The sequence below is a fragment of the Ursus maritimus genome, unplaced genomic scaffold, assembly GCF_017311325.1.
Source record: "Ursus maritimus isolate PB19 unplaced genomic scaffold, ASM1731132v1 scaffold_28, whole genome shotgun sequence".
NCBI lineage: Eukaryota > Metazoa > Chordata > Mammalia > Carnivora > Ursidae > Ursus > Ursus maritimus.
The window spans coordinates 39,289,415-39,403,761 of NW_024425341.1; the positions used below are offsets into that span (position 1 = coordinate 39,289,415).

Here is a 114,347-nt window from a genome sequence, read left to right on the forward strand (position 1 = left end):
GGGGGGGGGGGGGGGTTGCGGGGTGTCAGTTTCTGCTTTGTCCTCAGCTTGCCTTCTATTCCCTCATCAGAAACCAACACAGAGAGTCAAGAAAAATGAAAAACAGAGGGATATATTTCAAATGAAAGGATAATATAAAACCTCAGGGGAAAACCTTAATTAATGGAGATAAATAAGTCACCTGATTAAAAAGAAAAAGTTCAAAAGTAATGGTCATAAAGATGCTCACTGAAGTCAGGAGAAGAATGAACACAGTGAGAACTCCAACAGAGAGAAAATATAAGAAAGTGGTGAAAACAAGTCACAAAGCCAAAGAATATAATAACTGAATTGGAAAATAAATCCATTCCTGCTTAAACCCCAGAAAGATGGAACAACATAATGGAAAGCCCAGTTGTCTGCGGGTCAGTCGACCCAGTTCTTCAGCCCTGTCATCAGTTGCTCCTGAGTCCAAACCTACCTTTGTCAGGTGGGTGTTAAACCAGATATTTTCATACATGCCTCATAGAGTTAATACTCTTTGCTTTGAACGTGCTACCAAATAGTTCCCAGGACTCTGTCTGTAGTTCATCCAGCAAATAGAAAAGTAGGCTAAAGACACACAGAGAAGTCAACCAGGACAGAAGACCGTACCCTTCTCTGCTGATTGTCTCTAGTATCCTCTCTTCCTTCCTTCTGTGTGTCAGAATGATTGGAAGAATTAGAGGCATTCACAGAAAAAAATGTCTTCATGGTCTATTTCTCACCTTCGACAAACAAAAAGTTATGAGTTGTCCTTTATCATGTCTGGTATTCAGAAATTTATGTTCCAATTTTGAGGCACTGTGTATGGAAGCATAAGCTATTGAATGCAATGATAGCCCACACCTGTTGCACTGACCTTCCAGTTCCCTTCCAAGCTCAGGTACAGCCATTAACTTAACACTGTAATTTATGTGCCTATGAGAGTATCTCAGACATCCCAAATTATGGACATGAAGTGTGCTGTGAAGAGCACAGTGACCCTGAACTCTTAAGACATCCTAGAAACATAATGGATAGGCTGGTCTGTTATGATTGTGGTAAATAAAGGGTTTGTCTTGCTCTGGGAAAGCAAGCAGAAGCTATAACTGCCAGCTGGCATAATCAGCTTTATCATGGACTTCCCCAAAAGGGGAAGTTTGAAACCATCTTGCCTTGTTCGAAATCTTAGTTAAGTTTCTCCGTAGACTCCAGAAGAGTTTTAGCCTATGGGAAAAAGACATGAAGTGGATTATTTTTCATAAATCTAACCTTAAGCACAATTATGCTTATTTATTAGTTCAAGAGAAGAAATTAGGCACCAGGTCAGATGTGGCTTCAGATGATAACTGTAACTTCACTGCTATAGCCACTTGGGCAGCCAATTCTGACATTGCCATCCATTCGTGAGAGACACACATCTTATCTCTCATAGAAAAGTTTGGGTTACACCACAAGGTTGGTTAGACATTCCCCCAAGGGCTAGGAGATGGTGCCCCAGGGGCACCCGAACTCGTAGACCCATCTTCAAGCTTCACGTCTTTATTTTATCACGGGGTTGTCAGTCCTCAAAAATCACCAACTCTAGAAGTCCCACCCCAAGCAGGAAACTGCCTAATGAAAAGTAACATAATCGTGATTTTTTAGGGCATGATTACAACTCATCTTCATGTTATTATTACCATTTAAACTGTTTGATAATACAGCCTTATTTTTTTCTGAGTTAAGATATTTACTAGTGTTTATACAAACAAGCTGCAACTGCTAATTCAAAAATAGGAAGGTCTTTTCTTCAATAAGAGTACATTCTTAAATGGGACTCTATTTGAATAAGAATTCCATACAAATAGAATACATACTTAACACAAGAAAGCGAGGAAGAAGGATTTTACATTACACAGAACAGACATTCAGTTGGTTCAATCATGGTGAGTTACCCTTCCAATCAAATACTTTTTATATTTATTACAAATATTGCAGTCAGTTCAGTTTATGTCAATAACCACACAATTTTAACATTTAGCAGCATGAAGCACACTTAACACATTTCCAAAAGGAAATGTGATACAGTCTTCATTTCAGAGGGGCAGAAGTGATTGAATGACTGTCTGCTTTTCAATGTTCCGACTAACCATCCATTGCCTCATCAAGGCCAATGCCTTTGGTTGCTGAAGTTTTGAATAGCTGCCATTTTCAGTCCTTCCGTTCAGGTAACCCAAGTGAACTTGCCATCTCTGAGGGAGTCATGTCCTATTCCATGTCCTGTTTACTTGCAAACGCCACCAAAATGGGTTTTCTCAGCTCTTCTTCCTCCAATATGGCAACTAACCCAATACTTGGGATTGCCAATCCGTCTCCATCACAACTACATACTACAGAAATGATTGCATCTGTGTTTGAATAATAACATCCCCTGTATGGCCTGATACTTGCCTGTCCTCCGAAATCCCAGATGTGGAATGTAAGGCTCTTGTATGTTACCGTCTCAACTTTAAATCCAGTAGTAGGAATAGTAGTAATGACTTCTCCAACCTGTAATCTATACAAAATTGTAGTTTTTCCTGCTCCATCTAATCCCACTCCAGCTCGGGCTCCTGCTCTGTTTCCAGCTACCCTCTGCCATCGGCTCCCTCCAGCTCTGGCTCAGTTTCCTGGGAAGTCAGGTATGCCAGCACCTTCTGTGTCAGAATGGCCAATACAGCCTTATTTTGACTTACAAGTCTCAAAGGTATTCTTTCAGGTTAACAAATTCTACTTTATTTCAGCTCAAAATATTTTTTTTTAAGTTTAGGATAAAATAAGTGGCATCAGGGACCACATAACACCATTCTAGGGGCTGACATGAGTAACCAAATTTTCATTTTATCCTGTATCTTCAGAAATCACCCAGCCATGTGAACACTTTAAAACAACAACCTTTAAAAATTAAATAAATGCATAATCAATAAATCAATCAACCTTTTACTGGAGATGAATGCACCAATATATATAATATGGTTGGGTTACAATGATTTTTATTTTATTAATGCTTTTCTGTATTTTCCAATTTTCTAGAGTATAAAGAAAAGTTGCTATTGAAACCGTAACTACCTCTTGAAAATATACACATTTAATACTGTGAAATTACTATTATGTGGAACATTCTAAAAAAAAAAAAGATAAAGTTCCAACCAGCCCTGTGTTTCTATTCTATACATCAAAACCACTTAGAAGGTACCCAGTACACAAATGCTCTGAGACCTCCTCAGGCAGCAGTTAAGTAAAAAACTTTAATTCACCAATTACAACAGGAAAAACTGAATTATAGGATAATTGATTTGTCTAAGATGCACAGGGACTTTTGGGCACTCTTGGGAGAAAAAAACCCATGCTTCACTCCTATGCTTTTGACCACTCCACATTTTGCTCTAAGACTCTCTGTATTACCCTTAGCGAAGGCATGGTATGGAACCACACTAAAAAAGTTTTGACTTCCCCACCGGTTTTCCTTCCCTTTTCTTCTTAATAAATTGAAGTTTGCCTTTGTCATAATTATGCAACCAGTGGAAAGACTTTTAAAAAGCTATGTTATAAACACATAAAAAGCGTTGCTGGATGGCTCAGTCATTAAGCGTCCACCTTCGGCTCATGTCATGATCCCAGGGTCCTGGGATTGAGTCTCACGTCAGGCTCTCTGCTCAGTGGGGAGCCTGCTTCTTCCTCTACCCCTCCCCCCTGCTCATGATCTCTCTCTCAGATAAATAAAATCTTTTTAAAAAATAAGTAAAAATAAAAAGTGTTGCTGCAGGGTGCCTGGGTGGTATGGTCAGTTGGGCGTGGGACTCTTGGTTTCAGCTGGGGTCATGATCTCAGTGTCCTGATCTCAGGGCCCTGCACTCAGCATGGAGTCTGCTTGGAATTCTCTCTCTGGATTCCTCTGCCCCTCCTTCTTGTGCTCTCTCTGTCTCTCTCTCAAATAAATCTTTAAGAAAAAAAAAACTGCTTTTGTTCCTCAGAACATCAAATAATAAGTCTAATATTTTCATTGAATTGGCACTTGGTTTGACTTATTTCCAAATTGGCTTTTTTTGTCCTTTGATATCATATAGAAACAACTTTAGAAGCTGATCACAACTAAATGTAGGATTACTGATGTAGCTGTACAGGAAACCCAAAAATTGATATCCTGATGAAAAAGATTCATGCATTTTTACAAGAATAGGTAGCACTTAGCATTTAATATGTGCCAAGGGATATTAGCACTTTACATACATTAACTCATTTAATCCCTGTAAAACCAAAAGAAAAGATGTATCATTATCCTCATTTTAAAGAGAAACTGAGACAAAGAGCAATTAAATAATAGCTAATTAGTAAAGCATTAAAGAATTGATTTGAGGCAGTCTTGGTCTAAGACTTGCAGTGTTAACCACTGAGCTAGAACTGTACCACCACCCTGCAAACAATGCTTTGGTTTATTAATCTTCTCACTGTCTAATGTAGTGATCAGGACGATGGGCTTTGGTGTCAAACTCGGGTGTTCATGCCCAGTCTGCCACTTACTATCCTTAGACAAGTCACTTTATTAAGTAAATATCCTTGCTTCATTTTCCTTAATACTTAACTTTTACATGATTGTCATAAGGGTTAAATTAGATAATGTCTGCAAAGTGTTCAGCCAGCATAACCACACATTAAGTCTCCCATGAACGGTTCTTATTAGAATTATATCTACTTTCTAACATAAATTTTGTCCTTAAAGATGAATGCATTTAAAATGTTTACAGTCAAATCAGAAATTTTCAAAGAAGAAGACAGATTCCCTTGTTTCAGAACCGCAGAAGAGTCAAAAGCCAAGATTTAGCTATAGTTGGAAAGTTTTGCAGATCTCAAGTGAGTAGCACTTTCATCTAGTTCTTTTATTTCAGGGCACAGGAAATACCCTTACTGGAGTGTTTTCCAACTCTTTTTTTGCTGCCAACAGGCAGAAACACAAACAATGCACTGCTTGTAATCCTTGCCTCAAGAGATCTGTGAACAAAATGAAGAAACAAAGAACTGGCAAGGACTGTGCTGGACCAGTTCAATACTACACTGTTTTTGGAGTGAGGAGAAAAAAGAGCAATTTCTTCCATGAGAACAGCCAATGCATATTATTGTAGTGAAAGTACTTAAACACACAGAATAGAGACAGAACATAAAAAACAGCAAATTGTTTTAACAAAAGAATGAACTCATATGGGGAAAAAAGATGCTCTGGTTTACTTCTGTACCAGGAGAGCAGAGATTAATGCTGAGAGGGAATGTCTAGCACAGGGTCTGTCATGGAATAGGTAAGGAGGTCAGTTAACATTTACTAGTTAAGGAATAGGAGAATTTTCTACACAACAACCAAAACCTTCTTTCAGTAAAGACAATCACATATTTGCTTTGATTTGCTCTTGGACATCTGTCTTATTCAACCACAGTCACAAAGAAAGGAAGTTTGCTTATAGAAAACTATTGCCAACATTTATAACTATTTGTTCTGTTAATATATACTTCAAAACTTCAAATGTCATGGAGAAGAAAATTATTTTCTCTATTGAAATTAGTAAACTTTGCAACTTTTTGCTGAATAATTCTGAAGACTGCTGAGTGTACAGAGTTCAGAGATCAGCAGAGATGATGGATACAAAGTTGATCAGATAGTTTTTGTTCCCTAAGAAAACATTCTAAACCTGGTGATTGTGATAGTCACTTTTATGTGTCAACATGGCTAGTCAATGGACCCAGATATTAGGTCAAACACCAGTATGGCACTTTGAAGGTATTTTTTAGATGAGATTAACATTAACATGAAAATCTGTAGACACTGAATAAAGCAGATTACCCTCCATTAAGTTGGTGGGCATCATGCAATCAACTGAAGGGTGAAAAAAAACTAAGGTCTAAGGAGAGGGAATTCTGCCTCTAGACTACCTTTGGACTCAAGCTATAAAACATCAGCTCTTCTGTGGGTCTCTAGCCTGCCAGGCTATTCTGCAGATTTCAAACTTGCCAGCCCCACAATCACATGAGCCAATTCCTTAAAATAAATCCCCCATATACATATGTACATACATATATTACATATACATACACACATACATACATACACATACACATGTACAAATACAGACACACACACAAATATATATAAATATACACATCCTGTTCTGTTTTTCCGAAGAACCCTAACTTACACAACATCCTTTATTTAGTTTATAGTTTGTGAGTTGGCAACTTGAGCCACCTTCATCTGGAGAGCTCTGACAATCCTGGCCAGACACAGCTGATCTTGGCTGATCACTCATGCAACTGCAGTCAGCTGCACGGTTGGCCAGGGGCTGACTGGTTTAGGATGGCTTAGCTAGGATGACTCCTCTCTGTTCCACAGGGCCTCTCATCCCCCAGCGGACTAGACAAGGTTTATGCACATGGTGGCTGGGCAAGTTTCCTAGAGAAAACAGAAGCGTGCAAAACCACTGGAGTGTCAGGCCTGGAATTTGCACAAATCACTCCTGATGCATTCTGTTGTCCAAAGCAAATACACGGTCAGACAAGATCCAGGAGGGAGCAAAATATGCTCTACTTTCTGATGACAGTAAGTGCAAAGGGACTGTGGCAATTTGCAATCTACCACACAGCTGAGTTGAAGCTCACAGAGTGTTAGTGGATGGGAGACTATTGCTGCAGTGGGTAATTTCTATATATACTCTTAAAGATGAATGAGATATTATACTTAACCTAAAGGAGCTTATAATAAGTTAGACTATGGGAGGGTTAAGAATAACAGTAATAATGGGAAACAGTGATACATGCAATAAATGAAACTATGAAAACCCTAAAATGGAAAATTTAAATTAAGTCAAGTAGACAACAAGACTTCCTGGAAGACATAACGCTTGAACGATTATAGTTAGAGAAGTCCACGGTAAACTAATATGTATGCCTGGAAGAATACCAAATTTTCATTTAGGTAATTAGGATAAAAAATATTTTATTACTAACTTTAGGCAGTGATGAATAGAGCTGGTCTTTAAGTTAAAAAGAACTGAGTTGGATGCTTGGCTTTGCCACTTACTAGCTAAGAGAAACTTGGGTAAATTATTTAACCCCATTACTACCTATATTCCTTATTGTTAAGATGGAAACAAAAATAGTACCTACCTATTATAAAGGTTGCCTTGTGTGTTAAACGAAGTGTATGTAGAATTTGACAACAGTGTCTAGAGCATAGAAAGCATTCAAAAAATTATGTTATTATTGCTACACTTATTCTTTTAAATATTCATTATTGCATATTTTGTTTTTAAACTCCAACAGAGATAACTATCAAAAACTCTTTTTAGTGTTAGAGTTATGGAAGTTAAATCAAATTCTTGAATAACTGCTTCTGTTGATCGTAAAAAACCAAAAAGCAAAAAACCACCTTTTTTGAAAGGAAGAGGTACTCTATGGCTGCTCTCCAAGACTGCAGTGTTCAATGTGGGGTCCACCAACCCATGGATGTCCCCAAGACCCTTTCAGGGTTAAGTAAGTACTATTTCATGATAGCACTAAGACATATTTGCTTTTCCAGTGTTGACATTTACACTGATGTTACAATAGCAATGGCAGGTAAGCTGCTGGGTAACTTAGCACAAATCAAGACAGAGGCAGCAAACTCTGCTAATAGTCATGGTATTTTTCACCTTCAAGCATCAATAATAGGAAAACATGTTCAGTAGACTTAGGGATTACCTTAAAGATGCAACATACATTATCAATATTATCAAATTCAATCCTTAGGTACAGGTTATTTTAATATCCTTTGTGATGAAATGAGAAACATACATAAGGCACTTCTGTTGCACATTTAATTAAGATAGTTACCTTAGAGAAAATCACTTGTGTGATTGTTTGAGTTGTGAGCTTAGCTAGCCAGTGTTTTTCTAAGGAAACATTTTTATTGAAAGAATGGCAGATAAGCTATTATTGTTCAGACTTGGGCATTTCACACACATATTCACAAAAATTAAAGTGGGTCTATCGCTTCAAGGAGAGTGTTGCCAACAATACATTTCCATCATGAAAGCTTCCCAGTACCTAAAGAATTTAATAATGAGATTGGTGATAATAGAAATGAACATGATTTTGGAGTATTATATTTTAAAATGGGACAATATTTGGAAGATCTGCATAAGTCATAAACCAATATTTTCAAAATGACCAATGTATAACATTATAAAATCATGCATGTATAGCAAATCCATTTAAAGTTCAAAATAGAGCAGCGGGTTTTAGTATAACAATGTAAAAGTTTATCAATCTAGCCTCAGATTCCACAATGCAACTAACTTTTAAGAAGCTTCCACAAGTCACTAGTGAATTATCAAAGAATGGTCATAACTATGTGAAAAGGTTATTAAAATACTCCTCCTTTTTCTAATTATGTATCTATATGAGTCTGAGTTTTCTCTTATACAACCAAAACCATTTATCACAACAGACTGCATGTAGAAAGATATGAGATCCAACTGCCATCTGTTAATCGGACATTTAAAAATTTTACAAAAATGTAAAACAACTTCATTTTCTCACTTTTTTTTTTGGTTTTTGGAAAATGTTATTTTTTATAAATAATATTTAAAGTGTATCGGGCTTATAATTTTTTAAATGAGTTAATATTTTTAAAATCTCTCAGCTAAATTTCTAATATAGTGAATATAAATAGATATAATGCATAAAAGCAAAAGCTCTTAGGGGTCCTCAATAATTTTAAGGTATGTAAAGGAGTCCTGGGTTCTATGAGGGCAAAGATTATTCTCTTTTGTGTTCCAAACACTTAGAATATTGCCTAACATGTTGTCAGTGCTCCATGAACTCTTGCTGAATATGTTAATTGATTAAGATGTCCATTGAGATTCATGTACAAAGATATTCACTGCAGCATTATTTACAATAGCTAAATATTGGGAAAATATAAATGTCTACTAATGGGAGATTAAGAAAATGAAGGTACCACCATACAATGGACTATTATGTGACTATTAGAATGTAAGTCAATTAAGACAATCAAAGGCTATGAGAAAATGTTCACAATATATTAAAAAGTTAAGAAAGCACTAGAAAAGCATGTAAACAGTAGCGTATTAAATTTATTAAGAAATAATTATTATGTCTGCCTAGTGAGGTTCTAGTCATCTTTATTTTCTTCCCTGCTTTCCATATTTTCTACAAGCATGTAAATAAAAGTTTGAACCATTCACATACTACACAAACATATTTCATCACACAGAATGGTGTCCTAATAGTGTTTATGCTAATAATATGAGGGCATTTTATAAATATTAAATTGTACTCAATATCCTCTATTTATAAAGAAGGAAAATCTGTGTGACGGAAATGTGGATTTGATTAATCTTTATACTTTTCTGTGTTTTTATCTCTAAATTCAGGAGGTGGGCAATGCAATTCTTAATGTTTTCCATTCAAACAAGTTAAAGTTTTAAAAAGTTAAAGTTCTTTAAGGGGTAACTTTCAATTACCTGAAAACATCATTTATATGTTCCCATATTCCTGGTTAAATGAAATATGATCGCACATCATATTACAGGGGGAAAGGTATTTATTTGACTTTTGGCAGTTTCAACAGTGCGATTTTATACTATACGTTGCATACTGCTCAAGTTGATCCTATAATTTAAGTGGCAGAACTATGAAAACTCAATCCTGCATTAGAATCAATGTATTGTATCGATTAGCATCAATTATTGTATCAATTATCAATTAGGTATTATACATAAAAGTTTTATGAATATTTTAAGTTTCACAGCAAGTTTATAAAATATAGTATATGGGAAGCAGAGGCATGAAGAGTTTGTGTGGCAGTCCAGCCTTTCACAAGAGAGCGTGCCTACATTGACATGTCCAACAGGAGAATTATAGAGATGGGAGTTGAGTCAAGGGTTCCTCTGAAGCCATTATGACAGGTTCAGACCAATTTGACAACATGCTGAATTATGTTATTCTTCATCAATACTCTCCACTAACTAGACTTTTTTTAACTTAGCAAGAAGTGACCAAACTTAATCCTACCATTTATAGGAAGAGAAACAATTTCTTCCCAATGATCTTATGGTTGTCATTAAAGAAAGTTAAATTCAGGAATCCCATTTTGACTTTAGCATAGCTTTCAACATGAAGATCTACCTGTGGGAGTTTTCTTGGGCTGTAGAGCCCGAATAGATATGCTGAAAATTCAGACAGATGCTGATTCCATAAATGGCGCTAAACTCCAATGCATACTATTGGTTTAATATGGTTATTATATTCAGATTTTGACCCTCAGGCCCCTTCATCTCACCAGTATGTGTGTGCTTGGCACATTATTCTATAAGAAAGTGCTTAAATTGAAGAAATACCAGGCTCACAATAACTAATCCAAATAAAGTATGTCATGATGTTTATATTTGGTCCTGTCTACTGAACATTGATTAATAGCCCTTTGGCCCTGTTGATCCATCACCTGAGCATATTTATTTAAATATATTCCCTCCTCCTTCTTTCACATCCAGGAATCATTTTTTTCACTATCTCCCATATACATACTTTTATTCTTTTTAACACAGCAATTATAAAGAACTAGTTCTGACTCCTATTTCTCCATGTATGGTTATAGAAATACTAGATACAAACACTGGTAAAATAGTAGCTACAATATCTTTAAATTTTTTTGAAGTATATTGATGAGCTGGCAAGAAAGTAAGAAATATTAAGAATTATAAACTAAGTCAAACAGAGACATGGAAAGTAAGCAGACCACTAAAACCAAAACCAAGTTGTGACCATTGGACTTTTGCCAAACTCAATGAACCTTAGTTACAACTTTTATAACCTGGTAGATAGGTGGAAAGAAATAGAAAGACAAAGGGCAAGGCTGACTCAAGAGCCCACCCAGCTCTTCAAAGAGTGGGAATTTGAAGTTAAAGAAAAGATTAATCAAAATATATAAAATAAAAAAACTGTGCCCACATTTTCTATTTGGAACATTTCCCATTACAGAAGTCAAAGACAGACCAGACATCTGATCTCTTTTCTCCCGGGAAGCTAGAGCAGAGGCACATAACCAAGGCTTGACCAATCAGAGCTTCTGGCCCAGTCTAGGATCTTGAGAAAGTGATGCAAAGCCAGGAGGATGGTAGAGATTCTGTAAAGCCATTGTAGCAGTAGCGTTAATAGCCAGTGGCATCAAGGAAGCAGCTATTCAAAGCTGCCTAGTTTCACTGAGTTCCTGCATATTTGAGTATGGTTCTCAAGACTCGTAATTGATTCTTTTAATATTACTTCTAGTAAATTTATACTTAAATTAGCCAGAGTTGATTTCTGATATTTGCAAATGAGTATTTCATTGATATGCTCCTCTCCAAACTCAGAAATTAATATCAGAGTCAGAGAATTCTAACTGGTTGAGAGGTCACTCAGGAAAGACTAAATGTAAATAAAAGATGGTAATCTGGAAGAAGGTTTTCTCACAATTACAGTTACTTTGGATTAGGGATCTAGCCAAGGTTCTCACCTCCATTATAACTCTATGACCTTGAAAGCCTTGTTGTGATCCTAATCTTCCTGCTTTTTATGTTCCTAAACTCTCATCCATATGACTATGACTCATGACCATTCCAATAACTCTCTTGAATCTTCATGGTCCAGTCACACCTTGACTAATTCACATCAAGAAGAATTATGCTGCTCATTTTCCAAATCATAAAACTGAAATTAGTTTAGTAGCTTGAGAGAGTTACCAGTGAGGAACGAAAAGCCTGTATCCTAGTCTTTCACAATGAATGCTGCCTTGCGGTACTAATAATTTGTTTCACTTTGTTTTCATAGAGGGATTTTCATTCATTTTTAAATAAATACACATTCAGCACCTGTAATGATCCCAGCACTTTGCTATATGTTCTAGTTGATATAAAAAAATGGTCTTCTAACAGGCAAGCCTGTATTAAGAATATCTTAATTTGAATGCTGATTTATCCAATCACTCTGCATGAATTTGGACAAATTTTCTAATGCTTTAAGCTTCAATTTCATTATCTATTAGGGGTGATTCATTTGCCCTGTCTGCCTAACAGAATTGTTATGAAGGTCAAATAGTAACTGTTGCCAGGAAAACAAAATTTGTTCTTCTAACAACTTAGAAACAAGAAAATTAAGATCAACAGAGAATAAAACTGTGGTGAATGGGGGTGAGGGAACTGGTGAGACATTGTTTAAGGGTACAAACTGGCAACCCGTAGATAAATAAGTCCTGGAGATCTAACGTACAGTATATAAACTTCAAAGTTGTTATGACTTAATTTTAGGAAGATTATTGATTTGGCAATGATAGGAATAACTAAAGGGGAAAGACCAGTGACAAAGTTATTGTAAGAATCCAATTGCAAAGTTATTTAGGACTTGACTAAGATTGTTTGTTTTCTGCCCTGTTCTTCTCCTTTCTTCTGGGAATAAGGCATCACTTCATATGGAAAACTATTTTTCCTGCCTCTCCATCCTATATGTCTAGTAGAAGTTGATGTAGTGGTACTCCATCTCTGGAGTGGAAACTCATTGGTCAAGGATTGGGCATATGATCCCAACCAAGGCAATCAGAGTTCTTCAGTGGGATTTTCCAATTGATTCTTACCTGAAAGTAAAGCCAATCATCTAGTCAGAGTTGAATTGGGCAGCCTAATCATATGGCAAAATTTTCTCAATAGTACTGCTGAATTCTAATCATCCATTGTATGAGCTGGTTTTGCTCCATTTGCTGTTTGCTCTGGTCACTCTGCACATCACTACACAATGCCCACCTCCATGCCTCATACCAATGCAAGGAATCCCAATTATTTCCAGTTCTCAACTGGCAGGTCACAACTTGCAACTGCTCATCCATACTCATTTGAGACGTTATAGTTCCAAATATTCTTTTTCAATTTTAATTAAGTCTGATATAAATTGATATTTCACTCTAAAATCTTTTCAGTGGGTAAATATTCTAATTCAGTGGCTAAAAATTCTATTTACACCTAAAGAAAGTGAGGAGTAAACCTGTTTGACACTCTCGAATTATTCTTTTTAAATCTTCTGTTTCTTACTTATTCTCTACCACTTTCAGTCACAAATATCTTTCTTTACATTTACTCTAATGATTAAAAAAAAAAGCCATTTGGAAATTTTTTTCTTCCCCAACCACATTTGGAGAAGTACATGCATAAAGATATTCCCAAGACTCCAAATTCTAAGTGCCAGCATTCCATACAGGAAATTCTTGAACATATGGCAAACCGTAGTATGGAGGAGTTTTCATCACCTAGAAGAGTATCTCAGAAGTCCATTGCACATGGGGCACCTGTGATTCAGTCAGTGGAGTCAGACTCTTGATTTCAGCTCAGGTCATGATCTCAGGATTGTGAGTTAGAGCCCTGCATCAGGCTCCACACTGGGCATGGAGTCTGCTTAAGATTCTCTCTCTGTCGCCATCTGCCCATCCCCCCACCTCTCTCTGAAAAAATAAAGTACATTATACTCAAAAGTTAAATACCTCAAAGAACGTTTGTTTATTTAATTTATACTTATTGGTATTTGCCATATTAAAATCAAAATTAAAAATTAAAACTAATAATTTTTCAAATACTTAATTCAGTTAATAATAATAAATTCATTACATAATAACATAAGCAACATATTTTTATGAAGAATATCTTTCAAAACAAAAAGAGAGTAGTGAGAGGAGCCTGTAATTTTCACATTTTTCACATGTCTTTAATATCTTGCTCAGAAGACATCTAGATCCTCCTATCTGCTTCTCTATTCACGCTGGTATAGTACCACTCCACTGTATACTCAGAAGAGAACAAGAAAAAGGCAAATGAATTTTAGATATTATTGTGAAAATTTTGACTTCCTGGATCCACTGAAAGGGTCTCAAGAATTTCCAAAGTTCTCCAACAACGCTTTGAGAACAGCCAACCTATAGTATGTGTGGATGGCCCAAAACCAAATTCTAAAATAGGAAAGGTTTGCTTTGAGCCCACTTCAAATTCCTATCCATTACTTTAGCACTTCAAATACCTGGTATCCAGGGTCCTCAAGCTCTCTTTTGGTTGCCCAGAAATCCTTATCCCCCTGTGACTCCAAGGTGGGGCTTCTCTTTCTCTAGGACCACGTGTGTTCTCAACTTGCCAATTTCTTTAAATCAAAATATAAAATATTCATTGTCTGATTATTCCCTGAGGGTCCAAATAGGTAACATGCTAGTTTAATGAACTAAGTTATTAATGGGTGGTAATCATTTAATGGCTCAGCAATCCTTCATACAATATCATATTTAAACTCAGTGCTTCATTGTCTTCACCCAAAGAAGTTACTTACATGTGAGAGTATCCAGTGGAAGGGTTTTTGTGTCATTTTCTTCAGATAACATCATCTCTTCTTCCTTTACTTAGGGTAACTTTGTGCACAAGTGTGCTGTGAATATTGTCAGGTATATATGTGAGATATTTGAATAAATGCTTAGATTATTTTGCATCCCTTTGTAAGTGCCACTTTCAGTCATAGAAAGTACACAAAATCTAGACAAAGAGCAAAAGATACCAGCTAAAAAGCAGAACAACAAAAATACAAATTCAGAAATAGGGAGAAACGCTGCAGCTCTGACATACAGAGACAAAGAATAATAGTATCACTTAGCAATTTTCAACTTAACTTCTTTTAAGAATAAAAATCAACAGCGTTTTTAAAATTAGTTAAAATATGAGAATTCTTAAAATTATAATCAAGATACCACTCGTTGGGAGAAAATACTACTTTGACATCTCATCTATCCAAAAAAGAAGAGAAAATGGATTTTTACTGAGTCACTTGAAACCCACAAAAAGATAAAATTGAGTTACTGACTTATGGTGTTAATGAGCATCAGTTCACACATTGCCTCAAGATAGTGAGGCTACATTCTCAGGGTGTTGGATGGGTAATTAATGCTTCCAATTACCATGAATTTTCAGAGGAAACAATGGTTAGGAACTGCCATAAGCCTTGCTTTACAGTTTGAGTAGCCAAGGAAGAAAACCTCTCAGAAAATTTTATATCACTTTCTGTGCTGGAAGACACAAACCAAGCTATTTAGAAAAATATTTTTATTACATGGGAAACAGGAATATTCTTTTCTAGAGTACCAGACTTATAGCATCTATTCAAGAGTAACTAACGGTTTCACAAACTCCAGTCCCACGTGGTGGGTCTGTTCTCCAGTAACTTGATCTGTTTATAACTCCAGACTCTTTCCAAGGATTGGCTTCTAATTTTGTAAAATCCAAATGTATAGCAATATGAAAATTCAGAACAGGCTCACAAATTTTGCACTTCAGTTACTGAAAGGGATGTTGCCTTGTTAATCTCAAAGGATTGGCCGAGCAGTTTTATCACATTTTCTGAAAAAATCTATACAGATTTAAGGTCACGTTCTGGATTTAATTGAAGTAACCTTTTGTACAATCTAGTTTTAATGAAGTGCAATGAAGTTAAACTCCATGGGGGCCATTAATCTGAAACACTCCATTTAAAAACTACAAGGGGAGTTTTTAATAAACAGTGTGAACTAATGCCCATGTGGAAAGGTAATTGAGAGGGAACTGGTGTCTGGGCCAGATTGTTATTAAACCCTTATCACAGGTAAAGCTAAAACCCCCAATGGCAAGCTGCCCTGTGATTTATATTGCCCTTCTCATCCTAACTTTAAAGGAAAGGCTACGTTTAATAATGAAAAAATCCTGTGACTAAGCTATAAAATAACTGAGCAATTACTTAGAATAATTTATACAGTGCAATACACTGACCTTGCTTTAAGCATAAAATCTACAAAATAACTTTGGCAATAAAACTGTGAACTACTAAAAGGACTAAAGGTTTTAACCATTTTTATTGTGTGGCACCTGGGGGGAACATAAATACATATTACACTCTAATCACAGGGCTTAAGAAAATTCATAATTTTTTTCTCTTAAAATGGCTTTTCAGAGAAAGTTTCCTCAATTAGGCCAATTGGAAATCAAGAATTCCAATGTCTTGGCTTTAAAAGGATTACATATAATTTCTATAATATTTTTTTCTCTGTGTGCAAATTCTGCCTGACTCTCTTTTAACTCCTAGCCATGGCCCATGGAGGAAAATTGGCAATAACTTTTCTGTATTACCTATTTAAATATTTACTCTTTCAAAATTGAAGAAAGCAACTGGGCTCTATTGCAATAGTAAGGATTGATGCTACCCCCCAGCCACTAAAGCAAGGATGCTTCTATTTCTGAATAAGATAATAATACTCCACCACTCAGCAATCCACAATCAATGTTTCCACTTTCCACAGTGGCTTTCAAAAACAAAGTTCAGCTTTTACTCTGAACTGGCATCAGAGCAGCACATAACCAAGCATGACATATTACTCTAGCTTCCTTCAATTTCTCAATCACCGTAGCTGAGCAAACATTTTTTCTCTGAATGCTTTGAATTCATGAAATGATTCCAACAGATTGTCTTTCAATTGACTTCAAATTCCATGAAATCCAGTTGATTTCTGCAAGATTGGAATATCAGGACATTGAAACCCTGCAGAACCAAATTGTCAAAGCAGCATCTTCTCTTAGGAACACAAAAGCTTTGTACTCTTACCTTACTTTACCCCCAATAGAATTAGCTAATTTAGCTCCCAAATGAGAACAAAGACACAAAAATGTTCTCCTAGGGTAGCTTTACATAAACAGATCCTAAAGAAGAAACCCTCAGTCAAAAATACTGCCTGAATATGCCACCTTTATTACTCCTTGAACTATAGGTTTAAGAGCTAGTGCTTGAAAGCAAAAAGGTTTTAAGGTATAATGCATTACAACATTATTATTAGTCTTCAAAAAATACCTAGCAAAGTAGGTAACCCATCATCTGGAGGGGCAATAAAAGAATGGGAAATATGATAGTGGCATAGGAAAATTTCTGGGAGTTCCCAGTGAGGCCCTCCAGAAATAAAGTTCTGAGGACCTCAGAGACGCATGCGTTCAACTCAGGTTATCTGAGATAGGGAACTAACTGGGGTTGCACACGGTCACAGAATAAAGGGTGGAATACTGAAAAAAGAGAGAGAGAGAGAGAGAGAGAGAGAAGACGGTGCCAAGATTCAGGAAAGGGGTCTTTGTCTTGTCCCCAGAAGGCAGACTGAGTCTCAGAGAACAATACAGCTATAAACAAAATCTGATTTTAAACTTGCCCATAGGCAGCCAAATTCCCTGATGAACCCCACATTCCCAGAATAGAAAGGAGGCTTTCTGAGTGGGAGATGTACCACTCCTTTCAGGACTAGGAAACTGCTTTAAGAAAGAAACTGAGATTCCACACATCTAATTTCATTCTCTTGCAAAATTCCACTAAAACATCATGACAGGAACTTTTCAGGGCCAAGACCTACAAGGATGGAAAGGAAACCAGAGCTGGAAAGCAGAAAGATATGTGGTAATTGATTGGCGGACCAAAGAAAGACAACTCCTCAGTCAGTAGTAAAGAAAGCCAATAAACAATTTGATTAAAACTGCAATATCCTTAGAGGTCTGGGGAACCATATACCTCCAAAGTAGGGTGAAGGGGAAGGAATGTTTAGAAGCCTATCTAAAAACAGATGTCTAGATTCCCACTCAAAAGGGAAAATAGAAGTGTAATCTTTTGAGAAGATCAAATATACAAATGAGATAGTCAGGGGTTCAAGATGGCATCAAAGGTAGACCTTGAACTCACCTCCTCCCACAGACACAACAAATTTATAAGTACATACAATAATTCTACTCTGAAAAGGACATAAGAACCAGGTGAATAGCCCCCCCACCAACAAAAGACAAAAGAGACTTATCAAGAAGGGTGGGAGAGGCAGAGACACAGCCTTGCCCAGGACTCTACTCCAGATGTGGTGTGGTGACCCTGCAATTGGGATGGATCCCAAAATACAGAACTCATCCTTGAGGAGTAAAGAGATTATGCTCCAATAAGGCACCTCACCTTGGTGGCCAGCACTGAAAAGACAAGCCCCCAACACGTCTGGTTTTAAAAATCAACAGGATTAAGACCAAGAGAATCACAGGGATTAAAGACCCCACACTTAAAGGGCTCACTCACAAACTCATTCACCCTGAGATACAGTGCAAAAGAAACAGATTGAAAAGTACCTAGACCATAATAAAAGGAGACCCACTAATTCATTTTAAAGTGGCTGCCAACTGGAGGAGATAATGCTTAGTGAAATAAGTCAAGCAGAGAAAGACAACTATCATATGATTTCTCTCATCTATGGAACATAAGAACTAGAATGATCAGTAGGGGAAGAAAGGGATAAAGAAAGGGGGGGTAATCAGAAGGGGGAATGAAACATGAGAGACTATGGACTATGAGAAACAAACTGAGGGCTACAGAGGGGAGGGGGGTGGGGGAATGGGATAGACCGGTGATGGGTAGTAAGGAGGGCACATATTGCATGGTGCACTGGGTGTTATACACAACTAATGAATCATCGAGCCTTACATCGAAAACCGGGGATGTACTGTATGGTGACTAACATCATATAATAAAAAATCATTATTAAAAAAAAAATAATAAAGTGGCTGCCAAAAGGACATGAACCTGTAGGGACTTTATATAGGGATAAAAGCAGGGGCATCTGGGTGGCTCAATCAGTTAAGTGTCTAGTTCTTGGTTTCTGCTCAGGTCATGATCTCAGGGTCATGAGACTGAACCCTGCATCAGGCTCCATGCTTAGTGCGGAGTCTGTTTGAGATTCTCTCCCTCTCCCTCTGCTCCTCCCCCTGTCTCATGCTCTCTCTCTCTCTAAATTTAAATAAATAAATAAATAAATAAATAAATAAATAAATAAATCTATCTTTATATAGGGACAAAAAGCACTGGTAGACACCATTTTTGCCTCTCATCCTAACTTGTTGGTGACAGAACACATGAGTGTCACTTTTGGAGCCCTCCCTCTAGCCTGCTAGTACTAGAAGTCATGCTCTGCATACTCCATACCATAACTGGGCTGGCTGAGCACTCTGCACCATGTCATCCCTGCCTAGCATCCAAGCTACAACTAGAACAGATAAGTGCTCCAAGCACCATCTACCTGGTGTAGTAGCTGCAGCCCTATCACAACCCAGTGGGCACATGAGCCCGCCTGAAGGACTCCCATAGAATGCCTGGCTCTGGTGGCCATGAAGACTGCACTTCTGGGTCATATGAAACAATTTCTACACAAGACTACTCCTTCAGGACTGAGGGAGGTAGTTGTTTCACCTAATGCATATAGACAAACACAGAGAGAAAGGCAAAATGAGGAGACAGAGGAATATGTTACAAACCAAAGAACAAGGCAAATCCCCAGAAAAAGAACTTAATGAAATGAGATAAGCAACCTGCCTGATAAAGAATTGAAAGTAATGGTCATAAAGATGCTCACTGATTTTTTAAGAAAAATAGATGAACACAGCAAGAACTTCAACATAGAGATAGAAAATATAAGAAAGTACCAAACAGAAGTTATAATTGAACTGAATCATACCCTAGAGGGGTTCAAGAACAGAATGGATGCAATAGAAGCAGAAATTAGTGAACTGGAAGACAATTTTAACATTTATGCACACAACATGGCAGCACCTAAATATATAAAGCAAATAATAACAAAAATAAAGCAAGAAATAGAGTGCAATACAATAATACTAAGGGACTTTCATACCTGACTTACATCAATGGATAGATCATCCAAAGAGAAAATCAATAAGGAAACATTGGCCTTAAACAACACATTAGACTGATGGACTTAAGAGAAACATACAGAATATCCCATCTAAAAACCACAGAATACATTCTTTTTGAGCACACATGAAACATCCCCCAGGATACATCATATGTTAGGTCACAAAACAGCTCTCAATAAATTAGAGCAGATTGAAATCATATCAAGCACTTTTTCCAACCACAACAACATGAAAGTAAAAATCAAATACAAGAAAAAAACTGGAAAAAACATAAACACATGGAAACTAAACAACACATAACTAAATAACCAATGGGTCACAAAGATACAAATGTAGTGATCCGAAGGAGCACCTGCACCCCAATGTTTATAGCAGCAATGTCCACAGTAACCAAACTATGGAAAAAATCCCAGACGTCCATCAACAGATGAATGGATAAAGAAGATGTGGTATATGTATGTGTGTATATATATATATATATACACACACAATGGAATATTACTCAGCTGTCAAAAAAATGAAATCTTGCCATTTGCAAAGACATGGATAGAACTAGAGGGTATTATGCTAAGTGAAATAAGTCAATCAGAGAAAGACAATTATCATACGACCTCACTGATATGTGAAATTTAAGAAACAAGGCAGAGGGTCATAGGGGAAGAAAAGAAAAAAATGAAACAGGACAAACCAGAGAGGAAGACAAATCATAAGAGACTGTTAATCTCAGTAAACAAACTGAGGGTTGCTGGAGGGGAAGGGGGTAGAGGGATGGAGTGGCTGGGTGATGGACATTGGGGAGGGTATGTGCTGTAATGAGTGCTGTGTATTATGTAAGACTGATGAATCACAGACCTGTACCCCTGAAACAAGTGATACATTATATGTTAATAATAAAAAAAAATTTAAAAATAAAGATCAAAATAAATAAAAAAATAACCAATGGGTCAATGACGATATCAAAGAAAAAATTTAAAAATACATTGAGATGAGTGAAAATGGAAAGAGAATGTTCCAAAATTGTTGCAATGCAGCAAGAACAGTTCAAAGAGGGAAGTTTATAATGATATAGGCCTACCTCAGAAATAAGAAAATTCCCAAATAAACAATTTAACTTTACACTTAAAGGAACTAGAAAAGCAAGAAAAGACCAAAGTTAGTAGAAGGAAGAAAGTATAAAGATCAGAGTGAAAAAATAAAATAAAATAGAAACCAAAAAGTAAAAAAGATCAATGAAACTAAGAGCTGGTTCTTCGGAAAGATTTTAAAAAATAATAATAACAAACCTTCAGCTATACTCATTAAGAAAAAGAGAGAAGACCCAAACAAATAAAATCAGATATAAAAGAAAAATTGCAACCAATACTACAGAAACACAAAGGATCATAATATAACACTATGAACAAGTACATACCACCAAATTGGACAACCTAGAAGAAATATATGACCTCCTAAGAAACATACAATTTTCTAAGACTGAATCATGAAGACATAGAAAATCTTAATAAACTGATTACTAGCAATGAAATTGAATCAGTAATCAAAAAACTCCCAACAAATACAAGTCAAGGTCCAGATAGCTGGACAGGTGAAATCTACCAAGGATTTAAAGAGTTAATATCTATCCCTCTCAAATTATTCCCAGAAAATTGAAAAGGAAAGAATACTTCCAAACTCACTTTGCAGGGCCAGTGTTACCCTGATAACAAAACTAGACAAAGATACTACCAAAAAAAGAAAAGAAAGAAAGAAAGAAAGAAAGAAAGAAAGAAAGAAAGAAAGAAAGAAAGAGAGAAAATTAAAGGCCATTATCACTGATGAACATAGATGCAAAAATCCTCAAAAAAATGTCATCAAACCAAATTCACAATACATTAAAGGGATCATATGCTATGACCAAGTGACATTCATTCCAGGGATACAAGGATAGTTTAACATCTGCATATCAATCAACATAATACACCACTTTAACAAAACAAAGGATAAAAATCATATAATCATCTCAACAGGTTCAGAAAAATATATTTGACAAAATTCAAAATCCATTCAAGAATTCTCAACAAAGTGAGCAGAATGGGAATATGCCTCAACATAATAAAGGCCATATATAACCAACACAAAGCTAACATCATGCTCAATTGTGAAAAGCTGAAAACTTTTTCTCTAGGATTAGGAGCAAGACAAAGATGCCCACTCTCACCACTTTAATTCAACAAAGCATTCGAAGTCCTAGCTTCCGCAATTAGGCAAGAAAAAGAAATAAAATACATCCAAATTGATAAGGGAGAAGTAAAACTGTCACTATTTGCGGGTTACATGATACTATATATAGGAAGCCCTAAAGACTCCACCAAAAAACTATTAGAACTAATAAATGAACTCAGTAAAATTGCAAGATAAAAAATCAATATACAGAAATCCATTGTGTTTCACTAATAATGAGCTATCAGAAAGAGAATTTAAGAAAACAATCCCATATACAATTGTACCAAAAAGAACAAAATACTTAAGAATAAATATAACCAAGCTGGTGAAAGACCTGTACTCTGAAAACTAGAAGACATGGATGAAAGAAATTGGAGAGAGCACAAATAAATGGAAAGATCTATGAAAATAATGGATTAGAAGTAATAGTGTTAAAAAGTCCATACTACCCAAAGCAACCTACAGATTCAATGCAATCCCTATCAGAATACCAATGACATTTGTCATAGAACTACAATAAATAATCCTAAGATTTTTATGGAACCACAAAAGACCTTGAATAGCCAAAGCAATCTTGAGAACGATCAAAGCTGGAGGTATCACAATCCCAGATATCAAAGTATACAACAAAGCTATAGTAATCAAAACAGTATGGTACTAGCACAAAAACATATACATAGGTTAGTGGAACAGAAAGATAGCTTAGAAATAAACCCACATTTATTTGGAAAATTAATCTACAATAAAGCAGACAAGAAATACAATGGAAAGAAATTTCTTCAATTGCTTGGAAAACTGAATAGCTACATGGAAAATAACGAAACTGGACCAATTTCTCACAGTAAACACAAAAATAAACCTAAAATGTGTTAAAGACCTAAATGTAAAACCTGAAACCATAAAATTCCTATAAGAAAACATAAGCAATAACCTCTCTGATATTAAGTGTTATTTTTTTGGATATGTCTCCTCAGACAAAGGAAACAAAAGCAAAAATAAACACATTGGACTACATAAAACTAAAAAACTTTTGCACAGTGAAGTAAATCATCAACAAAACAAAAATGCAACCTCATACTGAAGAGAAAATAGTTGCAAATAGTATATCTGATAAGGGGTTACTATCCAATATATATAAAGAACTCATACAACTCAATATCAAAACAAAACAAACAACCTAATTAAAATGTGGACAGATGAACTGAATAGATATTTTTCTCAAAAAGACATAAAGATAGCCAACAGGTACATGATGCTCAACATCACTTAGCACCAGGGAAATATAAATTAAAACTACAATGAGATACTACTACCCCACACCACCAGAACAGCTAAAATAAAAAAGAAATAACAAGTTTTGGTGAGGATATAGAGAAAAGGGAAGCTTCATGCACTATTGGTGGGAATGTAAATTTGTGCACCACCATAGAAAGCCTGTGGAGATTCCTCAAAATTCTAAAATAGAAGTACCATACAATCCAGCAATTCCATTTCTGAGTATCTCCCAAAAATGAAAACACTAATTCAAAAAGATATGTGCACCTCTGCATTTATCACAGCATTATTTATAATATCCAAGATATAGAAGCAACATAAGTGTCCACTAGTAGATGAATGGATAAAGAAGATGTGGTGTGTGTGTGTGTGTGTGTGTGTGTGTGTATACACTAGTGTCCATCGATAGCTGAATGTATAAAGATGATGTGGTATATATATATAATGGAATAATACTCAGCCATATAAAGAATAAAATCTTGCTATTCACAACAGCGTGGATGGACCTAGCAGGTACCATGCTAAGTGAAATAAGTCAGGTACAGAAAGATAAATACCAAAAGATTTCACTTATATGAGGAATCTAAAAAACAAAACAAAAAAACTAAACAAAACAGAAATAGGTTCAGTTAAGCTGTGTCCTGGCAATTGCCACACAAACTCAGTATGTATGACTAAAATTCTCGGCCACCTAATCCTTCCACTCACTTGTAGATACTCTCAACAAGGTTACCCACAGGACCCTGGACCTTAATATGTGAAGATGTTCTCACACAACATTTCTCTACCTTCAAATCTCTCCCTCTTCTTGGACCAGTAGTTAGTTTTTAGCATGGGGGGTGGGGCTTATTTTACATAAACACTTCCACTGAGCCTAGATTTTTGAAAATACAGAGACATATGCTAATTGTTTAGCTTGTACATTTGAACTACTCTAAACTACCACTGACATATGCTATGGAGAGATAACCCTCCTCAGAGTGAGTGCAGATAATCTTACTCAGTCCTGCAAGGAATCAGCACAGCTGTGCCCACCTTATTCTATTATATAGGAACCACACAGCAATAGTTGCTTTTCAAATTTTATCTAGTATTTTAATCCTCAGCCAGATTTTCAACCATGAGCATCAATTCATTTAACCCTTCTGGTAGAGTCTCTTTCCCCACTCAAGATCTAAGGTTATATCTTATCAAATCATGAAAAAAAAAACATGGTCACAACATAAGTAATTCCTCCATTACCACACGATAAATTCATTCAATTCACTGAATATGGCAACTGTAAAACATTACACAGCCTATATTGTTTCAGAAGAACAATTAGACCTTAATGTTCCCATGTTAAGGGAAGGGCTTATTAGATGGATTTCTAAAAGAGGACTTACTACATGACACCAAAGACCCTTCACATAATTATAGGTCTTATCAATACCATGATTTCTAGTCCGATCTCTCTCATAGTCAATTTGATAAAAATATGAATAAATATAGGAAAATATGTAAACCTATCTCATAAGGGCTAAGGAAGTCCTCATAGCCCAGGCTGATCAGTGAAGACTCCTAGGAAACTATTTGCAGGTAGGGCATCAAATAAGACCATATAATTAAACACTGTGCTCTTCCAGCATTGGAAAATCAAACAAGATTGTTCTTTCCTTTACAATTCTCTTGACTAAAAGTAAGGCTCAGTTGTAAAAAGCACAAACCACAACCAATCTGCAGAAAGAATGTGATATAGCAAACTGGGCATGAACAACATTGAAAGGAGGACTGAGTTCAACCCCTGCAGAGTTGACCATCCACTGGCAGCAGCCCAATCAGGAAAGTTAGGGACTAAGGAAGCAAGTGCCATTCAATACCCATTGGAGCTAGTGATCAGACTCAAACAAGGCTACAGAAAAAACCCTCTCTCCACCACTGGGCTTGCCAGCAGGGTGATTACCTCTTTCTCATTTCTGCCTTCCACACCTTACATGAGAAAATCCAATCAGCAAAGCCAATTTACATCTAGGTCCCTGGGCAGAAAGATGCCTGAGAAATGTAGTTTTGGACTCTGCAGCCTCTGTAAGTGCAGTGAAAGGAAGAATGTGTGCTCAATCTTAATCTACCACAGATTAGGTCATTCATCTAATCTACCTAATTTACCACATACACCTGAAAACATTATTTTCCCAACAGTCTCAAAGTGTATTCAATGCTCCACAAAGACTATCTTCCCTATGCCAACATGGATAAAGAACTACACCCACAGCTATCAACACAGCAAATATAATAGCTAATACTAACATACACTTACTTCTACTATTATTATCCCAATTTTAAAGTTGAAGAAACTAAGAAACAGAGGGCTGAAATAATGTGTCCCAGATGACAGTTAGAAAGTGGCAGAGCAATCTGGCCTCCAAAACTTGTGATCTTAATCTCTATACTGTACAAATGGAAATCATAGAAAAACCTGCAGTCGACTATCCAGACCAGGAAATGTATGAGGCAGACCTAGGATATTTACCGATAACCAGGTGTCCTCTAATTCAGATGTTCTGACAACTCATTAAGCCCAGTACCTTAATCTCCTGCCAAGAGGGAACCTAGATAGAAGGAGAAGTAAGGGCTTCCTGTCACTGTCCTTCCTCCTGGTTCCCAGAAAGTCCTGGACCACAGAAGAAGATGGATTGCTAAAAGAGAACATCAATCTTACATGATCTGGATGGATAGATTACTAAAAGAGAACATGAGCACTTGGAGCACTAATTTCCTTGGAGGTATACCCATCTACCATTGACAATAGGCGATCCACCATAAACAAGGACTTGGATATTTTCACTCATGTTCAGATTCTGCTTTTATAAGCCTGGCCCTTTAGGAGGCTCTACCATGAGGGATGGAGGAAGACATGAATCATCCATGTTAATGCGGCAGCAAGGGCTCCAATATGCCAGCAGAGAAAGAAGCCTTACTCGTAGCTGACCTTGGACCTTGGTACTAGAGCCTGCCTCACAGCTGCACAGCCTTAATCTCTGCCCGTTGGTCGGCAAAGGTCCCAAGCCCTTGGGCCATACCTTAAGTTTCCCTCCAACCAGCAATCTTGCCTTTCCAGATTCCTGCCATTAACAGACTCTACCTTGACAAGAGTCTACTTAATTTAATATACGTTCAAACACTTGACCTCCCAAACCTGCCACCGTCCCTCAAGGATAGGACATAGATACATACTATAGAATTTTCTCCTTCTTCACAGTTTTCAGAGGACTAATTTCATATAGCTTCCATAACACAAAGATAGGCATGCATATCTTTTTGTGAGCAAAGAAATAGAATTCCCAAGAAAAAATTGATCTTCAAGTGTTTGGGATAGTTCTATTCAAAAATATGATGTTACCATTTCAGAAAAAAAAAAAAAAAACCTTTAAGAGTTTTCAAAGGCTCATTGGCCATCAAATAGTCCTTACAAAACTGGCTATGGTATAAATTAATCAAAATTACATATCTTTAATGTCCTTTAAAAATCTAGCATTTTTTATTTTTTAGGGACACATTGAACCTCTGGAGCTATCAGAGTCAGGAGAAGGAGAAATAAGATGGCAAAAGATGAAGGAGATAAGAATTTGGGGAAGAGCGAAGAGGGCATTAGAAAGAGGACAATTTATGGAGAGAGAAGAATATAGGCAGAGATTGGAGCAACTGAAGGGGAAGATAAGAGGAAAATGGAAGAGAATATGAAGAGTGATGATGGTGGCAAAGGGCAAGAAGAAGGTAATATGCAACAAAAGACACTTGCTTACCTGCAAAACACATACACATACTTGCTCACACTCATACTCATACTCACACAGTCTCATGTTGTTACTTTCCAAACTCATTCATGCATTTCAGTCAGTGAATCTTCATTGGGCAAATAAATATGGTAGAAAAGACTAGTCTGGAATTCGGAAAACCCAAATTCTAGCCTACATTGTACAAATGGCTAGTTGTATGTGACTTCCAGCAAGTTGCCTAATCTTTCTTCATTTAATCTCTATATCTAAGGGAATAGACTTAAACATTTCTGGGCATGAGAGTACTGGGTCCCTGTGGACAAAGAGAGCAAGAAGACACTGGAAGAGAAAAAAAGAGAGAGAGAACTGATTTACAAGAAATGAAGAATGAAGCTCATCTAATTAATTCAAAATCCTTCCATGAGGGCAGCCTAGATGGAGCCCAGTGGTTAGGCCACTAAAGACGTGATCCACATTTCTGTTTCCACTAAGAGCAGTCAGGCTGATGCTACAGGGAGATCAGTATGAGAAGAGTATTCTCCTCCAAAAGAAACCTTCAAAAAAAAAAATAAATAAAAGAATGTGGGGCCTGATGAGAGTCCTGAATGTCCTTCTTTACCCTAAAGTCTTCTGAATAGCTTTCCCCACTGCCCCTGCCACCTTTTCTGCTAGACTGCCAGCCAGCTGTCACTAGCAGTCCCAGGCTATTGTAGAGGTGATATTAGGTGATGATTGATGATTATAATTATGATGGTGATGATGATGGCAGTTATAACCAATAGCCATAATAAGTAGGAGAGAAAAAGTAAAAGGAGTAAAAATAAAGAAGACTGTGAAAAGGAGAAGAGTTACCATGTCCTAGTAGCTGGGCTGATTGCCTTGTTTCTTGAGTCCTTCAATAAATGTTTATGGCATCCCTACCATTTTCTGTGCTTGTAATACAGTGCTATCAAGGCAAACATGATTCCCCTCCATCAGAGAGTTCACAGAGTAAGAAGAATTACAAACAAGCATGTGTCCTAATACATCATGATAGGTGCTGTGATAAGAAAACACAAGGTCATGTAGATGCACACAGCCCAAACATAGATGGTCTGAAAGTCTTCACATTTGTGTGTTGTAAATATGAATTGATTAGAAGTGGACACAACTGTGGAGGCAGGATAACCATTTATAGATTATCAAGGAGAGCATGGCAAGAATGTTGACAGTATGGGCTGGGGTAGTGGAAGTGGGTAAGGAGGGGAGAGGATGAATTGACAAGGCTTAGTGGTTAATTAGGTGTGGAGAGCAAAGAGAAGGAAGAAATCATGAACAAATTCCCAGACCATAGAGTGGATGGACATTTACTGAGGCAGAGGACACAAGAAGCAGAACAAGTTAATAATGAGTTCAACCTTAGACACATGAGTTTTACATGTATAAATGTCACCTAGCTGTAAATAACCGGTGGGCAGGTGAAGATATAAATAACCAGTGGGCTGTAGTGAATGGAAAAAGAGATGCTATTAGGGAAACAGGATTTCTGGGCCACACTGAGGGCTCAGAGAAAATCAGAGATCATGATCGTGGCCCCAGTCTTTGCAGTGACACACATTATCTTTTCTAATCCTTTTTCAACTGTGTGTGGTATGTATCATTATTCTCCTTTTTCGGAGGTGAAAACAAGGCTCAAAATATTTGCCTAATTCTCAACTCTTGTCTAAGTTGACATGTAAACATAAATCTGAGCCCAAAGCTTACATTCTGGCCACCACATCATCCTGTCCTCAGCAAAGTGCTCATTTTTGTCTCTTCCCAGGGTAATTGTTCTGAGAATACAAAAATAATGATAAGGAAATGTAGATCCCCCTCCCAAGAAAATCAGTCTAGTGGAAGGAGAGAGACATAGTAGCCATTAAAATGGGATCTGGTTGGGGCACCTGGGTGGCTCAGTGAGTTAAGTGTCTGACTTTTGGTTTTGGCTCAGGTCATGATCTCAGAGTCATGAGATTGAGCCCCATGTGGGGGCTCACTCTCAGCGGGGAGTCTGCTTGAGGATTCTCTCTTTCTTTCTCTCTCTCTCTCTCTCTCCCTCTCCCTCTGCCTGTCCCTTCCCTCCAAAAAGTTAAATTAATTAAATTAAATGGGATATGGTAAAAATACAATAGGATCTGTATAAATAAGGTAGATATAAAATCTACAAGAACACGGAGGAGGGGCAGTCAAGGGAGCAGAGAGAAAACTACAGCTGGGATAGAATGTTTGAATCCACCTTGAAGAGTGAATAATCCCCAAATATGCCTTGAAAGATGATTTTTTCCCCACATTTACAAATGAGGTGAAAAGGCTAAACAAATAAACCCTTGCCAACCAAACACATGTCTTTCCACTAAAGTCCCTGACGGTTGACTGCCAGTGCAGCCCAGCTAGAGGCCTCTTTCAGTGCCTAACCCCATAGTTGTGGCTGCTTTGCTCATTCTGAGCATCATACACACAGGTCGTGTCAAGCAGCTAATTTGGTAATATCATTCTCTAACACTTCCTGTTTATAACACACCCCTCTTTAAACAATGCTGTTCTCCAGACAGTAGGAGCTATTCCTGGTAAGAATATCTTCGTATCGAAGGAACTTTTCCCCTGAACTTTCAATATCACCCTGTTAGAATAAGCATCTCTTGCTTCAGACTGCAGTTTCTCCATGTTCCACATAAGTCTATCCATTACGTGTTAATGATTGTCATTTATTACCCCCTTGTTCATTACTAAAATTAGGAATAGCGAAGTGATAAGAATCTACTTGGAATATGCTCAAGAAATAAGTTGCACATTGTTTCAAGGTTCCTCTTCTGACTTTATTGTATCTTTTAGCAATAATTTTTTCTTCTCTTTTAGAAAGAGAAGTCATCTCTCTCTTCACCACTAACTTACACACGTATGTCCATCGATTTAGATTAGAGAAAAAGAATGGCTGATTTAGAAACATTTATATTGTCAAATTCTATTGTTTTACAATTTTGATGATAATTTGTGCATCACAGCCAGATTATTTTCCTACAGCACTACCTTTACCTCACAGTCCTACTTCAGTGGTTCCCCACTGCTACCACCATATCTCATTGAAATTCCTCCTTGATTACCTTGATGGTATTATTCATCAGTGCCTCAAAGTTGTTTCTAATACTCTCCACAGAAATTCTGCTCCAACCTGTGGATGTTCCTTACTGAGTCCATCTTCTCCTCTTTATCCTACACCTGCCCACACATGACAAACTCACTTCCAGCTCTCAGCCTTGCTCCCTTATGCAATCAGTATTTACTAACTTTCTGGTATGAGCCAGGCAAAGTGGAAGACTCCCAGATATTTAAGACAGAATCCCAGCCCTCAACAGTTTACAGCACTAATAAGGGAGATGGAACATCCAAGTAAATAATTACCAGAGTACAACAGGCATTCTAACAAGCGTATAGGTAAAGCCTGTTTCAGGGACCAAGTAGAGTTAATGCCTTGAATACCCTTCACCTTCCTGCCCCATGGGGTTCTACTTTCAATATTTGTTTCAAGTCCTACCTCATTCATGAAGTTTCCCTAAGCCACATCTGTCTCCAGTGATCTCTCTCTACTCTTAAGTTATATTCCTAATCTGCAATAAAGAAATCTAATTCTGAATGATAAACTATCTTATACTACCCTTAGTATTTTCATGTGGGTTGTCCTCATCTCCCCATTTATATTGTAAACTTTAAGGTCAAGGATTATATCTTCCAGTTTCTTTGCTTACTTCTCTAAACCTAGCATTGCAGGTAATTATTAAAGACATTTGCTTCTGAATGAACATATGAATGAAACCATATGATAACTGTCTTTTTCTGCTTGACTTACTTCACTTAGCATAATCCCCTCCAGTTCCATCTACAGTGATGCAAATGGTGGGTATTCATTGTTTCTGATGCCTGAATAATATTCCATTTTGCAGGAAAAGGGGTGGGGGAGGGGGTAACAGGGTAATGGGTATTAAGGAGCCATGTGCTGTGATGAGCACTGGGTATTATATGTAACTAATGAATCACTGAACACTACATCAAAAACTATTGATGCATACAGTGGCTAATCGAACATTATATAAATAAATAAATAAATAAATAAATAAATAAATAAAATTTAAAAAATAAAGACATTTGTATTTCATTTAAGTTTTTTGTATAATCATAAAGATTAGATTTCAATCATTTCTGAAAATTATTTTTTATTTCTTATTTTTAAAAAATAACTATCCACATTAGGGGCACCTGGGTGGCTCAGTGGCTTAAGCCTCCAACTCTTGATTTCAGGTCAGGTCATGATCTCAGGGTCGTGAGATTGAGCCCTGCATTGGGCTCTGCACAGAGTGTGGAGCCTGCTTAAGATTCTCTCTCTCTCTCTCCCTTTGCCCTTACCTACCCCTCTGTGCTCCTGCATGCTCTCTCTCAAATAAATAAAAAAACACATAAACAGATTAATTAATTAATTAATTAATGAGAAAATTATCCACATCATTCATTCATTCATTCATTCATTCATTCATTCATTCAACAATTGTGTATTGAGGACCTACTGTGGGCTAAGTGCTGGCATTGCCTTCATGAAGTGAGTCTGTTGAAGAGTTTCTGTTCTGGAAGCTCTCCAAGAGAGACAAAATCCTGAACCTTGAACTTCAAGGGTTTCCTGATGCCACAGAACCGCAAGATGACTGAGTTGGAGCTACAATCCACAACAAGTTGTTTTAAGAATTTCTAAACTAAGAATATGTGTGTGTGTGTGTGTGTGTGTGTGTGTGTGTGTGTGTGGTCCTTTGTAGATTTTTCTCCTTTGACTTACTAGATCTTTGATGTATTATGTAATGTGACTGCCTCCTGGTCAGCTCCATCATGGACCACAAACAATAGGGTGGCCACAGAAAGCACAAATAAAACTGTGATATATCATACTCTGTTATTATTGCCCAAGATTTTTCATAATTTTCTCCAAAAAAAATAGGAATTACTGGTTCTGAACTACTTCTGCCCATAGCTTATGTGGCTTATTGTGGCACCTGCATTAGACAGCAACCTCTTTGATAAGGAGTAACATAGCATTTCAATTCACCTAGATTAAGGATTGACATGCAAAACACCAAGGGATGCATCAGATTCCCAGTTCTCTACATTCCTTTCTGACTTTTGAGGATTTATTTCTCTTTAAAAAAAAAAAAAGAAAGAAAAATGATCTTCGTTTTCCACTTAACCCAAAATGTCAGAAGACTTCCAAGAAAAATTTGGAGGGAGGAAGGAAATTGGAGGTCTAGGGAGAAAGAACATAAACCTCCTTCCGTCTTATAAAATCCCAGCACTCAAGAGAAAGTGGAAGCTCAAAAGCAATTGGAAAAAATATGAAATGACTTAATTCCTTTATAGGCAGCTGGGTAAAATCTTACCCTAATACAGGCACAGAGAATACTGTGGTTATTTAAACAACATGAAACAACACAGAAATGTTTGACCCATGAAGTTCACCGTATGCATGATACCACCAGTCAATGAGTGCTGCGCATAACTTCCAGTTCTGCACTGTCATGTTAAAGGGTTGGATCTGCAGAGCAATCATGACAAAGAATTTCATTGACCTCACAGTACATTTTATGTTTCTTCTCAGAAATGCTTAATGTCTGCAATTATATGTCAGCCACCTGAGAGCTTCAGAACACTATCCATTGCAGTCATCTGAAAGGAAACCAGTCAGAAAAGAAGACTGGGACTTTACTGTCCTCTGCTGGATACCCAGGCTAAGGACTATTTCTGCATTAGAAGACTTTTGAGAAGTACTATGAATAGCTGTATGTGGCTGGAGGACTTTACTTGAAAGAGCCATCTTGAGCACATGATGTTTAATCCATGCCATGTATACATGACCCTTTTGATGGATTGAATAATCCAGTGCACATTCAACTACATTAAACTAAATTACTATTAAAATCAAGGAGTGATTTTTAAAATATCATAATTGTTCATTTTAAGTAGGACTCCTATATTTAAGAGAATTTTTTGTCAATGTGAAAGATGTCTATTTACATTTATTCCTAATATTAAGTAATTACCCCCACCATCTGTTGAAAGAAATGGAATCACCAGGATTAATGCAAGGAATGCTAACACTTCTATTTAACAGGTCAGCAACATTATACAAACCATTAAGGACATTTATGTATGTTTGTTGTTTACAGATTTGGTTTGTTTTTGTTTTTGAAACTAAAATGTTCTTTAAATGTTGTCTTTATGCTTAAATTTCTTTCTTTCTTTCTTTCTTTCTTTCTTTCTTTCTTTCTTTCTTTCTTTCTTCTTTCTTTTAAGATTATTTATTTATTTATTTGACAGAGAGGCAGCCAGAGAGAGAGGGAACACAAGCAGGGGGAGTGGGAGAGGAAGAAGCAAGCTCCCAGCCAAGCCAGGAGCCCAATGCAGGGCTCGATCCCAGGACCCTGGGATCACACACTGAGCTGAAGGCAGACTTTTAACGACTGAGCCACCCAGGTGCCCCACTGCTTAAATTTCAGTGGGGTTGAAGACAACTCTGGAAAGAAAACATGGAGATGACTAACAGACACATGAAAAGATGCTCAACATCACTCATCATCAGGGAAATGCAAACCAAGACCACAATGAGGTACTACCTCACTCCTCTCAGAATGGCTAAAATCAAAAACACAAGAAACAACAAGTGTTGGCAAGGATGCGGAGGAAAAGGAACCCTTAGGTGAACTCCTGGTGGGAGTGCAAACTGGTGCAGCCACTGTGGAAAAGAGTGTGAAGTTTCCCCAAAAATTAAAAATAGAATTACCATATGATCCAGTAATTCCACTACTGGGTATTTATCCAAAGAATACAAAAACACTAATTCAAAAAGATATATCTGCCTCTATGTTTATTGCAGTGTTATTTACAATAGCCAAAATAACAATAACCAAATTATATATTGTAAATAACAAGAGCCAAATTATGGAAGCAGCCCAAGTGGCCATTGATAGATGAATAGATAACGAAGAAGTGGTATATACAAAATGGAATATTAATCAGCCATAATAAAGAATAAGATCTTGACTTTTGCAACAACATGGATAGATCTAGAGGGTACAATGCTAGGTGAAGTCAGTCAGAGAAAGACAAATACCATATGATTTCACTCATATGTTGAATTTAAGAAATAAAACAAAGACTGTTTCCTCGGCTGTGCAGAAGCTTTTTATCTTGATGAAGTCCCACAAGTTCATTTTTTCTTTTGTTTCTCTTGCCTTTGGAGATGTGTCATGAAAAAAGTTGCTGTGGCAGATATCAAAGAGGTTGCAGCGTATGTTCTCCTCTATGATTTTGACGGATTCCTGTCTCACATCGAGGTCTTTCATCCATTTGGAGTTTATCTTTGTGTATGGTGTGAGAGGGGGGTCACATTTCATTCTTTTGCATATAGCTGTCCAATTTTCCCAGCACCATTTATTGAAGAGACTGTCTTTTCCCCCTGGATGTTTTTTTCCTGCTTTGCCAAAGATTAGTTGCCCAAAGAGCCGAGGGTCCATTTCTGGGTTCTCTATTCTGTTCCATTGGCCTATGTGTCTATTTTTGTGCCAGTACCATGTTGTCTTTGTGATCACAGCTTTGTAGTACAACTTGAAATCCGGCATTGTGATGCCCCCAGCTTTGTTTTTCCTTTTCAACAGTTCCTTGGCGATTCGGGGCCTTTTCTGGTTCCACACAAATTTAAGGGCTGTTTGTTCCAGTTCTTTGAAAAATGTCATTGGTATTTTGATCGGGATGGCATTGAAAGTGTAGATGGTTCTGGGTAGCATCGACATTTTAACTATGTTTATTCTTCCAATCCATGAGTATGGAATATTTTTCCATCTTTTTGTGTCTTCTTCAATGTCTTTCAAGAGTGATTTGTAGTTTCTAGAATATAGATCCTTTACCTCTCTGGTTAAGTTAATTCCGAGATAACGTATGATTTTTGGTGCTATTGTAAATGGAATGGATTCCCTAATTTCTCTTTCTTCAGTCTCATTGTTCGTGTATAGAAATGCAACTGGTTTCTGAGCATTGATTTTGTATCCTGCCACATTACTGAATTGCTCTATAAGTTCTAGTAGTTTGGGGGTGGAGTCTTTTGGGTTTTCCATATAGAGTATCATGTCATCTGCGAAGAGAGACAATTTGACTTCTTTGCCAATTTGGATACCTTTTATCCCTTTCTGTTGTCTGATTGCTGTTGCAAGGACTTCTAGTACAGTCAAAAAAAAATAAGAGGCAGCCCACAGAATGGGAGAAGATATTTGTAAATGACACTACAGACAAAAGACTAGTATCTAAGATCTACAAAGAACTTCTTAAACTCAACACACGTGGAACAAATAATCAAATCAAAAAATGGGCAGAAGATATGAACAGACACTTTTCCAATGAAGACATACAAATGGCTAACAGACACATGAAAAAATGTTCAAAATCATTAGCCATCAGGGAAATTCAAATCAAAACCACCTTGAGATACCACCTTACACCAGTTTAGAATGGCAAAAATTGACAAGACAAGAAACAATAAATGTTGGAGAGGATGTGGAGAAAGAGGATCCTTCTTACACTGTTGGTGAGAATGCAAGTTGGTACAGCCACTTTGGAAAACAGTGTGGAGGTCCCTTAAAAAGTTACAAATAGAGCTACCCTATGATCCAGCAGTTGCACTACTGGGTATTTACCCTAAAGATACAGACATAGTGAAGAGAAGGGCATAAGCACCCCAATGTTCATAGCAGCATTGTCCACAATAGCTAAATCATGGAAGGAGCCGAGATGCCCTTCAACAGATGTGTCAGAGAAGATGTGGTCCATATATACAATGGAATATTACTCAGCCATCCGAAAGAACGATTACCCAACATTTGCAGTAACATGGAGGGGACTGGAGGAGATTATGCTAAGTGAAATAGTCAAGCAGAGAAAGACAATTATCATATGGTTTCGCTCATTTATGGAACATAAGAAATAGGAAGATCTGTAGGAGAAGGAAGGGAAGAATGAAGGGGGATAAACAGAAAGGGAAATGAACCATGAGAGACTTTGGACTCTGGGAAACAAACTGAGGGCTTCAGAGGGGAGGGGGTGGGAGATTTGGGCTGGGCCAGTGATGGGTATTAAGGAGGGTACATATTGCATGGAGCACTAGGTGTTATATGCAAATAATGAATCATGGAACATTGCATAAAAAAATAAAAAAATAAAAATGGTGCCAGTATAACTGGATATCCTCAAGAAAAAGAAAAAAAAAGAATTTTGACAAAGACTTTACTCTTCTCACAAAAACTAATTTAAAATATATTAAATACCTAAATGGAAAATACAAACATAATAAAACTCCTGGAAGATAACAGGGGGAAAAAATAAAAATAAAAATAAAAATAAAAAAACAAAGAAAAAAAAAGGGACAAACAAACAAAAAAAACAGACTCTTAACCATAGAGAGCAAACTGATGGTTACCAGAGGGGAGGGGGACAGATGGGTGAAATAGGAGAAGGGGATTAAGAGTATACTTATCTTGATGAGCACTGAGTAATGTACTGAATTTCTGAATCACCATATTGCATACCTGAAACTAATATAATGCTGTATGTTAAATTTTTAAAAATTCAGTGGGATTGGGTCGCCTGGGTGGCTCAGTTGTTAAGCGTCTGCCTTCGGCTCAGGGCGTAATCCCACAGTCCTGGGATCTAGCCCTGCATTGGGCTCCTCGGCTGGGAGCCTGCTTCTTCCTCTCCCACTCCCCCTGCTTGTGTTCCCTCTCTCACTGGCTGTCTCTCTCCGTCAAATAAATAAATAAAATCTTTAAAAAAAGTTCAGTGGGATTGAATTATTTTGAAAATCATTTTGTGTCTGTGATCATGGCTCTACAATGACTGTGTCCTGGACAACCGAACTGCCCTGTGAAGACCTTCTATATTCGATAAACTGAAAAATCAGTATATCCAATTTCCTGCCATAATAACATCACTATAAAGATGAGCCACTATGTCTGTTTTCATCCAAACTGAGCACATTTGGAAGATGAGGGGAAGAACGTTAACCGAGCCCCTTCTCTGCCCAAGTATGATCTCATGTAACCTCACAGCAATACTGTGAGGTGCACATTGCTACACACATCTCAGAACTGAGAGAACAGTTTCAAAGCACATATATAGAAATGACAGCTAGCATTTACCACTCCACCCTCCCAGCTCAGGCTCCAAAGACATGATCTCACCTCTGCTTTAGACTCTCTCTCAAGGAAACTTTTCTACATTCGATAGAGAAAGGAAAGTCAAGGAGGAAATATCTAGAGCTTCACCCTTGATGCTGCTACTGACATACACATAACCTGGGATAAATCATAAACTTTCCAAGCCTCAGTCTCCACATCTATACAATGGGAACAGTATTAGTCCCACACCTTTCTCACTTCATAGTCATTTAAATGAAGTGTTTGTACTAGCAAATTTTTGGTACTGAGAAGAACTTATTTCAATTAGTATTTTTTTAAAGGGCTGTTTAAGGCAAAGAGCTCTGACCCTGGAAATTGACAGAGCTGGGTACAAACCCCAGTTCTGTCTCTTGCCCATGAAACAACCTTGTGTAGCTCCAAGTCCAAGATTCTTGGCTGCCAAAGAGAGCAGTAACAACCCTCTGCCAGTGTTGTTCTGAGGATCAAATTAGTGTGATAAACGTTCAACAAATGTTCATTAATTTCTATCTCCCCAGTTACCTTTAAACGTGGTCAAAACGTCATCTATTTTAAGTGCTTAAATCCAGCTGGGAAAGGGGACTAGATTCTTCTCAGGGTCCCTTCTAGTCCTATACTTTTAAAACCACTATTATGTAACCTTTTCTAAGTGTTTAGGAAATAGGGAGAAATAAATAGGAGGCCACTTCCATGATCCCAGCATGATTAAAGGAGGTAAAAGAAATTTCATGAACACCTACTTCAGTTTCCTTATTTTAGATACAAGAAACCTTGGTCCAGTCTTTTTGTCCCAAGAAAAGCCAAGACTAGAATCCTACCCCAGTGGGTTCCAAAAGACATCATGATGCTGCTCTGACCCAAGCATAGCCCAATCTTTCTAGAGTATACACTGCTGGACAAGCTGACTTATAATACGAGGTCAGAAGATCAAGCCATCCCTCAAATCACAAAAGGTAATATAAAAATCAGACATCAGCTGAGGAAATGCTTTAAATGAACATCATAAGAGAGATTTTTAAAAATCTGGATAGAAATAATCCTATAGTCTTAAACACAATTTTTAAAAATCTGCAGGATTTACGTTCTGTGTAGAGAATGTGAATACATTACCCAAAACTGCTGCTGAGCACATTAATGTAAAACTAACTAACTAAAACCAGGAGGTCTGAAGGAATTGCCATTGGCACAACTGAGAAAGAGATGATGTTTAACCATAGAAATGCCCCATTTCCCAGCTTATTCTGGGCTCTGTATCCCCCATCTTGGGAATGTTCAAGTACTGTTCACCCAGCCACATCATGCCTTGTAGAAGGCAGCCTCATTTTATTCTTTCCTGAGTTCATCATAGAATTAAAAAGCCCTGCCTAAGATCTATAATATAATATTACCACAATTTCATCCTTGCCAACATTCAGCATCTGAAGCATCCTGTCTCCCAGAATATATTACAAATATATTTCACTGTAAACTTAGTTGTCTTTCAGAAATGAATACAAATAGCAAATAGCACCTTGTTTGATCTAATTAGGCTGGAAAGGAACTTTGATCTGTCTTCCAGATTTAATAATGGGTGACCTATCATGTGTCGATTCTGCCTCCTTCCCTGCATCCCATCAAGAAATCCCTACTCCCTCAGATTTCACAGGCTTCCCCCTAACCCTTTGTGGTGTGTTTGCTTGTTTTCTCAGGTGATTAGTTTAGTAGAATCCCTGCCTGGAGAATGATTCTGGATTTGCTAGTGCTGATTTATTTACTTGCCAATGCCACAGAAGCAGCACCAGGCATTTGCATTAGAAAAGAAAAATTATTACCATTTCATCCTTGGTGTCATACCTGCATATGCATATAATTATGAGTGAAGATACATCACCTTTCAAAAACTGACAAAATTTTTTGTAGCATCTTGTGTCCATGTGCTTTTTGAGCAAATGGTAATATAATATTTTTAGGAGTATTGACTTGTCACTATAGCACTGTACAAACCCAACATTTTCAAGTACTAACCAAACATATGTTAAAAAGAAATATTCCACCACAGAGAGTAATACATAAACACAAATCTAAACTTTCCTTTTATCTGCTGCAGTTAACATATATTCAAATTATAAATCCAGAAGTCAGTCCTGCTGGAGAAGTTTGTAATCAGCCAGGCAACATTCCTACATCACTTATAACTTAATGGCATATGCATTTGTATACCTGTCTACATTAGACAAAGACTTGTTTTCAAGCTTCTGGTAATCCCTAGAAGTGGGAAAATATGGGTGTGCCAATCCAGCACTTCTATAAAGAGACTTACGATGCCCCAGTGTCCCTAAGATCCATTCAAAATATCACCTTAGAAAAGAGGCCCTTTTAATAAACTAGTCACTCAACCCTTTGGATGGGATCCCAAGGAAGATCTTTCAAACATCAAATTACACTGTACAGCAAATTTGCAAAGTTGGAATACATTTATGTCTTGTATTCTCTCTTGGTAAAATAGAAAGGCAGGGAATTGGACTTTTGACTATCCTTCAGTAGGAAAGAAAGTTATCCTTCTTCCTTCACTTATTTTTAAACACACTAAACTTGTATTGATAGTAGAAATGTGGAAATAGTCTGGGAAAGAAATTCTAAAAAGCAGAACTGCATGAATCATTTTTAAATATTTTTTTGAAATTGTGAATGCTCCCTCCCTAAAAATTAGGTTGAATTAACAAGGCATGCTCTTTAGAGCTGATTAACCTCTCCTCTGCATGTTCCGGCAATTCAGGGGGTTCACACCAGCTGGGTAATTATGCCTTAGGTTATACAGCAAAAGCCCCAAGATCTCTACTTTGCAGGGAAAAGAGAAAATTGGAGGGATGTGCTGAAGCATGAGAACCAGACATTTCCCTGTGATTTACCTATAAAAACCAAGTTCTTTGTTTGAAATATATCATATTGATTAACTTGCAATATATATCATATTGATTAACTGTTAACTGCATACCATTTTATATTATCTTATAATAAAGTATAATTTGAAATATTTTTTAAATTTATTTGGAGAGGGATATATAGTTACTGCTCTCCACTTATTCTCAACCCCAGTTTTGCTTCTCAGACCTTTCATAGAATTCTTTGGTGTAATTAGTCATGATGTTTTCTCATAACAGCAAATTAACCCCTGAAATCTCAGGGGCTTAACACAATAAAGATGTATTTCTCACTCAAGTTCAATATAGGTCAGTGGGGGCTCTGCTTGACTTAGTCATTCAGGAAGTCAGGTGATGGATACTCACATCTCAACACGTGGCCTCACTACCAGGACAGGGGTAGAGCAAACATGAACTTAGCCTATGCGCCATCCCGGAATTCACATAAATGACTTTACGTTCAGCCTCAGCCTGTAAAAATGACATGGCTCCAACCTAATTAGAATAGAAGCTGTGAACTATGAGTGAGCAAATGGATATTCAGAGAGCATTAAGCATCTCTGGCATACCTGGAATCCTTTTCCCGAAGGTCAGAAACTCTCACACTATACTCACTCAAAATCAGGCTTGGTACACTCCAACTTCAGACAGATGCCCTAACATGAAAACTCGTCTTCCTTGTACCTGCCTCCTGGTTTTACGATCAAAAGTCATTGATCAAATTGATTCTTGTTTTTCAAAGAAAAATCCAATGTAACATTTGATTTCTCATTAAAAAGCACTATTGAGAATAGAAAGAGCTCTTGCTTAGAATAAACAGAAGAATCTGAGCCTAGCTCTAGCCTTTATTTGTTAAGATACTTAACTTTCTGTACTTCCGTTATTTCAGCTTGTTATGGAGGTCATTCTAACTAAATTATGACTTCCTTTTCTAAAGATTTATTTTTTTTATTTTTTAAAGATTTTATTTATTTGACAGAGAGAGAGAGAGCACAAACAGGGGGAGTGGCAGGCAGAGGGAGAAGCAGGCTCCAGGCTTCCTGGAGAGCAAAAAGCTCGACATGGGGCTCGATTCCAGGACCTCGGATCATGACCTGAGCAAAAGGCAGATGCTTAACCAACTGAGCCACCCAGGTGCCCCCAAAGATTTATTTATTTATTTTAGAGGGAGAGAGCGTGAGCTTGGGGAGGAGGAACAGAGGGAAAGGAAGAGAGAGAATCTTAAGCAGACTCCACTGCTAAGTGCAGAGCCTGAAGCAGGGCTCAATCTCACATGATCCCTGAGATCGTGACCTGAGCCAAAATCAAGAATCAAATGCTTAACTGACAGAACCACCTAGGTGCCCCTAAATTATAACTTCTTTAACAAAAGAATAAACATCTTAACATATCTCAGTATCTCCCATAACATCTAGCATAGCACCCTGCCCAGGTGTCCGGTTGATTTACAGGTACATCAGGAGTCCTTTTTTCATGTTGGCTATATCACATATTCATTCTCATCAGGGAGAAAAGGCAGCATCGGTCCAGCATTGACTTTCATAGAAAACTGCCAGTTGTAACCGTATTTTTGACAGTTGAGTTTCAGTATTTCTGCTTCTGTCAAGCGAGCTTCTGACTCTCACTTAGATTAGGACATGAGGCTTTGATTAACCTTCTGATCTGAAAGCTCTCCCACATTAACACTCTCAGAGAATAACTTTGACTGGTGTAGTTGATCTTCTTCTTAAAAATGAGATAAAATGTTCCATTCATCACGTTTCACATATTAACTCTTAAAAGATAAATCAATCTCTGTGTTCTTACCTAATCACTTCTGGCTTTCTCCACTTGGCTTTTAAACATTATTTAATCTGACCTTACCCTATTTCTGTAATCTCATGTGCACTAAGGCTTACAAAGACTAGTATTTAAGAATAACATGTTTGGGACTAAACACACCTGTCCTCCAGAGGAAATTGTGAAGGTTTTAAAACATTGCTGACATGGTCCCCCTTCCCATTCAACCTTGATTCTGGACAGGTCTGTGACCACTTAGACCAAAGCAGTATGACAGAAGTGACTCCAGCTGACTCTCAAGATGGATCATAAAGGATAATGCAACTTCTCATTCACTGGAACATTCATGCTTGAAGTCCTGAGCCACCATGTAAGACGGATAACTATTCTAAAGCCATCAAGCTGTTATAGAAAGGCCACAAGTAGGAGGAAACCCAGCTACATGGAAAGGCCAGTTGTAGGAGCTCTGCTCAGTAGCTCCAGTCTTTGCATTGTCCCACCCCAAATCAGACATGTGAATGAAGAAGTCTTCGGATGATTCTACCCACCTTTTTTTTTTTTAGTCTTTCCAGCTAAAGATCCAGATGTCATGGAAGAAAGACAAGTCATCCTCACTGTCCAGTCTGAATGTCTGACCTAAATAATCAATAAACATAATGAAATGGTTATTCTAAGCCTCAAAGTTATGAGGTAATTTGTTGTGCAGCACTAGTAACTGAGTGAAGTCTAGGCCTACAGATCCTACGTTAGTTTTCTAGGGGCGCTGTAAAAAAAGTACCACAAACTGGGTGATTTAAACCCATGTCTCACAGTTCTGGAGCTTTAGAAGTCCAAGATCAAGGTATCAGCAAGATTCTTTCCTTCTGAGCCAGGCTTCTAGGTGGTTTATAGATGACTGTGTCCTCCCTGCGTCTTTACATTATTTTTCCTCTGTGCCTGTCTTTGCTCAAATCTTCCTTTTATAAGTGGACAGTAGTCATATTGTAGTAGGGCTCACCCTAAAAATCTCATTTTAACTTGATTACCTCTTTAAAGAGCATTAAGCATCTCTGTCTTATGTCTTCAAATACAGTCACTGTCTTTAAATACAGTCGTATTCTGAGGTAGTAGAGGTTAAGATTTTTAACACGTGAATTATTGGAGTATATAATTCAACCTATAACAGCTCCAAAGGTAATTTACATATGGCATTATATATAAAGGCATTTACATATGATATCTCTGAGGTAGTGAAAGAAATTACTTAAAAAGTTTATTGGACAGAGTTCCATCTTTTGAGTAGATACAAATATGTACATGTATATATGGTGTGTGTGTGTGAGTGTTGAAACATGGATGAATTTTGAGGGCATTATGCTAGGTAAAATAAGGAATCAAAGAAAGAAAATACTGTGTAATATCACTTGTATGTGCAAAAAAGCCAAACTTACAGAAAAAGAGTAGAATGATGGTTACTAAGGGCTAAAGAGCAAGGAAAATGGGGAGGTATTGGTCAAAGGTATAAACTTCCAGTTATAGGATGAATAAGTTCTGGGGAATCTAATGTACAGCATGGTGACTTACTTAACAATACTATATTATGTGCTTGAAGTGTCTAAGAGAATAGATCTTAAATGTTCTTACCCGCCCACACACACACAAATGGTAACTACGTGAGATGATAAAGGTGTTAACTAGCCCTACTATGGTAACCATTTCATAATATATACATGTATCAAATCATCACATTTTACACCTTAAACTTACACAATATTATATGTCAGTTATATCTCAGTATATTTCAGGAAAGGGGGGAAGCAATCAGATTCAAATCCTAGAAATGAAAAACACAGTAATAAAGATGAAAAATGTGTTGTACAGCCTCATCAACAACTTAACAAAAGGAAAAGGATCATGAATGTAAGGATAGGTCAATAGAAACTACCTAGGCTAAAGCACAAAGGAAAAAAGAATGGGGACTGGGAGAGGAAGAACAGAGCATCTGGGAACTGTGGGATAATATCAAATAATCTAATGTATATACCATCGGAATCCCAGAAGAAAAGAAAGAAAAACCAGGACAGGAAAAATATTTGAAGAAATAATAACCAAGAGTGTCACAAAATCAGTGACAGACCCCAAACCTCAGATCCAAGAGCTCAAAGAACACTAAGCAGGAATAAACAACAGAATACACACATGTGTATGCACAAACACATGCATGCCTAGGCGCCTCATATTCAAACTGCTGAAAACAAAACACAAATTAGAAATCCTGAAGACAAGGGGGAAAAAGAAATACTTTCTATTGGGAGACAACTCTCCATGGGTCTCTCAATGTTTCTGAATGTCTCACAAGGGAGACACTAATTGCCTATTGTTATAAACTACCTATACAAGTATAATTGTGTATAAAACAGCTTAACAAGATGGAAATTCTGTCTCTTGCCAGAGAAAAGAGCAGGTTTGCTTACAGTCATAGAAGATACAGTGTCTTTCTTCAAAACGAAGGGCAGACATGCTTATTCCTCATTATAAAAGATTTGGTTCCCCTAAGCTCAGGGTTCCTCCCTTGGGGTCCCTCTGAGACCATTTGCTTCATCCTTGTAGGACTTGGGTGCAAGTGGAACACATGTAAATATGCTGGTATTCATGATGCTTTCTGTGCCATGAGTAATAAAATTCTTTGTTTTTCATTCAGGAGTCTTCTATCTTCTGTCAGCCTCTATGAACCTGTAGCAGGCTAAACTTTTAGCCTGCAAATAGTGTAATATCCTAGGTCCTTCACAGTTCTTGATAGTAAGAAAAAAATTACAGTAGACTTCTCATTAGAAAACATGCAACACAGAATACAAGGGGGTGTTACTTAAAAGTGCTGAAAGAGGGGAACCTAGGTGGCTCAGTTGGGTAAGTGACTGCCTTCAGCCCAGGTCATGATCCTGGAGTCCTGGGATCGAGCCCTACATCAGGCTCCCCACTCAGCGGGTAGTATGCTTTTCCCTCTGACCCTTTCCCATCTCATGCTTTTTCTCTCTCTCTCAAATAAATAAATAAAATCTTAAAAAAAAAGTGCTGAAAGAAAAAACTATCAACCCACTGCTGTATTCTCCGTAAAGATGTCTTTCAAAAAATGAAGGAGAAATAAAGACTTTCTCAGACAAGTACAAACTGAGAGAAATCCTTGCCAGTGAATTTGCACTATAAGAAATATTTTAAAAATATGTATGTATGTACGTATGTATTTATAAGAGAGAGCACAAGTGGGAGGGACAGAGAGAGAATCCCAAGGAGACTCTGTGCTGAGCATGGAGCTTCATGCGGGGCTCGATCTCATGACCCTGAGATCACAACCTGAGCCAAAACCAAGAATTGGATACTTAATTGACTGCACCATCCAGGCACCCTGGCACATAAGAAATATTAAGAGTTCTTCAGAAAGAAGGAATATGATAGAAGACAGAGAGATGCCCCACAGCAGTAGCTGTAGTGGCTGGAAGAGAAAAAGAAATTGGGATGTAGAATATCCATCCTTTCCAAGATGGAGTTCACTGAAGTTTGGAAGAGCAGGTCTCAGGGCAGTGGGGGCCGCTGCTTTCCTCTCTGAAGCATGGCTCAGATGTGGAGAAGGATTTCAGGACAATTCTGGGACTCTGTCATTAACAGCCGAAAAGAAGATTGTTACAGAAAAGCACCTTGAATTATCCCCTAGACCCAAGAAAGTATTTAAATACAAATTTTAGGTTCGGAAAAAGATGGTGGAGGAGTAGGAGACCTTTTTTCAGCTGGTCCCCTGGATCGAGCTGGATATCTACCAGATCATCCTGAACACCCATGAAATCAGCCCGAGACATAGGAAGATACATGTGGTTCTCTACAAACGAACATCTCCAGTGCTGAGTATTGAGGTACGAAGCAGGGAGCCGTGAATCTGTGCACAGATATCGGAAGATAAATGGAAGAGGGAGGGAGCCACCAGGCTTGGGTGCCGGGAAGCAGTAGCCACCTGCACTGGGAAGCGGGTGGACTCGCGGACCGGCACCCATGAGAGAGTAGACTGAGACCGTGAGCCTGGGAATGTGCGTGTGACCAGACTGAAAACCGGAGCTCCAGAGTGCTCACTGAGACCGGACTGAAACAGGGAGCTCAGGAGCACTCGTGGGAACCAGGGGTGGCTGGCGGTGTTAGAAGCACAAAGGACAGAGATGTACAGGCCCTGGAAGCGAGGGCTGGGAGAGTAGCTGTGGGGCGCACATCCCAGGACGCTGCGGAGTTTTTAGCAGCACTGATGGAAACAGAGTTAAGTGGCCAGGAGAGTTCAGTGGAGAGCAGACTGTGATCTCTCTCTTCTGAGACAGAGGCTAGGATACAGCCACTGCTGCTCTGACTCTCAGAAGAGTCACAGAAAACCACCAGGGAAAGTGACCAGAGAACAAAAGCCCGGAAATACCAGTTCATATTGTGCCCATCCCCATCCCCCCTCGCAGGGGACAGGACAACTCTACTCAAACAGAGTTGCCTGAGTATCAGCGTGGCAGGCCCCTCCCCCCAGAAGGCAGGCTGAAAATCAAGAAGCCCACATCCCCAAGGTCCCTATAAAACAAGTGCACACTGCTTGGGTCCTGGTCAATAATTTGGCTCCGTACATCCCTGCAACCTCTCCTCATCAGAATGATGAGGAGGAGATATCCCCCCCAACGAAGAAAAGAAACAGAGTCTGTGGCCTCTGCCACAGAACTAATGGTTATGGATATATCCAAATTGTCAGAAATGGAGTTCAGAGTAACAATGGTCAAGATGATGTGTAGGCTTGAAAAAAATATTAACGAAAATATTAATGAGAATATAGAATCTCTAAGGGTGGAAATGAGAGTGAATTTGGCAGAAATTAAAAATGCTATGAATCAAATGCAGTCTAAACTAGATGCTCTGATGGCGAGGGTAAATGAGGCGGAAGAACGAATTAGTGATTTGGAGGATGGGATGGTAGAAGAGAAGGTAAAAATGGAAACTTGGCTCAAAAAAATCTAATCTCAAGAATGTAGATTATGAGAGATTACTGACTCAACGAAACGTTCCAATGTCAGAATCATCAGCATTCCTGAGGGGGTGGAGAAAGAGAGAGAGGTCTAGAAGAGATATTTGAACAAATTATAGCTGAGAACTTCCCTAATGTGGCAAAGGAAACAAATCAGTTGCATTTCTATGCATAAACAATGACACTGAAGAAGGAGAAATTAGGGAATCAATTCCATTTACAAAAACACCAAAAATCATATGATATCTCGGAATTAACTTAACCAGAGAGGTAAAGGATTTATATTCTAAAAACTACAGATCATTGTTGAAAGACACTGAAGAAGACACAACAAGTTGGAAAAACATTCCATGCTCATGGATGGAAGAATAAACATAGTTAAAATGTCGATGCTACCCAGAACCATCTATACTTTCAATGCCATCCTGATCAAAATACCAATGACATTTTTCAAAGATCTGGAACAAACAGTCCTTAAATTGGTGTGAAAGCAGAAAAGACCCCAAATTGCCAAAGAAATGTTGAAAAGGAAAAAGAAAGCTGGGGGCATCACGTTGCTGGATTTGAAGCTATACTACAAACCTGTGATCACAAAGACAGCATGGTACCAGCACAAAAACAGACACATAGACCAATGGAACAGAATAGAAAACCCAGAAATGGATCCTCGGCTCTATGGGTAACTGATCTTCGACAAATCAGGAAAAAACATCCAGTGGAAAAAAGACAGTCTCTTTCAATAAATGGTGCTGGGAAAATTGGACAGCTACATGCAAAAGAATGAAACATGACCACTCTCTCACACCAAACACAAAGATAAACTCCAAATGGATGAAAGACCTCGATGTGAGACAGGAATCCATCAAAATCATAGAGGAGAACATAGGCTGCAACCTCTTCGACATCAGCCACGACTGGTATCCAAGATCTACAAAGAACTTCTCAAACTCAATACAAGAGAAACAAATAATCAAATAAAAAAATGAGCAGAAGATATGAACAGACACTTTTTCAATGAAGACATACAAATGGCTAACAGACACATGAAAAAATGTTCAAAATCATTAGCCATCAGGGAAATTCAAATCAAAACCACACTGAGATACCACCTTACACCAGTTAGAATGGCAAAAATTGACAAGACAAGAAACAACAAATGTTGGCAAGGATATGGAGAAAGGGGATCCTTCTTACACTGTTGGTGAGAATGCAAGTTGGTACAGCCACTTTGGAAAACAGTGTGGAGGTCCCTTAAAAAGTTAAAAATTGAGCTACCCTATGATCCAGCAATTGTACTACTGGGTATTTATCCCAAAGATACAGACGTAGTGAAGAGAAGGGCCATATGCACCCCATTGTTCATAGCGGCATTGTCCACAATAGCTAAATTGTGGAAGGAGCCGAGATGCCCTTCAACAGATGACTGGATTAAGAAGATATGGTCCATACATACAATGGAATATTACTCAGCCATCAGAAAGAACGATTACCCAACATTTGCTGCAACATGGACAGGACTGGAGGAGATTATGCTAAGTGAAATAAGTCAAGCAGAGAAAGACAATTATCATATGGTTTCGCTCATATATGGAACATAAGAAATAGCAGGGAGATCGGTAGGAGAAGGAAGGAAAGAATGAACGGGGGTAAACAGAAGGGGGAATGAACCATGAGAGACTATGGACTCTGGGAAACAAACTGAGGGCTTCAGAGGGGAGGGAGTGGGGGATTGGGATAGGCCGGTGATGGGTATTAAGGAGGGCACATATTGCATGGAGCACTAGGTGTTATACGCAAATAATGAATCATGGAACGCTACATCAAAAACTAAGGATATACTATACGGTGACTAACATAACATAATAAAAAATTATTATTAAAAAAAGAAATTTGTACTTACAGAAAACAATAAAGTGTGTTAGAAATAGAATAAATAAATATTGGATCCCTTGGACACCAATATCTGCCCCAAGTATCATGAAATTTGTCATTTACCTTTGAAGACTAAGTAGCCAGTCACCCTAAAGGTTATGGGGGAAAGAACCAGTCCTGCAATCATGTCAAGGAACCCAGAAATATGTGCACTAATGGTATCAAGGCCAACCACATCATACAACATTAGATACCTTTACAGTCGTGCACGGAAGTTTCAGAGTTGAAGTAATTCGCCTCTGGAGGTGTTGATGAATACATCAGTTCCTGAGGCTACAACTTCTACAAAAGGAATTCAGACTACCCAAGGACTTGAGTAACATTCCTCTGGCGAAAACACAGAATAAGAGATAAACATAAGAGAAGATATTCTGTGGGAGAGGAAATTCATCTTGGGAACTTTAAATGCTTCCTGGGAACAAGAAGTGGACTTTACAGTGGAAGGAGCTTGGCTTTGTTAGTTTGTATGGGTGGCAGCAAACCTGGGTGGTTATGTTCATTTGGACTATGTGACATTTGGATTATGCTGATGTCTGTTGAGCTTCATTGGATAATACATGTGGCTGCCATTTTAGTGTTCACCAATATCTAGTTCTTCTCTTCTTTCTGGACACGTGGAAGACTAACCTTCCCAGACTCTTAGAGTTACATGAAAACTTCTAGCCAATGAGACAGCAGCAAAAATGATGTTTCCAGGCTGAAGCCACGAAAAGCCTCTAACAATCCATTATCTTCTTTTTGTCTTCTCCAAGAATGTGGAGGTCTTGTATGGAGTTGGTAGACAACAAGATTAAAGCAGTCTGAATTGCTGAGCCATCACAAGGACCACAGCTGCCCTGGTAAGTTGCCTGGTCATATAAATTTTTTTGTGTTAAGCCACTGGGGGAAAAATTAATACAGAAAATTAACAACTTTCTGAAATCTGCTTTTACCTAAATGTCTCTCCATATCTTCAGAATGGTTTCTTGGATACAAAAGGAAAGAAGGCAAAAATAAAAAAAAATGTATAACGTTGAGTAGAAATATTTGTGAATTCTTGTTCAGTTTTTTACTTCAAATATGTCAGCAAGCGTGAGGCCATCTTTGGTTCTGATACAATTGGCATTGATCATGTTTGTGAGTGTAGCTATGACACCAGGACTAACCTGTATATTATCACTTGTTTTCTTGTGTCAGAAGAACATAATAGTGAAAAGCAGCATCCCTAAGGTGATGAAAATCTCTCCAATTCACAATCAGTTGAAAATGTTTTGGGCCCACTGCCAGATAACATTCTTATGCTGGATCTTTCCCTCCGCACCCTAAATTAACCAGCTGGAATTCCCTGTTAAGTGCCAACCTATTCAGCCTTTCAAACTGCAGAGTCTTCCTTTTAGTGGGAGATCTGCCTCTCATCATAGAGATGGAACAACACCTTCTAGACTTCCCCCAAAGAGCAGACTTTTTTGAAACAATAAGCTCAAAGGAAGGTAAAGACAGATCCCAGAGCACTTGTTTCAGGCAGGATATATGGACCCTGCACATAGATCAAGGCAGACTCCTGGAGCACTGACTGTCACCTCACAAAACCCTCAGCAGTAATAGCCAGGCCTGTCTCATAAGTAATTCTTCGGGGCAAAATAAGTCAAGAGAAAAAGAGCTGTTGTAAATGAATAATTGAACTAATTAAATCCATTGATGAAGAAGAGTTCCCTGGTCCAGGAGCAAAACTCTTGGCATGATGTTTCAAAAAATGAAGAAATGCATATTCTTCTGGTGTATCTCAAATTCTTGTTTGGGAAAATACAATGCACTACTCAACATCATTGTAATTCTGAAATACCCAACATTAAAAAGCAGGACAGAAGTATAATACTATAAAACACTCATTTCAAAAAGATTAAGTGATATAAGAGAAGTTTTTCATTTACTTATTTAAAAAAACATTTATTGCATATCTATTTTATGCCAGGCTTTGAACTGACCTAATTTACACAGGGGATAATATTTTGAGATATCAATACTTTGTCCTCCTTGCATGTTTCCCCTTTCTGTGTATAGCAGAGCGGGTATCCTGTTGAATGTGGCTCCAGAGTCAAACTACCACGGTTCATTCCACGGCTGTACCCTTACCATCTATGTGACTTTAACAAGCTAATCTCTTTGTTCTTAAATTTCTTCATATATAAAATGAAGGATGACGAAGGAGTCAATACATGTAAAGTATTTAGAACAGTGTCTGTAAGACAATAGGGACTCAGTATTACCCCCTATTATTTGCTATTTTTATTCCCTTACCCCAAATTCAAACTTGTAGTTATTTCTTGTCTCATAAGTATATGGCAGAGAATAAAGTGTAAGTGTCCCAAAAAATCACCCTGAGGGCCTAAAGGGATCAATATCTCAGCACCTTGTGGGGAGGCTCTGAGTGCTTAGCTTGCTGATGGATTGAACCCCTCTCAGCAGCAACTTCTTCACATAGCTCTATCCTTGATCGGTATAGCAGCTCTACATTCCTTTAGGGCAGCACAGCCTGCTCCTGATTTTTGTCAACCTGCACAACTTGTCATTCATGCTATCTCCTCTCTAGGCACCAGAACCAGTACTCTGTCCTACTCCTCCCTGGACCAAGTACCCCCTATGCTGTCAAGTGCTTGATGGCCTCGGCTGCTTCTGGTGCAAAGTAGGTCTTTGACCTGTTCCATAAAAATCACAGTTTTCACCCATTTCCTGTAATGTCCCTGCAATGAACTAAATGCTTGTGTCTTCCCAAAATTCATATGTTGACCCCCAATGTACTAGGAGATGGAGCCTTTGGGAGTTGATTAGACCATGAGGGTGGAGCCCTAAGATGGGATTAGTGCCTTTATAAAAGAGACTCAGAGGCTCTATTGCCCCTTTTGCATGGGAGAACACAGTGAGAAGACAGCCTTCTATCAGGAAGTGGGCCTTCACCAGACACTGGACCTGCTGGCACCCTGATCTTGGACTTCCCAGCTTCCAGAACTGTGAAAAATAAATATTTAAGGCATTCAGCCTCTAGTATTTTGTTATAGCATCTGAACAGGCTAAGACACTCACATTGGCTTCTTTTCCCCTTAAAGGAAGTGTCTTCACCTTCCAGTAGTGTTTGTGCTGGCTGGGAGAGCAAATGGTGCTCTCTCTTCCAAACTCTGTTCAGTAATGAGATATCAGGAGCTTGAAAGTAGCCATAGTGGACATATTTATTTACACCTCAGAGATTCTGCAAATGCTGCAAATCAGGGCTTTTTACTTTTCCAGAAAGCTGGCTTACCAGCATACCACTGTCTTTACCTCAGACCCACAGATACAGAATTCCCACGTCTTCCCTGACTCTTGAAGGTCAGACCTGGGCCTCTCACTTAGTTAGGAAGAAAGGCTGAATAATATTCTCCCAAATTGGTCTCTCATGTAATTTCAGATTCTCCTTCACACTGCTGCCAAGGTAATCTTTCTAAAACACAAATCTCACCTGATATGCAAAGTTTAAACTTTAACATGACGAAGTCTTTCTGATCAGGCCCCAATTTTTCTTTTAGCTGCTTTGACCTTAATATATATTCATCTCATTTTCTTCCGTGTTCCTCTAGATCCCAAATATGCTAAAGCACTCATTATTCCTCAAAGATTCAATGCGCTTCCAGACCCACATGCCTCTACCTCTACTGTTGCCTTTGCCTGGAACATCTTCTCTTTGCTTGAATGCACCCTCTTCCTTGTAGCTTTCCTTGCAATCGTGGGCAGAATGAGGACTTTGTGTCTCTTCTCTCATTTCTCTAGTAGAACACTAGCTCCACTAATTTCAGATGGCTGTATTCATGTCTAAGTTTCCTTGCTAGATGTTGTGCTTCCAAAGGGGACCGCTGTGTGACCCATCTTTAGTTCTACTAAAGGGAGAAAGTACCCAGCAAAATATTGGAGCTCAAAAACATTTTTGAATGAATTAATGAAGATCTAGAAGAGGCACTAAAGGACAACAATGACAACAAAAGTTCATCTTCCTCTTCCCTTCCTGAACGATTCAGTCCAAAAGCCATTAGCTGGGGCTGGGGAAGAAAGAAGTCCATGCCACTTGCAAGGGGATGCAGATGCAGCTGAAATGGCCCAGAGCAGGGTGCCAGAGCCTGAGTAAGGGAAAGAGGTATCTAAGAGGTAGGGCAGGAGGGAAACCTGGTGCAGTTTTAGATCTCAGGTGACATAAGAAGGACATTCACATAGAGATGTGCTAAAAGATAAAAAGCCAACTTAAAGATGCTCCTAGTGGCCAAAGCTTGGGGTGGTGGTGGAATGGAATATCAAATAAATGATAGCAATAGATTATAGCCCTTTAAATAAAGTAGAAAACCATAAATCCATACTGATACGAATAAATATATAAATTAATTGAAGTTTGATGAGGAATGTAATATTTTCACAGACTCAAAGTACTTGTTAATTACAAAAGGAAAATGAATAACTTTCACAGAGAAGACTAGTAGACACTTATATTAATCAAGTAAACACACATTATCAGAAACATTATCAGAAATGGTACAAATTTAATTGTGCACCACTGGCAGAATGCAATTAGAAGAACAGAGTCACTTGTTTGATATTTCTGCCAAAGACGCATGTCTTGAATGTGATCATGAGGGACATCGCTTAAACCCAAATTGATGGACATTCTACAAAATAGCTGGCTAGTAATCTTCAAAAGTGTCAAGAGGATGGAGATTAAGAAAAGAATGAGGAACAACTTTTCCAGACTGAAATAAAAAAACAAAAAAATAATGACAACTAAAAATAACATGTGATTCTGAACTGGACCCTTTTGTTATAAAGAGTATTACTGGGACAATTAGCAAACTTGAACGGTGTCTGTGTATTATATGGTAGTAATGTAACAGTGATAATTTTATGATTTTGATGGTTATAGTGAGGATGTGTAGGAAAACACTCTTATTTTTTTGGAAATATACCATAGACTTTTCAAAAGTGATAGGGCATCATATCAGTAATTTGCTCTCAAGAGAATCAGGAAAAGGTTCTTTGCATTGTGCTTATAATTTTTCTGTAGGAATAAAAACAATAAGAATTGTGTTTATACATAAATTCTTCCTGATAATACATCATTGCTAGAGAACCAACCAGTCACATTGGTTTGGTTCTATGTGCATGCTGTTTGTACTAAGTATCAGAAGTAAGACATTTTGATTTTCTTTCTTTCTCTTTCGGTATATTTGAAGTATATCATTAGCTTTAAGAAAATACACTTTTTACTTTATAAATATTGTATTTTTAAAATTTCTGTATGTGAGTGTTGAATTTTTCTAGTAAGGAAATATTTTTATTTTGGTTTTGTTTCAGTGTTATTTTTTTGAATATTGATGGTAGCAGGAAATATTAAGGTCTTTAAAACCCTGACTCCCTTGCTGTATCCACATTTGCTTTCTGTGTTTCTGTACGACTGATAAAATTAGTTTAGACACTCTTGGCTTGTGGTGTTTTGAAATAGAAATGGAATATGTCAAAGCAGTCAACTACAAACACATACGCATACCCTCAGAGGGGTCAAATGCAACTAAGTTTATCAGACAACAGGCAGGGACAGATGAGGTTTACCAGCTCATTTGCCCAGCCAGTCACCTTCCTAGGAAACAACATGCCCACCTCTGTTTCAAATGTCACATTTTTTGTATTTAAACATTTCTGAAATAAAAATTAATTTTTCAATCTTGCCATCTGCAAGGTACTAGTTATTGTTGTAACTAACATAACTAGTGTTATAACAAGTGTTGTAACTAGTGTTGTAACTTGTTATGGCCTATACACCTATGAACTTAGCCAGATCTCTTGGAATAGATAACAGAATTTTCAGAGCTAGGGAGGGTTATTGTGAATCCATGAAGGACTGCCTCTAAAGGTCTAAACATCTGTCTATCAGAAGCATCGAGTTGTTTACTTTTCAGAGACTTTTCAGAGATTCATAAATCAAATAAGGAAAAAGTGAAACAACAAATGTAGACACAGTATCCTTCAATGTGTCTCAAAGGTGTAGTAGCCAGTCATTCTCCTAGTGCTAAGGAGGTCCAGAGCAGACGTGTGAGTTATAGGAAACCCTCTGTCATTATATTATGCATCACAGTGGACTCTAAAAATGATTCAGGAGAAACTTACGATTTTGAAAATGACGAAGGTTTAGAATCAAACTTCAGGAAACAAAATAAATTTGCATAAGTAAACACATGCTATTGTCAGTTTTAAAAATTATCTACATTTAATGCATTTTAATCTTATAAAAGTTGTATATCCTATAAATGTTGGAGTCATGGAATTTTTAAAAAATAAAGATATCAGTTCCATAGACAATTTTTCCTGACACAGTGACTACAGCTGCTAATAGTTCTTTGCTTCAAATTATGCAAATAGTTCAATGCAATCACTGGATGTATTTCTGTCAGTTCACAATTACCTTTTCACTTCTGAATTCTTTTTCACCTGTGGCAGCAGAAGGCCAAAATCTAGTAATGTTCTGGACACATAGACAGCACTCTATAAATATTTACTAATTAGATGAATAAACAAATTAATTGAGTTGAATCAGTTCATTCACATAAAAAAGAATGCATATTGATGCCTAAGAAAGTTAATATTAGCTCTGGACTCTACTGCTTCTAACTTGAAAGATTTTCCAAGTCTTGTTTTCATTTCTTTTTATGTGACCTTTAAGCTCCTTACTATGGGACTTCTTGAAACCCTATGGGGGAAAAATGCATCTTACAGATCATATTAAACTACAAAAGAAACTTGTCAGAGAATTTTGTTCTTAAAATAACAAAACACCTGTTTTGAAAGCTAACCTATAAACCTATTCCTTTTTAGATTATATTTCATTATGCTGTTTTGATTAGAACTCTGTTTCACTATGCCATAGGGTGCCAGCATGAAGAGTTAGGTTGAAATACAATTCTCATTCATGGACTAATGAAAATCTTGATACTTCGCTTCCATCATGACCTTTATCTTCACTCCAAGGCTCTCAGTAAAGGAGTTAAAAGTCATCCCTGGCAATACCTATGTTCCCTCTGTCTTACGCCTTCTAGATGCCACAGCATCTAGATGTACAGCAGATGCATATAAATAAATATGAATTAGACACAAAAAAGGATCATCTTTGATCTCTCCAACTTGATCCCCTCTCTTCCTCAACAGCAAAGATGCCCAATATCAGCACACACACATGACTTGCCATCACGATTTCTCTAGCTATAGGCTTCCTCTCTGATAAGTGTGACTGGCAGCAGTTGAATCTAACAAGAAAGGTTTTGGCTGTTATTCTCTTCTGCTGATAAAATTGTACAAACCTGAAAAAACAATGGTTTGGGTCATGTGCACATGGTACACAAATGCAGGCTTCTTTTCTAAAAAAAAAACCAACTTTATCTGACCCAAGTTTCTGGGCATTTTGAACATAATCCTTGGGTTAAGAAATACTAAGATCTATACAGAACTCTCAGATGTTTACATCCTAGTAAAATCATGTAAAATCAACAAGCATTAAGAACCTAATAAGGGGTTCATATCCAAAATATATAAAGAACTGACACAACCAACACCAAAAATAATAATAATCTGATTTTTAAAAACACAGAAGGCCTGAATAGACATTTTTCCAAAGAAGACATACAGATAACCAACAGACTCATGAAAAGATTCTCAGCATCAACAATCATCAGAGAAATGCAATTTAAAACCACAATGAGATACCACCTCACACCTCTCAGAATGGTTAAAATTAACAACACAGGAAACAACAGATGTTGGCGAGGTTGAAGAGAAAGTTGGTGGGAATGCAAACTGGTACAGCCACTCTGGAAAACAGTATGGAGGTTCCTCAAGACGTTAAAAATAGAGATACCCTACAACCCAGCAATTGTACTGCTAGGTATTTACCCAAAGGCACAGAGACACAGATTCAAAGGGGTACATGCACCCTGATGTTTATAGCAGTATTATCAACAACAGCCTAATTATGGAAAGAGCCCAATGTCCATCAACTGATGAATGGATAAAGAAGATGTGGTGTATATATACAATGGAATATCACTCAGCCATCAAAAAGAATGAAATCCTGGGGCACCTGCGTGCCTCCATCAGTTAAGCTACCTACTCTTGATTTCAGTTCAGGTCATAGTCTTATGGTTGTGAGATCAATCCCCACGTTTGGCTCTGTGCTGGGCATGGAGCCTGCTTAAGATTCTCTCCCTCTGGAAATGAACCACGAGAGACTATAGACTCCGGGAAACAATCTGAGGGTTTCAGAGGGGAGGAGGATGGGAGGGTGGGTTAGCCCAGTGATGGGTATTAAGGAGGGCATGTATTGCATGGAGCACTGAGTGTCATATGCAAACAATGAATCATGGAACTTTACATCAAAAACTAATGGTGTACTGTATGGTGACTAACATATAAAAAAAAAAAAAAGATTGTCTTCCTCTTCCCCTGCCCCTTCTCACACCTCTCCCTCTCTTAAAAAGAAAAAAAAATCTTGCCATTTGCAGTGACGTGGATGGAACTAGAGTACATTACGCTAAGCAAAATAAGTCAGTCAGAGAAAGATCAATACCATATGATTTCACTCATATGTAGAATTTAAGAAACAAAACAGATATCGATAGGGGAAGGGGAAAAAAAGAGAGAGAGGGAGGCAAACCATAAGAGATTCTTAACTATAGAGAACAAACTGAGGGCTTCTGGGGGTGGGAGGTGGGGGGGAAGGGGCTAAATAGTGATGGGTATTAAGGAAGGCACTGGTTGTGATAAGCACTGGGAACTGTATGTAAGAGATGAAACACTAAATTCTATTCCTGAAACCAATATTACACTATATGTTAACTGACTAGAATTTAAATAAAAACTCAATAAAATAAAAAACAAAACAAATGAGTAAACAAACAAAATGCAGAAACAGACCCATAAATACACAAAACAATTGCCGGTTGCTGTCAGGGAGGTGTGCAGGGGTTAGGTAAAAAGGGTAAAGGGAAGTAAGAGATACAGGCTTCCAGTTACACAATGAATAATTCATAGGGATAAAAGGTATAGCATAAGGAATATAGTCAATGGTATAGTAACAGCATTGTACATAGTATAACGTACAAGCTTGTCAAATCACTTGATGTTGTACACCTGAAACTAATGTAACATTGTGTGTCAACTATGCTTCAATTAAAAAAAACTAACTCATAAACTATGAGAAAGAAAAAAAAATCTAAAACAATGACCAAAGTAAAAAAAAAAGGACTATCTAAGTACTACAATATTTAAGAGATGAATAGAGCACAAGATATATAGTCAGAAGTTCTGTTCTTGAATTGTAGTACTGACTTCAGTTCAAGTTAACTAGCTGTGTGAACTTTTTGATGAGCACAAATGTAAACATTTGATGTCTTTATCCATAAAATGGAGAAAATGTAATCATACCCAATACTACTACTACTGCCCCTACTACTAATGTAATTATTATGCTTATCTTACATTATAATAATGCAATTATTATACTTATTTGGGAAATCAAAGATTATGTTTGTGCAGTAATTTGTAAATAAGTACTATATAAATGTTATTATCATAGTAACACTAAACAACGCAGTAAATAAGAAATCATCATGTTTGCCAACCCCACAAATATAATGTTTCTTCCAAGAATTCTACATACTAGGAAACTTTACATGATACAATCTCCAGTGTCCATAGCGCAGGGAATGTCTGTGGTCTAAGAAGACATTCTCCTTAATAACAAGTTCATAATTCTAGGAGGTAAGACACAGAGTCCAACATAGTCATGTATAATACCATAAATAGGTAACTTGAAACCGACCTGTATCTAGTGCCATTATTTGCTGGGTTCTTTTAGGATTGTCCCTAGTTCACTGTAAATTTTAAAATATGGGGAAGATAACATGCACACACACAACTCGTGGGAAATGTAAACCAACAAATGGTAAATTGGCTTTGAAGTGAGTTTGGATCATCCCAAGCACCCAAAGGTGGACAAGCACACACAAGCTTGGCCTACATAATTTAAGACTAAATTTGAGGGTTGCCTGGTGAAATTGTGAACTCCTAGTCCCTGGAAGTGTTCAAGCAGAAACTAAATAATCCTCTGTAAGCAATATTATAGGATAGAGTCCCATTTTCAGTCAGTCTCTGTGACTCAATGGCTTAGCTGGTTTGATAGGTTTAACTATACACTGCAACTAATAAATTGAATAACAGTTATGTACATTTCATTGAAAAATATTTCAAGATTCATTCTCTCAGACCACATCTATTATGATTTCTATAATCTAAATACAGGTTCTGTTTAAATATTCCCAAAAACAATAATTTTAAAATTTGATATCCAACATTAAAAAATATGTAGGATGTAATCATCCTCATCCATTACTAGTTGAAATAGAGTGGAGGGAAATGAAAAGCCTTAAAAAATAGGGCTGCTTGGGTGGCTCAGTTGGTTAAGCATCAGACTCTTGGTTTTGACTCATGTCATGATCTCAGGGTCATGGGATGGAGCCCTGAGTTGGGCTGTGCACACAGTGGGGAGTCTGAGATTCTCTCCCTCTCCCTCTGCTCCTCCCATTGCTTACACACACGCTCTCTCTCTCTCTCTTAAATAAATAAATAAATAAAACCTTTAAAAAAAGAAAAAAAAAGCCTAACTTAAAAAATAATAATCACTTTTGGCTCAGCAACTCCAGTAATTCTTCTTATAGAAATTTATCCTATGAATCACTAAATTCTATCTCTGAAACCAATACTACACTGTATGTTTACTAACTTGAATTCAAGTTAAAAAAAAAAAAGAGAGAAGAGAGGGGAACTGGAAGAATAAGGGGAACAGAGGTGGGAAGCTGAAGAAGATAACATTTTGCTGCCCATATTAACCCTCAGCTGTCTCTGTTTGCTCTTGGTGTGGCTATTGTCCATTCAGGAAAAACTGATTTTTTTTTCTTTTGTTCATAGTTGTTGATAATTATAAGATAATTATAAGTTGATAATTATAAGTCTTAGCTCTTTTTATTTCCTGGTGTGTGACCTTGAGCAAGTCACATAATCTCTTTAACCTCAGTTTCCTCATCAGGAAATGAGAATAATGCTAAAAGCTAGGTCTCAGAGGCAAAGCAGTAAGATAAGGTATATAAGGCAATGCAGTAGCAACCGTGCCTGGAATGTGGTAACTGCTCAATAAATGTTCATTATCATTAAAAAACAAAAACATACAAAAAAGAAATGTATCCTAGAAATCCTCAAAGGCATATACAAATCTTATATATTAAGATTCCTAATTAGAAGTTCTATATACTAGTCAAAAATTTAAAATAACCTTAATATCCAGTTTATCCATATTCATATAATACAATATTCTGCAGTTCATTAAAAATCATATTTTATAAAACCCTATTAACCAAAGGAAATATTTATGATATATTAAATTTTAAAAACAATTTTAAAATTAATATGAGACATCAACTTTTTTTAAATCAATATATATAACAATATTTCTTTTTTGCTTTATATGTATACACACACACACACAGGCCAGAAGAAATATATCAAAATATTAATGGTGTTAGCTATCTCTGGGTAATAGAACTATGCACAAGTTTTATTTTGTTCCTCATGTTTTCAAGAGCTTTCCCATTCTTCTATAATAAACAAATAATATTCTGTAGTCAGGAAAATAATAAGTGATATTTTCCTTCTAAAGCTCCTCAAATAAATCCTTCCGAGTCTCATAGCCATCATTCAATTCAATAAACATATTTTGAGGATGAAGTTGAGCTAGTTTTTGAAAGTGTTCTTTTACCATCTTGATCATTACCATCAAAACAAGGTACAACTGATGGAGATTTTAAAAAGCTTTTATTACATACTTTGATGAACTACTTAAATGTAATTATTGCTAATGATGGAGTTGGTCTATGTAATTTCTATACACTATTTAAAGATTCATACTATATGACATAAAATAAGATACTTAATGTTTTGTTTCCCACTGTATTTTATGTCTTGAACATAAGAGATACTCAATATTTCTTAAGGAAAGAATGAAGGATGAGAGGGAGTGAAGAAGGAGTAAATGTAGTATTTCTCATTAAAATGGGTATAATCCCTTCTTATACTATTGCTATGGAAAACTTAGATTGGACTCTATCATGTCAACTTATGTCATATTTTGCAGAATATAACCCATAGGACAAGACAGAAACTGAAACAAGAGTGGCTTTCCAAAGCCTCAGAGTGAAGCCCTGACAGAGAAAGTTCATAGATATTATCTCAAACACACCTTGGCTCCACTAGGCCTCCATCACAAATCTTCTGGACATGGAGGCTGTTGGTGACATCCTGACTTTTCCCAGAACCAGTCTGGGAAAAGGCAAGCACAGAAGCGAGAATGCGGTTGAGTCCTTAGTTCTGAGGTCTCATGTTGGGGAACGCATTCCAACCTACAGCCTGGCTTCCCACATTCCTCCTGCCCTGTTCCTCATCTCTATGTACCAGTCGGCCTGCAGCTGCCGATGATTGGTTATACAAGACTGGCAGTGCGTTCTGGAGAAACAAAATACCAAATACACAGATTTAGCAAATATACATGGACAACAAAAGAAAAGTAGGGCAGAATTTGGTTTAGGTAGCCCTTTGTTAAATAAACTCAGTCAACTTTGTTTCAGATGATCTTGTACACAGTTGGAAGGTTTGGGAAGTGAATGCGTTTCTTTTTGAAGTCTCGGTAAATTCATAAGCTTTGTTGAAAAAATTAAGAAATTAGGTGGTTTTTAAATAACAATAGAATGTCCATAAAAGTTCCAAACATTTTTGAGGAAATGTCCTGCATTGAGTCTCACTGCTGGGGCCCAAGCTAAAATCCACGAGCAAACCTCAATGGAAATAAAAGACTGACAGACGGTTTGGGGAAAAAATACACAAGCAGTCAACATATACTCTCAGTATGGTTTACCTAAGTGATCTGAGTACTTTCTTTAAGAGGCAAGAAGCAACTTAGTATAGCATTTTTTTTTTAAGAAGAAGGTATGGTTTCTATCAGAGCTCTTAGTAGTTAATGGGATGAATGAAGATAGCACAGAAAATAGGAAAAACTGGCCTTCTGAATGCACCATTAAAAATGAAAAGCCTCACTGCTATATGCAATTGGTTTTGAAATTCTCATGACTGGAAGTCAGAAATGTTAGAAGTTAATATACCATTCAGGGATAAAGTGCACTTCTGATGTTCAGAGAGGATGTTTTCAAGGTGAAACCAAAGCCTATAAACAAACAAAAAAGCTACATCAGCTGTATTAGAAATCTTATCCATATAAATTCTTCATTGCTTGAAATGTCAAACTGAAAGCAAAGCCACATGCTGCTTGCTTCATTGCCTGTTGTGGTAGCTTTTAAATCCCTGCCTTCCAAGGAAGTGACCTCATAAGAAAATCTTATAACACTGTCATGTGGGGAAATCCTCATAACATTTGGGTTAATGCGCTTACACTGTAGGAGAGGTCTCCAAGAACATTTAATAATCAGAAAGTCCTAAGGGAATTTGAAGTTGCTGGGTCATGGAACGGTGTCTCTCTGCACATCTGGGACACTTTGTGGCATGTTCTGTAGCAGGCCACGTGACTTAACAGCGTAAATACAGGGCTGAAAGTTATGAGAGTTTCGGGATCATATAGCAACTGAGCTATTGACGGACGAGCTGACCCTAGACAAGTCATGACCTGTGTACTTCAGTCAGCTTAGCTGTAAAATTGGGCACAAAGGCTGGACTTTAACAAAACCAGATGTTGTTCTCCAGGTCTTTCTTCAAATAATATCTTTTTCTAATGTGGTTGTCGAGTCTCAATTCTTTTCATATGTAGCAAAGCAATGCGCTCTCAATAAGATTTGGACCAGACAGATAAGGTCCAAGAATGGTAGTCTGACACGGTGCACACCTAATGCTCTCCTACCTGGCAAAGGTGATGTCTGTCAGAGAAGCGCAGTAGCCTGTATGCACTTGGAGCCTATAGTCCTAAGTAAGTTATAATTAGAATCATTTCTATGTGTCCCTAAGAAAGTCCCTACCCTTCTCCCATCCCAGGTACTGCTGGGTTACCATGAGCCAATTGAGTTTATACCCAAACCCTTTGTGCTAGTTGCAATTATATTACCTAAATTAAGGAACTATTATTGAAACTGATAAAGAGTACAAAAAGAGAATTATTGTTTCTATTAAAAACTGAGGTGATTGTTTTGGAATAGCTCTATAAGGATGAGTTACCTTTTTAAAAGAGTTATAAAATTAGATAAAACTCCATAAAGATTCTGCCTTCAGGTTGCTCTGCAAGTATCTTTAAGTTCTCCATTTTAAAGAAAGAAAATGCTATATGGTGGTGCTTTCTGGAATAAAGACAGTCAGGATTCCAACCAATCAACCAACAATTAAAGAAAAGGCCCTGAAGTGCCTGGGTGGCTCCGTTGGTTAAGCGTCCGACTCTTGATTTTGGCTCAGGTCAGGATCTCAGGTCCTGAGATCTAGCCTCTCATTGGGTTCCACACTCAGCGGGGAGACTGCTGGAGATTCTCTCTCCCTCTCCCTCTGCCCCTCCCCAGCTCATGTGTGAGCATGTGTGCATGTTCTCTCTCTCTCTCTCTCTCTCTTTCTCTCTCAAATAAGTAAATTAATCTTCAGAGGGGGAAAAAAAAAAGAAAAGGCCTTGGACCTACATCAAAAGATTGGCAAATACATGTGTATACCCTTATAAGTTCAAATAATATGTATGTATAACAAGTACTTATATGCATAAATATGTGTATGGAGATGCACACATTTTACACATCAAATAACTTTGACTATATTGATTAGTCAATAAATGGTCAATCCTAATCTTAGATAATTTCTGAAATACTTTGTTGTTCTCCTGATTGATATTCTCCAAACTAACTGGAGGAGAGATCTGTTTTCTGACTTCCTTTCTATTCAAGTGTTACAAACTACCAATGGCTCAGGCAGATCTCATCTGGGCTACGGAATGGGGCTTCAGGCAGCAGAAGCACACCCCTCTTCCCTGGAGCCAGATGGCAGGGAGACTTTCTGCGGGGTCCTAAGCCAGGCAGAAGGCAGCCCTGGCATGCGGTGGAGCTTCATTTAATACAACAGCTCCCCTCCGCTCAACACTCGCACTGCCTGGCAAGTGAAAGCCAAGGCCCAATCATGCCGGANNNNTGCTGCAGGGAAAGAAGTCAGAGCACATTTCAGCTGGACCAAACACCCATAATCTCCCCTTCATTGACTCAAAGCAATCAAGGGCAAACTGTAACATTCAAAACTAGATGGTTGAGTCTCCTGTCCCTGGCAATTGGAACCATATATTTCATTAGAAAATGCACTAGACTCCAAAATCCAAGAGTTACCCATCTGTACACTCAACCAGAAATATAAATAAACAAAAGAATCATGCATTTTACTAATCTCTTTGAAAACTGTTGACTCTTGGCTGCTGGTGGGTAAATGCTCATTTTTTTGTCAATAGTGGCAAAAAATGATGAGCAATATATCTGTTCTACAAAATTCAGACTGGACCATTTTTAGAAAGAAAACAATTGCCTCCTGATTTCAGTGATTCTGTTGGAACTTGTAAGGCAGTTAGACATGAGAAGTTAATGGTCACTCCCTACAGATGACCGAAGATGAAGGAATATTCGGGATAGCAACAAAAACTAAGGCACTTAATGGGGCAAAACTACACTGTTAACAGGCTCTTGCCACTGCCCTATAGAAATAGAGAACGAGTAACTGTAGGACGGCTCTCATCCAACATTATTATGCCACTCCTGAGTGACATTAAAATACAGCACAAAATTTGGAACTAAAGGAAAAAACACTTACTTGAAAAACATTGACATTTACAGGTAGTTACATTTTTAGCAGCTCTTTGAGCATTTGAACATGTGCCAGCTGCCTCAAGCAGTTTGCTGCTCCATGGGAAAATCCAGACCCAGAGAGTCAAAGTTACTGTAATAGAAGCCACGATGACATTATCACTGAGAATGGCAGCAACATGGGGTGGTAGGAATGTTGAGAAACTCAACATTCTCCTTGAAAATGCCTTCTTTGTTTTCCTTTAGACATAGTCATTGACTCTTTCTGGCTGGCTGAGGTGGTATTTCTCTAGCCCAGGTATTTCTTGTGATGCAAGATCATTTAACCACAGCCTGGAGCATTCACCCAGCAGACATTTTTTCACAGTATGAAGCAATTAAAATGGACTTCAGTCATATTCTTTACAGGGAAGAATTTGGTTTGATAAATTTTGCTATGTTCTGTATGAAATGAAGTACACCTATTAAATTGTCTGGGAGTTAGACCTATTACAAATATGAGCAGGTTAAACTCTTTGGGCCCACAGTCTAAAAAAAATAATAATTCTACAGAACTGGGATCTAAATATAGGAAATGTAAATTTCCTACATAAATTGTATGGAGAGTTTGAGACCTTTGGGTCTCAATCTCAGCAAAAATAGTTCCCCCTATTCCACTGTCCACCAGGCTGAGATTCTGAATGTACCAAGGTGGCTCATTCTAACATGGGCTGTCATTACAGTAGGCTAGTCAATAAGCCTTAACAGGGAACCAATTCTATGTGGATATCATTTGTACAGTTGAAAACCTTAGGGATTGCTGGGTAACAATGCATCATTATGCACTGCATATACTAGCATATACAGTTGGGACATTTGATAAGCTCTCAGCCTTGGTTTTCTCTATGTAACCAAAGACCTTTGTACTGTCAGAGAGTCTCAAACTTTAGAGTGAACAAGAATTACCTGGAGGGTTTGCTATGCATGCAGATGCAGTAGGTCTAGAATGAAACCCAGATCTCATGTGCTTAACAAATCCTCCAGGTGATTCTGGCTCTGATAGGCTGTAAACTACACCTGTTGAAACAGAGATCAATGTTCCAGGGCACACCTGGGTTCTAAGCAGCCAACATACTAGTCAGTCTCTAGCAAATGGAGCAACGAAGCTCATGAAATATCTTTTGACTCCAGAGTAAACTGAGTAAATGTAACAAGTTTCCTTTAAAATCCTCATTATCATTTGTATCAATATGATTTATTGAGCACCCTAGGCACATTTGTACATGCAGACTGTGAAAGTCACATGGCACTACCCTTCAGATCTAGGGAAATATAAGATACTTGGAGTCAATTATTTTAAAGAGCCAAATTTTACTAAGACAATTTGTGGTACTTACTTCCCCCTCTATGTTTTATAAAATCCTTTCCATAGAAAAGAAGATTATGGACCAATCTCCCACAGCATTGCCTACTGCCAGTTACTGCATTCTGTGCTATATTAAGTTGCCCTGGTGAAAGTTCTACTCTTGATTGCCTATCCAGCAACAAATTCTATGTATATTATAGGACATTCAGACTGATATGACCTCAGAAGGCACCTGTATGAAGCTTTTCAAAAGAACAGTAATAAGTTTTACTAGATGTGACAAACCTTATAAAAGTTAAGTAATGTCACACTTTATAAGCATTTCATTTAATACATCTGAACACATGGAGGGCATTGAGGATGATATTTAATTTTTTCCATATGTGGATTTAATACCACATAAAAGTTTCAGTCCCAGATTGCTAATTTTCCACCATGTGGTAGCCATTTAGTTGAATTTTTTAAAACACTTACCAAATTACAGAGTAGAGTTTCAGAGGCAGCAGCTATGAGTAGGTTTGGGGTGCATGGTGTCCCTCTGGCTTAGTCCTGGGTCTCATGAAGAAGCAGTAAATCTTGACAGGATTTTTATGACAGCACTCACTGTTTTTTATAGGAATGAAATGTGAGTTTGCAAAACCACATGCTAATGTACTTCTAAAAATATATTTGATTACTGTGACTCCTTTAAATTCTGACCATTTTTAACCAGCTACAGAAATACAGACCAGCATCTAAATTCAGCCCCTTTAGAACATCTATGGATTACAAGACTTTCAAAGAAATCCTTACCCGTAATTTTAAAAAGTGAGCTGAACCCAGAGTCTTAATTGCTCGTTCTTGAAAAGTGACCTCGGATGTGTCATTTAACCTCTTCTGTGCTTGAGTATATTTATGTCTTTAATCAGGATGGTAATATTTGCCTTCATTTTCATGCCATAGAAAAGAGTTAAACAGTGAAATTAGAGGAAAGACACCTTCCAATTCCAACTAAGGTTTATCTTCTACAACCACAAACAGGGAACTTGGATCTTCTAGAGTAGAAAAGGCCAAGGGTCTATTTATTCATGTTTGTCTCATTCTAAAGCAGCTTTGAGTAACTAAATCAATTTCACGAAGAAATTCTTAGAAAGAGACAAAACCCCATGGTAGGGTGTGGGGGTCAGTAAGTGAAGACACATCATTCACTACCAGCAACACCACTTAATGTGATAAATGCACATGAAGGTTCTGCAGAAACATCGAAGCTCCAGCCAAACATTAGTAGTTATTAATCCAGTGAGACTGACCAGAAACCTGGAACCACTAGCTAGACTCTCCATCTGGATTCTGTGGTCAGAAACAAAGATACCGCCCTGTACATCTATTTCATGATTCATGTCTATCTGGTCCAGAAGAAAAACTACCCTTTCAAAATCATCAACTCCTGGGGAAACATATATTATCTCCCAGAACCAATTATAGTAAATTCTCCTGAGTTCAAATGGTTTGGGACCAAATTTATTTTGCACATAACTGAATACTCCGGACAATTTACCCAATTTTGAAAACTCAAAATATATACATGGGACTCTCTACGGAGCCTCATAACACAGCGTAGGCAACAGGCATAGCAATCCAATTTCAGGCTTGCAAAATTAGTGGGAGCAGCCATTAGAGCAGGTTTGGGGTGAAGAGTGGGTTTGTCCAGTGAGAAAGACTGCCTGCAAGGATTCTGGAATGATCTCTGCCATCCCTCTGCCAAAGAGTATGTAATGGAATCAAAAGTCATATGCCCTTCTATTCAAGCTGAGAAAATGTAACATCTTCATTTCTATAACTAATTGAGCCTCTCAAACCTTCATCATACTAGTTATCAAACTCCTCAGAATTTCTAAAACGCCAATAAAGAATGCAGTCAAAATCTCATTTGCACTCAGTAATATAGTTTGATAGTTTGTGTTCTTAGAATATAGCAAGTTTATTAATTACATTATATTTCCCCTGCAAGTGCTAATAATAGAAGACTGTATAGGAAAAAATAAAAAAAATATCCTCAAGAGCATATTTGGGGGTTTAATTATCTAGATGATGTCTTCAGATATGTACCTCATTATGATATAGTCACCTGAATTTATGGATACTCTGGGTGTAAGACAGAAAAGTAGTCATTTGTCTTCCGTAAATGTAGATAAACATCATTTTGGCCATAGCTCTTAAGTAAAAAGGCCTTCTAAATCCAGTTCAATCCCACCAAAAATTACCCTCCTAACATGCCTAGTGCTTGTGTCTTTATCTCTCACCATTCCCCCATGGAAAGAAACCGAGGCTCCTTAAAGAAATGGCTGATTTCAGGGCTAGAGTGAAGTGGATACAAGAAGAGCCTGAAATCTCTTGTTATGCAGAAAAGTAATAAAGTGCTTTAAAAAGATGATGGGAGCATCCAAAGGACAGAGGAGGCAGCTGGAAGAGGCTCCAATGGGCCTAATCTGGGAACATTTAAACACTAGAATAATTAAGGACAGTAATGAATTATAGACCATTGAAAACACAGAGTTAACAAGTCCAAACAAATAATAAGAAAAATAAATCCGTGGGGAGGAAAGAGGGCTCTTGCTTATGGTAGAACAGAGTGTTGATTGGTAAATGCAGAGGAAGTGGTGAACATAGAAAATCGTAATTTTGCAGATGTCATATTAAGCTTTAGCTCAGGCATGAGTCTGATGCCAATAGATGCCAAATCTCAACGGAAATTTTCATGAACAGAATATTTTCATGGTCTCTCCAGATAGCTCATTAGTTAGAAATGGTGGTGGTGGTGGGGGGAACAGTAGACAGTAAAGGGATAAAAGAGAATGCCTTGACCAGGTTATCAAATTTAATATCAGTATCAAGGGGAGATGGATATCATGTGCCTCTAGAGAAGAATACACATCACTTCTGGCCTGGAATTCACAACCTGAATGGAACCATGAGGAGCCATTGGATAAACCCAAAATGAGAAACATTTTCTTTTTTAGGATTAGATTCTTTTTTTTTTTTTTCCGTGGAACACTACATCAAAAATTAATGATGTACTGTACGGTGACTAACATAACATAATAACAATAAAAAATTCTTCTGTTTAAAAAGGGACTGTTTTCTTCAAAACGTCAATGTCATAAAAGGCAAAAATAGTCTGTGGAAATGTTCTTCCCAGGTTAAAGGAGACTAAAGACACAAAACAATCTGTTCTTAAACTGTGTCATGTACTCCAGGGAGAAAAGGGCAATGAAGGACTTTATGGGTTAACTGCAAAATTGGAATATGGATAGTAGATTAGATAAAATTATTGTAACAATATTAAATAGTAAAGTTGATAAATGTACTGTATTTAAAAGAATATCCTTATTCTTTAGAAATGTACATTGATGATTTTAGGGCTAGATGCATGTAATTTACTCTCAAACTGTATAATACAAAAAAAGAAAAATTCTTTAAAAGGCACACATACAGGGATGCCTGGGTGGCTCAGCCAGTTAAATGTCTGCCTTCAGCTCAGGTCATGAGCCCCTCTCCCTCTGGCCCTCACCTGACACTTGTGCTCTCTCTCACTCTCTCTCTCTCAAATAAATACAATCTTTTAAAAAATAAAATTAAAAAAAAGACACGCATACACACAGAGAGGAGTTAAAAGAGAGAAAGCAAATGAGAAAGCAAATGGAAGAAAATGTTAACAACAGGTTAATCTGGATAAAGGGTATACTGCTGTCCTATGTACTATTCTTATTCTTGTCACATTTCCATGAGTTTGAAACTTTTCAAATTAAAAGTTTTTAAAACTTCTCTGCTTGCTTTACATGTATTGTACACTCTGGTGACTTTATCATGACCTACACTTTCAGAAAAAAAAAATCAGACTGCTTCATGGATAGATAAGATAAACTTAAGGTAATGTTTTTCAATGCTCTTTAACAAGAAACAACAAAAAATAATAAAGTTAAGGGAGAAATTAAACATTTGAAAAACAAACTCCAGATTTACATCTAAAAGCATGAGTCTTGATTTGATCAGGAAAAAAAGCTAACACATAATGGCAAAAGAGGTAAAACATAACATAAAGATGAAAAATGTGAAACTAATAAAATGTGTAAATGTGTAAATAGCTCTCGGACAAAGCTGACATTTCTCTGCCATGTGGATTACAACATAAAAGCACTATATTCCTGCTTAAATGATCAAGGTTCCTTGAGAAGTCTGTGACAAAACCCCATGAGACTTTTTTAGATAAAAGTCAGCTTTCACCCACTGTCACTTTCACAACCAAAATCATCCACCAAGAGCTGGGGAGGTGCCTCTCTCCAAGCAACAACTCTCTAACCCTATAACCTCACTCTCAAGAGCTTTCCTGGCACCATGTCTCCCATGGATTATCATCAGCCCAGCACACTCTAATCATCCATTTAAAACGCAAAAATCTACTTTACTCTAGTGTGAAGACTGTGGAAGTAGCAGCTCTCTGCAGGCGATTGAACTGCAGATACACAGAATCCTTATCTGGTGACATAACTTTTAACATGATTCACTCTGACCAGGGCCATGCTCAACCTACAAGGGCCCTTCTGGGATTGTAAGGTGCCCATTCGGGTAGAAGTAATCCTGTCGCACCTGTCATGATTCTATAGGTTGTTGCGTCCAACTGGGTGGTTTTTCCGTTCCACATGATAACAGCGAGTACTACTGTCATCTGGGGCTCAGGGCTGGAACACCCACAATGGCTCATTCATATGCGTGACATTGATGCTGGCTATCAGCTCTTGGCTCAGCTGGGGCCTCTACCAGAGCATTGTGATTCTCTTCCCCATGGCCTCACCATACAGCTCGGGCTTCTCACAATATGGCAACTGGTTTCCAAGAGTGACAATTTCAAGAGCAAGCATTCTGTGGGTCAAAGCAGTCACAAGGCCAGACTGGATCCAAGTGGAAGGGAAATATATTCTGCCTTTAGATGTCAAGAGCAGCAAGCACATGCCAAGAAAGGACGCATATTGAGGACCATCTCAGGAGCTTAGCCATCATTCTGCACAAACGACATCTGGGGTTCCAGCTGACAACCATTTCCTGGAAAGTTCTGCCTTTTCTTGCAGGATTCACAGTGGAATCAGGTTCAGCCCAAACTCCAAATCACCTGATCCTTGACTTCATTTTTCTGGTAGTCCTGGCATTCTGCATCAAGTCCTGAAGAGTAGTCATGGTCTATTTACTCACATTTAAAGACATGTTTTAAAATATTCTTTCCTGGGGGCGCCTGGGTGGCACAGCGGTTAAGCGTCTGCCTTCGGCTCAGGGCGTGATCCCGGTGTTCTGGGATCGAGCCCCACATCAGGCTCGTCTGCTGGGAGCCTGCTTCTTCCTCTCCCACTCCCCCTGCTTGTGTTCCCTCTCTCGCTGGCTGTCTCTCTCTGTCAAATAAATAAATAAAATCTTTTAAAAAAAATTCTTTCCTGGGGTGCCTGGCTGGCTCAGTCAGTAGGGCATGTGACTCTCGATCTTCGGGTCATGAGTTCAAGCTCCACGTTTCGCATAGAGTTTACTTAACAGATGAGTAAATAAATCGTTCTGAAAACTGCTCTTTGAATCGATCACCCTTGTACAGTTTTGTGGTCCAAGTGCCAGTCTTACTGTTCCCCTATGGACTTCTCATCTGCCAGTCATTATAAATTAGCATGTCAAAAACTCATATTTATATGGCACAACATCACATCCATAACATGATTTGTGCCTTCAGTGAAACAGTTATACCTCAAAGGCAGACATCATTAGTAAATGGTGGAATTTCATTTCATAGCTAAAACCCTATTTTGCTGGTAAAATAAAAACTCTCTAGCAATACTTCAGAGCTGGCCTTAACCTCTTATAAAATACAAACAATAAGGCAGAAAAAGAGGAAAATATGTTTCTAATCTGTGTTAAATCTATTCCCACTGTGAGTAAATCACTTTTCTTTAGATTTACAAGAGTTTTCCTATAAATGCATGGCACTGCCTTTGAGTGATTGTTGCCTAGTAAATAGCTCTAACTTTCTCCATTCTTTATCAGTCAGGGACAAAACTCCCAGGAAAGAGATTCATTTGTGGATGTTAGCCATTCTCAGCGTGAATCTATGAGGACACAGCTCGGTGCAAGGTCATAGCTGAATGAGTGTGGCAGAGACCTTTCAGGCCAGCCTACAGATGGTGCTGCAAGGAAAAATGAAGTCCTCTTATGAGGCACTCGTTCTAGGGAAGGGGATTATCCCCCAGTATAGCTATGCCAGTCACTGGGAGTGCTCAGGTGCTCAGAGGAAAACTCAATATCTATGACTTTAAGCAACATCTGCTTGTGGCCACCAGAAACAATAAGCTTTAAAAGATGATTTCAAAATTCCAGACTTCAGAGGGTGAAGCAACTATAAGAGGGATTTCTCTTATATAGATACCAAATGTAAAAAGAGTTACAGACAATAATAATGTACAGAGAGAGAAGTTAGAAGTCATATGTGAAGTTAGAAGATACCAGTAGAAGTATGATTAACATAGTCTTATAATAATTTTCAGCAACATAAAGGACTTTGGGTATTTTGCCATGTACTCTACCTTAATTCCCATATTCTCACTCTCTTTCAAATAAGACAGACTTTGTGTACTAATTTTATTTTTAAAACAGTTTCACATTTTCTTCATGCAGGCCTGAGAAGATATCAGGGCAGGGATTATTATTCTTAGAATCAGCTTCTAAAATGAGTTTCTGTTGGAACTTTCCCTTAAAGAATCACATCTAAGCAATTCAGCAAAGAAGTGAATGATACACATACTGAGTTTGTTTTTTTACTATGTTTTATTATACAGTCAAAGCAGAATGCAAAACCAAAAAAAAAAAAAAAGCAAAAAAGACATTCTGGAACAAATTAAAATATATTTGCTTCATGTGGACACTAGAAATTAAACCTCCTCCCATGATGAAAGAAAATTTTTCCAATTAAGGGTAAGGTTGACCCTTGAACAATGTGGGTGTTAGTTGTTCACAGTCAAAAATCTGAGTATAACTTTTGACTCCTCAAAAACTTACATAATAGCCTACTATAACCAAAAGCTTACTGATAACATAAACAGTCAATTAACACATATTTTCTATGTTATATGTATTATGTACTCTATTCTTACAATAAAGTAAGCTAGAGAAGAGAAAATATTATTAAGAAAATCCTAAGGAAGAGAAAATACCTTTACAGTATTATGCTGTATTTATTGAAAAAGAAATCTGCATATAAGTACAGTTTAAACCCATGTTGTTCAAGGGTCAATTGTAGTACCCTTTAAAATGAATAGAATAATAATTGAAGAGTACAAGATGTCATCATCACCATTAAAATCCTTTTGTGAGATAAAATGTCCTAACGGGCATCAAGAAATAATTCACTGCTGAGAGAGAGATAAACCAAGAAACAGACTCTTAACTATGGAGAACAAACTAATGGTAACCAGAGGGGAGGTGGGGGGGATGGGTGAAATAGGTGATGGGGATTAAGGACTGGACTTGTCCTGATGGGCACCAGGTAAGGTATGGAGCTGCTGAATCACTAAATTGTACACCTGAAACTAATATAACACTGTATGTTAAATATACTGGAATTAAAATTTTTAAAAAGAAATAATTCATGGTCTCCTCAGTAATAAACAATTACAGTTGATGATAAGATTAAGTGAGGTGACTTAATCATTTATTTTATTAAAAATGCTAGCATCACAATCTGGATAATGTATTTAGAAGGGGATGATGCACTTTTTAAATTAATCTTTACAAAGAACTCAGGGCCCCCGATGGTGGGCAACTTAGATTTATCCTAATGATCTGAAGGACAGCTGCCACCAGCCAAATGAAGTTGAGCACAGAGAAGAAAGGGGGTCCAAGATTATCAATATAATGCATTTATAGAGTGCCAAAATTGATTGATTTTGCGTGAATTGAGGCAACCTGAATATACCAGTAGGATCCAAAACTGCTTTAAAATATGGTCTTATGAAATGATCCAGGTTTGCCAGCAAGGGAGAAATGAATCCATCAGGCTTGTGTTGCAGCAGCCACACAGTGTGAAAAACCGAGCCAACCTTCTCCTGTTAACCTACATAATTTCATGGACTTAACTTTTGTGTTTTCAAGCTCAACTACTAAACCCCGTATATAGGCATTTTACATTGTACTTGTCACTCCCTATTCTCTAAAAGCAGGGAAGCAACCTTGCGAGAAGTAGTAAAATTATGAGAGTAAACTAGAAATGTTTTGGATAAAATGCTGGTAACATTTAGAGCAAATTGCTCTGGGATAAATTCAGCCCTGTACTAGTGCCATCTCATAGATCACATAGTAGATGGTTGGTGAAGTTGATGGGATATTGATTCCAGCAGGAAAATAAAGGGCTATAAAGCAAAAGATGATTAACATGAAATCGTTGAGTGAAGCAAAGTCTTAATAGACTGGGAGTTGTTAAATAAAACAGAGACTGGGTAAAAGAACTGAGCTTTCAGGTCGCTTACAATGGAATTCCTTTTCATTACTTATTAAAATTCTCCGGTATGTTTTTACTTCCCTGTGTATTATCAATTCATACTCACCACTGAAAACACCTGAAATTAACATGTGGGCAAAAGTAACCAAATCTGGGACACATCACCAATCAGAGAGAAGGCAATTCAGAAAGCAAAGGCAATCAGGGCCTTTAAAACCTATATATACTGTCAGAAAATAAAGTTTTACTTTATTTTTTTCATTTCGTGAAGCCGCACTAATGTTTTGCTAGTATACCATGTACAACTTTTTTTTTTTTATAAACATTGCTGCAATGCAGTTTTACAAGCTGGTTTGTTGCTTAAAATATGCAGTACTCAGTGAACAGATATATTTCTAAAGTATTCTTCAAGTTTTTCAGTCAAAGTCATTCTACCAAAGAAACACACTCTGCATTTCCTCCATCTCTCAAGATACACACACGACCGCCACCACAATTCCTAAGATATTATTAGCAGAGAAGCTTCCTTTGCTCAGAAAATCAGGCATCACTGAAGCATTAATGGTTTCCTTTTATTAAAAAAAAAAAAGAGGCAGCTTTTCTGAATCCAAGGCAAAGGGATTAGGAGAGTAACTACAGAGTTTACTGTGTCTGGTCAGCTACTGGGAGTCAGTGAAAAAAGGAGCAAACTTAGCTCTCCATGTACCAACTTTCACAAGCAGAAATGCTGATCTCAACTGAACAAATTCATGTTCCTTCTTATGAGAGAACTTTTTTTCCAGAAGACCTCAAGAGCCCTGCAGTACATTCAGATAAAAAGTGAAAACATTGTATCTGAATGTACCGAAACGAATGTACCCTAAATGAATGTTCTGAAAGTACTTAAATGAATGTACTGAAAATATTAAAGCAAAGTTTGCATCGAGGATTTTGCCTTGGTAGAGCTTCAACTGAACTATTGATAGAGGTTCACATAACCCTTGTAAAGCTTCTAACCATTTCCATACTCAACAAAATATCAATCACTGAAAACACGGTTTGATATTAGCGAGATTTGACAAAAAGTCCGATTATACAAGGCAAGGAGATCTAAGCACTCAGTACAAGTTGCCCCAAGGTCTCTCCTTTACCCATTTCACTTGAGTGGACCCTGGGCTGCTGAGGAAGTGGCTTGAAACAACAAATCCAATTCTTTTTTATTTTTTTTAAAGATTTTATTTACTTGAGAGTGAGAGACAGAGATAGCAACAGAGAGCACAATCAGGGAGGAGAGGGAGAAGCAGGCTCTCTGTGGAGCAGGGAACCCAATGCAGGGCTCAATCCCAGGACCCCAAGACCATGACCCCAGCCAAAGGCAGATGCTTAACCGACTGAGCCACCCAGGCTCCCCAACAAACCCAATTCTTTGTACACAAGGAATTCATTCTTTGTATACAAACCTCTTTGATTTAATTTAGAGCTGCCAGATTAACAAATAAAAATACAGGATGCCTAGATAAATTTGAAATTTGAAAAATAAGGAATACTTTTTAGTGTAAGTGTATACCATGCAATATTTGGTACATACTTATAATTTTAAACATTATTCATGGTTTACATGATATTGAAATGTAACTGGGTGAATATTTGGCGAACTTATTCTGTACTCTCTTATAATTGTATTTTATTGTATACATTGTATTTTAGAACATACACCACCATTAAAGGAAATAAGATAGCTGTCAGGGATAGAAAACTGGAAAAGTCCCAATTTGTGAATGAGAAAATGTATACGAAAGTCATTTATAATTTTATAAAGAGTAACACTGGTAGTTCTGAATGGATCATGGCAGGGAAGAGGGAAGGAGGGATTAGAATCATTGAAGAATACTTTCCCTCAGATTGAAACCACAACACTGTACAAATATTGTATCGTACTTTGTGTTATAAGTACTTTGTATAGTACAATGGTTATAAGCACAAGCCTTAGAGTGAAAGTGACCTAAGTTTGAACCTCTGCTCTGCCACTTCCTAGATGTTTGATTTTAGACCAGATTCCTAACCTCCCTAAGCCTCCCCTTTTTCATATTTAAAATGAAAGTGACAATACCCACCCCATAAGGCAAAGGTAAACACTAAAAGAAGTATGGCCTCTTTTTAAAGCACTCAGAACATTACCTGACACTCAGTAAGCCCTTGTTAATTGAATGTTATTATTCTTATCATATTGCACAAATTGTTTTTACCATACCCATTAACCGAAGATAAAAACTTCCTGGCAATAATAGTCACAAAAGATCTTCTATACTGGGTTATCTGTGAACAGAGTTTTGCTCAGTTACAAATGAGAAGAGCCAACAGTCACTTGTAATTTGAAGAGTATCTGTTTCTGCATAAGCATTGAATATGAAAAAGTTCAGGAGTCCCGGGAAAATCAAGGTACTCTTGAAGCCATTTAGCCTTTCATACACTGACTTGTTTGAGAACTGTGGGTTGAATTCCTTTCCCACTCCAATGGACAAAAGCAATGAGTCCATCAGGTTTCCAAGTATAGAGCTCCCTCTAAAATTCCATTCTAGAATTTGCTCTGTGTAGTCAGAAATAAGTATTTCAGTGTGACATTCCCGCAGATTCTAAAATGGTTCCCTGTAGTCCGGTTCTGCTCTTGGAAGGCAACATTCCTCACACCTGGTCTACCTGTCTCTTTTTCTCCGCATGACAATAGAATTGGCCAAAGCACCCTCCTATCACAGCTACGGAGCTGCATGGCTGGGGAGAAGCTGTCCCATTGCTCCAAGACAGTCTGCATAGGCAAGCCTCTGTGATCATATACCCTCAAGGCTAACACTGCATTTTCAGGCTTAATACCTTATTAGAACCAATAGTACAGCTGCTTCCCTGAAAGAAGTAATGGGAAAGCCCAATTTATCAAATGTGTTTCATTTCAAAGTCTGTGGCTTATGGGCAACAAGGAGTTAGCAGAAGCAACTTATAATGCAATTTCAAACTCACTCTGAATCTGGAGTTTCTCTTAAGGATTTCTACCTTTCTAGCATGCTTGAGGAAGGGAAGGACTGCTTGTAAAAGTCTTTGCTACCTATAGGGACAGCAGATGTCAGCACTGTTAGAATTGATACATGCTGTGGGTGCTTTGCTCCCTGTTGTCCTGACACCACATGGATATTTTGCAGCTGATCACTTTTAAACTTTTAATAGACATCTAGAATTATACCATTGAATAACAAGCAGATAAGGGTACAGTCTCTTGAGTTTTCTTACAGAAAGAGAAAATGATTTCCTAGGACTCAGGATTCTGTTTTTCAAAAGCACTCCCATCTGCCAAAGTAATTAGCAGAGAACACCCCATGTGGACCGGATGCACATCCTTTGTTTGCATTACATTCCTAAGATGTTCTTTCAGACAACATGCTTTCCCCTGATACTTAGGCGGAGAAGGCAATAAATAACTGGATGGTTGACAAGTCACACGCACAGCTAAGTGGTACGTGCCCGGTCATCCTACACATTCCTCTTGAAAATGCTCCCTCCCTACACCTTCCACTAGCCCCACAATTAATAGGGAAACAATGGAGAGAGTAATTCTTATCCTCTCAATGATATACTCCTGTCTTTACTCAGCAACCCTGCACGTAACATCTAGAGAGCCAATCCATCACTCCTTCAAGTACACACGATACAAAGTAGGTAATAATAAATATATCCAGTTTTAATTATTATTATTTAATAAATTTTTATTATCTTCAAAAATCAAGATAAAGACTTTCTAATACAAATAATTAAAAATAATTTCAGAATGCTGAGAAGTCAGTCAACAAATGCTGAATTCCTAATATTTTCCAGGCACAGTGCTAGGCAATAGGTGTGAGCTATAAGCAAGATGATCAGAATCCCTGCTCACATAAAGTGTATGGTCTACCTGTTGAATTTTCAGATTTTTTTAACTGTATAAAAAAATCAAACCACATGCAGTTTCTTTAATTTTCATGTAATTGAGATTCAAGACTGCTTAATATTTGAGAATGTTTTCTTGTTACTTCCTTGTATTTAGTTATTGTGCCTTAGAGATCAATACATGGAATATAAAAGGGTACTTCTTCACCAGAGATGTGTATTGGGCCGTTCTAAATGTGGCAGAATAGCCCTGAAAATAAGCAGAGGTGACACAAGCAACTGTCCTTAACCCGTAACAACATTCAATCATTTATTTAGAAAATATTTAAGCCCTTAGGATGGGCCATGTGCTGTGCGGGGCACTGGGAATGCAATCCCTAACAAGACAGTGTGCTCAAGATCCCTACCCTGTTCTGTGCACCGACAATTATGGTAAGGGCTGGGATAGAGAAGTATGAAAAATTGTAACTTGATAGATCCAATCAGTTAGAAAAACAGCTCTTCGGTATGGATCCTGACTTAAACACCAGCACAGTGAGCAATTGCTAGACTCATCCATTCCTTGCTCACATATTCCCTAGAGCCTACTAGGTACCACACCCTAGATGGTATGATCTGAGGGGCAGCCTGAAACCACTTATAAATCCCAGGCCTAACCCCACTGCATGAAGGTGTCTGGATATATTTCCCAACATTTGGCCTCTATTAGCCACCTCCAGCCACACACTCCAGAGCTCACATACCCAGCCATCTGCAAATCAGGAAAACATTTTTCTCACTCAGTCCCCCTAAACCAATTTAAAACCTTATACATTTGTCTCCAGCATCAGCCTCAGGCAACTGTTTAATAGGCAACATGGACTGTACTTTCTCATATTTTCCTTTATCTGCTAGCTTGCCCAGACTCTCAGACTCTGCCCCATTCTGCTGCTCCCAAGCTGGCTGCCCAGCCCTGGCATGTCTACATTCCCTGTACTCATCCATTTTTGTTAACCTCTTTCCCTCATTTCCCTTCCTCCTTTCATTCCCTCAGAAACCTGCTTAAGATAATAGCTAGTTAATTTAGTTGAAATCACAGAATGGTGCTTGACTTCTCCAGGTCATATATTTGCATCCGTCAGGTGCATTCTTAGCAAGCAAACCTTCTCCAGTGTTCCACAGGTATTGCCTGTTTTAGCACACCGCAGACAGTAAGCATTTCCTTTGCGGGCGCCCGGGTGGCTCAGTCAATTGAGCATCCAACTCTTGCTTTTGGCTCAGGTCATGATCTCAGGGTCATGAGATCGAGCCCCACTTTGGGCTCCATGCTCAGCGTGGCGTTGGCTTGAGATTCTCTCTCACTCTTCCTCCCCCATTACCCTTCCCCTCATACTCAGGCACATGCTCTTGCTCTCTCTCTCTCAAATAAAAATAAGTAAATAAATAAAATCTTTAAAAAAAAGTGTGCTTTGAAAACTAGAAAAGAATAAGTTGGAACAGAAGCAGTCAGGTTAGCAGTTAGGGGGACCCGCTCTAGAAGCAGGTGATTTGGGCCAGAATCTCTCCTCCAATCCTTACTAATGTTGCCTGTTCAACCTCTCTGTGCTTAGTTTCTCCTCTGTGAAGTGGGAACCACAACACCTAACTCAGAAGGTTATTATAAATATTTAGTGAGCAAATCAAACACCATAGGATTTTACTTACATGTGGAATCTAAAATGCAAAACAAACAAATGAACAAACAACAAGCAGAGTCAGATCTATAAATATTGAGAATAAGCTGATGATTGAGGGAAGAGCAGCAGGAGGATGGGCAAAATGAGTGAAGAGGAGTGTGAGATACAGGCTTCCAGTTATGAAATGACTACATCACTGAGATCAAAGGTAGAGACCAGGGAATACAGTCACTGGTATTGTGATAGCACTGCATGGTGACAGATGGTAGCCACACTTATGGGGAGCATTGCACAGCACATAGAGGTGCATTGAACCACTATGTCGTATACCCCTGAAACCAATGTGACATTGTGTCAACTATATTCAAATATAAATAAGTACATATATAAATTAATGTGAGTGGGTACATATAAAAGAATAAAAACAATGCTTGGTACATAGTAAGAATGCAGTAAATGCCAGGTATTATGTTACCTTGGCAGGGTGCACTATATAATTTGTGGTACCCAGTGCAGAATGAAAATGCAGGGCCCTTGTTGAAATATTAAGAATTTCAAGACATTGACAGAAAAGCTTTAAATCAAGTGCAAGATCCTTCTAAGCATAGAACCCTGTGCAAGTGTATAGGTCACACATCCACTAAGTCAGCCCTGACTATCAGGTCTAGGGCAAAACCATATTGCTGACCCTTAGATCCAGGAACTTTTGTAGGTGATACTTTAGAAAAAGCCCTAGAAACCCAAATTTCTTTGCCCTTTGGGAGAGGGGATGCTGGAGAGAAAAATAACTAGCACTTATGAAAAATACAAATAAAATAGCCTAATGCTTAAAAAAAAATCTCCAAGTAGGTTTTGCAATTGTCAATCACTTGAACAACTTTGTGATAAAAGATCTGGGACAAAGATAATTTCTTCCGATATTTCATGAAAGCTGTGCTTCAATGGTAAAATGTTACCATAAGTCCATGTTGGTCATTCACTGTAAACTGCTGCAAACAAAAGCTTTTGCTAAATAAAAGGAACACTAGAACAACAAAGAATGTTGTAAGAAGTTTGAATTTCTTGTGAGAGTTTAAAAACTGTAGCTCTTTAAATTCATTTATTTCTAAAGCCATATCCTTTACTGTTTAATTTTGTGGTTTAAATTGCCTGTCAAACCATAAGAAAATAGAGCCCAGATCCAGAGCTGAGGAAACCAGTTTTACTTTCACATGCAATTATAGTTTTTTAATCTTTTTCACCAGTTCATTTCCAACATCTTTTTATTTTATCACTTGTAATCAATTCCCCACAATTTACTATACAAATGTTATCAAACGCCTTCCATTTATTTTAAAGATCTGGATTCTGATGAAATAAGACTATACAATCAATGTAGATAGCATCTTTTATGCACTCCCAGATCCCTGGCTGTAAATCACGATATGACAGTATCTATCTGGAGGCTGAATCATCCTGACTAGTCCACTTTGTTTACTACCAGATGCAAAATCATCATAAATCATATTCCTTTCTCCTTTTTTCCCCCCACTTCATATCTTAAGGAAAACATACTCATTTTCCAAACTCATCATTTCTAGCGGTGTTCATTTTCAACCTTAATTTCCTGGCCAATCGTATTCTTTCAGATGCCTTTTTTGGAGGTGGTATTTGTCTGAATAAACTACAGAAGAAATTTTTTGAGAGCTCTTCTCATCTGCTATATAACCTCTGAGAAAAGGTTAATATATCCTTATATATTCTTTAGTTCCAAATCTCTTCCTATGAGCTTAAAATCATATCAAGGTAATTTTAGATCACTGAAACTATGACTCTGTGCCATGTGCCTTAGCTCTGTCCTATGTTGGCTGACAGTGATGGTGTTATATTAATTTTCAGTCCCCAGAACTAAAAGTGACATACTTAAAATTTTTTAAATATGCCTTTTACAGTTTTCCAAAAACCACAATTCGAAAAGTTCACTTCTGGAAAAATTATTTAAAATTTTTATTATAAAACAAATGTTTAATACAATTAGTACAGAAACTTCATGTCCCATGGTTTGGGAAAATCCTTTTAGCAAAGTACTTTAATCAATAAACTATTTTGATTAATAATAGGAGGAACACATACGCATTTCGTTTCTTGGGTGCTATGGCCTTGGATGGTAGAGAAGTAATAATTAGGAAATGGTTTTCAAATCTTCCAGTGCAATGTCCTTTCTTTTTTCCACATAATTTTGAACGTAGTGTCAGAGACAGGACTCTAGGGTCAATTAGGAGAACTGAACCTCCCCATCTTAGTACATAATACCCAATTCCCCTCTTTCCTGCAGTGGTATCACATTGGCTGTGAGACTATTTGTATCCTTGAATCCTAGGTCATAGATAGGAGCAAAATGAATGGCGGCCCAGAGCCAGGCAGTAGGGAACACAACTTGGAGGAACAATGGCCAAGAAAGGAACTGAGGAATGTTGACTCACAAATCTCCTCACTTTCCAAAATATACAACAGAAGAGAAAATAAATACTTGAACTATAACGGGGTGACTAAGAGAAACCTCGTAGGCCCCCGCTATAGCGCAGGACTTGAACTATAGAGGGGTGCCTAAGAGAAATCTCTTACGAACCCTGCTATAGAGCAGGACGGGAACTATAATGGGGTGCTTAAGAGAAAATGAGCCTAATTACCACCACGTGGATGGCAGGTGGAGTCACATGGGACCCACGGGCGGGTCACGTGGGTGTCCCAAGCCAGTCACTTGCTTGGCAGGGACGTGGCTGTTCCAGTCACGTTCAGGTCACGTGGGCAGCCCGGGACAGTCACACGAGCGCCAGGAGCGGGTCATGTGCTTCTCCTGGGCAGGTCACGTGCTCGCCCAACCAGAAGTCTATCATAGCCAGCGCCCTCTAGTGCTGGGAGTGGCAATGAGCCTAATTAGCACCACGTGGGGCAGCCGCCGCAGGTCATGTGGGCGGCAGGGGCCGGTCATGTGCCCTTCAACGTGAGCACGTGCGGGTCATGTAGGCATCCCGAGAAGGTCACGTACCTGGCCCGGGTGGGGCCGTTCCAGTCACGTGTGGGTCACGTGAGCAGCCCAAGGCCAGTCCAGTGGGCGCCAGGAGTAGGTCACTTCCTCCTCCTGGGCAGGTCATAGGCTCGCCCAAACGGAAGCCCGATAGCGAGTGCACGCTAGTGGCGGGAGAGGTAATGAGCCTAATTAGCAGCACGTGGGGCGGCAGCAGTGGTTTACAAGGACGGCAGGGATGGGTCACGTGCCTGTCAAGCGAGTGTCACCTACAGGTGCCATGGGCCCCATGGGCGGGTCACGTGGGCGCCCCCAGCGGGTCATGTGTCCCTGGGGGGGGGGTCCATTACAGTCACGTGGGTGTCACATGGGTGCCAGGAGCGGGCCCAACCGGAAGTCCCATAGCGAGTGCCCTCTAGTGCCGGGAAAGGTAATGAGCCTAATTAGCAACACGTGGGGTGGCAGCGGCAGGTAACGTGGGCGGTGGGGGTGGGTCAAGTGCCTGCCCAACTGAAAGTCCCATATTGAGCACCCTCTGGTGCTTATAGAGGTAATGAGCCTAATTAGCACCACCTGGGGCGGCTCAGGGATGGGTCATGTGGGTGGCAGGGGTGGGTCACGTGCCCCTCAGGGATTGGTCCGTTCCAGTCACATGTGGGTCACGTGGGCACCGTGAGTGGGTGATGTGGCCGCCCCCCAGCGGGTCACGTGCTCCTCAGGGGTTGGGCTGATCCATTCACGTGGGTGTCACTTGGGCTGCCCGGGCCGGTCACGTGGGCATCAGGAGTGAGTCACGTGGTTCTCCTGGGCTGGTCACCTGTGCCCCTCAACCAGAAGTTCCATAGGGAGCACCCTCTGGTGCCAATAGAGGGAATGAGCCTAATTAGCACCATGTGGGCGGTGCCAGTGGCTCACGTGGGTGGCGGGGGCAGGTCATGTGCCCGTCAAGTGCACGTCACGTGTGGGTCATGTGGGCACCACGGACAGGTCATGTGGGCGCCCCCAGCGGGTCATATGCCCCTCAGGAGCAGGGCCTTTCCAGTCACGTGAGGGTCATGTGGGCAGCCCAGCCGGTCACGTGGGTGCCAGGAGCAGACCCAACTGGAAGTCCCATAGTGAGCGCCCTCTAGGGCTGGGAGAGGTAATGAGCCTAATTAGCACCACGTGGGGTAGCAGTGGTGGGTCACGTGGGCGGCAGGGGTGGGTCACGTGCTAATACCAACAACGCTGCTGTGGAGGGTTCTTATATGCGTGTCTTGGGCTGGGTGATTGAGTGTTACCCTAAAAAACATTGCATCTAGGAATGTGAGTGTGGCTCGGCGTTACCAGGTAATGCCACACTAGTATGAAAGCATTTTGGTTGTGTGAGGTGGCAACAGGGCACATGGCCTGGGATGCAAAGCATTCACAGTAGGTCATTCCCTCCCCCTTCAGGACACCCAGAGTCCAGAGTCCAGTTCTCCCTGTAACTCTCAGGATGGAATCTAACTGGTATGGGAATAACTGAGAAAATTCAAATGGAAGAAGGTTTGTAGCAGGAAAGACTTAATTTCTTTAGGCTAAATATGGTGAATGAAGCTGGAACTTACTGATCTATGAGGAACGGCTACAACCACCCAACAGCTTCCTTCCTTTTTTCTGTAATGATGACTTTACCTTCTGGGTAAAAACCAAACCATTTGGAACTTCAATGCGAAGACTAGTTGACTTTAAGTAAACCTTGTATGTTTGATAAAAAGAAATAACTTGAAAATTGTTTGAGTACACCATTAAAACCTATGGATATAAACTGAAGAGTGTTTTGGCAGATTTGAGATTTTTGTTACCCTTCCCCACATTAGAAGTTTGGTAGAATTTGGTTGTCTTCCTCTATATTCATGCTAAAGATGAGAATGTGCCTAATTATTAGCTCTGTGACCCCATAGCAGTTGGTTATGAATGAAATGAAATGAAGAATTTATTGGGTCGACTGGGTGGTATAGTGGGTTAAGTATCCCACTCCTGGTTTCGCATCAGGTCATGATCTGTGATCGACCCTGCTTAGGTCTGGGTGCTCAGTGCAGAGTCAGCTTGAGATTCTTTCTGCCTCTTCCTGCCCCTCCCTCCCACCCTCCTCCCTAAAATAAATAAATAAATCTTTAGAAAATAAGAATGTATTCACATATTTACATTTAAAATTAAGGAACTGATTGCACTCTTATCTATTTACATGTAAATATTTGGGCAGTTGTGATGACAAAATCTTAAGTGTTTTGTAAAACCTCTGGGTTGATCACAGATGAGACTAAGGTAGCTGGGGACTTGTAGGCAGTTATTTGTCCATTGTCCAAAACAGGAAATGATAAAAGATACAAATGAGGTCTCCTCTGGCATTGTCCTTGATCCTCATCCTCCCTGAGGATGACGGCCATCTCTGGACAGGTCAGTGGCAGGGACTCACTCACAGTGTGGGGCATCTGTTCCCTAGAGACACCAGCCAGGGAAACACTTTTGGTTCTCTGGACCAGCCCAGCCATAGGCGAGTGTCACAGCACCCTCTCGTGGGCTATAAGGGTCTCACTGTCACCAGGCAGGTCCTTGTATTTGGGAAGCCACTGTGAGAGTTTGCAATTGCCTTCATCTCCTACCTCCTAGAGGCAAAGCGCAGATCTCTGGTATCACGTGAAGTCACGTGAAGTCATCGTGAGAAAGCGTCCCTTGGCTTCAGAAAAATATGGGTGGGGCTGCTGGGTGGCTTAGCCAGTTAAGCGCCTTCCTTTGGCTCACATCATAATCCCAAGGTTCTGGAATTGAGCTTCGCATCAGGCTCCTTGCTCAGCATGGAAAGGATGAAAGGAAATAGTTTAGAACCCACAGAGAAGGTGACTAAAGGGGAGTGAAATGGAACTCAGTTTGTGTGTTGCCTTAGGAATTGGAAGTTAGTTTCTTCTCAGTGGTGATTGTTCTTGAAACAGAAAAGCTGTATTGGTTTTTATAGATGGTCCATTGTCTAAAGGGACAGACAGTGGAAGTTCACCAAATACAAGAACAAAATTTAATTGTTCATTATGGATGCCACCAAGTCGTTCCCAGACGTTTCATTCTACTGTAGTGCATTCATTATACCTTTGCAGGCCCACAAGGAAGTAATTTATGCATATAGAGTGGTCATAAAATATGCCCCTCAGTAGTAGAATAATAGAGGATGCATATGTGTAAAATTATTAGACTACAACTTCCATGTTTTCCCTTTGGTTCCTTATTATCTGTGAAATTGGACAATTTTTGTTCTCTAGGCTTAAAACTCAATGTCAGTATTTAGAGTTTTTCGATGCAGATTTTCTCCTGTATGAGTTACCAAAATAGCTAAAATATGTATGAACTTTTTAAAATGCTATGTTGAAAATTACAAGAAAGTTCCATTTTGTGAATATTGTGTCAGTGCATCTCTATATTGACATTAGTGTTAATTAGAAATGATGACACTTCATGTGAGTACAAATATCAATTAGAAAAAGAAAAGTTAGGAAGAGTCCTGAATGTTTAAGTAATTGATGAATTAGACCAATGACAGGTTTTGTGTGTGTGTGTGTGTGTGTGCGCGCGCGCGTGTGTGTGTGTGTGATTGATTTTCAGGGGATGGTTAAGCTTTTTGTAGGGCCTCTGAGAGAACCCAGGTGAGCCTTTCAAGTAGTTGGTATCTGTTCTCAGAACACGGGAATCTCTTAGTCCATCAGTCAATCTGGTAAACTTTGAGGTCTTAAAGAGTTTCAGTCCTCGGAGACCATGTCTCAAACCCTGTGAGTATAGGCATTCTAGGGTATGCTCAGAGCCCTCATTAGCTGGTACCAATGTGTGACGATTTCAGACAGCATTTCCCAAAGAAGTACCTCTTGGGTCTGTGTCCATGTCAGTTCCCTACACTTCCTTACACTAGTTATGTGATCAGTGTGTTTCAGGATAATCCCCACATGTGATTTCTGATCTTTCCTACCAGTCCTATCTGTTTCTGAACTTCTTCCTTTATGGTAGGGTTTGGGAAGCAACCTGTGTGGTATATGAAGGGGTGTGGTAGTTGTCTGCCTTCAGAGGACCGAATGATGCCTAGAAATTGTACTGTAGTTTGAGATCCTCGGCCCTAACTTAGGTCAATTATCCACCCTCTGAGCATCAGGAATTCCATCACCTGACTCGGATGCTCGTCTGTTCTCCAAGTTGTCCTCAGAAATAAGGATGTCATCCATCTAGGGAATACTGGTTTATGCTTATGTTTTTGTTTTAGGAAAGGCCTGGATGTTCCTGAAAATAATACTGTGGATCACCCTTTCCTGTGCTTGTTGGCCATCAGTAAATCTTTTGTGAAATATTCCTTTTTAAATAGACGGTCTTTTTATGGTTGATGAGTAGGAATTCTTTCTTGACAAGTCTTTGTCAGTGTGTGTATTGCAAATCTTTACTTCCCAGTCTGTGGCTTACCTTTTCATTTTCTTAGTGGTCAAAAGATAGGGAGAGATGTCCCATTTTTAAGGGGAGGGTGAGAGGGAAAAGCATGCTTCCTGCAGAGCAGGAAGCCCAATAGGGGGCTCCATTGCAGGACCCTGGGATCATGACCAGAGCCAAAGGCAGATGCTTAACAGCTGAGCCATCCAGGCACACCCCCCCCCCCGAATTCTTTTAAATGGTTAGTACACTGTGGCCTACCCTAAGATCGACATCTTCTACATTTTCTTCCAGAAACTGTCTAATGTGAAGCTACAACCCATCTCAAATTTCTAAATTCCATGTTTAATTCTAATAGGGTATTTATAGACTATTTTGGATTTTCTATGTACACAATCCTATCTGTGAGTAGTCACAACTATCCCCTCAATTCTTACACTTTTTGTTTCTCTTGCTGTATAACACTGGGTAGATTCTCCAATGCAATGTTGAATAGAGTCTCATTGTTTGGAAATTTTAATATACCTTTCTCCATATCTGATCGAAAAAGAAGACAAAACATTGGTAACAAATGTGACCTAATTGACATCTATGGAATATTCCATAATAAGTGCAGAATACATTATTTTCCAGTGGTCATAGACTATTTACCCAAACAGATGGGCCATGAATCATGTCTACGGATTTTAAAATCCTGAAAGTAACTAGATTCTATTCTTAGGCCACCAAGGAATGGAGCCCTAGTCCTAATGAAAAGAAAACCAGGAAGTCCCTCCATGTTTAAAAATTCAATGTAACTTTGCTGCATATCCTAAGGGTCAGAGAGGGAATCACAATGGATATTCTCAACTTTTTCTACCTCAGGGCTCACACACAATGGCCCTTTGTCTGTGAAGAGCACTCACTATCATAAGGTAGACAGGAGTTAAGATCCCTATCAGAGTGCTGCATGTCCCAGCCACACCTGGCAACCTTGGCCTGTGTCTCCCCCCCCCCCAGCTATCCTTTCTGGTGGCCCTGAGTTAAGAGGGTCAACATGGCCATATGGAAATGGGAAGCTCCCCACTCCTAGTGATGATGGTGCTATTGTCCCCACCAGTCTAACAACATGATTTCTGAGAGAAATATGACACAATAGCAGCTTCTTGACTTTCCTTAAGGTTTGAAAATCATCTTGTGAGTCATCTATTAGAAAAATGGTTTCAACATATGTTCTTTTTTCTGGAAAAGAAATAGACCCAATGGTAATTATGGCTTCCTGAGCACCTGCTCTTGGGAGACACCATACTGGTTCTGTGTAGCATTCTTCCTCTTAAACTTCTAAACTAGGGTGTAGATATAATGAGTCCCATTTTCTAGATGGTTAGACAAGGGCTCAGAGACTATATGAATTACAGAGGATTTTAATGTAGAAACCTAAGTGGGATCTCCAAACTGACTCCAAATCCCTTGTTCTTCCATACAGGGTACCATTTCCCTCTTACCTCTGGTCTTCTCGATCTGGAAACCTATGAAGTATTAGGATTTTCTTGCTGTGTGGACAACTGGAATGAATTCAGCTGCCCTTTTAACCTCTGCCCATCATGATCATGAAGATAATTATCTCAGTGGAGGACCTTTGAGTAAGAGACTTAAAGATCCCTAGGAATAGAGATACTGTAATATTTTTTCTGATATTAAAGTTACCAAAAGAACTAACTTTTTTATTTTTTTAATGTTTTTTTATTATATTATGTTAGTCACCATACAGTACATCCCTGGTTTTTGATGTAAAGTTCGATGAATCATTAGTTGCGTATAACTATCTTTTTAAAATTTATTTAGGCTCTGGTATGTTCAGAGTGTGCTGTAAGGTCAGAAATAGTATTTAAAAACACTCAGTCTCTTCTACAGAGTGAGACAATGCTTCTAAAGATTGCTAAAATATTCTCTTACCTCCGATTATTTACTTCCCAACCATCATAGTGTTTCTATGTTATGATTATGATTTCCATGAGGGAAAATTTGCAGAGAAAGAACTTAGTGTATCCAGGGGCACTTTCGTGTTGTGACAGTGAGCTACTCTGTTGTATTCTGTAGTCCAAGGGGATGGTGCCAGACATCTCTAAGATGTCTAGCAGTTCTAAAATTCTGACTTTAAATGATCTCTGTGCTTCAGATTTGGGCAGGACAAGGGGAGGAGTCCAGAGACCATGAACGCCTCTGTTACCTGTGATGACCATGGAGCAGGTAACCTTCTGTAGGGGTCCTTTGGATTTCTTTGTACTATGTGAAAGGTGCTTTCGTCAAATTCCTCCATTTGGTAGTAATGATAAAGATAAGAGTAATTTTTATCTCATACCATCTGTGGGCCCTGATCTTGGCCTTCCAGGGAAGCTACCCTTTAACATTTTACCCAGCTCAAAATGACTGGGCAAAACCTCAAAGCATGGCCCTATTTCTGCCCCAAGCACACGTTGTCCATCTGCTTCGAAAAGAAAAAAATAACCAAAAAATGCCATTGCCAACAACAAGGTAAGAACACAAAGGAACCTCTCTGGCTCCCCTAAGATTAAAGTCATACTGACTTGTACATACTGAAAATATAAGAAAAAATCTGTCACTTTCTGGAATCTTCTTGATCATTATGACATGTAACTGTACGCAACACAAAACAGCACAAATATATAACCCTGCCCCAAATGTTCCTTCCCCAGATCACTCCCTTCTTTGTGAAGATTGTGTCTCCCAGACAGCTGTCCTGACTTGGGTTTGAATAAAACTCTTTTCCTTTCTCTCTAAAATGTTTTAAAAGGTTCATTCATTTAGTGTCAACAATAACACTATGTTTTCTTTTTAAGTGAAAAATAAATGTTCCTGGTTCACAACAACAACAGCACAGAAGGGCAGCTGTTCTCCATCCTGGATGCTTCCCTGCAGAACCAAGCATGTGTATATAGATTCCAGCACAAATGGGCTCATCCTAGAAGGATGCTTTGAAGGTCTGAGAGGCACTGTCCACTCCACGGGTGAGACAAGAAGGCGAAGCTATTCCCGCTTGGAGCATTCCTTTTTGGGCTTAAAATTTCCTTGGAAATGCATGGAAGCATTGCGTTTCCTAAAGCCCAAGGCTGGAACAGTCTGAGAGCAGCTGACCTTGCCAGGAACCAGGCATACCCCTGCAGGGAGACATTTTTAGGACTTTAATTGAGGTCTTTGATCCATTTTTTAGTCATTTCTGTAAGAGGTGAAATGGAAGGGTCCATCTTTGTTCTTTTACATGGGGATATTCAGTTTCACAACACAATTTGTTTTTTTTTAATTTAATTTAATTTTATTTAAATCCAATTAATTAACATAGTGTATTATTATTTTCAGAGGTAGAGGTCAGTGATTCATCAGATGTATATAACACCCAGTGCTCATTACATCAGGTGCCCTCCTTAATGCCCATCACCCAGTTACTCCATCTCCCCACTCCCTCCCCTTCAGCAACCCTCAGTTCCTTTCCTATGATTAAGAGTCTCTTATGGTTTTTCTCCCTTTCTGATTTCATCTTGTTTTCTTTTTCCCTCCCTTCCTCACTGATCCTCTATTTTGTTTCTTTAGTCCCACATAAGAGTGAAATCATATGATAATTATCTTCTTCTGATTGACTTATTTCGCTTGGCATAATACCCTCCAGTTCCTTTCATGTCGATGCAAATGGTAAGTATTCATCTTTTCTGATGGATGAGTAATACTCCATTGTATATATGAACCGCATCTTCTTTATCCACTCATCTGTTGAAGAACATCTCGGCTCCTTCTACAGTTTGGCTATTGTGGACATTGCTGCTATGAGCATTGGGGTGCATGCCCCTTCTTTTCACTACATCTGTATCTTCGGGATAAATACCCAGTAGTGCAATTGCTGAGTCATAGAGTAGCTCTATTTTTAACTTCTTGAGTAACCTCCACACTGTTTTCCAGAGTGGCTACACCAGCTTGCATTCCCACCAAATGTGTAAGAGGAGTGTTCCCCTTTCTCCACATCCGCTCCAGCATTTGTTCTTCCCTGTCTTGTTAATTTTGCCATTCTAACGGTGTGAGGTGATATCTCATAGTGGTTTTGATTTGTATTTCCCTGATGGCAAGTGATGTGGAGCATTTTTTCATGTGTCTGTTGGCCATTTGTATGTCTTCTTTAGAAAATGTTTGTTCATGTCTTTTTCTTTCTTTCTCTTTCTTTCTTTCTTTCTTTGTTCTTCTTCCTTATAGATTTATTTATGAGAGAGAGAGAGGAGGGGCAGAGTGAGGGGAGAGAATCCTCAAGCAGACTCCTCGCTTGATTGTGGAGCCTGTCTCAGGGTGGGGCTCAATCCCAGGACCCTGAGATCATGACTTCAGTGGAAATCAGAAGTTGGGCACCTGACCAACTAAACCACCCAGGCACCCCACGAATAGATTTTTAAGTAATCTCTACACCCAACATGGGGCTGGAACTTACAACCCAGAGATCAAGAGTTGCAGGCTCTACTGACTGAGCCAGCTGAGAGCTCTTAGGAATCACGTGCACTCTTAGGAAGCATGATTTAAGAGGGATAGATCGGGCATGGAGCTCTGCTATGAGTTTGTCACCTGCATGATATAAAATACATTTAGTATTTCATTGCTTTGTGCTCAAGGGATTCTCTCTCAGGACTTAAGCATTCTGGGACAACTTGGGGCATGTGGAAGTTAATACTGCCATCCTGCTGCCCTGCACTATGCTATAACTGAATCCAGAACATCCCAACATGGGCCATGATATCTTCTTTCTAATTTTGCAGTGTGCCCTTAACAAAAATATATACATGACAGGGAAGACATGAAGACCTATCATAGGTTTGTGTTGATGTGATTACAAGAGGATTCACGAAAACCCATATTTTGGTGTCTTTTTTGTTTGGGGCCACCAAGCTTTTCCATTCTAAGCATTATATCTTAATAAAAGTCAGGAGATCTGAGAGGCTGAGGATGACCTGTGTGACAATGGAGTGGATTATTTTTTAACACCTTTTCCCTCTTTTAGACAAAATTATTTTCCACGGTAATTGTGAAATGAAATGATTCCATTTCATGCCTACTCTTACTAAACAAAAATAGTACCACTTGGAATCTGTCCTCCTTTTCATTGTTTTAAATTTGAAACACAAAAAGTCCAAGTGAACAGAGGTAAAATAACTCAATTTACTTCTTCTGTCTTTACATCCTCAGTGCTGTCATCACTTTGTTTGAATCTCCTGTTTAGACACAGAGATACGTAGTTTGCCCAGATGGATGCACTGACCTAGCATGAAGGGGTCTTACAATTGGAAAGGGGCACACTTGGCTGAGTCAGGAGTTGAGGGGCCTGCTGTATCATTGGAATTTCCACAATTGAAATTATCTGTAGAATATGATGTTTCTTAAAAGCAAGTTATAAAAAATGCTAATTTGCTAATATCTATGTTGAAAGCCAATAGTAACCACAGCATTAGTTTAGATTTAGAAGTTAGACCAACATGAAAAGGAAAAACAAAGCTGGGGGCATCACAATGCTGGATTTCGAGCTGTACTACAAAGCTGTGATCACAAAGACAGCATGGTACTGGCACAAAAACAGACACATAGACCAATGGAACAGAATAGAGAGCCCAGAAATGGACCCTCAGCTCTTTGGGCAACTAATATTTGATAAAGCAGGAAAAAACATCCGGTGGGAAAAAGACAGTCTCTTCAATAAATGGTGCTGGGAAAATTGGACAGCTACATGCAAAAGAATGAAACTTGACCACTATCTCACACCATACACAAAAATAAACTCCAAATGGATGAAAGACCTCGATGTGAGACAGGAATCCATCAAAATTCTAGAGGAGAACATAGGCAGCAACCTCTACGACATCGGCCAAAGCAACCTTTTTCATGATACATCCCCAAAGGCAAGAGAAACAAAAGATAAAATGAATTTATGGGACTTCATCAAGATTAAAAGTTTCTGCACAGCCAAGGAAACAGTCAGAAAAACTAAGAGGCAGCCCACGGAATGGGAGAAGATATTTGCAAATGACACTACAGATAAAGGACTGGTATCCAAGATCTACAAAGAACTTCTCAAACTCAATACACGAGAAACAAATAAACAAATCAAAAAATGGGCAGAAGATATGAACAGACACTTTTCCAATGAAGACATACAAATGGCTAACAGACACATGAAAAAATGTTCAAAATCTTTTATTTTATTTTATTTTATTTTATTTTATTTTATTTTATTTTATTTTATTTTATTTTATTTTATTTTATTTTATTTTATTTTATTTTATTTTATTTTATTTTATTTTATTTTATTTTATTTTATTTTATTTTATTTTATTTTATTTTATTTTATTTTATTTTATTTTATTTTATTTTATTTTATTTTATTTTATTTTATTTTATTTTATTTTATTTTATTTTATTTTATTTTATTTTATTTTATTTTATTTTATTTTATTTTATTTTATTTTATTTTATTTTATTTTATTTTATTTTATTTTATTTTATTTTATTTTATTTTATTTTATTTTATTTTATTTTATTTTATTTTATTTTATTTTATTTTATTTTATTTTATTTTATTTTATTTTATTTTATTTTATTTTATTTTATTTTATTTTATTTTATTTTATTTTATTTTATTTTATTTTATTTTATTTTATTTTATTTTATTTTATTTTATTTTATTTTATTTTATTTTATTTTATTTTATTTTATTTTATTTTATTTTATTTTATTTTATTTTATTTTATTTTATTTTATTTTATTTTATTTTATTTTATTTTATTTTATTTTATTTTATTTTATTTTATTTTATTTTATTTTATTTTATTTTATTTGTTTTTGATGTAGTGTTCAATGATTCATTAGTTGCATATAACACCCAGTGCTCATCCCAAGATGTGCTCTCCTTAATACCCATCACCCAGTTACCCCATCCCCTTACCCCCTCCCTTCTTTAACCCTTGGTTTGTTTCCCAGAGTCTCTCATGGTTTGTATCCCTCTTCTCTCCGTTTCTTGACTGGATTATTTGTTCTTTGTGTGTTGAGTTTGCTAAGTTCTTTATAGATCTTGGATATCAATCCTTTATCTGTCATGGCCTTTGCAAAGATCTTCTCCCATTCTGTAGGTTTCCTTTTGGTTTGTTGACTGTTTCCTTTGCTGTGCAGAAGCTTTTTATCTTGATGAAGTCCCAAAAGTTCATTTTTGGTTTTGTTTCCCTTGCCTTTAGAGACATGTCTTACAAGAAGTTGCTGTGGCCAAGGTTGAAGAGGTTACTGCGGGTGTTCTCTAGGATTTTGATGGATTCCTGTCTCACACGGAGGTCTTTCATCCATTTAGAGTTTATCTTTGTGTATGGTGTAAGAGGTTGGTCCAGTTTCATTCTTCTGCATGTGGCTGCCAATTTTCCCAGCATTATTTATTGAAGAGACTGTGTTTTTTCCCATTGGATATTCTTTCCTGCTTTGTCAAAGATTAGTTGACCATAGAGTTAGGGTCTATTTCTGGGTTCTCTATTCTGTTCCATGGATCTATGTGTCTGTTTTTGCGCCAGTACCATACTTTCTTGATGATTACAGCTTGGTAATATAGCTTGACGTCAGGCCTTGTGATGCCTCCAGCTTTGGTTTTCTTTTTCAACATTCCCCTGGAGATTCAGGGTCTTTTCTGATTACATACAAATCTTAGGATTCTTTGTTCCAGCTCTGTGAAAAATGTTGATGGTATTTTGATAGGGATTGTGTTGAATGTGTAGATTACTCTGGGCAGCATAGACATTTTCATAATGTTTATTCTTCCAATCTATGAGCATGGAATGTTTTCCCATCTCTTTGTGTCTTCCTCAACTTCTTTCATAAGTGTTCTGTAGTTTCTAGAGTACAGATCCTTTACCTCTTTGGCTAGGTTTATTCCTAGTTATCTTATGATTTTTGTTGTAATTGTAAATGAAATTGATTCCCTAATTTCTCTTTCTTCAGTCTCATTGTTAGTGTATAGAAATGCAACTGATTTCTGTGCATTGATTTTGTATCCCATCACATTACTGAATTGCTGTATGAGTTCTAGCAATTTTGGGGTGGAGTCTTTTGGGTTTTCTACATAAAGTATCATGTCATCTGCGAAGAGAGAAAATTTGACTTCTTCTTTGCCAATTTGAATGCCTTTCCTTTCTTTTTGTTGCCTGATTGCTGAGGCTAGGACTTCTAGTACTATGTTGAACAATAGTGGTGAAAGTGGACACCCTGTCATGTTCCTGACCTTATGTGAAAAGCTCTCAGTTTTTCCCCATTGAGAATGCTATTTGCTGTAGGCTTTTCAGAGATGGATTTTATGATGTTGAGGTATGTTCTCTCTATCCCTATACTTTAAAAAGTTTTAATCAAGAAAGGATGCCATTTCTGCATCAATTGAGAGGATCGTATAGTTCTTTTCTTTTATTAATGTGCTCTATCACGTTGATTGATTTGTGAATGTTGAACCACCCTTGTATCCCAGGAATAAATCCCACCTGGTCGTGCTGAATAATTCGTTTAATGTATTATTGGAACCTTTTGGCTAGGATCTTGTTGAGAATTTTGGCATCCATATTCATCAGGGATATTGGTCTGTAATTTTCCTTTTTGATGGAATGTTTGCCTGGTTTTGGGATAAAGATAATGCTGACCTCATAGAACGAGTTTGGAAGTTTGTCTTCTGTTTTTGTTTTTTGAAACAGCTTCCGGAGAGTAGGTATTAATTCTTCTTTATACGTTTAGTAGAATTCCCCTGGGAAGCTATCTGTCCCTGGACTCTTTTTTTTTTTTTTTTTTTTTTTTGAGGGCGGGAGGTTTGTGGTTACTACTTCAAATTTCCTTGCTGGTTATTGGTCTGTTAAGATTTTCTATCTCTTCCTTTTAGTCTTGGTAGTTTATAAGTTTCCAGAAATGCACCCATTTCTCCAAGATTGCCTAATTTGTTGGCATATAGTTGTTAATTATACATTCTAACAATTGTCTGTATTTCCTTGGTATTGTTTGTGATATCTCCCCTTTCATTCGTGATTTTATTAATTTGGGTCCTTTCCCTTTCCTTTGGATAAGTCTGGACAGAAGTTTATTGATCTTATTAATTCTTTCAGAGAACCAGCTTCTAGTTTCGTTGATCTGTTCCACTGTTCTTCTGGTTTCTATTTCATTGATTTCTGCTCTGATATTTATTATTTCTCTTCTCCTGCTGGGCTTAGACTATATTTGCTGTTCTTTCTCCAGGTCCTTTAGGTATATGGTTAGCTTGTGTATTTGAGATTTTTCTAATTTTTTGAGAGAGGCTTGTATTGCTATATACTTCCTCTTAGGACCGCCTTTGCTGTATCCTGTAGGTTTTGAACTGATGTGTTTTCATCCTCTTTAGTTTACATGAATTGTTTAAGTTCTTCTTTAATTTTCTGGTTGCACCACTCATTCTTTAGAAGGATGCTCTTTAACCCCCAAGTTCCTGAGTTCCTTCCAAATTTCTTCTTGTGTTTGAGTTCCAGTTTCAAAGCATTGTGGTTCGAAAGTATGCAGAGAATAATCTCAACTTTTTGTTATTGGTTGAGACCTGATTTGTGACCCAGTATCTGATCTATTCTGGATAAAGTTCCATGTGCATTGGGAAGAATGAGAATTCTGTTGATTTAGGATGGAATGTTCTGTATATATCTGAAAAGTCTATCTGATCCAGTGTGTCATTCAAAGCCCTTGTTTCTTTGTTGATCTTTCTGTGTAGATGATCTGTTCATTGCTGTGAGAGGGGTGTTGAAGTCCCTTACTATTATTGTATTATTATCAATATGTTTCTTTACTTTGGTTATTAATTGGTTTATGTAATTGGCTACTCCCACGTTGGGGGCATAGATATTTATCCCTTTGTTAGATCTTCTTGTTGGATAGACTCTTTATGTATGATATGGTGTCCATCTTCATCCCTTACTACAGTCTTTGGTTTCAAATCTATGAGATTTGTTACTCCAGCTTTCTTTTGAGGTACATTAGCATGAAAAATTGTTCTTCACCTCCTCACTTTCAATGTAGAAGTGACTTTAGGTCTAAAATGAGTCTGTTGTAGACAGCATATGGATGGATTTTGCTTTTTTATCCAATCTGATACCCTGTGTCTTTTGGTTTGACCACTTGCATGATAACCCATTTACATTCAGAGTAACTATTGAAAGATATGAATTTAGTGCCATTGTATTGCCTGTAAAGTCCCTGTTTCTGTAGAATGCTACTTTCTGATCTATATTACTCTTGGGGTCTCTCTTTGCTTACGGAATCCCCCTTAAGATTTCTTGCAGGGCTGGCTTGGTGGTCACATAATCTTTTAGTTTCTATCTGTCCTGGAAGCTCTTTATCTCTCCTTCCATTCTGAATGATAACCTTGCTGGATAAACTATTCTTGGCTGCATGTTCTTCCCATTTAGTACCCTGAATATATCTTTCCAGCCCTCTCTTACCTGCTAGGTTTCTGTGGATAGATCTGATGTTATTTATTTTTTTTTTAAGATTTTATTTATTTATGTGACAGACAGCCAGCGAGAGAGGGAACACAGCAGGGGAGTGGGAGAGGAAGAAGCAGGCTCCCAGCGGAGGAGCCCAATGTGGGACTCGATCCCGGAATGCCAGGATCACGCCCTGAGCCAAAGGCAGATGCTTAACGACTGTGCTACCCAGGTGCCCGATCTGATGTTATTCTGATGTTCCTCTCTCCATATATAAGGATCCTCCTCTCCCTAGCTGCTCTCAGGACAGCTTCTTTGACTGTAAGATTTGCAAGCTTCACTATTATATGTTGGGGTGTTGATCTATTTTTGTTGATTTTGGGAGGGTCCTCTTTGGCTCTTGGACTTGAATGCTTGTTTCCTTCCCCAGATCAGGGAAGTTCTCAGCCATGATTTGCTCAAATATACCTTCTAGCCCTCTCTTTCTCTCCACCCCCTCTGGGATCCCAGTAATTCTGACATTGGTTTGTTTCAAAGCATCATTAAATTCTTAAGCCTTTCTTCATGGGCTATTAGTTGTCTTTCTCTCTTTTCCTCAACTTCCTTCCTTTCCATCAGTCTGTCCTCTAGATCACTTACTCTCTCTTTCAGCTCTTTGACACTAGCTCTTAGAGCAACCAATTTAGAATGCATCTCATTCATAGCATTTTTAAGTTCAGCCTGATTAGATCTCATTTCCACCCTTAGAGATTCTGTATTGTCATTTACGCTCTTTTCAAGCCTAGCTATTAACTTCCTAATTGCTATCCTGAATGCTATCTTTGACATCTTACTTATATCCATATCCATTAGCTGTGTGGCAGAGAACATTGCCTCTGGTTCTTTCCTTTGTTGTGAATTCTTCCTTTTAGTCATTCTACACAGGGAAGGATGGGTGAGCAAATGAACAGAGTCCAAAATATCACCCACAACCCAAGCAGAATGCACCCTAAGAAAAAATCTGAATTGGTCAGAAGCCACCACAGAAAAGCAAACAGCCAAAGTGAAACAAAACAATAAAAAAGGAGGAGGAGAGACTATAATCTCACTGGGTGAATAAAGCAGGGTGATCCACTTGCTCCTGATTGAATTTTGGTCTGTGTGTTAGAAGACACTACATCCCAAAATTGCAAAGAAAGCAAAATATATATAATTGAATAGAGTGAAAAAAGAACTAGAATGAAACATGCACCTATAAAATGTACATGTGAAATATTAAAAGTTAAAAAGGGACTTAACAACATAAGTTGGCAAAATAAGAATATCACTGAGATGGGAAAAAGGTAAAAAAAAAAAAAAAGAATGGAAAAATTTAGACTGAAGGATAAACGAGTTGTGAGGAAGCACCTGGAGCTCAATATAATATTTTCCCTGGTGCTGGAGTTTTACAGTGCTGTGGAATCCATAAGCTCGTCTCTCACCTGTTCATCCAGTCCACCTTCTGGGGGAGCGGCCTGCTGTGCTGCTTTTCAGATGTCTTTGCCTGGGCAGAGTTGCCCCACCCTGGTCAGGGAGATGGGCTCAAGGTGAGCCGATCGTCTGTGTGGCTTTTGTTCTCTGGAAGCTTTCCACCATTTTCTGAGGGTCAGGGCAAAAATGGCTGTGCCTAGATCTCTGGCCCAGAGCTGCAAGATCATGGTCCCCTCTCTTCAATAAACCCTCCAGGTCAAAGTGTCTTCAATTCTGTGTACACCAAAGTTTGCAGACTCCCGTGGTTTGTGTACACTGCAATCTTCCCCTGGGGAGTCCCAGGGCCAATCACTGCACTTTGTGTCTTTGGGACTGTGAGCGGTTGTGGGCTCATGTGTACACTCTGCTCCGCAGCCTTTTTGCCCCTCCCAGAGGACGGTAAACAGCCTGCAAGTTCCAGTCCTTTACAGGGTGGTCAGGCAGAGAGTGGTCTCCATACTAGCCCATCTTGTGGTTTATAGTGACCAGAACTGAGAGTCCCTTCTGGGCTCACTGACCACAACCAGTTTCTTTGCTCCACTTCTTGGGCACTGTACTGGTTCAGGCACCCCTGTTCTTTGTGTATCTCCTGGGATCCTGAGACCACAATGACCCACCTAGAATTCTGCCCTTTTCATCCCCTGAGCCCCTTTCAGAAAGGGATATTTCTCACCAGAGCAGATTTCTAAGGGTTCTGATTTGCGCTACTTAATGGTAGCCAGCTTATGGAGACTTCCTCCCGCTTCTGTTTATCTTACAATATCTCCTCACAGATTCATGCCTCTGCATATCCTACCTTGCAAAAAACCAGTTGTTTTTCTGCTTGTAGAGATCTAGACATATATTCTTACATCTCAGGCTGATTTTGTGGGTATTCAGAATGATTTGATAGATATCAAGCTAAATTCAAGTGACCAGATGAAACGAGGTCCCCTACTCTTCTGCCATCTTGCCTCCCTCTCTACTACTATGTTTAGAGTCCCTTTTACCATGTGACATCACAGTCACTGAATTTGGGGGTTAGGATGTGCACACTTTGGGAGACGATTATTCTGCTACCACATGACTAATTTTCTTTATTTATGCCTTCTCTCAGAGCTATGCTCTGAGAGACATGCACAAAGAGAAGAGGTCGTCTATTTGGGCCACCAGGTTCTGAGAATCCAAATGAGAGACCACCTGACCTGTGTCATTGGTATAAGAACCCCGCTCTTAGTCATCTCCCTTCTATTCCTTTCCAGACTTTGTATTCTAAATGTCCTTATCTGATTTGTCTTTTCTTGTTTAGAGCCCATCAGGCTACAGATGGTCCTGTCTATGCAGCCACAAATGGAGACAGCCGCTACCGAACCGACTTCTACCAAGGACCTTTGGACAGACCTCTGGGGATGAAACCCTGACTACAATTCTTCAACAAGGCCCCCGACCAGCAGGAAGCAGTTAGACCAGTCATCGCCCCCTTTCCCTACATGCAGTTAGGGTCACTTCTTCAGAGAGGGGAAAGTTAGGAGTTAGATGTACAGTTAGGTAGTCAGGGCCAGGGTCCCCAACAAGAAAATATGGAGTCAGGACAGCTAAAATAAAATAGCACTGATATCCTGTTCTGCAGTTTAGACAGGACAACCCTGACATTCTGCTTTGCAGCCTTTGCAGGAATGACTTCTGCAAAACGTCCTAAAATAAGACAATTAACCACGAAAGCATTTGTCAATATCATGGACAAGGGGCAGTTAAGATCTAAGCCCCCAGATGTTAGGGGAAAAAAAAAGACCATCAGCAAGTGGACATGAACCTACTAGGGAGACAGATATGTGACCAAAGCCCTGATTGGCACAACTCAGCACACCCTGCTTGCTTAAGAAAGTTCCACAAAAGAACTTATAAAAACCCCTAAACTTAGAAACTCCAGGTGCAACCCACTTGGGTCCCCTCCCTCTCTGGGAGCTTTGTACTTTTGCTCAATAAACTTTGCGTCGATGCCCACCACCTTTTGTCTGGTCTACCTCTTCATTCTTGGAAGCAGCATGACCAAGAACCCGGGCACTGAGGGGACACAAATCCTGTAACACCACAATGGTGAACATTCAACATCATGAAGGGATCTGTAGATTTATCAGAGATTGTAGGTTTAAATATGGACTAGACAATGGGCACGTGGCCTGGGGTGCAAAGTATTAATAGCAAGTCATTCCCTCCCTCCTCAGGAGACCCAGAGTCCAGTGTCTTTGCCAATTCTCCCTGTAACTCTCAGGATGGAATCTAACTGGTATGGGAATAACTGAGAAAATTCAAATGTAAGAAGGTGTGTAACAGGAAGTAGGTAATCTCTTCAGGCTAAATATGATAAATGAAGCTGGAACTTACCGATCTATGAGAAACGGCTACAACCACCCAACAACTTCCTTCCATTTTTCTGTGGTGGTGATTTTACCTATTCTGGTAAAGACAAAACCATTTGGAACTTAAATGCAAAGGCTAGTCGACTTTAAGTAAACCATGTATGTTTTATTAAAAAGAGATAACTTATTTTTTTTTAGGATTTAAAAAAAATTTTTTTTATTACATTATGTTAGTCACCATACAGTACATCCCTGGTTTCTGATGCAAGGCTCGATGATTCATTAGTTGTGTATAACACCCAGTGCACCATGCAATACGTGCCCTCCTTACTACCCATCCCCAGCTTATCCCATTCCCCCACCCTCCTCCCCTCTGAAGTCCTCAGTTTGTTTCTCATAGTCCATAGTCTCTCATGTTTCATTCCCCCTTCTGATTACCCCCCTTTCTTTATCCCTTTCTTCCCCTACTGATCATTCTAGTTCTTATGTTCCATAGATGAGAGAAATCATATGATAATTGTCTTTCTCTGCTTTACTTATTTCACTTAGCATTATCTCCTCCAGTGCTGTCCATGTTGTAGCAAATGTTGAGAACTCGTTCTTTCTGATAGCTGAGTAATATTCCATTGTATATATGGACCACAACTTCTTAATCCAGTCATCTGTTGAAGGGCATCTCGGCTCCTTCCACGATTTAGCTATTGTGGACATTGCTGCTATGAACATTGGGGTGCATATGGCCCTTCTCTTCACTACGTCTGTATCTTTGGGGTAAATACCCAGTAGTGCAATGGCTGGATCATAGGGTAGCTCAATTTTTAACTTTTTAAGGGACCTCCACACTGTTTTCCAGAGTAGCTGTACCAACTTGCATTCCCACCAACAATGTAGGAGGGATCCCCTTTCTCCACATCCTCTCCAACAATTGTTGTTTCTTGCCTTGTCTATTTTTGCCATTCTAACTGGCGTAAGGTGGTATCTCAGTGTGGTTTTGATTTGAATTTCCTTGATGGCTAATGATTTTGAACATTTTTTCATGTGTCTGTTAGCCATTTGTATGTCTTCATTGGAAAAGTGTCTGTTCATATCTTCTGCCCATTTTTTGATTTGTTTATTTGTTTCTCGTGTATTGAGTTTGAGAAGTTCTTTGTAGATCTTGGATACCAGTCCTTTATCTGTAGTGTCATTTGCAAATATCTTCTCCCATTCCGTGGGCTGCCTCTTAGTTTTTCTGACTGTTTCCTTGGATGTGCAGAAACTTTTAATCTTGATGAAGTCCCATAAATTCATTTTATCTTTTGTTTCTCTTGCCTTTGGGGATGTGTCATGAAAAAGGTTGCTTTGGCCGATGTCGTAGAGGTTGCTGCCTATGTTCTCCTCTAGAATTTTGATGGATTCCTGTCTCACATCGAGGTCTTTCATCCATTTGGAGTTTATTTTTGTGTATGGTGTGAGAGAGTGGTCAAGTTTCATTCTTTTGCATGTAGCTGTCCAATTTTCCCAGCACCATTTATTGAAGAGACTGTCTTTTTCCCACCGGATGTTTTTTCCTGCTTTATCAAATATTAGTTGCCCAAAGAGCCGAGGGTCCATTTCTGGGCTCTCTATTCTGTTCCATTGGTCTATGTGTCTGTTTTTGTGCCAGTACCATGCTGTCTTTGTGATCACAGCTTTGTAGTACAGCTCGAAATCCGGCATTGTGATGCCCCCAGCTTTGTTTTTCCTTTTCAACAGTTCCTTGGAGATTCGGGGCCTTTTCTGTTTCCATACAAATTTAAGGACTGTTTGTTCCAGTTCTTTGAAAAATGTCCTTGGTATTTTGATCGGGATAGCATTGAAAGTGTAGATTGCTCTGGGTAGCATGGACATTTTAACTATGTTAATTCTTCCGATCCATGAGCATGGAATATCTTTCCATCTTTTTATGTCTTCCTCAATGTCTTTCAAGAGTGATTTATAGTTTCTAGAATATAGGTCCTTTACGTCTCTGGTTAAGTTAATTCCAAGGTAACGTATGGTTTTTGGTGCTATTGTAAATGGGATGGATTCCCTAATTTCTCTTTCTTCGGTCTCGTTATTCGTGTATAGAAATGCAACTGATTTCTGAGCATTGATTTTGTATCCCGCCACGTTACTGAATTGCTCTATAACTTCTAATAGTTTGGGAGTGGCTTCTTTTGGGTTTTCCATATAGAGTATCATGTCATCTGCAAAGAGAGACATTTTGACTTCTTCTTTGCCAATTTGAATACCTTTGATCCCTTTTTGTCGTCTGATTGCTGTTGCAAGGACTTCTAGTACTATGTTGAATAATAGTGGCGAGAGTGGGCATCCTTGTCGAGTTCCTGATCTTAAGGGAAAGGCTTCCAGCTTTTCCCCATTGAGAATAATATTTGCAGTAGGCTTTTCATAGATGGCTTTTATGAGATTGAGAAATGTACCTTCTATTCCTACACTCTGAAGGGTTTTAATCAGGAAAGGATGCTGTATTTTGTCAAATGCTTTTTCGGCATCGATTGAGAGGATCATATGGTTCCTGAGTCTTTTCTTGTTGATATGATGTATCACGCTGATTGATTTGCGAATATTGAACCACGCTTGCATCCCAGGTATGAATCCCACTTGATCGTGATGGATAATCCTTTTAATGTACTGTTGGATTCTATTAGCAAGTATCTTGTTGAGGATTTTGGCGTCCATATTCATTAGGGAAATCGGTCTGTAATTCTCCTTTTTGATGGGGTCTTTGCCTGGTTTGGGGATCAAGGTAATATTGGCCTCATAGAATGAGTTTGGTAGCTTTCCTTCTGTTTCTATTTTTTGAAATAGCTTTAGGAGAATAGGTATTATTTCTTCTTTGAATGTTTGGTAGAATTCCCCAGGAAAACCGTCCGGGCCTGGAGTTTTGTTATTTGGAAGGTTGTTTATCACTGACTCAATTTCTTCATAATTAATTGGCCTGTTTAAGGAATCAATTTCTTCCGGTTTCAATCTTGGTAGTTTATAGGTTTCCAGGAAGGATTCCATCTCTTCCAGATTGCTTAGTTTATTGGCATATAGCTGTTGATAAAAATTTCTAATAATCCTTCCAATTTCAATGGTGTTCGTCGTGACCTCTCCTTTTTCATTCATAATTTTAATAATCTGGGTCCTTTCTCTTTTCTTTTGGATAAGTCTTGCCAGTGGTCTGTCAATTTTATTGATTCTCTCAAAGAACCAGCTTCTAGTCCTGTTGATCTGCTCTACTGTACTTCTGGTTTCTGCTTGATTGATTTCAGCTCTAATTTTGGTCAACTGCTTCCTCGTGCGTGGATTAGGCCTGTCCCTCTGTTGCTGTTCCAGCTTCTTGAGGTGAGAATATAAAAACTGCATTTTAGATTTTTCTATTCTTTTGAGTGAGGCTTGGATGGCTATGTATTTCCCCCTTAGGACTGCCTTTGCAGTATCCCATAGGTTTTGGACTGTTGTATTTTCATTCTCATTGGTCTCCATAAATTGTTTAATTTGATTTTTGATTTCCTGGTTTATCGAGTCATTCCTGAGCAGGATGGTTCTTAGTCTCCAAGTGTTTGAGTTTCTTCCAAATTTTTCCTTGTGGTTGAGTTCCAATTTCAGAGCGTTGTGGTCTGAGAATATGCAGGGGATAATTTCAATCTTTTGGTATCGGTTGAGACCTGTTTTGTGTCCCAGAACATGGTCTATTCTTGAGAATGTTCCATGGGCATTAGAATAGAATGAGTATTCTTTGGTTCTGGGGTGTAGTGTTCTATATATATCTGTGAGGTCCAACTCGTCGAGTATGGCATTCAAAGCCTTTGATTCTTTGCTTAGTTTTTGCCAGGGTGTTCTGTCTATTTCTGATAGTGGAGTGTTGAGGTCCCCTACTATTAATGTATTTTTATCTATATGTCTCTTTATTCTGGTTAAGAGTTGGCTTGTGTATCTTGCTGCTCCCCTGTTGGGGGCATATATATTTATAATTGTCATATCCACTTGTTGGATACATCCTTTAAGAATAATATAGTGCCCTTCTCTGTCTCTAGCTATAGTCTTTTGTTTAAAATCCAATCTATCTGATATGAGAATTGCTACCCCAGCTTTCTTTTGAGGTCCATTTGCGTGAAAGATGGTACTCCATCCCTTTACTTTCAGTCTGAATGTATCTTTGGGTTCAAAATGAGTCTCTTGTAGACAGCAAATGGATGGGTCATTTCTTTTTATCCAATCTGCAACCCTGTGGCACTTTATGGGATGGTTCAAACCATTTACATTAAGACTGATTATTGAGAGATATGATTTTAATGATGCCATGTTGCCAGTAAAGTCTTTGCTTAGTATTGACTGTGACTTTCTGTTCTGTATCACTCTTGGGGCCTTTTTACTTTTATAGAACCCCCCTTAATATCTCCTGTAGGGCTGGTTTTGTGGTTACGAAATTGGTCAATGACTGGTGATTCTGGAAGGTCTTTATTTCTCCATCAATTCTGAATGACAGCCTTGCTGGATAAAGGATCCTTGGCTGCATGTTTTTCTCTGAAAGAGCTTTAAAAATGCTCCCCCAACCCTTTCTCTCATTCCAGGTCTGTGTAGACAGGTCTGACGTAATTCTGATACCTTTGCCTTGGTATGTGAGAGATTTCTTTGCCCTGGCCACTTTCAATACTGTATCCTTGGATCTAATATATGCGAAATGCACTATGACGTGACGTGGCATTGGTTTGTTGTGGTTGAGCTTGGGAGGGGTCCTTTCTGCCTGTTGGACATGAATGTTTGTTTCCCTTGCTAGACCAGGGAAGTTTTCAGCTACAATTTATTCAAATATCTCTTCTAGACCTCTGTTTTTCTCCACCCCCTCGGGGATGCCGATGATTCTGACATTGGATCGTTTCATTGAGTCAGTAATCTCCCGTAACCTACATTCATGGGCGTGGATTTTTTTAAGACCATCTTCTATTTTCATTTTTTCCTCTATTAACCCATCCTCCAATTCACTAACCCATTCCTCTGCTTCGTTGACCCTGGCCGTCAGAGCCTCTAGTTTTGACTGCATTTAGCTCATAGAATTTTTAATTTCTGCCAGATTTGCTCTCATTTCCGCCCTTAGAGATTCTATATTCTCTATAGCATTTTTGTTAATACTTTCAAGATCTACACATCATCTTGACCATTGTTACTCTGAATTCTATTTCTGATAATTTGGTTACATCCATATCCATATAGTTCTGTGGCAGGGCCACAGACTACTGTCTTTTCTTTGCTGGGGAGTTTCTCCTATCGTCATTCGATGAGGAGAGGTTGTGGGGTTGTCCAGGAAATTAGTACTGACCAGGCCCAGGCCATGCGCCTTGTTTATAGGGGATCTTAGGCATGTGGGCTTCTTGATTTTTCAGCCTGCCTTCTGGGGGAGGGGCCTGCCACGCCACTACTCAGGGAACCCTGTTTGGGTAGGGTCTCCGTGTCTCCTGCGAGGGGGGATGGGGATGGGCACCCTGTGAGCTGGTGTTTCCAGGCTTTTGTTCTCTGGCAGCTTTCCCTGGCGGTTACTGTGCCTTTTTTGAGAGACAGAGCAGCAGTGGCCGAATCTCAGCCTCTGTCTCAGAACAGAGGGATCGCGGACTGTTCTCCACTGATGATCTGGCCACTTTAACTCTGTTTCTGTTGGTGCTGCTCAACCCTGCAGTATCCGGGATGTGCACCCCACACCCGGCATCCCAGCCCTCACTTCCAGGGCCGGCGCGTCTCTGTCCTTTGTGTTTCTAACACCCCCAGCCACCAGCTGCCAGCCACCCACCACCTCAGTGCGCTCCCGGAGCTCCCGGTCTCAGTCTGGATCCAGTGAGCACATCAGAGCTCCGGTTTTCAGTCTGGTGGTGCGCGTTTCCCTGCTCATGGTCTCAGTCTGCTCTCTCGCAGGTGTCGGTCTGCCGTGTAGGTGGCTACCGCTTCCCCACGCCCGAACGTGGCGGCTCCCTCCCCCTTCCGTTTATCTTCCGATATCTGTGCGCAGTTTCACGGCTCCCCGCTTCGTACCTCAATACTCAGTGCTGGAGATGTTCATTTGTAGAGATCCAGATGTATCTTCCTGCGTCTCAGGCTGATTCCGTGGATGTTCAGGCTGGTCTGGTACCTATCCAGCTCGCCTCAGGGGACCAGCTGAAAAAGGGGTCCCCTACTCCTCCGCCATCTTAACCCTCCCCATCTAAAAAGAGATAACTTTTTAAAATTGTTTGAATGCATCATTAAAACCTATGGATATAATCTGAGGAGTGTTTTAGAGGATTTGAGATTTTTGTTACCTTTCACCACACTAGAAGTTTGGTAGAATTTGGTTGTTCTTCTCTATATTCATGCTAAATATTAGAATGTGCTTAATTATTAGCTCCATGACATAGCAGTTGGTTATAGATGAAATTAAATAAGAATTTATTAAGTCAACTGGGTGGTGTAGTTGGTTAAGTATCCCACTTCTGGTTTCACCTCAGGTCATGATCTCAGGGTCATGAGATTGAGCCTTGCTTAGGTCTGGGTACTCAGTGCAGAGTCAGCTTGAGACTCTCCCTCCCTCTTCCTGCCCCTCCTGCTTGTGCTCTCTCTCTCTCTTCTCTCTAAAATAAATAAATAAATAAATAAATAAATAAATAAATAAATAAATAAATATTTTTTTTAAGAATAAGAATTTATTCACATATTTACATTTAAAATTAAGGAACTGATTACACTCTTACTTATCTATATGTAAATATTTGGGCAATTGTGAGGACAAAATCTTAAGTGTTTTGTAAAACCTCTGGGTCATTTACAGAAGAGACTAAGGTAGCTGGGGACTTGTGCGCAGTTGTTCACTGTCCAAAATGTAAATGATAAGAGACAGATGAGGTCTCCTCTGGCATTGTCTTTGATCCTCATTCTCCCTGAGGATGGCCATCTCTGGACAGCTCAGTGGCAGGGACTCATTCACAGTGTGGAGCATCTGTTCCCCAGAGACGTCAGCCAGGGAAATGGATTTGGTTCTCTGTGCCAGCCCAGCCACAGTTGAGTGCCACAGCACCCTCTCGTGGGCTCATAAGGGTCTCACTGTCACCAGGCAGGTCATTGTGGGGAAACCGCTGTGAGAGTTTGCAATTGCCTTCATCTCCAACCTCCTGGAGGCAAAGTGCAGATCTCTGGTACCATGTGAAGTCATGTGAAGTCATCATGAGAAAGTGTCCTTTTGCTTAAGAAAAACATCGGTGGGGCTTGTGGGTGGCTCATCCAGTTAAGCATCTGCCTTCAGCTCAGGTAATGATCCCAGGATCCTGGGATCGAGCCCAGCATTGGGCTCCCTGTTCAGTGGGAAAGGAGGTAGGGAAATAGCTTTGAACCCACAGAGAATATGAATAAAGGGGAGTGAAACGGAACTCAGTCTGTGTGTTGCTTTAGGAATTGGAAGTTAGTTTCTTCTCAATTGTGATTGTTCTTGAAATGGAAAAGCTGTATTGTTTTTTTTTAACTTTATTTTTTATTTTTTTCTAATAATAATTTTTTATTATGTTATGTTAGTCACCATACAGTACATCCTTAGTTTTTGATGTAGTGTTCCATGATTCATTATTTGGGTATAACACCCAGTGCTCCATGCAATATGTGCCCTCCTTAATACCCATCACCGGTCTATCCCAATCCCCACCCCCTTCTCCTCTGAAGTTCTCAGTTTATTTCCCAGAGTCAATAGTCTCTCATGGTTCATTCCCCCTTCTGTTTATGGTCCATTGTCTAAAGGGACAGACAGTGGAAGTTAATCAAATATAAGAACAAAACTTAATTGTTCATTATAGATGCTGCCAAGTAGTTCCCAGACATTTCATTCTACTGTAGTACATTCATTATACCTGTGCAGGCACACATGGAAAATAATTTATGCATATATAGTGGTAATAAAGCACACCCCTCAGTAGTAGAATAATAGAGGATGCATATGTGTAAAATTATTAGACTACAACTTCCATTAGCTGGTACCAATGTGGTACCAATGTGTGACGATTTCAGACAGCATTTTCCAAAGAAGTATCTCTTGAGTCTCTGTCCATGTCAGTTCCCTACACTTCCTTACACTAGTTATGTTATTGGTGTGTCTCAGGATAATCCCCACATGTGATTTTTGCTCTTTCCTACCAGTCCTATCTGTTTCTGATCTTCTTCCTTTATGGTAGATGTTGGTAAGCAACCTATGTGGTATATGATGTAGTGTGGTAGTTGTCTTCCTTCAGAGGATGAAATTATGCGTAGAAATTGTACTGTAGTTTGAGGTCCTCTGCCCTAACTTAGGTCAATTGTCCATCCTCTGAGTGTAAGGAATTCCACCACTTTACTTGGATGCTCGTCTATTCTCCAAGTTGTCCTCAGTAATAAGGATGTCATCCATATAGGGAATACTGTTTCTTGTGTATGTTTTTGTTTTAGGAAAAGCCTGGTTGTTCCTGAAAATCATACTGTTCAGCACTCTTTCCTGTGCTTGTTGGCCATCAGTAAATCTTTTGTGAAGTATTCGTTTTTAAATAGACGGTCTTTTTATGGTCAATGAGTAGGAATTCTTTATTGACAAGTCTTTGTCAGTGTGTATATTGCAAATCTTTACTTCCCAGTCTGTGGCTCACCTTTTCATTTTCTTAATGGTCATAAGATAAGGAGAAATGTCACATTTTTATGAAGTCCCAGTGAACTCTTTTAAATGGTTAGTGCACTCTATCGCCTACCCCAAGGTTGACATGTTCTACTTTTTCTTTCAGAAACTGTCCAATGTTAAGCTACAATCCATCTCAAAGTTCTAAATTCCATTTTTAATTCTAATAGGGTATTTATAGACTATTTTGGATTTTCTATGTACACAATCATATTATCTGTGAATAGTCACAATTATCCCCTCAATTCTTATACTTCCTGTTTCTCTTGCCTTATAACACCGGGTAGATTCTCCAATGCAATGTTGAATAGAGTAGCATTGTTTGAAGATTTTAATATACCTTTCTCAATATCTGATAGAAAAAGCAGACAAAGCATTGGTAACAAATGTGACCTAATTGACAGATATGGAACATTCCATAATAAGTGCAGAATACATTATTTTCAAGTGGTCACAGACTATTTACCTAAATAGATGATATGTTGGGCCATGAATCAAGTCTACAAATTTTAAAACTGAAACTAACTAGATTATATTCTTAGACCACAGGGAATTGAGCCATAGTCATAACAAAAAGAAAACCAGGAAGTCCCTCCATGTTTAAAAATTAAATGTAACTTTGCTACATATCCTAAAGGTCAGAGAGGGAATCATAAAGGAAATTCTCAACCTTTTCTACATCAGGATTCACAGACAATGGCACTTTATTTGTGAAGGCCACTATAATAACCTAGACAGGAGTTGAGCCTTAAGTCAGAGTTCTGCCTGCCCCAGCCACACCTGGCAGGCTTGGCCTATGATCCCTCTCCCAGCTGCCCTTTCTGGTGACCCAGAGCTAAGGGGGTCAACATGGCCATATGGAAATTAGAAGCTCCCACTCTTAGTGATGATGGTGCTGTTGTATTGTCCTCACCAGTCCAACAACATGATTTCTGAGTGAAATATGACACAATAGCGACTTCTTGACCTTCCTTCAGGTTTGAAAATCATCTTGTGAGTCATCTATTAGAAATATGGATCCAACATGTGTTCTTTCTTCTGGAAAAGAAATAGACCCAATAGTAATTACGGCTTCCTGAGCACCTGTTCTTGAGAGACATCATACTGGCTCTGTAGCATTCTGCCCCTTAAACGTCTCAACTAGGATGTAGATATTAGGCCCACTTTCAGATGGTTAGACAGGGACTTAGATGATACGAGTCAAAGAGGATTTTAGTGTCAGAAACCTAAGTGGGATCCCCTAATTGACTCCAATTCCCTTGTTATTCCATACAGGGTACTATTTCCATCTTATCTCTGGTCTTCTCGATCTGGAAAACTATCAAGTATTAGGATTTTCTTGCTGTGTGGACAACTGGAATGAATTCCGCTGCCTTTTAACCTCTGCCCTTCATGATCATGAAGATAATTATCTCAGTGGAGGACCTCTGGTGAGATACTCAAAGATCCCTGGGAACAGAGACAGTATAATATTTTTCTGGTATTAAAGTTACTGAAACGAACTATCTTTTTTAGTTGATTCAGGCTCTGGTATGTTCAGAGTGTGCTGTAAGTCAGGTCTGAAATAATATTAAAAAACCTTTAGCTCAGTCTCTTCTACAAAGTGAGACAATGCTTATAAACATGGCTAAAATATTCCCTTACCTACAGTGACTTCCCAGCTATCGCAGTGTTTATATGGTATGACTGTGACTTACATTAGTCAAAATTTGCAGAGAAAGAACTTAGTGCATCCAGGGGGCACTTCATGTTTCAATTAATGTTGTGACAATGAGCTACTCTGTTTTATTCCATAGTCCCAGGGAATGGTGCCAGACATCTCTAAGATGTCTAGCAGTTCTAAAATTCTGATTTTTTATAAAAGATTTTATTTATTTGACAGAGAGAGACAGCCAGTGAGAGAGGGAACACAAGCAGGGGGACTGGGAGAGGAAGAAGCAGCCTCCCAGCATAGGAGCCTGATGTGGGGCTTGATCCCAGAGTGCCACTGGGATCACGCTCTGAGCCGAAGTCAGAAGGTTAATGACTGAGCCACCCAGGTGCCCCTAAAATTCTGATTTTAAGTGGTCTGTGTTCAGAGATTTGGGCAGGAGAAGGGCAGGAGTCCAGAGACTGAACACTTCTGTTACCTGTGCTGACCATGGAGCAGGTAGCCTTCCATGGGCATCATTTTGATTTCTTGGTACTCTTGTGAAAGGTGCTTTTGTCTCAAATTCCTCCATTTAGGAGTAATTATAATGATAAAAGTATTTTTTATCTTATATCATCTGTAGGCCTGATCTGGGCTCTCAGGGAAGCTATCCTTCAACATTTTTACCCGACAAAATGGTTGAAGTAAAACTAGCCTCAAAAGCATGGGCCCTATTTCTGCCCCAGCTATCTGTTGTACATCTGCTTCGAGAGAAGAAAACAATAACCAAAAATGCAGCATAAAGAAAAACCAGGCTTCTCTTTTGGCTCCCCGCTAAGATTAAGATCCTTTTAACCCACATACTGAAAACATAAGAAAAAATATCACTTTGGAATCTTCCTTCCCCTCATGCGTGCTGTGTAACTGTGTCACGTAACAATAAGACTAATCATATAATTTTGCCCCAAACGTTCCTTCCACGCGGAGCAATCCCTTCTTTGTGAAGATTGTGTCTCCTAGGCAGCTGTCCTGACTTAGGTTTGAATAAAACTCTTCCTTTCTCTCTAAGCTGTTTTTAAAGTTCGTTCATGTAGTGTCTTAATAACAATGTTTTCTATTTAAGTGAAAAATAAATGTTCCTGGTTCACAACTCCAGCAGCACAGAAGAACACAGCTATTCTCCATCCTGAGCACTTTCCTGCAGAATCAAGCATGTGTATATAGATTTGAGCTACAAAATGGCTCATGGTAGAAAGTTCTTTTGAAGGTCTGAGAAGTACTATCCACTCATGGGTGAGACCAGAAGGCAAAGCTCTGAGCACTACTTTTGAATCTTAAAGTTGCTTTGGAAATGCATGAAATCATTGCATTTCCTAAAATAGCTTTCATAGGAGGCCCTGAGAGCAGCTGACCTTGCCAGGAGGAACCAGGCACACCCCAGCAGGGAGGCTGGTGCAGAAAGGGAAGGGGCAGGGCTCCCCAGGGTGGTCTGCAGCTGGAGGGGTCCCCAGAAGGGGCCAGGTGTATGTGTGGGGCCCGGCCATGACCCCACCCCCACGCCTCGCGGGTGTTTAGGCGAGGAGGTGCCTTCTGGACCCCCTGCACTTGCAGGGTTGCTGGGCGGGAGGGCGGGTTGCCCGGCATCCAAGGGTCTCGGGCACCACCTTCCCAGACCAATCACTGCATGGGGGTGGAGCTACGTCTCTGTGGGCAGTCCTGGAGTTGCAGTGGGTTGCAGACCTGGGGCAGAATAAGGGCGCTGGGAGAGAGAGTTGCTGCGGAGTTCCTGGCTGAGTGAGTGGCGCTGTGTGTGCACCGGGGTGGGGTCCGGGAGTAGGGTGTGCCCCGGGTGGGAGGCGGGGTTCTGGAAGGGCGCGTGGAGAGGGTTCATCGTGGGGACTCAGGTGAGTTTTCTTTTTCCCTTAAAAGTCTCTTCTGCCCATTGTCCGTCTACTGGCCGTATTCCCCAGACCCATGAACTCCAGGGCGCCCGCTCACCCGAGCTTTTGTGGGATGGGTTGCAGAATTTCAGGGTTTCCCGTGTTCCCCGGGAAGAGTGTGGGCAAGGATCGCACACAGTCCCCATCTTCAGTGGGGTGTCCTCCGGTTCCCT

General features: G+C 38.8%; 1 pseudogene; it reads right to left on the reverse strand.

The window, feature by feature from the left end:
- Positions 1-2,038: 2,038 nt before the first annotated feature.
- LOC103681000 lies at positions 2,039-79,540 on the reverse strand (annotated as a pseudogene).
- Positions 79,541-114,347: the final 34,807 nt, after the last annotated feature.